The sequence below is a fragment of the Haliaeetus leucocephalus genome, unplaced genomic scaffold (genome assembly GCF_000737465.1).
Source record: "Haliaeetus leucocephalus isolate CR32 unplaced genomic scaffold, Haliaeetus_leucocephalus-4.0 Scaffold473, whole genome shotgun sequence".
In the NCBI taxonomy this organism is placed as follows: Eukaryota; Metazoa; Chordata; class Aves; order Accipitriformes; family Accipitridae; genus Haliaeetus; species Haliaeetus leucocephalus.
This window is the reverse complement of record NW_010972909.1, coordinates 3,830,745-3,974,248: the sequence shown is the minus strand read 5'-3', so window position 1 is coordinate 3,974,248 and position 143,504 is coordinate 3,830,745. Positions and strand designations below refer to the sequence as shown.

The 143,504-nt window shown below is 41.3% G+C and overlaps 1 protein-coding gene across 2 annotated transcripts; it reads right to left on the bottom strand.

The window, feature by feature from the left end:
* Positions 1–39,616: 39,616 nt before the first annotated feature.
* On the bottom strand, positions 39,617–118,384 carry FAR2 (fatty acyl CoA reductase 2). 2 transcript variants are annotated; one of them, XM_010575322.1, is made up of 11 exons: positions 118,196–118,384; positions 73,041–73,216; positions 70,204–70,383; positions 64,237–64,414; positions 62,813–62,857; positions 57,219–57,337; positions 54,365–54,437; positions 48,650–48,816; positions 43,441–43,570; positions 41,470–41,597; positions 39,617–39,885 (listed from the first exon to the last, which is right to left on the bottom strand). In XM_010575322.1, exons 1-11 carry the CDS (start codon positions 118,382–118,384, stop codon positions 39,723–39,725), a joined length of 1,548 nt encoding a protein of 515 aa, XP_010573624.1. In that variant the 3' UTR covers positions 39,617–39,722. The 2 variants fall into 2 exon arrangements, with proteins under 2 accessions (XP_010573624.1, XP_010573623.1); XM_010575321.1 differs by having other exon boundaries at positions 48,650–48,821; positions 54,370–54,437.
* Between the last annotated feature and the right edge of the window lie 25,120 nt (positions 118,385–143,504).

Below are 143,504 nucleotides of genomic sequence, written 5' to 3'. Positions count from 1 at the left end.
TGTGTCTCGAAGGTCGGGAAGGAGCGCCAGGTGTTGAGGGTGAGGGAGGAGCGGGGCCCAGCGCAGCCCTCGGATGGGGCTGCTTGGTGCTGCGAGGGAGGCGAAGGCTAGGTAACACCGGGTTTCATCGCGCTGGTCTCTTGGTTAAGCTCGCAGGTCACCAAACTTCAGCTCCATGCAGCAGACTCATCTCCCCGAGGGTGGTGTTCAACAGCCTGCGTGGGTTTAGCCCCTTTTAGGCAGCCTGTGGGTGCTGCCAAGATGCACCGCACCTGTGTCTGCCTCCTCCTCCCACCTCCCACTCCACCTCTCCTCTCCTTTTCTAGATGGAGCCGGTGATAGAGCCCATATTCTCTCTTCTCCAGGAGCCTAGGAAGAGCGATATTGCAAGCTATACAGGTGAGATGTGAATTCTGCTAGTTAAAACCCAGAGGGAAGCTTGAGGTTCTACCGAGCGGTGTTGGGGATGTTGTGTTCCTTCTTAGCTGGCTGCTCTGGTCTGGGTTGCTGGGATGGTATGGCATGCTAGGCTAGGGCAAGGTGCTCAGCGGTATTTTGTGTTTTTTTCTGCTGTGGGTTTCTAGTAGCTGTTTTAAAATGAGGCAATACAGTTCATTTGGAGTGAAGGAAAGCCAGCACATGTCTCTTTTTCAGGCTTTTTCACGGGTGAGGAAGGTCTGAGGGAGTTGCACAGCTGCATCTGAAATACGTGACTCCCCAGCACTAGTTGTGGATGGGAATGGAGGGTTGTTCGGTTCCCATTTCACCATTAGAGACCTGGGGTCTCTGCATGGGCCTCTGGGAATAATTAGCTGCTTGATTGTAGAGTGAGGGAATGACTGCTCCTGCGAGAGGGAGTCTTTTTTATCCCTCTGGGAGAAAGCTACTTCTCGAGTGTAATTCCTGGATGTAAGAGATGGGCCCCCATTCCTCAGTAAGTGGTGGGTTTTTTTGCTTTATCGCTAGTATTTAATCTTGGCAGTTGTGGCCATGTAAATAGAGAGGGTTTTGTCTCTTCAAGGACATGTTACTGAAGAATTTTATTCCTTGGTGTCATAGAGGTAGGACTGAAATTCCACTGCGGAGTTTTACCTTGAATGTAGAAAGCCTGTTTTTTTGTTAGTGGAGTAAATCAAACTTGTTGTGTTAAATGGAAGTATATGTAGTGTGAGTAACTGAATATTTTAAAGCTAGATCGGAGATGCTAATGGCTAAGTTCTCTATTTGGATTAACAGTAAACATCTTAAGATGTTTGCAAAAATCAAGCTTGGGTAAGTGTGCATCAGATGATACTTATAATTCTATTAATGCTGAACTGATGTAAATATAAAATTTAGTCAGCAGAGTAAGATAACCAAATGATACATACTCATTTGTGAAATACATAGGTTGCATTCTTTAGGAAAGAAAGGGCCATGTTTGAATGTTTCCTGTGAGTTTCCTTGGAATGCAATTTATTTAGCTTGTCACTACAAGAAACGTAGGTGTCATGTTAGATCTAGATATGAAAGAGATAGTTAATTGGCCATTAGTTGTTTTTTTTTATAAATAAGGATTTAACTCTTTGACCTCTGATGCATGAATATACAGTATACCTATAATAATTACAACTGTTCATGTGATCATTAGGGAAAAAACCTGATGTGCCGTCCCGTAAAAGAAGTAATTTAAATTTTTTCAGTAAATATTAACTAACGTAAGTGAGAAAGAACCTAAACACCCCTGTTGATTTTGCCTAAGGAAGCTCAAGGAGACTTTTTTGGTGTTGAAGTATCCCCACCCAAACGCATAGCTTGAAAACAGAGTTTTAATGCTAATTTAGCAGGCTGGAAGGCTTTTGAGCAAAGTTTGCAGGAACAAATAGCTAAAACCAGATATTTGTGACGGGTAGGACGTTTCAGGCTGTTCCTTTTCCTTCCTTCATTTTGACAGCTTTCCTTTACCATTCCCTGAGGGGAGGAAGAACAAGGAAATGGGGAGGGGAAGGAAGAGAAGAGGTAGGTTTCTTACCTCTCTTTTCTTTCCTGTGCCACTTTTTCTTTTCCTTGTCTTCTTGTCTCAGTCTTTATCAATTCCCTTGCCCTTTGGAAAAGGGGAATCTGGTGCAAGTTGATGCTAGGCCTGAGAAATTCAGTTACTTTGCAAGGAGCAGTTTATCTGCCTTGGGGAAGGAGGAGTGTCAGATTGCTCTCTTACTCCACCAGGGAACTGCATTTTGAGTGACAATGAGGAAGGGAGAGGCATCCCTGAAGACATTACACAAGAAGTACTGCCTCAGCTACCTGAAGCCCACAGCCCAGACAGGGGGGCAGCCACTCCGGGAAGGCAGCAGAAGGCCGCCTGTAATAAACCCCCTCGCCACAAAAGAGGTTCCAAGAAACTTGCCCTCATTGCTGATGGCCAGAAACTGCACACAGAAGAGAAACCCTACAAGTGTACAGAATGCGGGAAGGGCTTTAAGGGGTGCTCCAGGCTCCTGAATCACCTGCAAACCCACACAAGAGAAAAAACATTTGAGTGTGTAGAATGTGGGAAGAGCTTTAGCAGGAAGGCCAACCTGGTGGTGCACCAGAGAATCCATACAGGCGAGAGGCCCTACAAGTGCAAGGAATGTGAGAAAACTTTTAGCCGTACCTCAAACCTTATTGCTCACCGCAAAACCCATGTGAAAAAGAAAAACTTTTCCTGTACGATGTGCAGGAAAAGCTTCAGTAGAAGCACAGCTCTCTTACAGCATCAGAGAGTCCACATGGATGGGAAGCCCTATAGGTGTACTGAGTGTGGAAATAGCTTCCATCTGTGCTCAAACTTCGTCAAACATCAACGGATTCATTTGAGAGAGAGACCCAGTGAACACACAGCAGGTAACTGAATTAAAATCTGTTGAGTTTTATTTCAAGCTGTACAGACTCACAGGGAATGCTATATCAGATACTGTGGTCTCCATTTGTTCCTAAACGATTCTTCGTCCTTGCTGTGGATATGAGTGGGGCTTTTTTGTTTGGTTGTTTTTTTCTCTTCCTACATAATATTTTTATCTCTGTCATTTGAAGAAGTGCCTCGAAAATGCCAAAGTTGAAGTTTTGACTTTGCCATTAAGTCTGCCTGGGACCTTAGGCTCTGCAAAGCTCTCAGATCCTGCTAATTCCTGCTTCATAGTGTTGCCTGATGTCTAGCCCTCGATCTTCAGAAGTGCTTAGCCAACAAAATACTAAGCTTAGGGAGACGGAAAGGATTTAGACTGTGAATCAGGGCCTCGGTAATCTCTAGCAGTTAATTTTTGTTATATGTGGATATAAAATGAGCAGCTTTTCGTTGTCTGCACTGGGAGGTCTCTGCTGGCCATCCCTCTGTAGTACTCTTAGCATAGCATAAACTGTCAGGCAAGCTGATTGTTTAAAGTGGGAAGTTTTCTGGATTTGGCAATATTCCATGTTCTTGTAATGACCAGAAACTGTGGGATAAAAGCTGTCACTGTGGGTTTTTTTCTGTTGTACCTTTACATGGGCAGTCCCTTTATACTTCGTCAAAAATGTTTTAATTTTTCATTTTGGGTCTTGCGTAGCCACCCACAGAATTGTTCTGGGTGTTGGGGTCTTGGCCACCAGATCATGTAACAGCAGGGCAATTAGGACATGAGACCACATGAGAAGAAGGTGTTTTGTGGGTGAGGTTTTCCTGGGTTTTTAATTTGTTTTATTTTGTTTTTCCTCCTGAAAAAGATTTCTGAGCAGGAGAGCCTTTCATCTTAACAATGGAAATAATAATGAAGTTATAATGAATAATAATGAAGTTATAATGAAATGGCAAAACTGAGTTCCTAAGGTAGGGTTTGAGACCATTCAACCTGTAGGTGCAGAGAGGTGGCCTAGTAACTCTGCTGATGAGCCCTAAAGGGCTTTTAATAGATTTTGGTAAAAGTTTATAATTCGTAAGAAAACAAAATATAGTCTCATTTTTACCCTGGCAGTTGTCCAATAATTAGCATCAGATCAGCCTTATACTACACGCGCTTCAAAAGAAAGCGTGCAGACTTATTCTGGAGTAACTATAGCTACTGCATCATTGTAATTGAAGCTCCATAATAAAATTGCTTTTATGATCAAACATATGCCACATTGGTATTGCAATGTGTTGATTTCTGTATCTGATGTGATTTCAAAGAAGTTTACATACTTACACCTTAAGTACATTTTTCTAAATCTTAGCTGTCCTATTCCTTAACAGCTCCCTTGCTCCAGCTTTGCTTCCTCCCCAACCTCCCCCCGACCCACTTGCTGAGCCCCCCCCCCCCTCCCCAAAAGGTATGGGGGAAGCAGGAAGAAAGTATCTTGATTGTGATAAAACCCAAGTCTGTAATGTTTCAGGGGGCTATATCTGCCTTGTCTTTGTTCTGGTTTGGCTTAGTTTGGGCCAACATGTGACTTGAATGAAGTTTTAAGTTTAAAATGTGAGAGGAAGGGCTGTTACTGAGCTGCCTTTTCCTCGTGTGAAAGCATATTTAAAATGCTAACCTAGCGATTGGTGATAAAGTGGGCGCTTGACTTGCACTGTCTTCCTTTTAGATGCAAACCATTCTGAATTTCCTTCTTTGCATCATAAAGAAGAGCAAAGGTGTGGTGCAGAGAAACGTGAGACGGATCACTTGAATCTTGTTCTTGAAGAGTGTAAGTATAAAAAGGCTTCTAAATAGCCATGCCAAGTATTTTTACATAGCAAGCATTAACATTCTCTTCTCTTTGTACAGTGAAGAAAATGAGGGAAAATATGGATATGCTGCTTCTGAATCAGCAAAGTCAGCTGCAAGTCCTGCAAGAAATTCAGAAACAACTGAATATACTCCTCCCAGGCAATGATCTCATTAATTCAAACGTCTATAGTTTAGGACTTCTACTAGGACGGCAGGCAGCTGCAGCAGCGTCTCTTTCTTTTCCTCTTCTTAATCCCAGCAGTCTCCTCCCTGAAAATACTAGTCTCTTATCCCGGTCATCTGCTCCTGGAATTCTGCCTACCACTCAGCTCCCAATCCCTCAATATCCTGCAGCTTCTACAACTTGATCAGCTTTGTGCCATGAATGTATCCAACGTAAACAAATGTGACTACTGTTTTCTCACTCAAACCTGTGATCTCTGTGTTGGAATGTTGTAATTGTAGTACCTGTGAAGATGCTGACCATGCACTTGGGCTTGGAAAGATACATGCCTTGGATGCATCAGCAAACAGCAGTTGATCAAATCCACTGCCTGTTCATTTGTTGCAGCATGCAGGTGTTTTGGCCAGTAATGTATTTTCTCAAGGCAGCTCAAGAGATCTTTATCACCGGGGTGCAGTTAAGTGGAACATCCATACATAAGATAATGCATAAAACTTAAGCAGATTTTTCTACCTGATATGTCTTTAACGTGTACTTGGGCAATTGGACCTCTCCTAATGAGCTGAAGCTAATGATAAAATCATCAGAGATGCTTTAAGCAACTCCTATTAAGTCTGATTTATACAGAGGTAAGCAACACGCTAATGCAAAGGTGTTCAATTTAACTGCACCTCTATTCCCAGCATCCATTTGCAAAAGCTTCCTTCACTCAGGAAGGCTTTAAATGACGTGACCTTAGCTGATTCTTAGGCCAGCATTGCTACTAAAACTACAAAAAAATATTTTCTGGGGTTTTTTTTTTGTTTAAAATAAACAAAACCCACCACCCCCGCCCCAAACCCCCAACAAAATACCACCATTCAGGTCTACCTTGCTTACTAAGAGTTTATGAGGAAAAGCCAAACTGGTTTATAGGACACTTGTTCTTTTGTTCAAAGGTGAACCCACTTGAGTCTGGTTTTAGATATTCTGTCATATCCTATTTGGATTATTACATGTTGTTGACTGTTATGTATTAGTTCATTGGGGGTAAGTAATTACCGTTTGGGGAGGAACACTGAGAAGCTCAGGTGTACCATCTTGCGAAGTCTGGGAGGGGGGGAATTATTTTATTTGCACACACACACAGCCCCCCCCAGCCCCGTTCCTGCAGGACTCTGACACAGGGCCTTTTAAGGCTACTAAGTGCAGAGTTTTAGTCCTTTCTACCTCCTTGTTTCTATCAGTGACACAGGCTAGTAGCTGTGTCAGTGCCTTTGAGCTTCAAAAGTGCAAAAAAAGCTAACTGTGATTTACCTCTGAATTGCTTCTGGGATAAAGAAATTTTGGGCCTTGTGCCTATGCCAAACAGTCTTTCTCTTGAACTGACATTGTGTTTGTGGGTTGTTGGTTGGGGGCAGGAGGTGTGTGTGGGGGGTAGGGGTGTGTTATGATGTCTTGTTAAAAGTATGCACTGTTAGTAATTAATAAACTATGATTTAGATTTTAAGAATGGGAAACACTACTTCTCTTAACAAGTTATCTTATTGGTGACAGTGCAATGATGTCAGATTCTGGTCCAAAGATAAAGCTCTGTGGGATCAGGTATGACTGTCTTTGTGTTGACTGAAAAATCACACCCTGGCTCATATGAGGATTTTGTATTGCTTTTAACTTAATAGGATATTAATTTAAGGCAAATTGGGAGGCCTTAAAAGGCATTCCTTTAGTGTGAACTTGTACTGAAATGTTTGGGGTTTGTTTTCCATCAGTTGAGCGTATTGGGGGCATGTGGCTCTAGACTTAAGAGCTCCAGTAAGAGTTGCTAACATTCTAAGGAAATGCTGGGGTACTGTTCATAATGTCTTGGATGTTTAATTTCATTTTGCTTAGAAGCAGAATCCCCTTTTCAAAGCAATGGTTAAAGTTTGTATTTTAGTGGTTTTTTTAAGATGTTCAATATTAAAATGTTGCATTTTTGTTAAAATGAATCTTTGCTGAGCTTCTGTCCTTTGTAAAAGAGCACCAATGCTTAGAGTTTGATACCTGAACTGGAGTTCAGTTACTCTAATGTTTGTGCTTTCCCTCGCTCCTTCTGCTTTTCTCCCTCTATCTTACCTAGATGCAGGGAAAGAGGATCTCCTTAGATTTCTGTCTTTGGAAACTCCTGAAAAAGAAAACATAGCAAAGTCTGCCACTTCTGCAGCTTGCACCAGGTAGGAGGAATCTCTTACATGGGGGCTTAAGTAGGATTTTTGCCTGTTGGGAGGGAGTTTGTATACGATGTTTCTGTTCACAGCTGGCAGACTCAGGAGCACTTTGTAGCAAACCTAAGGTGAGCTGCGTCCTTTTATGTTGGTGTTCTCTAATGTGTTTGTTGGGTCCCATCTGAAGCTGACGATAAAGTGCTGAAATACCTCTGAACTACAGGTGTACTGGGGACCACAGGAAGCGTTGCTGCAGAGGAGCATGAGAAACCATCGTACTTCCAATTTTTGGGTTACATCTCTCTCCTTCTATATAAGTGAGAGTGGAAGTCAGAAGTCTTTCTCCTGCTGTCCTCCTAAGCACTTAAGTGGTTCTGAAAAGCACCTCTGATGCTAAAACTATGCTTATTCCTAGGTGGGCTGGGGCTTGGGGGCTTCTTGCCCATATTGGAAGGTATCCGGAATGCTTCCTGCCTCCTTTTCTTCTTGCAGTGCTCTGGCAATGATGTAAAAGGGTGTGTGGGGCAGTGTCTGATAGCTTGCCAAGGATACTGGAGAGCTTTGCAGTGTTCAGGAATATGTAAGAGGATGCCACAGATGCTCTCCTGGTGAATTTTGAGTCTGTGTCTGTGCAGGTGTATTTGATGTTGGGGACTGGGCAGTGTGTAGACAAGTGAGAGGTAATCTGGAGATGCAAGCTCCTCTGACAGCTGTCAAGTCCTAGGATTGGAGGTTTAGTATCTTAAATCATGTCCATCTGCTTCTCTAAGGCATGTTAAAAAAAAAAGTATCTGTACACAAGGAGAGGTCTAGAATTCATTCTGTGCTCAAAATGTTGGAGTTCTGCAGGCAGGAGAATATAGTCCTTTTTACAGTTTGCTTTCTGAAGGAAAAGTCTGTTAAAACATCCTGGTTTTAGACTCCCGCTTCCTTCACATGGGTAAGATCACTTTTATATTATTTCCATTCCATTTTAAGTTATAGTAGCTGAGGAGCTTGGCACCAGTGAGAAAAGTATTTGTAAATACAAGTGCTCTCGCTGCTTTAGCACTGCTCTTCTGATGAGCTGTAAATAGCTTGCTTCAGGCCTATTAGAGGTGAGGATTTGATATTTTCCTCCACCTCAGTCTTCCGTAATTAACTTGTGTGGCTGTGCCAGTCTTACCGCTCCAGTCCTGCAATGATTTTTTGTTTTGTTTTGTTTTCCCTTAGGCTTTTGGGTTTTTTTGTAAAAAAAAAAAAAAAAAAAAAAAAAAAAAAAAAAAAAAAAATCAGTCAATCAGTCCAAATCAAAATTCAGTGCCTAGAAGGGGACAGCGCTGTTGCCAGTAAAGTATCAGAGCAGAGCTGCCATGTGTGTGAAGTCCTTAGAGAGTCATGGGCCCCCAAGAAGAGAGGTGTTGTGTTGGAATTTAGAGACGCTCTTCTCTTTTGTCCAGAACTCCTCCTTGGTGAAAGCCACTGCTGTATCACCAGTGATGCTAGTACCTGCAAGAAGGAGCACGATCGCCGATCAGGCCTGTGCTGAGTGAGTAATCCTGCTGTTCAGTCACAGTCGGTCTGAATACTGTTGTCGGCGCAGCAGAGAGCAGTACCTAGCTGACCTAAATGTGTCTCTGGCCCTGTTTTGCGCAGGAAGGTATAAAATAGGTAGAGGAGGTGACAAGAAGAATGCGAGACTGTGGGTGGTGGTGTAACAGATGCAGAGAAATAAGGACAACAAAAGTACCACATATTGATACTCTTTTAAAAAAATCCAACTAATCATGGGAAACAATGTCTTTCTATTGTCTGGTCATCTGGCAGCTCCTTCACTGTGGGACAGCTCTAGAACAATCTCTGCTCTCTGATGCTTATCCTGGACTATTTTAGGACTTTTGTTGGCCTTTTCCTTATTAAGTCCCATTTGTAGAGTACCAGTAACATAATTAATCCTTCAATCCCATTATCAGTTTCTCTACCAGCAAGTGGACTTGCCACACCTCCTGCAATCTTGGCTTGTCTTCCTCCAGATATTTGGAAATTGCACTCTCGGGAAAGTAAAGGTGATAGCAAGATCCTCAAATGTGCTGGATTCTCTCTGGGTGCAGAGTTATCTAACAAGGGAAAAAAATAGGTTTAGGCCCAATGATAACAGTTTTCTGTGATAAATTACTAAGAACTTACTCCACAGCTTAACAGCACTCTCACTGATTTCATTCTTATAATCCATTACTAAGATCAGTGGATAACTTTCACCAGCATTACACAATCCCTTGGTGACTTCCCTGGAAATCAGAAATAATACTAAGGCTAACCTCACATCATTGCATGTCTAAATTTCACTTGTATTATTCAGACTGGATATATTTCACTGTACTTGGTATCATGCTCACTAATACTTTTCTGATGATATTTTTGATAGGTGACTTTTAGATTTTTGCATCATCTGAAGAAGTCAGCTTTGTTAATCCATGTGTACTATACTCCAAGAAAGACATGCCAAAGTAGGTACCAGATAATCTTGAGGGCCTTCTTCAATCTTATTTTCTCTAAGATTCTTCAAGAAGTGCAACACCTTTGTCTTCATCAGTGTCTGTCTTTAGGGGTTTTAGAGGAGTTTTGCCTGCTGTCCTTGGGTTTGTTTTTTTTTTTCTTGAGTTACCAGACTTGATATCACCTTTGTGAATGGGATGCAGGGTATGCAGAAAAACTCCACTAAATTTGGCAGAATCTTATCAGCATTAAAGTATTGTAGGAGGAAGGTGGTGCCTGTCTTAGGTTATTATGTAACTTATTATTCTTTATACCTATCCTAGCTAGGTGTTATGGTGCTTTACTGCTGTTCCTACTACAGCAAAACTAGCAACTGGTTTGCCCCCTTTTTCTAAACTCTCCAATTACTTAATAGTAGTTCTTGTTTTGAAGAGAAAGCCGTTCTCTACAGATTTGTAAAAAATCATGACAAATGAAGCAAATCTGGGAAAACATCCATATTCCCTGTGTGCCCAACAAGGCAAAGAAAGGAAGTGAGGGAAGAAATAGGAGAAGGCAGCGCAGGAAGAGCAGCCTCAAGAAGCCTCAGCTGTATTGGCAGAAACAGAAAAGGAGATGCATATTGCATCCAGACAGCTGAAGAAGAAAAGCGTAATGACTATAAAATACTTGCCCACCCAGTAATATATACATTATACTGACAGCTCTGTGTAGGTATCCTCTCTTCTTGATTCCTGCAGGACAGTTCAAGCTATAGCTTGATGTAGCACTGTAAGAAAGCGCCGGTGCTTCCAGCCTACATCCACTTCCCCTATTCCTGGCAGCCCCTTCCCGGTTCCCTTCGCTGAGCAAACAACCTTCGTGCCTTCTCTTGGGGTCCCACCAGTCCTCCCACAGTTCACTTACCCCTCATGTCCTCCCCTCATGGCATCGCAGCCTGGGTTGGGGCTGGCTTGGAAACACACTGCAGTGGGCAAAGCTCTTGATTATCAGAGCAGGAACAGCTGGGAACAGAAATCCTCTGTGTGGGTGCAGAGCTCTGGTTTAACCCTGTCTCAGCCCAGGTATTAAAAAGTATGCAGAAAACACTTCCAGTGGAGGACAAGTAATCACAGTTTTCAGTGTTCTTTGCAACATGAAAATGGCATCCTTTCTTCCTCGGGGCTGTACAGGAAATCCTGAGGATCTAGCTTGTGAGGGCTATAGGCAAGAAACATGCAGAGCCGAGAGTTACTTTAAAAAAAAAATAAAAAAATTAGGTGTTATAGTAGGCTGTTGGCAGGATTTTATGCACTAACTAGTGCTTGGTTGCATCTGTTTTTGTTTTTTCCTGCTGACTTGGTTTCTGTACTTGGAGACTTACTGTTCTCTGAATAGAATTCTCTGGCAGCTGAACAATTATTATTTGTAAATACCAACATAGTGAAGACATCTCTTTTGCCTGCTTTTTTCTTCCAGGTGTGTAGATCTTGTTAAAAATACTCTGTAGCTCCTCTTTCAATAATAAGGCTTAATTGTTATTATTTAAGTGTCTTTGAGTGCAGACTTCAAAAATTCTAATTTCACTGCTCTGATGGCAAATATTGAAGAGCTATTTAAAAGACTTCCAAACAGACATCTTTTTTGTTGTTGTTGTTGAAGTTTACATATTCATAGAAATCAAAACTGTTAGAAACAATTTAATTTAAATGAATTCCTGTGGGAATGCCAAGAGGTTTCAAAATCTGACTGATTTCTTCCAGTGTGTCTCCCTGATCGTTCAGCGATTGTCCTGGGATTTTGAGGCCCTCTAGCTCTGAGATGCCTATTTGGATGTTCTTGTGTCTTATGTTGGCCTCTTCCAGTCTGTCCAAGTTTCTTTTTTAGATCCTCCTTCCCTGGTTATATCATCTTTCTTCCTACATCACTCAGATTCCCTTCTTGGTTCCCCAAGGCACCTTTGGGGTCCTTATCTTCACTTATAAGGTAATAAGGAATTTTAATTCTTATTTACTCCTGAAGCCTATGGTTGCAACAGCTGCAGGGGAGGGAAGGTGAGCGTGTGCTTGGATACAGATAGAAATTTTAGTCTTTGCAATTATCACAGCATAGAGGCAACTGAAATGGGTTAATGCATTGCCCTGTCCCTCTCCTAGGAGGCAATTAGTGCCAAATCCCATTTGGAAGGCACTGAAGGCTATGTACTAGATGTGACATCCCATGGTATGGGATACCCCTTTTTATTTTTACTAAACATACTTTCATTTTTGCTAGTAGCATTCACACGGGATCCCAAATGGTGTAAAATACACTGCATTTTGCCACTTCAGCTGGGTTGCACATGCATAGCTGTGGCACGCTCCCAACAAAGCAGCTTGTGGTGGTCAAGCTCCTGCTCACGGAGTAAGTGGCCAAAGGTTTAGCTTTTGCCCCATTTCTGGAAGCACTTGGTCCCCATATTTGTTCATTAGTCTGGTTTACCATTAGTTTAGCTGATCCCTCTCTTCCGCTTCTCATCAGTTCCAAACCCACCTCCTGTGTCATTTGCTTGTTGCTGTGTTTGCCTTGTAGTATTTGGTCTGTAAGGTTCCCAGAACATGTTTAAACAACAGCTCCAAATAAATAATTGTTGACTGTAATAACATCCTCTGAGGTTTTGGGGGCTGTTTTCTTCATCTTTTGTTCATGTGAAATTACTCCTATTGCTATTTCTCTTTTTTATATACTGTTATGAATCCATGCATGATGAAATCTTTAAGAAGTAGTAAGAACTGCAAGATAAAAATACATTCATTTATGGTAGCCTCTTGGAACCAGGCACAGCTGAAAGAAACAGGAACAAATAAATCAATAATCCAATAGCAAGGATTGTCCCTTGTAGTATCACCCTGAAAGCAAATAGATCTTTTTCCAAAGAGCAATTAATATTTTAGCAACTGAAATTAGCACAGAAGCAGAGCTGAAGGAACTGCAAGCTTCAGTTAGGGAAGTTTGGATAGTCATTGGGAATCTAGAGCCCTAAACAGGCAGAGTAAATAACATCCCCGATAATAATCTTTCATCTGCAACACGGTCCTCTTGCTTGTGCGTGGTGGTGGGTGTTTTGTTGTTTTTGTTTGTTTGTTTTCTTGTTTTTTGGTTTTTCTTAGAAATAGGTGGACCTTGAGAGTTCTTAGTAGGTCAGATGAAAATCTAATTATCTATCACAGTCAGTCAGGCTTCACTTCTTGCACTTTCATCTCTGAAGGCCAGCTGTTTATCAGTATCCATTGACTAAAAAAAAAAAAAAAAAAAAAAAAAAAAGAAAAGAAAAAATCCTTGCTTTCAGGCCTTTTCTAACAATTAAAAAAGCAAAACAGCACACAAATTCTGGTTTTATTCTTTTTCTGCTTATCTTTAAAGATATTTACCATTTCCAGCATGTCACTTCACACAAGTATCATCTTTCAGGAGACTTTGCATTTGTAATTGTGTTTTGTCATCTTCCCTTTCCTGTGCATTAATGTTTCTATTTATCTGATCCCAGTAAGCATTTCATGGTCAGTGGCGTGCCTGAATACTTAGGGCTCAGCTATTTCAAAAAGTGAAGCTGTTTGAAAACCTCATCATTTTGCCTGTATTTTAACTAGGGCAGGGATGTAATAATTCTGGCGCTATTGCTGGGAGTGCTGTGGGCTACAGAAAATTCCTGACCGACCCAGCCACCCCAAGGAGAAGCACGTCCCTTCTCTCTTCTCCTGCGTGAGGGGATAGTGCACTGCTGGCCCTAGAGGCTGAACATATTTAGGGAACATTAAGTGTCTGGGTAGTTCAACAGCACAGATCCTGGGGACACAGCTACTCTTAGAGGTAAGAAACTCCTAAGGTGTTCTGAAACAAAACGTTTTGTCCGACTTCTGGTTTTCAGGGCATTTTCCTTTATTTGTCAGGATTAAGTTTGATTTGTGGAGGATGTGACTCGGTTTATGGCAGTCTTAGGTGCTGCTCATTGTTCCAGCTTTTCTGGGCCCCATTCTGCAGTAGCTAATTCCCTGTGTGCCTTAGAGGATCTAGGTATCCCATTCAGGGTTGCAGATACTACTTTGCAATAAAACTGGATTATTTTCCTAGACTTCATAGTCAGTGATATAGATGTTAATAAGCTTGTTGCATTGGACACTATTGGTTGTGAGTAGACCTTTATGCAACATCCTAATCTAGACTCCTAGAGCAGCTCACATAAATCACATACTAGAAAGGTCTGTTCTTCCTTACAGGGAAAAAGGAAAGCCTGGATTAACTAGCTTCAACATATCTGAAGTTGGTGAAATGATTAATATTCCCAGTATCTAAATTAATCTAGCCTATAGGTATTGCAGTAATGAGTGCCATAGAAAAATGAATAAAAAATTTAATTATTTTGTTGGCTTAGCAGAATTTAAACTGTGTGGCATGATACCTTGTAAGATCACACATAGGTAACAGGGGCGCAAAAAAGATCTTGAAGAGTTTTCTCATTCATCCATCAAGTTCACTGAAGAAACCAGTGAGTGGTTCTTCATGTAAAAATAGTATGCAAATAATTAAAGAGTGTGTCATAATACATCAGTTGGATAGAAGGCTTTGATATGGCATTCTTGAGTTTGGAAAATTAACAACGTTCATTTATATAAAATCCTTTCAAAACTATCTCTGAAATTAGCCCAATAAGCCCATATTAGATATCTGTGCAAGTATTTTTAATGTGAAAGACATAATTTTCACTAAGTAGGAGCCCTGTGTTCCAATTCAACAGGAATATTCTGAATTCCAACTAACCCTGCCCTCAGCAGTGCTTGCAGCCTTCCCGCCTTGTGGTCATCTGCGGTTTTAAAGAACATACTCTGTATCCCATCATTCAAATCATTAACGAATCTGTTGAATCCTTCTGGTCTGGGGTAACGCATAACATAATTTCCCAGGTTAGCATTGAATTGCAAATAAGTATTGTGATTTTTCTGACAGGTTTTGCATTAATTTTATAGTATTCTCGCCTCAGCTAATTTGTGAGAATAATAATGTCAGATAGTACCAAAAACCGTTTAAAGCATAGACTGTATGCCGTCTTCAACTCCTCTGTTTTTAACAATGCCTCTCACTCTATTGTAAGAGAAAAGTTGTTATGACATAATTCAGCTTTGGAAATCTAGACTGTCTATTATTCTTTTCCTTTTTAACTGCTACGTGACCGCTAAGTCTTGTTTCAATATTGTTCTTGTGTTGAGGTCAGGCTCACTAAAAATAGTTCCCGAGGTCTTCCTTTTCCTTTCCTATTTCCTTTGGTCTATCTTTTACAATCTTGCCCATCTTTCCTGAGCTCTCCATGGCATCTACCAGCCTACCGCAGCTTGCTCAAGCCTACAGGTGACATTAAAAAAAAAATTTAACCTAAGTACTCTGCAACCTCTTCTCTATCTGCTTTGAGTCCTTACCCTTTTGTTGCTGATATTGTGTTGATTATGTAATTTCTGCAGTTCTTGCTAGCAAGACACAGATCTTGATTTCTTCTGTTGATGCTTCCCCCATCTCACTGAACAGAGAGTCAGCTCTTCTTATAGTGTTTTTCTCCCAATCAGTAATATTATAGAATACTTTCACACTATTCTACTTTCTAGTTACGTTGCCTTTTGTTGCTTGGCTGCACCTGCAGTTGAGCTTTTTTTTTTTTTTAACATTATCTTATGTATCTGACCTACTTGTCTCCTCCTGTGTGGTTCCTGTTTGTGATTTCAGACCAGCAGGGAAATTTGTGGCTTGTCAGATTTATTCTCTTCACCTTTTGTCCTTCCTCTACTTTGAGAGAGTGCATACCTGTGCACTTAATGCCATTTAAGAAACTGCTAATCTTCCCACTACCTGCTCTCCAAGGATTTGCTTGCCTGGGGGTCTTACTGTCAGTTCTCTGAGACTGCAAATATCTAATTTCTGGAAATACCATGTCCTTACTTTATTGTTCTCCCTCTTTCCATTGGTTCAGGCACATTTCCAAATATTACCCAGAAACTCTATAATGGTTATAGTGTAGGTTTAAGAGGGATGAATACTACAACCTTGTGGCGAGGGAAATGCAACCGATTTCATATGCCTTGGAAAGTGGAAAAAAAAAAAAATCCAGGTAATTTTATGGTGCAGCACTTAAAGACAACATACAACTGTCTGTCTAGCAAATACAGCATCCAGTCCAACTTCCCAGTCTTCACATGAAGATAGAAAATCTTTCCATGCTCTAGCAGTTTAGTAATCATTACAGAAAGATAGAAATGAAATAATGTGCATTGGATTCTTTTCTTTAGATATGTTTCTGTTTTAAATATTTACCTAAAATATTTTCTGTGTTGTTGTTTCACTGTATGGAAATACTTGTGTGTGCTACACCTGCTCTATTTTCCCATATCCTTATTTGTATATTCATTACCATGCAGCCAAGTATTCAAATGACAGCATCTCCAAATATATTCCTCAGGCACTTACGCCATGTTATCATATTTAGAGTCACTCTACAGAGCATTTATAACATGTATAAAATGTTTTCCTTGTATCTGTTTTATAGGGACCTTTTAAAAAATACTACACAATCTTTTCAGTGACAATTTTTTCTTCTCCAGATATCTTTCTCGGTTTGTTTTCTATATGATCTACAAGTACAAATAAAAAGAAAATGTTAGAAAAGAAAGAAGATAGGTGGCAAAATAACTATTTCTACTAAACATACTTAAATTATTTTTCATTTTCCCTTGCATTTTAAAGCCACTGAAGCAAGTCAATGTAATCATCTCTGGTTATTTTTAGTTAAAATAGACTGTTTATATAATAGTCACCAATACTAACATTGCCTGATATGTACCCAGAGGTATACAAAGTCTGTCTTATAAAGGCAAAATGTAGCCAGTCTAGGAAATACGGAACTGATGGACAGAAGGAACACTGACTTGTTAGTAGTTTTGCTGCTTCTGCAGCTGCCAGGCTCTGAGCTGTCAACCCTGGGGTGTTCTCGCCTGCTCTTTGCAAAATATACCTTCCTTTTACCATCCCAAACTGGACAAACTAACTTCTCAGAAGGCTGCTTTCTGTCTAGCTGGTCTTAAATGCTTTCAAAATGCTTTGGAGAAAACCAAAACTACTCCAGCTGCCTTTTGGTAAGGAAAAGCTACAGGAAAACAGCCCATCATGATTAATTTCCTTGCCCTTTTTCTTTTGGCTTTTTTTCAGTGTTCAGATCACTGGCTCCCAAGCATAAACACTGAGATTGGTTTGAATTCCCAAGGTCTCAAATTTTGAATAAGGAAATTCCAAAAAACCTGTAATGTTTCATGCTTTACCTTCCCACCTCACTTCATAGCTTTTTCTATTAAACTCCTTTAAGTCCTTAAAGATGTAAAATGATGTTTCTCATTCTTTAAAAAGTGCAAACTTTTTTTTTTTTACACATAGTGACACAAAGCCTTGTTGCTCATTCCACAAGCCTCTGACCTTTAGAAATAGCAAAACTAATACTTCCATAGCAGAAAAATGTAGTCTTATTTTATTCAAAAAGTAAAGCATTTAAAACTAGGGAGTTCAGTGTGTAATCCCTAGTATACATGGCAGCATTATCTTTAAGTTAGGAATTACATCAAAATCAAACAAAATGTGAAATATTGTCAGTACCTTTCTATAATTCTGCAAGCTAAGCAATACATTAATTTCTCCAGTAATAAATACACATTTCTTTTTTAAAATCAGCTAGGTCTTTTAAATGATGATCATTGACTACTCTGTTGTCATTGTTCATATTTTTGTGACAATGGTGGTTTAGATTTTGTTCACAGAAAACAATTTTGAAAAGGTCCTTCCCACCAGCTATGCACAGCTCTTAAAAAGAAGAGAGAAGGAAAAAAAAAAAGCAGCACAATCACGAAATAAGCCTTGTCATAGACCAAATAAGTCATGCCAAATTTTAAGATTCTGGAAGGCATAAAGGACTGTCACATCAAGGACTTGATTCAGTTCACTCCCTTCTCCTTTGCAGTCAGAGGAGGATGGTGAGAAGCCTTTGCTTTGGTGGATATGCATTTTGTATAGCACAGAAACATAATCCATTTACTGCTGGAGTCAGTGGGAATTCTGCCGTTAAAGTGTAACTGCATTAAGTGTACTTGGGCTTTTGATTGCTTAGCTGCAATCTGGAGAAGAAATAGCTTAAAAAAAAAATCTGACTACCTTTCACTGTTTGTGCTCTTTTAAAGTCCTTTCATTATAAAGTTTGAAAGATCATTTTATATGTTTGCTTTTTACAGTAATCCCCTTTTCTGCTGAGCACAAGAATGTCTCTGAGTATTACTGGGATTAAAAGTGGGCTCTTGATTAACTCATTTCGTAAGAACGATATCCTCTATTCCTTATCCCTCAGTAGTTCTCTGTATCACTAATACTCGATCAATCATCCTCTGTGTCACCTGCTGCCCCTTTTCTACATTATCCCAGGAAAAGACAACATGTTCCCGTTCCATGGCTTTCCTTAGCACCAATTCAGCCACGTTGTCCGTTGCTGTATAGCTGAGAGCTAATGTAGGAAACGAGCGTAACTCAGTGTGAGAATTTATGGAAATGGGAAGGTGTTTTTCTGGTAGGTTTGTTGTTTTAACTTTTTTTAATGGACTCTCTAAGCAATTTGCTTTTACTCATTCACATTAATTCTTGCATGTGTTTAATTCACTCATACTCTCACACAATACCTGTGTGCACGTGTGGCCGGGCCCCAAACGTGTGCGTGCAGCATGGAGGCACAGGGATGGTGGGTACTGAGTTCTCATCACATCTCTTGGGTTCTTCTTCAGCAGAAGTGAGGAACGTACTTTCCACTTGCCTTTTCTGCCCTGTGGCGGTGGATGTTGTCTGGGGTCTTTTCTCTCGTTATTTTGTCTCACTTCTCATAAGGCATAGGCAAAATTCTTGAATGTCGCAGTTCTCCTGTTTCTCTCTGTGGACATCTGATGGATCCAGTCCTGTTCTCCATTTTCTTGCTACCTTTTCTGTAGGTAAATTTGTTCCTTTTTGCTGTCATTTGCATGAAAGCACACAGATGGCACTTGTTATCAAAGCACACCAAATTTAAGAGAGAAGGCGTTTTAAGGACCTAAAATTAAACAAATGCACACAGTTTTAAAAGTAATTTTTTTTTCCAGAAGTGGCATCATGGCTTGTTACCGTGCACATTTCTTTCTTTTCATGAGATGGTCGTAGTATTGGCATGTAGCCTCAGGAGTGATGGAGTGATGTCAGCACAAGAGACTTACATCTTTTACTAAAGGGAATGACGGGTTTTGATGTAGTGACGAGATGTGCACGCTGTTATCTGTTTATCCACATCATGTTGGTCTTCTCTGTGAACCTGCCTGGTTCCAACAAGTTCTTGCAGCTGCTTTGTGGACAATACGATATGATGGTGACTAGACAAAAATATCATCATGTCAAAGCAGGTGGATTTCTTTCTCAATACCATGAAATGGCTGGGTGCTGGAGGCAGGAGAATTGGGGTGAGTCCTAAGACATGTGGGACTCCTCCTTAAGGCATATGATCTGTTAAAATCTTACAGGTGATGGACAAGATAAACATCTACTGTTCTCATTTCTCTGGTAACCAAGAAGCTGAGAATAGCCGTGATGTCCTGGCATGTAGGAAGAGTCTTCTTAGTGAGGGACTTCTTAGATTAATGATCATAATATTCAAATTGGTTTTCTGGACAGTTAAACTGTGCAGTCTAGGTTCAGCATCCTGAACTGTGGCCTTCTCGGTCAACTTTGGCACTTCGGGGCCATGCTCACAGTCTGGTCTATTTTTCTTGCAAGGCTTTTCCCTGCCCTGAAGTGTTTGCCAGTTATAAACTAGACCGACCCCTTTCTGCTTCCGTGGTCAAGTTGGGTGTCATTTGGATAACTGGAACAGAGTAGAGTGTGGAAGTGTTCCCGCTCCTCTCCGTCACCTCCCATTCATCATGATAAGTGTTTCTGGAGGAGGAGAAGATGATGCAGGTGTCTTTTTTTCTGCTACGCAGCAATGGTGCAAGCCCAGCTGGGGAAAGCAGCTGCTTATTCATGACAGCTATCTAAGAGACTTGGGCTGACTAGCATTTACTGTCTGGTGGAGGAAGCCAGTTACCAAGATCATCTTCAAGACAAAACCTGCTGAGAACCCCACACAGAAAACCTAGACCCTTTACTGAACCACTGGCAGCAGAAAACGACAGCAGTAGCCACAGTGTCACGTACATCAGGACAGCCAGAAGAGATTGATTTGGAGGGTTTACCCTCTACACAAGTTGCTGTGGTCACAAATGGGGGTGAAGGAGGCTCTGTGGCATAGATGCTTGAAGAGGAGACCTGGAAATTCATGCATTGCCATTCCTCTGCCTCCATTCAAGTCTGATGTCTTGGCAGGTCACTATAGGGCTTGAAGTGGGTGATGTGTAGACGTGCTGGAATTTGGACACGCAACTGCCAATCTGACATCCCTGCTCAGCAAATGCCTCATCTGGAAAATGCCTAAACTCTGTAGGAAACCCATTAAGCAGTTACTGAAGAGAGTGAATAAGTCGTAGCAGGGTCTCCTCACTCTGAGATACCTGAAGCACTGAACCACCGTGTTTTGAACAATACCTCCGTTCTTCCTAAATTCCTTCCTTGCTTCTCCTGTGAATCCCTGCTGGTGGCATGGTGACACAGCCTTTCTTTAGGGGTGAAATCCCATCCCATCCCTCACCGAGATCAGTTGACAGGAGGCTGTGTAAAGTGAGTTCATTCTTGATATGTCATTACAGTGGCTTTCTTTGGGATTAATTCAGTCTTTAAAATAAATAATGACATCGCGTGGTCCTCAGCATTGCTGAACTCCGTCAGTTGCTTCAAATGTGCTCTATCAGTCCAGGAGGCGTGGAGAAGAAGCAGAAGAGCAAGAGCTGACAGCATGTTCTAAGAACAATTAAAAGACTGCAAATTTTCTGCCTGGGGGGAGGGTGATAAATTATGTACATCCACTTACCATATTTGCCATAATTCAATTCATAATAATTCAGCTTTTAATAGTGATTAGAGAATAAGAGATGGGCTTTGCCCTGGAGCGGTGTTCTTCTGGCAGTGAACTCGTGTTCTTACTGAGGTTTCCACCTGCAGGTAACAAAAGACTGTTTTCCTTGCACCTTCACTTCGCTGATATATGGGCAAGATTTAATCCCAGCTGGCTGGCCACCCACTGCTCTGCATTACCATCTTAAAAGAATTTCTATGTTCAAACTGATTTTTCTTTTTCCCCTGGTTTCTTTATAACATTAATCTATTTTTTTCATGCAATATTTTTCTTACATTATTTTGACTTTTCTACTCAATAATTAATATTTCTAAGTAATATTGTTTAAAATATAGTTCTTTAGAATACTTCTGTGGTTTTTGGTTGTTTTTTTTTTTTCCCCTAGAACTTTTCCCTCAAACACTTATAGTTCTGACTTTGTGTCAGTGAGTAAGTAGAATTAGTCCCCAGGTAAGGAACATTTGCTTCCAGCTTTGCTAGGGCCAGGGCTTTAACGATTGTTCTTTCTTGTTTAGGTGAATGAGAAATTGTGGACTTCATGGATAAATCATTTAACTGATTCTCTTTGCCAGGAGGAACAGGTAAATATTCTTCATGTTGTAACAAAATGAATTTTTGTTCTCTGTGAGGGAAATGATTCTTCTATATTTGAGATGGATTAAATGTAATTTTTACAGTACTAGGCACATTAATTAAATTAATGAAAAAACAATAGTGCAACTGTGTATACATGGATACTTAAGGCAGGAAAAAAGGGGAATGTAAGGGTCTTATATAGAAAATTCTGTGTGTAAAAAAAGGATTCAAGGCATATGACTTTGATGATATTTTTATAGTGGTGACTGAACTAAGAGTAGTCTTACAGTTTCCATAACTTTTACAAGAGAAATGTGGGGTTAGAAAGGGTAATTTCTGCCAGGGAAATTTGATTTTTTTGGGGGGGGGAATGCTGCAGGCTAAATAGTATTATAGCAAGTAATTAACGTACAAAGATCTTGCAGTTGTGCCATATAAAAAAACCAGAAGACGTTTAGGTTGCCAAAATCGGTGTGCTGAAGTGAACTACACTGTTATCCAGGGATAAATCTGTAATTACTTGTTTCATTTTATAATGACGCATACGCAGACATTTATGAAAATATATGACTTAATTGCACTGTTGAAAGGTGCGATTCTGACAGTGACAAAATGCCGGTACAACATGAGATTTAACGCCTGGTTCCCCAGAGTTGTGCTATTCAGCCAGGGCACTTTTGATGCCCGTAGTCAGGGCTAGCCTGGCAGGAAAGTCAGCATTTGGTTGTAGCATCCTCCGTCAGCACTGAGCGTGCGGTTCCGTGCTGTCTCGGGTTTGGAGATTGTCCCAGCCATATTAGCTTGTAAGTCGCGCTACTTTGGAAATTCCGTCTCATAAGAATGATACTTAAATATGCGCTCCTGATGTGCTGAAAAAAAGTATTGTTCAGTCATTTTCTGCTAATGACAGAGACGACTGGATCTTGCAGTATTTGTATGTCTTGGAGCCTGGTTAGGAAGATCTGATCCATCTTCCTATGAGAAGACTATTTCTGTCTCCCTCTGAATTTACCATGAGATCTAAAACTTTGCTCCGATTAATTTAACTGTAACTGGTGTAAAAAGGTGTGGGTAGTGAGTATCTTAACCTCTAGCTTATGTTCCTGAATGTTTGGGTTTTTTAACAATTTTGGTTCTTTACTTGATCATGGAAGACTGCCAATGTGCACAGAGTCAGAGGGTTCATGACCATTTTTGTTGCTGAGAAGTAAGTAAAAATGATGTATGTGTCTAGTTTAGTAAAACTTTTCAACGCTTCAGTTCCATATTTATCATAGAACATAGCACTTCCAAATAAAATGCCAATTGCTATAATAAAACAAATCTTGATAAACAACTTATCAGCAGAGAATTCTTGCTTTACATACCAAAACATATGTGCTATTTTGTATTGCTCATTGGCTGATTTTATACTGCTTTCTAAGGCTAAAGAATACCCTGATTGGAAGAAATCCTAACAGAAGCTAGTTTTAATTTAATGCATATTAGATCTAGTTAATTCTTTTGCTTTCTTTCATGTTCTTTATTTTGAGTCGGTAATCATGTAAATGAAGTCTTGGAAAAATATTTTAAAAAAATCTATTTCTAGAAATATTAGACTCGCCTTAGTGCCAAAGATTCATAAATAAGTGACAATAATGTAGCTATTGCTTTTGTTATATGGTAGTGTTAGTTTGTGCGTGGACCACCACTGGGACCGTCTTTCTATAAAACATCTAAGCTCACATTCTCTCTCCCAGCTTTCTCCTTCCTTTTGCTGTTCCTCAATTCATTACAGCTTTTCAGAATCTTGCCGGATTCTGAAGGGGTTGCTTGGTCATGAGTCAGGAGAATCCCATCACTTTCTTAGTTTCATTTTTTTATTTCTCACTTTCACTTTTTTCTAAATAAATCTTAACTTATAGAACTTTAAGAATTCCTTTTCTTATGGTTTGATTTTTAAACATCAGCTCCTTCCATCCTAATCTTCAGCATCTTTCCATCCTCTTTTGCCCACTGATGTACAGACCACCTCATCACTTTTAGACATTACAAGGTATATTTTGGACTGGTACCACTGACCCTCAGAAGTAATGTTCTTAACTGACACCTCGTAATGGAATATACTGTAGTAACAACAAAAAATAAGTAGGATTTTGCTGCTGCTGCAGATCTGGTTGGAATAAATTAAAACAAAACAATAATAAGCTGGACTAAGTTTGGACAAAGCAACTGGTGTGATTTCTGATAAAATGCTGTGTTTTGCCTAATGGTATTGTACTTGTTAATTGTTTGGCTGATAATTCCACAGGTCTTTTCATTTATCTGGTGGACCTGAACTTTCACTAGTACTTTTAGAATGGCTATTGTTTCATATTTATTGTAGCATTATGCTACCAACCTAGAACTAAGCTTGTTGTTGTTTGGCTGTACTTGTTTTGTTTTATTTTATATTATTTTATTTTGTTAATTTGTTTGTTTGCGTCCTTCTTGCCCCAGCGGTAAGCCAAAACCTATGTGAATCGACTTAGATCAAATAGATTTAAGTAAAATCCAGACTGGCAATTCACTGCCTTATCGATAAGTATTCACCCAGAGCCTTTAGACTTTGATAGTTTTGATCATAGGCTAGATCGAGGTTCTGTTTTACTTTGTCCATCTCTGCAGACAGTATTTTGGAGCAGGTAAGACTGCAGCCAGTGTAACAGAGAAGTTCTCAGCACCTCTCATGAGCAGGCTCCATCCACTAAGGAATTAAGCACAGTATGATATATTGATTTTCAGGCTGTCTGACAAGAAAGTGTTTTGATCCCTTGAACGTTGTATGACATATTACTTTATATCAATAATTATGCGGTAAGGGAGGTAATGGATCACAAAAAGAAGGGTAATCGTATAGAATAAGGTGATAGGAGGACTATGTCTAAAATGTTTTTCTCTCTTTTATTTGCCAAAATAATATAAACAGGACCAAAAATGCTTACAATATAAATGTAAGTGTTTGGAAATGCAGTATTTTGATTTGAGGGGCAGGGTTAGTTATCCCCTGGTTATGCATTATGAGCATATTTTAGAAAATGGGAAGCTTGTATTAAAATCTGAAGGATGGAAATAATTTTTGATAAAAGAATTTTTCCTGCTAAAACTTGAAGTTAAAACCTTCCGAAAGAGACATTGTGTCAATTACTGAAAAAAAAATAATCCTCTAATGTTTCAGTTTCTGTTCTACAATATCTTGTAGGAGTTCCTTAACTCAAATTCACATACATTTCAGCAAAGTAAAGGGAAAAAAAAAATTGAGTACATTTTACAAGTGATTCAAAACACAGACTTGGGAAAGATTTTAAACTTATTTCCGATGCCTGTTAGGCACACGTTCCAACTCTTACCTCCCACGGACATGGAGCAACCTGGGTCTTTTTCTTGGGACGGCTCTGAGAGCGCTGCGCTCCCTGTGATGTCCGTGGAGGAGATGTGCCGCACGGCTGCTGAGCGGATCCGCCGGGCTGGGGGGCACCGGGGGAGTCCCAAGCTGGAGCAAGGCGAGCAGAGCAGAGGTCTGAGCAGACCCGACCTGGCACGGGTGGGGGAGAAGCCCTTTTGTGTTTTTTTGGGACCATTCCTGGGGTCAGGTCCTTTTATGTTGGGAGAAATCCTCAGCGGTTGTGTAGCTGTTGGTTGTGCAGCATGGGAGCGAGCTTCATTTTCTCTGCTTTTCTGTTTCTCCTCTCTGCTGGCTTCTCCCTCGAGTGCCCTGGCTCATCCAGCCTGCCAAACCGTTTCCTTGCTTTCTGGTTGAACTGATCGCAGGGAGATTCTTTCGCTTGCACGGCTTTGCCGTGTTCACCTGTGGTCAGGGGGCTCAGCATCTTGGGCTGAGCCCATCCTCCCTTGTTGCAAAGGATGTTTAATTGACCTGAACCGGGCAGTCAGCATGTGTCTGTCTGTACATCTCTGTGTTTCTGGTTTGAGACAGGACTGGTGAGGCTTCCTCAACCCGCTCCTTCCCCCAAGAGAAAAAAGTTGCCCCATCTCCTCAGGTGCTCCCCACAATGCCCACTCCCACTACTGCTGCTGCTCCTCTCCATCCCCACCAGCAGCTGGATCATAGTCTCGGACAACCCCACAGCGGAGGGGCCAAAGCTGAATGTTACATCTCCTGGTTTCAGCGTGATCCCCATCTCGTGGCCGTGACTTTTACCACCCTCCCAGTTCTCTGCTGCATCCCACTTTATTTCCGCAGAAGGAAACCTAACCTCCCTGACTGCTGCTTTGCTCCCACGCTTTGTCCCCCTCTCCTTCCCCCTTGTTTAGTTAAAAATTAGGAAGGCTTCCCTGCCTTTTCTATTTGTTATTTATTTTTGAAGTAGTAGCCATATTCCAACCCTGCTTTCTCTCCCCTATTTTTGACAGGCAAATACCACCCGTCTGGCTGCCATTTGGGAGACTCTCATCTCGTGGGAAAAGGCAGCGGCTCAGAGGTTCACCAGAAGTTCACGAAGCAGCGTCGAGCCACACGAGGGGACCTTCTTTAAGCTAAACCTGCCCGAGGCCCCGGCCGATGAGCGCAGGCAGTGTTATTTCGGGAAGAGGCTCGACCCCCGCCGCGAGCGGTGGCAGGAGGGCCGAGGAAGAAGGCAAGGTGGGATGGTGGGGCTGTGGCTGTGCTGGCTGGGGAGGGAGGCATCCGCGGCGGTGTGGGGGGAGACACTTGCACCCACGAGCGGTTTTGCAGGACGCCGGCATCTCCTATGGAAGAGAGCAAGGGTTTGGGCTTGGCCCGTAGCGTTGGCTGTCAGCAGGAGGTGAGCACAAGCTTCCCCGTGAAGGACGTGAGGGTAGAAGGGGGAGGATAAGGGAGAAAAGGAGCGGCGTGGGGAATAAGGGGGTTTGGCACTGCCTAGGAGTTTAATTTACGATCTCAATGTTGGAGTACAGTGTGTGCTTTTCAACCTTGTAGCTGACATCAGGCTGGCAGTGAGAGCCGAAGCGTCAGAGGATATGATTAGAATTTGAAATGACCTTCATGAATTGGGAAGAATGCCCTGAAGACCTTGGAGATAATTCAATACAGAGATGCTCAGGCTCGGTGCTGAGGTGGAAATAATGAGCTGTACAGCTCCAGGAGGGGAGCCGAGGTAAGGAGGCCTTGCAGTGGCTCATGGGGGAGAAAGAGTATGTGGCAAAGGTGGAAAGCGAGTGGTGGAAGGCGAGAAAGGTGATTACGGTGTTTGGTGACTCACGGTAACCTGAACTGAAATGAAGCTAGCCGCTGTGCTTAGCTTTCATCTCATTTTCAACATGTTGTGACCCCACGAGCTTTATTATGAAGATAAGTGGGGTGGTAGATAAACTGAACATAAACCAAATCCTTTTGCAGGCGGTGTTGCCCCATGGATCAGGCTGTATCACTGAACTCAGTTTCACCAAGGTTTGTTAATTCTCACCATATAAAAACCTGACTAGATTTACAAAACACAAACAAATTTTTCCCTTGCAGCAAAGGAGAAACTTTAAGCCTCTGATGTTTTTTTTACATGGTAATGTAATTAAAAATATGAATCAAAAACTCAACAAATACAAAAACAATGCAAGATTACAACGTATTTTTCAAGACGGCATGTTGGGAATGTGGCTCAGACTGCCCAGAAGCAGCTATTTGACTGACTCGTCAGACTAGATACAAATAGATGTAATTTTCTTTAAAACTGCTGCCTAGCTAGTTACTTATGCATGTAATGTCTGCTAGGTCCCAAAATTGGCTTGTGAGGTTTGTCTAAGGAGCTCCCGATCAGAGGATGCAGCCATATCTATGGAAAGTCACTCTTGCAATGTGGTGAGTAACTTTGAGTGCTTTTGTACTGGGGGACTGTAGTATTTGGGAAATGCAACCCTGGCTACTTCCCAGACTACGGTTTGGTGACGTGGAGTAGTGTCACGAATAAACTCTCCAGAGGTTCCTCGGTTCAGCTGCTGAGGTGGCAGGCAGCTGGGTTTCGAAGACCCTAAGAAGTCAAAGAGGGTAAGGACAGGCTCCAGGAGTAGAGCAAGGGCTTTGGAGGATGTCTCTTCTTGTCCCTTTCTGTGGCACTGCAGGATATAAAGGTATCTGGGCCCAAAGGAGAAACATGTCTCTTCTAGCTCCCTCCCTTCACTCGGTCAGCTTGGGTGGAGGAACGCCTCCAAGTTCCCCAGTAGCTCTGGGAGGAGTTGTTCAGATGTGTTTGGGACATAATGGTACACAAAAATACAAATTGTCCTGCCTTCTGACTTGCTTATAAATGAGTTGGCTTTCATCAGAGAGCACTATACTTGGGTTAGCGCTTTGCCAAGCCAAGGCTAGGGTTTACTGCCGATGGGGCTGAGGGCTCTGTTAACACTGGGTGGTACAGCCAGAATCCCAGAGCGGGGTGGCCCTCTGCTTCCTTCATTACCCCGTGTGCTCATGTGAAGCAACAGCAGAGTGACTATGGGGCAGATAAACTGTCTGTATGGAGGTGCGCTATGGGTGGCTTCCCAGATTAGTCATTACTTATCATTACTAAAGCCAGAACTTGAACGGTTTTGTTTATGACACCTTGCTCCCAAGTGTCACAGCTAATAAAAGGTCTGTTGTCCATCTGGGGTTATAAACTGGCATGTGAAGTCAACCTGCATTACTTGAGTTTAATTATAAATGGAACTCTTAAGTCATAAGTAATATGGTTGTGTATATCCACTTTCTTTCAGTAGAGCAAGGTGAAAAATGTGTTTGTTCCTCTCTTTTACTTTCTAACGTATCGTATTTGGCCCTGCTTTAATGTAATTGTTCTCCTGACGTGCAGAGTGTCAAATCCCTGACTTCAGCCTCACTTGCCTTTTCAAGCTAGTTTACCTTATTAGTCTGTTTTCTGCTGCATCTGCCCTTGCTGACTTAATCTTTCTCAGGATTTTTCTTGATGTATCCTACCTGGCAGCCCTTTATTTATCAAGGAAGTTTCCCCGGAAGTGTTAAGTGGTAGCAAACTTTCCAGAGAGCTCCATAGGCAACTGACATTTTTCTTTTTTCCCAGACCAATTGTCACATCAGCCTCTGCTGGAATGGGAGCAACAAAATGTTCTAAAACAATCGATAATCATGGCTTGTGAAGACAGGAGTAACTCAAGGAAAAATTTCCCCTTAAACTCAGTGTTGCATAAACATAGTCATTGTTGAATAACTTACTGCTATTCACGCTTCCAAGTAGCCAATACTCTACAATTACAAACTCTAGTTTTTACTATCTAGAGTTGTAAATCATTCTTTAGTTCCTTGAGTTCCAAATTGTCTTCATTTTTGAAGGCCTGAGGCAGTGAGAAAGAATAAAATACGTATAAACCCACCTTCCATTCTCTGCAAGATTGTGCTATACTATAGCTTTTTATTACTTTCTTGTCAAGATGTAACCGGCAGAGCATCGTGGTTTAACCCCAGCCAGCAACTGAGCACCACACAGCCGTTCAGTCACTGCCCCCCCACCCGGTGGGATGGGGGAGAGAATAGGGGAAAAAAGAAGTTGAACTTTTGGGTTGAGATAGGAGCGGTTTAATAGAACAGAAAGGAAGAAATTAGGAATGATGGTAATAACAATAATAAAATGACAAGATTAATAAAAGGATTGGAATATACAAGTGATGTACAGTGCAATTGCTCACTACTCGCTGACTGATGCCTGGTTAGCTCCTGAGCAACGATCTGCGCCTCAGGCCAACTCCCCCCAGTTTAAATACTGGGCATGACCTCACATGGTGTGGAATATCCCTTTGGCCAGTTTGGGTCAGCTGCCCTGGCTGTGCCCCCTCCCAACTTCTTGTGCCCCTCCAGCCTTCTTGCTGGCTGGGCATGAGAAGCTGAAAAGTCCTTGACTTAAACAGTACTCAGCAACAACTGAAAACATCAGTGTGTTATCAACATTCTTCTCATCCTAAATCCACAACATAACACTATACCAGCTACTAGAAAGAAAACTAACTCTATCCCAGCTGAAATCAAGACACAGTCACTGGGGTGCTCGCCCATTCTTTTGGGCGCTTTTCAGTATCTTGCCCAGCAAATACTGTCAGAAAGAGTCACAAATGACAGTGGCAAAGGACCAACATTATAACTAGCAAAACATTTGCCTTGCTTGCCTCAAATCTTGCCTGTTCTCTGTTTACATTTACTGACCTAAATACAGGCACAACCTCTTCCTACAAACTTTTTTGCTATTTTTCTGGCATTTTCACCAGCCCTGATTTCTCTGACCAGTTTATATACATTTAGTCCAATTAATTATGTTGCACTTTGGCAGCAGCTTTCCCCAAGTGATTCTCAAGGGGTTGTGCTCTTTGGGAGAGGTTATGAGCCCAAACAGCTCAACTGGAGAGGAGAAGCTTACAGTGAGAAGTGAATCAGAAATACAGAAGTTGGGTCACCAGCTGAGGTGGGAATTTCTGTTGAAAGCCCTCGGCAAAGCTCTCTGCATACCCCATTCAGGGAAAATTGGGGAAGGGTGAATTTTGTTGAGCAGTGGTTTTAAAAGTCACTTTCTTCCCTGGCCCTGAGTCGAGTTATGTGCAGACCGATCTCTGTGCAGGTAGACTGTCACTTGTGTCCATGTGCCTGCAATCCCCGCCAGCAGACCTTCATCTAGAATGTTCTTTTTCCATTCCCTCCTCTTCCTCAGAGGTACCTGAACACATATCGGGACATAGACAAGGCCAGCGGATAGGGATGCAGAATAATGGTGTTCAGGTGATTTGGTGTGTTTGTCCCTGTTGCATTTTGTTTTGGCAGCCTACGGAAACCACTATTAGGTTTTCAAAGGCAGCTTCAGAGCTATTGCCTTGATGCTGTCTTACCTAATCTTCATTCTGGGTCATTTTTATAGAAGATGCATTTCTTTGATGTGTACTTTTGATGTGGCTTTTTACATCTGGGTCTGGGTGAAGCTCACGTGATGAGCAGCGTAGCGTGTGCTGCTTCCCTGGAAGGAGCAAGTCACCTCTGAGATTGCAGTGCAGGGGGTTATGAGAATTTGTATTATCGGGTCATTTCTGGCAAGAGGATTAGATGAGTGTGCACCCCTCTCATGGCTCTGAATGGGATACAGGTTAATTCAACTGACCTGCAGGCAGCCGTTACTTCCTTTGCTTTGGCATCCCATTCAATAGGTAGGGCACCAAAGTCCAGAAATCTACTTTATTGTTGTGCCACAGCACTTAGAGTCAAATAATCCTGATTCAGGCAGTTATAAAGTGGGACCTGTGGGTCTATTCTTAACAAACAACAGTAACTTCTGGTTGTCTTTAATTGAGGGAGATGGGGACAATTGGCTGAGATCCCTTCCCTTGAGACCTGGTGCTTATTCTGTCATCTAAGCTATGGTGTATAGGCTAAGGACTGGTTGTTGTGCATGACATCATTTTCCTCCTCCCTGTTTTGCTTCTCTTAGAAAATGAATAGTAATACAATTTCCCTAGCTTATTTAATTGATTATTTGGCTTGATAATACTATGTCATCAGAATGTCAGAAGAAAAGCTTTAAATATTGAAGTCTGCAGGTTGACCTTTAAGTCTTTGTTCTTTGGAATGAATTTGAAATTTCTTGCTGATGGCTTTAATTCATTGATGCATCTTAATGGAAAATTGATTTTTTTTTTTTCTCCCTAAAGATCACATTTACATAAAAAAAAAAAGGAAAATGGTATTTTAAGAAAAGATTTGCTAACAAAATGAAAATGATGTCTTTGACGTATGCCCTGGGTTTCAGGATTTGAAATAATGTTCATTAAGGAAAGGCTCATGATAATGCTGTGACTTTTTCTTTCCTTAAACTCTGCTATATTGCAAGGAAGTGAGAGATGATTACTAGACATTATCTGTTCTTGCTTTACAGAAGACCAACATCATGAGGTGCGGTCTCTGTCCTTAATTTTCAAAATTAGTAGGGTCGAAAGGCATATCCTCTGTTTGTTCTCTAAAACCAAACAAACCCCAGAAACCGACAAACAAAAAGCCCTCAACATCCTTCTCTTTTCTTATTGGACTAGGACATGTAGTATAAATCTTACAAAGCCTAGAGGGAGACTGGCAAAATGCAGTTCTGATGAAAGAGCATCATTATAAAGTCAATACCAAATGCCACTAAGAGTGCCATTAACTTGAAAAGAAGAATGAAAAAATATTTCTGTTTCATCTGAATAGCATGGGTCAGATTTCGTTTTTCATGCTAAGTTTTGTTAGGTAAGACTGGAATAAGATTGTGGTGGCCGTAGCAGTAGCAGGGCGCTTATGCAAAGGTTGAGACAAAGCCGCTCCTTTAATCTGGAGTCCTTCAGTGCAAACTGGGGCAGCTCCCCTCTTCTTTCTCTCCTTACCCCTACTTTTGCTGTAGCCTACATCAAACAGCTGTGGACCATCAAGTGGACGTTCTGGGGACTGAGAAATGTTAAGCTCAGCCCTCTTTCTTCTCCTCTCACAGTGAAGCTGTGACGAGCCAGTTTCCTTCTAATCTTGGCCCACAGACACCCCAGGGCCTCTCTGGACCCTCCTCTCTTTCTTTCTCATCTCTGATACAGAACATGCTCTTGCTATAAAGGAATGATAATCAAAACATTTCGAGAGAGGTCTGTGGGGTGGGGAAAGAGAACGGATTGTGAGGAGAGAGGAAAGCTGGGAGCTGTGTGACTCCCAGAAGAATGTGAGAAATGTGAAGTTGGGGTAGCAGAAGTATTGTTGGGGTTGGGGACAACAGAATGAGAGACAAACTGGCTGGCCTACAGCAGTGGATTAGACCTGCAGAATAGATATATATATATTTATATAGAATATATACACACATATATGCACGTACCCACACATGTGTATGTGTGCGTGTGTATATATATCTACACATACATACACACACAGACACAAGTGTTTTTATGTCTGTTTAGCCTGTGTCGTTGAAAAGAGGTCGCTCTCTGTATTTATACCAGCATTCTACATGCTGTACGATCCACGAGACCACTTCTACCGCAGTGTTTAGGAGAAATCAGCCAACTGGTGATGAGTAACAGGCTGCATGCATGGTTGTTTACATGGCAGGAAGAAAGACTTCTCATCCAGAATTAGTCATATGTGCTAAATACCGCCTCAATCTTCATGCCTTTTTTTCAGAGATGGTCTGGTTGTTTCTTGTTTTGCTTTTATCAAGGTATTCTTATTTTTTTCAAATTAAAAAAAAAAAAAAAAAGCACCTTTGGAGAAATTTAAAGGAAAATATATTTGTGATTTGGTGAAATGAGTCCAAGAGGACAAACTTTCTACAACAAATATAATTTTTGGAAAGGAGTTAGTAGAATGATTTCTGACTCTTGACAAAACCATTTTTATCAGTAATACATGGTGAAAATATTTCCTAATGTGCTTTTTGGCAAACAATTCTTTTGAAAACTAACAAATTTTTACGGTTTTCTTTTAATTTTATGATAAGGAAATGCTTTTTTCTTGGATAGTGTTGGACAGAAACTGAAAAATACTAGTCCATCCACATCTACCACCTCCACGTCTTGGTCCCCCATAGGCCCCTTGGAATTTAACAACTTGACGTTTTTGAAGGGCATTTTAACTTCTAGAGTTCAAAATAATGTCTGGGGAAAAAAAAGCTAAATTTTTGGTCACTGAGAATGTGTGATTTTAAAAATTAGGTAAGACATGCGATACCTTTGTACTGAAATGAAGGCAGGTCTAGCTATGTTTTCTGTTAAATTAGTTTCCTGTTACCTTCATTGACAGTGCATAGCATACTGCTCTTTACAGCATGCTTGTGCCTTGCTACCCTCCTGTTACACTTAATTGTAATGGCAATCAATATTAAAACTCCATTCCTTTCCCTTTCCAGAAACCCAGCTGTATGCGGATTTGACCCTACTCAGATTAGATCTGCCCTCTTTCCCTGCCTTCAAATTTTTGTGTTTGTCTATGTGCACTCCTGTGTTCATCCATAGATATATAAATGCCAGATATTTTGACCAGGCCTGTCTTGAGACATATGTATAACATATGTGTTATTTTACACATATGAATCTATGAATATATACCTGTATATAAGATTAAAAGTTTCTGAAAATGAGATTATTGCAAAGCATTGCAGTCACTAGAATTAAAATGGAAGTATTGAAACACAGAGAACAATTACAGTTTGTGCTCAGCGCTCAGGGTGTCTGATGCCACTGTGTTCCTGCTGAGCTCTGGAAGAAGCTCAGATAATCTACCTATCGTGAATCTTCGTGAAGTGTTGGGGAATAAGCCAATATCCAGCAGGCCAGCTAGAGGAGATGTGAGTGGACTGGTGGTGGGCTGTGCTGCGCATATGCATTTGAAAACAGAATTGCTGCAGCAGCCAAGGGAATGGAGGTGTTTTGATTTCGGGCTCTTCCAATGCAGATAGCTGGAAACATTTACTAGACTAAAGCTTTATTGTTAAAATATACACTTTTTTTTCCCCCCCCCGAAGATTTGATAGCAGAGACCTCTGATGGATGTGACATTCTCTTTGTCTACAAATACACTGACGGAGTGCCTGGACTCAGACCTTGAGACGGTGTCTTTGCTTTGGGCAGTTGGAGGTTGTTGACTATTGATGTTCCCAGCTGTAAAGATTTTATTTCAGCAAGAAAGATAATTTTTTTTTTTTTTATCAGAACTGGAAAAGGTAAGAACTGTTCTACTTGTAAAACACCCAACCAACTTTCTAGTTAGTCCTGCTATTTGTCAATACGATTTCATTATCTCACTGTGCCACTGCTTCCCAATGGCCTTGGAGACATCATGCGAAGTACAGTGAAGTGTTTGTCAGAGTCAGAATGTTCTTGGCAATCCTGAGAATTGCTAGATTAAGAACTTACCCAACAGCCTGAAATATTATTGTGTACACTTCTTGGAAACACATGTAAACCACAATTATTTCCAACCCCCACGTATGCCTATGCAGTAACATCCTTAACTTTTCTCGCTGTATGGTAGGGTCTTGAAAATAAAAGCATACCGTATTTCTGTGGACTTTAAAAGCTCTCTATGCCAGAAGAGCATTATAGTGTTAACGCCAAGTGTAAATTAAAGTCCTTACCTTGTAAAACTAAGAATTTGGGGTAATATTCTTGGGTGCAAATGGTACGTTGCTCAGGAAGTTGGTCGGGTTATTCCCAAGTTGCCCTTGCTTAAGACCTGTCCCCATCACTTTCTGGAGGACACTTACCAGAGATGGACCCTTCCAGGTTGTATGTATCCGGGTTAAAGTCTCACAGTCATTACTTTTATTAAAATTTGGGACTTCCCCCTCTTTGTTTTCCCTTTCCTTGTGCTGGCAGCTGCCTGCAGGTGGGGCTGCCGTTCCACGCAGGCAGGGACACAGGCAGCTGTGCTACAGATGTGGTGCAGATGCAGCCTGTTCTGAACTGCCATGGCCAGCAAGTAACCACCTCCTTTAGCAACTTGAGCGATGCAAAGTAACCATAGTTTTAAAATATTTTGTTTTATTAAATGTTTAAAATAACATAAACATCATATTAACAATTTTATGGCTGAGGTTCTCATAATTTGTGACTTTACCATTTTATCTGATTTGAGAGCTCAAAAGATTACACCTTAACATTAGAAACTTTGTAATTAAGATTTATAACAGTAAGTTGTCTCATAGCTAACAAGAGAATAGAAATAGCAGATAGAACCATATAAACTTTGGACAGTGGGAGAGTACATATTTTACTATAAACTGGGGTCTGCCAAGATTATTTAAGAACAAGAAACCTTTTGCAAGCAGTTTCGTGTTAATCTGAACAAACCAACTCAATTCATAGTTGACTTTTAAGCAATAGAGAAAAGTGGGATAGTACATCTTTAATTATTCCCCAAATACGCATTTTTTTTTTTTTTTTTTAAATACTCTTGAGTAAGTCTGTACCACCTTCATACCTATATTTAGCACCATGTAATGGGGTATTCACCATTTAGCTTCTGGGGAATGTACAGTATGTTATTTACTCTGCACTAGAATAAAGGGTCCAATTGTAATAAAAGTTCATTCTTGCTTTCTGCGGTAGAACGTCAACGCTGGAAGAGCAACAGCATGCTTTTGACCATGAAGCTGTAGCTTATTTACAAACAAAAGAATGCCCCCCTCCCTCTTTTCCCAGTTGCTTATTCATGATGATGATTTGATTAATAGTACTACAGGTTCGGTTTCCTTTACGCTGGAAACTGGGGTAGGTTTTAATCGCTTTGTCTTAAACTGAATTGGAACAGTGCATACCAAACAAGCACAGCCTGGCATTTCGATATGAGCTCTGCTACTTTTACCATCTCTGTATATTGTGTGAGAAGACTGGTGCTGAAAGATGTAACTACACACACGCGCATATATATAACCATGTTTTCTTAGAAAATGTAAAATAACAAATTTCTTGAGGAGGTGGATAATGGGCCAACAGCCTGTAATATACCAGTATGTCTGTTACCACCCCCCTCTACCAAGAAAGAATTGTATTTTCTTAACAAGGTGAGAAATTTTTTTTTTTTTTTGGTAACAGACATGCTGGAGCTAAACAGCTTTGGTTGTCAGTCAAAAGGCAGTTTAAACTTGGATTAGTTTTAGGGATTTGGTTTTTTTTGTTATCGCAATTCAATTAAAAAAAAAAAAGATACTTCTTAACTGCAAGCTTATGCCCATTGCTCTTTGACAGTGAAATGATATTCAGTATTTCATTGCTTTTGCAACAGCAGTTCATAGCTATAGCCTACAGACTAGTGTATGTGCACAGTATTAACAAAAACAGTACGTTGGGTTCAGCAGTGGTCCGTCTTATTTCTGTAGCAGCACTGCAGGCTTCTGACACCGTGAGGGGGTAGATACACTGCAAGTTCATAGGGTGCAAACAAATAATCCCATTATACCGTCTCGTGGCAGATAGATAGATACTTTCTTTTGTGGCTGTGCAGACTGGCTGCCAATGTTGTTCTCTATGCTTCTGCTGTCTGTGAGCAGAGGCTGCAGGAATGCTCTTCCTACTCTTCTCGCCTCCCCATAGCACTGCCCATGCTACCTCTGTAGGAGAAAAAAAAACACCCCAAAAGCTTGAGTCCTGCTTCAGCCTTACAGGTATTAAAAGCTCTAGCCTTCAGCCATGAGTAATATCTACTCCTGAGGTGTTCGTGTTAATTTGTGCACAGTCACCACAGGACCTCCAATTTAACTTAGTAACAACTGTATTTGGCTTTTCTTTTGTCAAAAGTTTGTAAGTATACGTGAAAGAGCAAGAGAGAGAATGGGGAAGAAAAGAAATGGCTGTCTCTCAGAGTTTTCTTTTAGATATTTTCCCCAAGGCTTGGGTTTCTTCAGAGCACATACAAATACACTGAGGAGCACACAGTAAAACCTCAAAGATAAGTCACTGCCTGAGGTGAGAACAAGTTCTTATGCCAGGTCCAGCTCTCCACGCTGACAGTCATGATTGGCACCCAAAGGCCATTGCCACGTGTCAGTCTCCGCATTGAGGTTTTTTTGACATATTTCTGCGGTTCAGACGATCACCTGAAAACATCTCGAGCCACAAGACAAGGGATTAAAGATTCAAGTTTCACTGCATGTTATGTCTGCGTTAAGAAAAGTTAACAGCTTGATCCCCACCCCAGGCAAGGCCATCGGCTGCCGGCGATGCTGTGTGGGCTACGAAAGGTCTCCAGAAGAGCACACACCATCTGCAACAGCTGTGTTTCTGCAACATCCCAAGCAGCTCCTGCTGTTTTCTCAGGGCTGAGTAGTAGCTTTGCTGTGGCTGTTACCTTCAGCAAAATGCTGAAGAGCTTTAGAACATGGTACCACCATTGGTCTGAGTGATACCTGAAGCATCTTTTTGCATGTGCAGAACACAGGTCTGGAGATGCTCAGGTGAGCAAAGATACATCTTGGGCTTGGTGGGACAATACAGCCTGGGCAAATAACTCTGAACGCCTGCAGGCATACGTGAGGAATGCGTGGCATGATGAGCATTGGGGAAGGGAAGGCAGGACACTTTACTCATAGTAGAGCTGACTGATGTAGACCAGACATTGTAGGTGTAGCAGGTCTGCAGTATTTGACTTTTCTGTGAGACTCAAGTTTTTGTCTGTCATGTGCACAGCGTAAGACTTATGATCCCCTTAGCTGTTGCTTCTCTTTGTACATAAGGCAGGCACTTAAAAAGACTTTCAGGATATGAGCTAAAATTCTTTCCTACTTTTTTAATGGAAGTTTGTTTCAAAATAATCTGCAGTTTTGTTTTGGTTTGCTTTTTAGCCTTTCATATGAGAAGACTGGAAGCTGGCTGATGACCTGATTATGTACTTGAGGGAATGCAGACTTTCTAGAGGAATCCCTACAGCAACCTGCCTCGCACTGCCAAGGTAGCCACAGTCTCCGCATAGCCAAGTAAGTTAGCAAAGGATAATGCAGCTAAGCTTCACCATATACACTGCTACGGAAGCACTGTACATGAAATTTCTGGTCCCCAGCGCCTGAACCCATAGCTCCTAGTTTCCAAGGCATGACACCTCGCTAATGTGCAATGCACAGCCCGCACTGCCAGCTTTCTGAACTTGGAAAACACATAGCTAACAACCAGCATGGGTTCATTTCGAAAGTATGTTGAAGGCAAGAGCTTAAAAAAATTTCCATCTTTGTAAACTGGGTGCTTGACCTAATTAAGCACAGATCAGAAGTAATGCGTGACAAACATTGCTAGGGAGTGCCAGAGCCCTGCCATTCTGGCCACTGTGTTTCTGGTCAGGTTCTGCTGCAGGTATCCTTTGGCAATCGCTTCAAACCAGACCTCTGGGGCATACAGGGGAAGATTAATTCCTTGCACCTTTAGAAAGACTTTTGAACTAGCTTGGAGGCCTAAGATATAAATATACTGTCATCATAACCTGCTCTTGCCTTCACTGCCAAAAACAAGTATAACTTTTGAAGAATGCCAGCTTTGTAAATACTTTGCTATTCTCAGCTCTCAAAAGAGCAACTGTGTCATTTTTTCTGTGATGTAGCATTACTTTTTCAGACAGCTAGCATGACACAAGACTAAAGAAATTGGATGCTGCATTGTTTCAAAAACTAGCTGCTTTGAAGTCTGATAATCTTAAAGTGCTTATTCAGTGTTATCTGAATAAAAAATATTCCAGTACTAGATTTAACTTTAAAAATCTGATAGCATGATGAATTTGTTGCTGTTGCACTAAGGCTGTTGTTGCACCAGCTACTTTGAAGAAGGCGCTCTCCTTCTCTCTCTCCCCCCCACCCCGGAATTCATGCTTCACTAGGTGAAACAAGTATCTCCAATAGCCATGAGCGTTAGGAAGATCCTTGGGTTCCTTTCTAAACTGCAAGGTAGGACAAAATGCATTACCTTCACTGTGCATGACTTTTTTTACGCAGAAGTCAATGAAGCCTTTCCTATTCTCAATGAAAACAAGTTTCAGACTTTTTAATTCCTACTGCCAGGAGTGGCAGCAGAACTGGCCTGATGGGATTTCCTCCATACATGTCTTTACACTTTCATTGCTAGTGGAGTTGATCAACTGCAAAGTGATTTAGCTGTAATGAAAGCATGAAGGACAGCATCAGGCCTTTTTTGAGCTATAGGGAGAGAGGTTTCCTGCAGACAAACCCAAGGGAGAAAAAAAAGCTATTTCTCAAAAATAATAAAGAGCTTCTGAATTCTTCTTCAATCTTTTAAGAAGTTTTTTCTTCATTCTCAGAGTAAATACAGCATTTTTCAAGCCAAAAAAAATGTTCCAGGCAAATGTGATAAATGCAAGAACAGGGCTTTTTAATAGAGTGCAACCTTAACCACACAGAGAAAAAATACCTCTCCATAAGAAAGCAGCTTCTGAGTGAGTAGAGTTAACACAGGTACATGAATTCTATGCGTGTCTTCAGTTATGGCTTGAAAGTGTCAGTCCTCAATATAAGACAAGATCTGAAAACTGTTCAGTGTGTTCACTGGCCTAGCGTAACTGATCTTTTTTCCCCCTCTAAGTTTTGAAAAACTGAAAATGTGACATCATGTTTTTCAGTAAGGTACCATTTCACTGAATGAGAATGAAGGAATAGCCTCTTTAGGAAGACCTCTTACAGGTTAATTTCCTTGGCTGGGTCTCCTCTGATGGCATCCTTTTCTTCCAAGGTTGTATGCTTTAAATTTGCCTCTTTTGAGGAAGAAGGTGGGATTAAGATAGCCTAGGTAGTACACGGGAAGACAATGACTTTGGTTAATTCTTACTCTTGCACATCAGACTCTAGATGAACGGTTCCAGCTTGACCTGTTCCTAAAGCTTCAGGTATGGCTTTAAAAATTGGCCTGGTCCTACAGATGAAAGACCACCATGTATTAAAGCATTAGTTAAAATTAAAAAGGTGAACATGTAACAGTGCACAATAAATGCAGGCTGCTGTTGGAGGGAGTGGATTTTTCTGCTACTTTCAGACCCCGATGCCCATAGTTGCTGATTAGAGGAGATGGAGGTCCTTCTGGAAGAGGCTGGTTGCTGATGGACAGCTTCAGTGCCTAAGGGTGCTGGATGCCCTGAAGTAGGAAAGGAACTTGTAGCAGAGGCTCACCACAAAGTACCAGATGTTTCGAGCCATCTGTGACCTTGCAATGAAAATGCGCCAGATGATCACTAGGAGGGTGGTGTTGAATGCATATCGGATGTTCCTCAGCCTGAGAAAGAGAAAGAGGCATCTTATAGAGGAAAACAAAAACAACAAAAAAGCTTACCAGCTTGCTGCATTTGCTGCAGGTAAGTTCGTAAGAAATCCTGTTTACAAGTGGCCCTTGGGCTTTTTGCCATTCCTGTTTTAGTGAAAACACTGTGCCCAAGATGTCCCTACCATCTTGCCAAGGACTGTGCTGAAGTGAGGATATAGTGAATAGCTAGTGGGATAGGTGGAACAACTGTATTGCAAGTCTCTCTTGTTCTGTGTGCTCTTATTTCAAACCGCAACAGAAGTCATACTGAGAGTTTTTTCTTTATGATAGTTCAGGTCCAATACTTTCTGCTTTGATTTGGTATATTGGCTTTTTTTTTACTTTGCAGGATTGGTGGCAGGCTAGAAGACCTACATTTGCATGAGCTGATGAATAAAGTTCTCCTGTTTGCGTGAAACCCTGCCTTTAATGTTAGGAAATTACTCAATAATCATAAATGGCCTTTACTTTGGCAGTACTGCAGCACTGGAATTTTTTTGGGGGGGTAGTTTATACCATATATTTAAATGGCATTATTGAGTCTTTAGAGATGCTAATCATCTTGTCCTCTTTCTATCAAGCAAAAGTTTCTGCAGTTCTCTAATTCTTACTTTCCCAGTGTCTGACCAAGGGAAGAAAGCTTCTTACCTAATGTCCCCAAGACTGGTTTAATTTTTGTAAGAGTCCTTTTTTTTTTGTTTTGTTTTGTTTTGTTAACTTTATCACTGCATTATACCACACTGCCTGTTTGGACTATGAGGCAGTTACTGGCCTGTTACAGAGGTTCTTATAAATCCTTTAAAAATGACCTGTGAATGAAGAACTAGTTTAGGATTCCTTGCTATGGCAACAAGCTGTTTTATGCTTCTAGCATTTACAGTGCACTATAATGGTTTTCTTAAAGGAAAAAAACAGGCTTTTACTCCAAGAGAGCTGCTCCTTCTCCTTTTGCCTGCACTTCTTGGTAAAAGGGCTGGAGAAGACAGGAAGAGCACAATCCTTAACTGAATAGAAGGACAATCTCAAATTGCTCATTCGGCTTCTTTTAAACTGTCATCAGGGATTGAATGCATAAACTCTCCACTGATTTTGGAGAATTTTTGCCCATTCCCTCAAAGGAATTAGAAACTTCAACTTTAAAATCAAATTTAAAATCATACAAATGCTTGAAGTTTTTAGGCAGTGTCTTCGAATAGCTAAAAACTTCTAGGAGCTTCACAAAGTCTAAATCTGACCCCTATTTTTCTATTGTAATTCTGAATGACCAAGATCTTCTGCATTCATGTATTTCTCTTATGCATCGTAACTTCATTACTTGGTCATCTGCTGGGAAGGCACAATATCTAGCCCCTGATCATTAGCGTTGTCAAAGGTCCTCTTTTTCTTACAGGTTGGAAAAATGAAATACTGACAACTCTCTGCCTTAAGAAATAAGCTATGCTATGTTTATCTCCATATTATTCAACAATTATTACTGCAATGTAACTAGAATAATTTTCCTCAAAAGCCATCCGAGGTAGCCAGGAGCTCTTGTCCTTGTCACTGGGTATGACTTACTTTCGTAAGTGCTGCTTTGCTGCTGGAATGCCAGCCATGTCCTCATTTAGCAAGTACTTCTTAGCACCTAGGCAGTAGCTTTCAATGTATTCTGACCAGTGCAGCTGACGAACATCAAAGTTGTATAACTGGGATTTAAAGACAAAGAGGAGAAGTTAAACGCCAGAGTTCAAAACAAGTTCACTTTAAGCATCAATTCTTCATTGACCTCCATTCCTGACAAGGCCCTCTGTCTGAAGTTCTTAAAGCCACCAAGTTTCCAAGAAGACATGGGCACTAACAGACTGTATTTCACAGCTGTCAATTAACATCTTACCCAGCTGGGAATCTGGGCAAAGCAAGCAGAAATTTAGTGCTAGCTGGCAGAAAAGAAAGATAAGTTTGTCTTTCAGGTGGCAATTTTTGCATAAATACATGTATTTGTACACACTTGTACATGCAAACACACAATCGTGGAAGAAAAATGGCATTCCACTCAGGTAAATGGATTCATATGAAAACCTCCATGAAGTTTTTAATGTGTCACTAGAATTATGTGTAAATAAATGAATTGGACATTGAGTCAACAGGTGCCTCTGCATCAGTATTACTTGCTGTTGTGCTGTATTCTCTCTCTCAGCAGCCAGATTGACAGAAGTCCAAGAAATAGGTTACTCCGGTGTTTGGCATCAAAAAGTCTCATTGTAGAGGTAATTACCCCAGTTAATTTCAAATGCTTATATTGGAAAAATTGTTAGCAAGCTCTCAGGGGTCGTCTGCCTATTAGAGCAAAGAAAGCATTTTTTTCTAAACGAATGACTGAAGTGAATGGTATTTCTTATTTACAGGGTCTTAAAAGCGAACATACTCAGAAAAATATTTTCCTTTCACCCCCATGCCAATCTAGGCCATTTGCTTTGGTGCAAGGGCCTTGGTATCACACCAGCAATAACTCGAGCAGAGAGGGGTTGGCTAACTCTGTCCAATACAGGGGGTTAGCTACTGTGCAGATCCTGGTGTGTCTGTCAGATACATATAGAGCTGTGTGCAGCCCATAAACTATCTAGCCTGAATACTGTTCACAATGCAGCAGTGGCAACATTGGATGAGGTGCATCTCACAAAGTTCTCATAAGCAGCTTGGTAAGCCTGAAACTCTGTCTAGCTTGCAGGACTTAGTGTCCTTGATGTTGTAATTTTTTGTTTATCTGCCTAAGAACTAGCTCCTATCATAGCATTTAGGTTCCCTCTACATCTGCTGTGGTCACAGCAGTGCCACTGCCCTTAGAAGTTAGAATTTGCTGCACGCAACCCGTCTGCAGACTAGGGAAGAAGACTCTTGATTCTACTACTGGGAGTCTGTGCAAGAACTTCATGATGCGAGTAAGACCAGTTTGATGTGAATGCCTAAGTATCTCTTTGCAAGGAGATACTGACCAAAGGTGCATTCAAGCTTATCACAGATCTACTCTTTGTATCCTTCAGTCTTTCAGTTACAATCCCATTCTTAAGGGGTAGTATTTCAAACCTATAAAGACTACAACAGAGCTAGACATCCTGAAAATTAATTGCTCTTTGGGGACTTGAATAAAACAGGAACTTTTTACATATTGTTCAGGGTCAGACACTATGTGTTACCTAAATTTCCCTGTGCAGTGCCCATTAAAACCAAAGGGGATGAAAATGTCAAAATCTTTCAAGTAATTTCCATCTAGATCATCCACCACAATTGCAATGTTAACTGGAAAGCCTTCAGTGATTGACCTGCCTCAGAAGAAAGAGCAACACACCTCAGGAGAAAACATTCCCCTGTCATAAATGGAAGGTTCCTGATAAGTTATTTAATAAAACAAGGAGGAAATAAATTATTTCGGGTTAAAGTCAATTCCAGTCATATGGATGTCATTCGATAGCTCAACAATACACCAAAAATAATTGCTGCAGATGAACAGAATTGCAGATGACTAGCAATCCATATTCAGGATATACTTACCTTTTTGTCCTCTGTGTTAAGGTGACTCATTAACATATTCATATTATCTGAAGACCAATCCCAGGACTGGGTGGAGAAATACTGCAGGAGCATCATAGACTTGTGCAGTCGATTGATAATCTTCATCATTCTGAAACAGAGGAGGAATGTCAGAGGTGGACAGGAAGTTTGATCGTATGTAAAGGCTGTCAGTTTGCTCTGTAGGCTTTTTCATCAATCCAGATGAATAGGCATTGCAACTCCTGATGAGCACTGCACTGCTGCTCACCAGGCCGAGAACTTGCTCAGCAAGTCTAACTGCTCCAGCTCAGGTCTTGAGCCTACAGCTACCCAGCTTTTATTGTTGGCTTGAACATGGGTGCAAACAGGCATTTCTCAGGGCAGGACTGATGCTTCACTTACCAGCCTGAACTAAACAAGGGTTGGAGGCCGTATCTACATCACGTACCACGTGTGAGGTAAAGAGCCCATCTGAACTAGTATGAAGTCTGCACAGCAGATTGCAAAATCACAAAGGTATATTGCTTGCCTCCCGAGGTGGATACTTGTCTTTCTACCACACAAATTCTCTTCTGTTCTCAAGCCTGACTGGGCTCCTGAAGCAAAGCACTGGTTTTTGGAGTTAGCTCCAGTACAGAGGTGACTACATCTGCAGCATAGACAAGCTCTGAAGTCAATTGCTCAACTTCAGTTTTCAGATAGAATCATAGGATCACAGAGTGGGTTGGAAGGGACCTTAAAGATCATCCAGTTCCAACCCCCCTGCCATGGGCAGGGACACCTTCCACTAGACCAGGTTGCTCAAAGCCCCATCCAACCTGGCCTTGAACACTTCCAGGGATGGGGCAGCCACAGCTTCTCTGGACAACCTGTTCCAGTGCCTCACCACCCTCACAATGAAGAATTTCCTCCTAATGTCTAAATCTACCTTCTTTCAGTTTAAAATCATTACCCCTCATTTTATTACTACACTCCCTGATAAAGAGGAGTGCCTCCCCATCTTTCCTGTAGGCCCCCTTTTAGTACTAGAAGGCTGCTATAAGGTCTCCCTGGAGCCTTCTCCAGGCTGAGCAACCCCAAATCTCTCAGCCTGTCCTCATAGGAGAGGTGCTCCAGCCCCTGATCATCTTCATGGCCCTCCTCTGGACCCGCTTGCGCAGGTCCATGTCTGTTTTACGTTGGGGGTCCCAAAACTGAACACAGTCCTCCAGGTGGGGGTCTCACCAGAGCAGAGTAGAGAGGCAGAATCCCCTCCCTTTACCTGCTGGCCACGTTTCTTTTGATGCAGTCCAAGATACAGTTGGCTTTCTGGGCTGGAAGCACATATTGCTGGCTCGTATCCAGTTTTTCAGCCACTAATACCCCCAAGTCCTTCTCCTCAGGGCTGCTTTCAATCCACTCATCGCCCAGCCTGTATCCATGTTTGGAATTGCCCTGACCCATGTGCAGGACCTTACGCTTGGCCTTGTGGAACCTCATGAGGTTCCCGTTGGCCCACCTTTCTAGCCTGTCAAGGTCCCTCCCTCTGGACAGCATCCCTTCCCTCTAGAGTATCAACCACACCACTCAGCTTGGTGGCATGCTTTTCATGTCTTTGGGCTTCTTAGATCTCTCTCTCTCAAAACCATTTGTTCTTCTTAAAGGCCATTCCTCTCCCTGTATAATATAGTGGCAGTGTGGAGTGTTTTTTGTGTCCTTCCTTATACAGGAAGGGGCTGATAGTATGCACTCCTGGTGGATGACCTTGAAAATAACCTGAGTCCATAGGCTTTTTTTTTTGGGGGACGGGGGGACAGGACTGTTTGAACACCTTCCTGGAGCGTGAGTGCCCTGGTAAAGATGAAAGCTCCTTCAGGGGCACAGCTGCTTAACAGGGACTTTGGAAACGTAGGTTCGGGTCTCTTATGTGTCTTGGCCCTTTTTTGTTATTAATTTTTTATATAAAAGGGGATGACAATAATGCTGTCCTACCTTGCAGGGTTATTTTTCAGTTGTCCCAATGGTCATGAGTACAAAAGGCCTCTGGTTGTTTAAAGTGTGATGTACAGAGCTTGGTCAATTTTGAGAGAACGCCACGTTCTCTCAGACTGGATAAAGGCAAGAGAAAGCATTAAAAGGCTGATTTCTGTGGAAAACAGAGCTGTTTTCATGAGAAATTTTGAGCTGCCCGGAGGGTAGCACAGTCGCCGTGACAAATAAAAGGCGGCAGTCTGGGGAAGAATGGTGCCAGGCTGGCCTCTCCCCGTGCAGATGTGACTGCCCTGATGATAAGCATTAACTACAGCAGAAAAAGACACAATGAGTACAGCAATTCAGAGGAGGACTGTGCAGCTTACCCAAAGCAAATTGAAAGAGCACCAAAACCTCACATAGGCACTCCTACTCAGAATTAAAGTGGCTTTCATTTTAGGACAGCACATCATCACATTAAGGGAATCTTCATTCTGAATTATTATGTGCGCATTGATTGAATGCAGGTTATCTAAACTACTTTAAAATTACTTCAGATTAACCTTCCCAATTGTGCCTGTGTAGGCAACTACTATGGGGCAAAGCTTTGTGGATATTTTAATACCTTGTAAGAACTTGGGAAACAAAGTCTATGGCTAGATTGCAAAGATCTGAAGTTGCCCCTCACACTGGCTCCCCAAAAGCCATCAGTATCTTTAAAGTGTTTAGGGCTAATGGAATCTGTCAGAAAAAAAAAAAAAAAGAAAAAAAAAAAAGAGAATCAACTGTGTGTCCCTACTTATGTTTTGAAAATAGGCTATCCACGTGGCCTCCTGTCAATGTGGGCAGAATAAGCTCTGACTGTAGATCTACCCAAAGCAACATATCTGAGTGGCTGAAAGTAAGGGTCAAAAAGAGAAATGAAGCATCTGAAGAGGTACGTATGAAAACTGCGTTTCGTGTTAACTGACTGAGCTCAAATGTTGTGACCACATTCAAAATATTGACTAAATTTGGATGAAGGAATGGTCTACTGAAAAACATCAACTGAGTGGAAACATGCTTTTCTGCAGCCTCTGAGAAGCTATGGCAAAGATTTCTTACAGAAAATCTCATTCTCCACTGTGGAGGAACTGAGAGGAATAAAGCAAGTAGTAGCTGTCACTGATAGCCTTATTAGTTACACTTCAGAAATGCATCTTGTCTTCTAGAAAACTGTTTACAGCAATGATTTCTTTATTTGCTCTCGTACTAAGCCTTGCACGAGCAGATTCTCAGGTGTGACAGATTGCCTCAGGAGACTACTAATGATATAAAACACATTAGTTTCTAAGTCATGGATGGATGTGCAGCAATAACAGTAAGCCATTTAGGGCAGTTTTGCTAGACATCAAGCAATTTATGTGAAATGAGCTAACAGTTAAAGTAAGTTTCTCAGGAGAGGCAACATATAAAAGTCTAAAGCTGAAGGAGGTGACTCTTGTACCCACCCTTTGGTAGATGGGGTACTGCATGTGATAACTACAGGAGGAACTACAACTGAGTTCCTCCGAACTACCCTGCAGTTCAAATTAGGAAAGGTCATAGGCTGGTCCTGAATAAACAGGAGACTTGCAAAACCGTAACCAGCTCCCAGATAACCTACTCCATGTGATAACCCATCACCTTATGATGAGTTGAGTATGGATACAGTAGAGAACTGAAGCCTGAGTCTTGGTCCTGGCAAAGAACTTTCTCCTTTCTGCTTGCAAATCTGGCATAGGGTCATGGAAAGAATTCAAGAAACTGCCAGGAAGATGGCTTGTACTTCAATAGATGGGAATGTCAAGTGGGAAGAAAGTTAAGCCTAGGTGCTCTGTTTGAAGCAGAGGGAAAAATTAAAGGGAAACATTAAAGCAGGTTTAGTGACACATTCAACTTTTTTTTTATTTGATGTGGTTTACTGCCCTTAGACCATAAAGGTCTGGTATTTAGGTAGCTGTGAAAAAAAGAAAGAATGAGCTGCTGCTATGCTTTCTACCACATTGCAGTAATGCCTGGATGAGCTTAAGTAGTGTGTAAAAAGAAAAGGGGAATTAGATTAAAAAAAACCCCAAAAACCAAACCCAAACCCAACTTGGTGAACTGACAGGTTCGTTGCTGAGCCTGTGTTTGCTCAGGTCACAAATCTCAAAATTCAGAAGGTGGTATCTTTTTCAGCATGAGTGCATGCTGAGGTCTATTTGAAATTTAAGTACAGTATTACAGCCAATGTCCATTGGCTACTTATGCCAATCAACATTACGAAAAGAAATGTCAATTGTAATGGCAATGCCAAGATCTTACTGCTGCCTGTTTCAACAGAGTTTGGAGATTCCAGCCTATTCTTGCTCATAGTTTACCTCTATTTCTAGGGTAATTCTTGCCTCCTGGGTAACTGAAAGTCTTTTTATGGACCAATTTTCCTCTGTAGCAGAATGTCAGAGAGAAATTAGAGCAATACATCAGCCAGGGATTTCCCTGCAAACAGCCGAAGCCAGCTTTCTAACTAGCAGAGGAGCACAGAGCAGCTGACATCAACACAGTGCTGGCATACCGTTCTGGTGTTGCACAATAAATTCTCCTCTGTGGTGGCAGGGAGTAAAGGAGGACGTTGGCTGAGTTATGTTACACCAGGATTGCTTCCACACAGGACATGCATGTCGTGTATTCCTCCTAGCCATGACACTGCCAAGGCTCAAATACCAATTGTAATGGTAAACCGTTCTCGTAAATACAATTCAGAATTTATTCATACTCAGAAACAACTGCTTCCTAGATAGCAGGGTGCTGGGCCAGTGCTGGCAACTGCTAATTATGCATCTGATTTATGGGAAAAAAATATTAGCTGGAATGTTCTAAACCTTGCCAGTCTCAAGTCCTTATGCAAGCTACTGACACATAGAGGCCATCACGTCAGAGAGTTGCAATGGTAGAAATCTTGCTATACAGACGACAGTTTAACTACTGGTCCTCTTCTGTCTTGGGAACCCCTGAAGTGAACAAAGCTGTGTTTAAAGGATGTGCTGTCCCCCAGGTACTGGAAAGGGTGGGAACCCTAGGCTACACTTAGCTATGGCCATGCGATTCCTCTTCTTTTTGAGTAATCTCCTCAAGACAAGGAGATGGGAAGAAGACCAGGGACTTGAGCCTGAGGCAGCCAGTTCTCAGAACTTGTTAGAGATCTGCTCTCCGTAACAGTGGCAGGCATGCAGGAGGCTGAAGGTGTGTGGTTTCTTACCTGGGCTTTCTCCCCGTGAGCCTCATGTACAGGTCGTAGAGTATGGCCGGTGCCTTGTGACTGACAGTTATCCAGTACTGGTTTATCAAGTAGTTGGATGTCAAGTGAGCGTTGGGTGTTCGGAAGGCCTGCTCCAGGGGGTTCCTTTTGAACGTGGATATAACATACTGCTCTGTAAAGGAAGAGGCATTTAACTTAAAATCAGGCACTTAATTTCAGTTGAGTTGGGCACAACCACACCAACATGCTGCAGTAAAGCCCAAGTTACAGTGCTTGACGTGTTTAACCTACAGTTCTGTGAACTATGTAACCACTGGTTGGATGACATCACCTCGGGGTCCCTTCTGGCATGAAAATTGATGACTCCATCTATTGCCTATTTGAAACACAATCTGACTTCAGACTTAATAGCAGCGGACAAAAATTTCCTTATCAAAACACCAAAACAGAATGGAGGAAAAGCAGGCAGTTGTATCCCGAAACACTTCAGACCAAGGAACTGCAGTTCTGCTTTCACCTGCAGTAGATGTAAAAGAAATTGGTAAGTGTTAACATATCTTCAGATCACTGAAAGCTAACTTTGATCTGCTAGCATAAGATAAAAATGACATTTCCAATTTCTAGTCAAATTTTCAAAAGGGCTGATGTCAATATTAGTCTGAGTCAGGGACAGGTTGCTTACACATATATGGTGCTGCTTCTAGAAAGACTTCATTATATCCTTTCAAACCACATCTGACCCACAACACCAAATACCTCAGTCTGTTTTCAGAGGAGCTCTGGATGCACTAAAGCAGCAAATTGTCTTGCATTCTTAACTTCAAAACTAATGATAGGGTGGTAATCTTTCATCCCCTTTGTACGTTAAGGCACAAAATATGTTGGGTCTGATTCTGAGCTCTTGCAATGGCACAGTGCCATGGAAGTGGCATCTAGATGTGCATATCTGGGGCATTTGCATATTGCAGAGGCTTAATAGAACTGCAGTAGTTGAATATAAGACTATCATCCTAGGGACTGATAAACAGATGGTGCTCCTATTCCTGAGCACCAGCGAGCTCAACGAAGAAGAATATGTGGGCTTTTTTTACTTTTTTAAAAATGAATTTTGAGAGTTATGACATCAATCTGTGCTCATATTATAGTCTACTCTCTAAGCTTATGTTACAAATAGAAAATCAGATGAGAATTTGCAAGTCACAAGAAACATCCAGATCATCCTCAGATAAGCAGATTCTAATCATAATGTTCAGACAGTATTCTCATGTATCTGTGGTCGGCTCATTACTGCACTTCAAGTAGTGACTTTTGCTGTACTCGTTCTAACAGCAACTAGAGGAGACTTGTTAGCCACTTAGCTGCTAAGTTTAGACCACAAAGACTTTTAAAATAATACAATTTAGTTTTAGGGCAAGTTTATTGTTAATTTTTCTGTCCCGTAGGCTGCAAGTTTAATGGCTGAAGACCAGTTCTCCTGAAACTCCTCTTGCATCTGAATAGCTAGAACTGACTGCCATCCTTTCTGTTTCACTTAGCCACATTGCAATGATGTGGTTATCTTGTGGTCACTATGCGGGCTGCGGTACAGAAATCTTATCCTTTGCAGCACGTTCTCTCCAAATGGCAAGGATTAGCAAAAAACTCCTATTTAAACTTCCCCATGTAGTTGTGCCTGTGGTTTTACTGGAGATTTCCAAAGGTGTTTACCCCTGGCAGGGAAGTGACAATAAGCAGTTTGGGATGGGCTACTGGGAAGGAAGCCGCTGTCCTGGCCCAGCTCTTGGCAGAGTTTGTGTCTGTCCAAGCAGCGTGTGAGGAGTTTCTTTCCTCTGTGTTAGCAGCACGGCCATTTACTACAATTATACTTCGACAAAGTCATAGCTGGCTTAAACGTAAAGAGATCTGCTCCCAGTTTGGAGAGGGCTGTATACCTGTGCCCATTCAAGCAGCTCATGGATCAGGAGAGCAATCCCATGAACTCTGCTGCTTCTCCCCTTAAGGAAGTTTCTCCAACAGGCACTTTAAATCCCAGTTTATTTACAAACTCTCATCTGCTTATCAATATTTAAGTTCATTTAGTTACATTTGGTCACTTCATTTCCTAATGGAAACCTATCAGTTTAACTGGGACCCACTGATATTTTGGAATTGTGATAGTTTTGATACTGTCTGCAGCATATATTTATAGCTCTCTCTATTCAAATCCTGATGTTAATATATTGCAGATCTAGTTTTCAACTTTAAACTGGGTGAGGTGGTTTCCCTTTGGAAAAGTGCACATAAGTCAAGAGCAGTTGAGATACCTGCTGAAAACTCAAAAATTCTGAAAGTCAGGAACGAAAGTGGTTTTGTTCTAAAATGCACATAAGGAGGCAGCGAGACCAACTTGAAAGACTTACTGGAAGGAACTCGGGAAAAGACCAGCATTGCATAACTTGGAACAGTTAATGCTATGTGCATTTCCCTTACCCTGCCTTGCACTGACTCAGCACAATTGCTCTGTCTCCTAATTTCTGGAAAGTGTTCAACTTCGCAAGTGTAGCAAGTCTTTTATGCTCCACCAGTTTGTTTTGGAGAGAGAGAGAAAGAATCAGACAGACAGGTCAGGCAGGCAGAAAACCCGAACCAGAAGCGTATCACCTTTAGGAGCTACTGAAACGGCTTAGCGGGTGGGTGGTCTTTCCCCTCCGACCACAGCACAAAAATGCAGAAGCAAATTCTACAATTCAAAGGCAGATTTAGCAGGGGGAGAATCAGACACCAGTCTCGTCTGGGTAGACTGTCAAGGATAAATTGAAATTAAGTTTTCCCATGCTGAACACCATTTTAAAACCTACTTTAGGGTTTAGTTTTGAGAAGAAATTGCAAAACGTAGGTTGCAAAATCCGACTAGCAAGATTTAGATTGCAGCAAAGCAGAATACGCTTCTTCAGATTAATACTCAGTTGTCTGACCACATTATTATAATAGCGGGAAAAATAACAGCAGTAATGGAATGAAGTAAGAAAAAAATCCCAAGGCACAGCCTTATTTGGAAAAGAAATAAATCAGTTAAAGTTCCTTTTAACACTAGAGGTTTGTCTGTATCTGGAAATCTGTGGAATAAAGTGGTTTGTAATGGATGTTTAAGCATTAAGCTCTTAAGTAGACATATATTTTTCAAATAATTCTCTTCTAGATCTCCTTCTCCCTCCCTCCAAGCTCATCACCTTTGTAGTCAGTATGTCCCCACCTCAGTCACTTCTGTTCCCTACCCAGGGCATCCTCAGCCCACTCCAGACTCAATTTCTCTATTTGATCTTTCTCTCCTTTATTCCTCTCCCACCATAAAGTCCCTACACTGTTGTGTTCACCTCTCATTCCTACAGCTGGTCCCGGTGTAAGTCTCCCCAGCCAGGTAGTCCAGGTCCTCCCCTCTGCAAACCCTGTGTTTGATTTGCACTAAACCACTCGGTCCCACACCAGATGACTCGCATTCCCCACCCTGGTCTCTCAGCAGCTTCCAGTCTCGTTCTCACAACCCTCCACCTCAATGACCAGTTACAGACCCTGTGTGAGTCCAGTCTCCCCAGACTCCTTGAACAGACTCTCTTTCCCTCTGCTGATTCCGTGTCTCCTGCATGTTTGCATCAAACAGCTTCTTTCATGCTGGGGAAAAAGAAAAATTCTGAAAAAGGTGAAAAACCACTAGAGGTAGAGACCTGGCCTCCACAGTTTCAACCTGAAAGGTTAGCAGAGCCAAACACAGTTGGAAACAGGCTTTCAGAAAGAGAGGGTGACAACTCGAGTAACGGATGCTGCCCCATGTGTGAGGGAGGGAACTGGTGGATGAAGTTCAGTCCTTCTCTGCAGGGGCTGGACTACTCAGCGGTAGCTCTTATTTCAGAGAGATCATGGCTCAGAAAGGCCTGTTGAAAGTTCATGCGAAGAGACTGGCTGCCTAGAAGCCAAATAATAGTGAGTAGACAGAGAAAGTAATGTGAGTGGGCTGAGGAAGTCTGTCATCTATATAAAGAAGATTTTAGAATTGTGTGTATTGACCAAAAAGAAATTGGTACGAGACTGAATTGAGACTTCAAACTGGATGGTCACAGTCATAACATCCTAATACAATAAACCTTTCCCAAACTAATTTCTTAAACCATGCAACATCTTTACAGGCAAAATTTTGCTCTTCGATACTCCAGCCTAATTGCTGTTCATGAATTTATACCTAATACCCCCCTGCAGCCTGCTGATCTCTGGAAAACTGTGGATACAACATGCAGTAGAAAGAGCTCCACAGTGTCACCCAAGGAGAAAAATCTTGCCTTCAGTCCCATCACACAGCTGAACTGCTTATGCAAGCTTCTGCTGCACTCGGGTGATTTCATTGCTAAATCCACAGTTAAGCGCAAAGTAACAGAGCAAGATCAGTTACAATGCATTAATACATTGCTGTTTTCATCAGTAAAATTACACTGAAAATGGGTTAAGAAAGGCAAACCTCAGGTAGTAGTGCTACGGTGGCTGTTGCCTGAAGCAGCAGCCTGTGAAGAGCTTTGCATTTACTCCTGTGAAAAGCCACAGAAGATCTGACTTTACACGTTATAAAGACTGGCTATGTTTTCCAACAGTCACCTACGAAGCCTCACCTCTTCTCACGACTGTGGCAAACCACAATGTTAGATCTCTCATTAAAAAGGAATAGAAGAAAAATCAGGAACTTGGTGTGATTTTCTCACTGCTCAGCCAATTGCTGAAACCTCTTCCCTGCTAGATCACTTGATCAAATCTCATGGTAGGACATTAGTAGGATTTTCAGACAAGCCATGCTCTGAAAATGCAATTACAGTCTGATTCTCTGCCGACTTACAGTTTGCCAATTAAATAATGCAAAGACAAATGCAAAGCAAGGGCTGAGAGGTGAAACACCACAGTAGTTATTTGCCAGCATCCTGTATTTAAAGCACAAAGATATGAATTATTGTAGAACAGAAAGTGAATCAGGCCCTGTACATCTGCCCATGAACGTACTGACTGTACGTAGTGTTTCTGCTGCTTGGCTTCAGTGTGAATTTTCCACTGTAAGGGTGTCAGGATTTGTCTCCCTTTCTTTCACCACTGCCTCAGAAGCACATCCACTTGAAGAAAAGTAAGCCATGAAAATAGTTTTAGTTCTTCCACTGACAAAATTCATAACCAAAAGGCAAATTGTTCTTGAAGGACACCTGTCATTTCAAGATTTGCCTTCTCAGGTCTACACCAATTATTTCTGTTTAGAATTTTCTTCACAGAAAGAGAAAGAAAGGCAATTCTACTTCCTTAATATACTAGTGTTCATTCACTATCAAGGTTCCTCAAGTGATTTCAAAGCACAACCCCCCCCCCCCCCCCAACCCCAGAAAAGGTTCTCAATCAGAAAAGGAAAAGAAATAAGGGGCTGGTTGTCTATTCCTTTTTCCACCTCTTTCCACCTCAGTGCAGCAAAGCACGTACTCTGCTGGGTTGTTCCGTGATTACGCCCACAATGAAAACGGAATAGATGCCTTCCTGGGCTGAATGCCCAGCACCAGGAGCTTTTGCTCACAGGACCCTCACCGACTGCAATTGGCCCTCCCACACGCAGTTTGAATGGCAGATGCTGAATGCCACCCAAATATAGGAAAACACCTTTTTCAAAGCCTGGCCGAGGAATGCTATTGAGGTTTGACACGTTCTAGGTTTAAACTAGACCTTACCCATTTCTCCCCAGAAGAAAGGGTTGATTCCACCTGTTGTGCAGTTGTACACCAACATGTTTTTTGGTCTGGAAAAGAGAAAGAAGTATTATTTTAAGGTGTGAAGAAAAGCACCCAAAGCTTTATTAGTGGAGCATGAAAGCTAACAGCCCAAGACACAATATCAGCTCACAAAAAAATGCAGAAGAGGTAATTTTTCACAAATATGAAAATACAGTATAAAACATGAAATTTTAATACTATTCAGTCAGATTCTGGAGAGCATATGAAGTTAATGGGGTTTAAGAAAAACCATCCATAAGTGACTTATCAAAAATTATAAAAACAATAAGGAAAACATGCATACTGACAAGTTTCTGACTTTTTTTTTTAATAGTTTCTCTTGCTGTACTGTAAATATTTGGCCCAAACCAACCTCAGGGACACACTGTGTATTTTACAATCATTTACTTAATGGATATGATTTGTCCTACTTTTAAACTCCATTTTTTTAGGGTGGTGATTACAAATCAATGCATTTCGACAAAATTCTAATATCAAAATGTTTGGTTGTTATTTGGGCGTGACACTAAACATACATCATACCGATTTTACTTCTTCCTTTGATACAAAGCAAGAGTTAGTCAAAGAGCTTTTTTGATCTCAGCCTGCCTTGCCAAGGGTGCAAGCAATGCCATCGATACAGCATTCTTCTTACTCTGCATTAGCAGCTGGAGCCATCTGGCAAAACGCAAAAAGAGGTGAGATCTGGCCTTGAACAGGGGATGGGAGCTTGGCTGGAAGATACAACACCTCCGTGCTCGTGGGGTGCCGGTGGTGCTCAGAGCCTTTCTCCATGGGAGGAGGCTGCCTATGAGGAACCTTTCTTTTTCAAAACTCCTGTGACCAAAGATACCAGGAGATAGAACCCCATAACCTGGGATAGGAAATCTTGCACAGTAATACTTGAAAACTGCCGTTGGATAATGCACAGTTTTAATGGTGTTTTTTTCAATAATGCTTTTAAGTTATGCCATTTTGACTGTCTATTACCATTATTATTAAACCCTAGTAGACTTCTAGGAATGGTTAGGACTAAAAGACACGCGTCAAACTCTGAATCCATGATCTCCTGTAATTTGAGTTACTGAGCTGAAGTCTGATAGAGCGTTAAACATAAAAATGCACAATAGTGCTTAGTGTGGGAAACTCTGCATTATGGAAATCAATATGGCAACTCACTAAGGACTAGATCCGTAATATGTGCCCATATAGAAAACTCACCTAGTACTGAGTCACACACACATAGCCTGACGGAAAGTACACTGAAGTGAAAGCACAGACTTCCACTTACTCCAGTGGGTCAGGCCCGTTAAACACCAAGGAAGAGGATTTCTCCATTTTCCCAGCTTCCAATGAAGAGCCTCTCCCTGTTGATTTTTTTTTTCCATTCTCCACCCTCCAGCTAAGGCGATGACCTTGGTAGAGTGTAGAGCTTCTACACTATGTAGTGAAGACTGCAATTCTCTTCTAAGTTTTAGAATTTAACTTCCCTCAGTAATATCACCTTCCCTGAAGGATGCTGACCTTCTAATTAGATGATTTGAAAAAAAAAAAAAAAAATTAAACCACACATGCTAATCTTCAAGACAGCACCTAAACCTGAAACTCTCTCAGAGAAATTAAATTTACAGAAGGCTCAGGCTCTTGATTTTTGTATACAGATTGCTAACCTTGGAGTTCTGCCCAGCTAGACAAAGCTTTAAATCAAGTTCTGCAATTGCTCCTTTAGCCTAATAATTACTTGTGTAGGAACCAGATTAAAACCATGTATCTTTTGCCAATGAAAAGTTAAAAAAATGGCATGTCTCCTACCATGGCCAGAGCCAGGAAGTCTACCTGTGTGCTGACATACTGCTCATCAGCACGTGTTTGTCTCCTTTTCCAGCTTTATGGACAGGCTGTAGCTCTCTTCATCTGGACTCTCTCGGGAGTGGGGGTGTGTGTAAAGGGAAGATGTATTTTTTTTTCCCTAGACCATGCTGCTTTGCCTGTTGCTGATGGAGAGGGATGAAACTATGAGAAAAAATAAATCTGAAAAGCTGGTGAGCTGCCTTTTATGATCCTTTTAGGATCCCTGTATTTAGGTTACTGTATGCAGCTCTTCTCCACCCTCAGTTCAGAGGGCTCACTGTCTTTCAAAGTGAAATATTTCTGCCTTTTATTTGCCTGGTATTGATTTCTCAAGAGTTGCATAAACCTCCAGAATAATCCACGTGGTTTACCCTGTAGCACTTCCTACCTAATGATTAAAGGTCAGAGCCAGAGGTTCACAGGAAAAGATCTAAAATCCTTTATGTCACTTATACATACCCTTCTTAACAATGCAAAGAATGGGGTTTTTTTTTAGATCATCTCCCCTATCATATAAGCCCATAATATATTTATATTGTGCAGTGTTTTCCAAGGAAAACACGCAGACCATTTTCACCAAGAAAACTCTAGAAGCCGCTTGAAAAGCAACTCAGTGTAGCTGCCTGAGAAAGGACACCCAGAAACGGCTGCCAAGAAGCTACAGTAAAGCTCTTGGCCTTCAGAAAAGTGACTTCTGAGAGAGAGAGTTGTCAGCTGAGCTTACGTTGTACTGAGAACAGGTCTCACCTGTAGCTTTAGAGATTTCCTAACTCTAAAGCCTGCCTTTATTGCTTCTGCTACACTCTTAGTCCTTGCCAACCTGGGGAAGAAAACATGGACCAGAAAATGAATCGACAAGGCTCTTGCACAGGTTTTCAATTAGCTTTTGGTTCCCTTTAAAGTCCTGGTGCAGGCAGTAAATGCCCGAGTCTGGCAGAGTCAGAAGTCCTTCCCACCTGTGCACAGCAGTGTACCACCCGGCTGCAAGGGTCAGGTTGATGGCAACGTCTACTGGAATCATGTCTGCCACCGCTTCGTTATTGGCAATGACGGTCCGCAGAATCCCTTTGCCCGCCTGTGGGACAAAGGAAAACAGTCACTGACATAACGCCATGGGAAGATTTCATCGACTTGGATTGAGGACAGACTGTCATGTTAGCACTTGTCAAGCCTGGCACCTGCTGCAGAAGATGGTTTGGTTTCTGTGAAAACAAAGATGGAACTCGCGTGGATCCCACTGTTCTGCGTTTTCAGAGGAAGTCTAAAACATGGTGATGTCTGTGCTGTATAGAAGAAAAGCTGTGACTCTTAGTTAACTCAATATGAAAGAAATAAATTTGAATTTACTGAAGTAAAATTCCCAGTGATACCTGAAGTTACATTTTCTTAACTCACACAGGCAGAGGTCTGAGCGTCCCTCAAAGACGGTAGTCACTTTGGAAATGACACAAATAGGCTTTTTGAAAAGTTTACTCCCTTTCCTTTGGATGTATTCACACCCTCCTCTTTTCCAAAGCTGTGTCTGCTAAGCATAAAGATACAGTTGAGACATGGCCCTTACCTTGAAGAGCTCACCACCCAACAAAACTCAGGAAATGAATGAGTGAAAATACAAAGTACTGACAACCAAAGAGAAGAGGTACGCAAGAACAGAAGATTTTCATTTTGCTTTCATTGGAAGTGCATTTGTCAGGGGATCAGGCTCCCCAGAATATATATATTTAATCTGAATGCTTATCAAGGTGTTTCCTGATGACCAATTAGTCTTTGGAGGTTCCACAGGAGAGACATGGCAACAGATGGCAACAAGCCAGACTGAATTGGAGAGGACAATTCAGTGATATAGAAACGTGGAGGTGAAATGGGGTGAGTGTGTCAGGTATAAGGGCTGAACAGAGCAAATAAAAAAAAAGAAACCCCCAATGGCAGAGTCAAGGTTGCAAACAAATTCTCTAGCATATGGGAAATAAAATGCTATGAATTTGAGTTTGATGTAGAAGCTGAGGACCCAGCAAAAAAGCTGGGAGGACAAAAGCACTAGTGAAGCAAGGAAGGAAAAAAGCTCTTATGATTTAGAGCCATGCAAAACCAGAGGGAAGGACTGAGTGAAGGGGCAGAGGAATATGCTCTACAGATCCATGAATATTTAAAACTTAGGGCAAAGGAAATGTTATAGCAATTTTTTTTTCTTTTCTTCCAACCTGTGACTCCCATTTCATGATGAACTAGCTCTCCAGCTGTGAAAGATGAAGTTTTACTACAGCAGCCAGACAGGAAGTGCCTAGTTGTGCAAAAACCCTTGCCTGAAGTCTGGGGAGAAAAAAGATGTGATTAAAAAAAAGCATTTAAGACTTGACATTAACTTGTATAGCACGTGCCATTGTCTACTGGTCATTGGTGGATTTTAAAGGGACACTGCATCCCCTGTTTGGGAGGTATCTGGGTTTTTTTCTGTTCTGTCTCTCTCCCCCTCTTTTCCCCTTCTATAATCAGATGGTTTTGTTACATTTCACAGTTGCAAGTAAGGGAATACCACTTATGACTGATTTAATTTTCATGAGCTCAGACTCCTGAGCAGTCTCATCTCATCCCTGGTGCAGCTGGCAGAGGGATCATAGACAGTCTCAGACGCAGGCGACCGTGTAAGCTTCCCCACATGCTTCCATCCTCCCCAAACCCATGGCATGCAGTTAACTTCTGCTGCCCTAAGCTGAACCACCGTTGCGCTTAAGACCTTAGAACCTTAACTTGCAACATCGCTATGATGGTTTTCTTTTGGTTCTTACTACTGTTTTTTTCAAGGGGAAAAAAAGCAAAAAGAACCAAAGGACGCAATCAAGCTCAGCTATGAATTTTCCACTGCTGCGAACACATGCCCACTAGAGACCACTGTGTGACCAACTATCACGTTTTCACAGGTACATTAAAGACCTTTCTGAGGTCTTCAAAACTAGGAAGTTTGATGGATGTGCTGTAAACATGGCTGTGTTCAGAGCAGCATGTGATGGTCATATACACATGGATGAATTAGACATTTCATGCATTGTATATTTAGTAAAGACTTCAGGTTTAAGTGTTTTAAGTTACTTTTTACATTGGAAATGGTTCAGTACTTCTTTACCAGGTATGGCTTGATTTCTATTTAGAGTTGCTGACTTTTTTCTCTTTAGTGAAATAGAAGCTACTGCAGCTTGAAGCCTCCGAAATCATTTCCCGGTCTGAGTCTGATGTTTCTGGACAGCCTCCCACCTGATGCGCTTTGGGACTAGTCACTGTCCAGAACATGAATTAAACCACAGTTCTGCCTTACAGCTTCACTGCCTTGCAGGGAAGAAGGTCTTTACATGTAATATGGAACAGCAAGACAAAATGCTTCAATTATGGTCCAGCGGAAATGTAATTAATTTCGTTTTGTTTTTCAATCAACAAAGCTTCTCCCCACAGCAGCTGTAACAACTGTAGGCAAAAGAAACAGACTATCAAGAATAACTTGTACTCCCATATTTCATGAATATTTAAAAGAGATATATCTATTTGTGGAATGAAATTATCAGACTCAAATATTGCAGCAGTGACCGAGGAAAAAAAAAACAACAAAACAACTTCGCAAGGTTTGGAGTTCAGATTCCGCCCAGATGATCCCAAAGATCATCTGAACCAAATCTGAATCTGGGGGTTGTTCTCCATATAGGATGAGCTTGGGTTAGAAGTGGTATACGAATATTTTAGTATGTGGGGGGACTTAAAAAAAAAAATACACAAACACCAAAACACTTCCTTTTTGCTTTTCCCATCCTTAATTAAGGCTAATAAAGCTACTTGACTAATAAATACACTTTGAAATACAGTTGGCCGAGACAGCTGGTTGTAATCACGCAACTTCCAGGTAATCAAACTAACCTGTAACCCACGTGCTCAAGGGCTAATTTTCAAACTACCAAACAGGATTTACCAATGCACCATATCCAAGCACATTAATTCAAAACACGTATTTATTTCCCCTCCATCACCTCAGAAGACCAAAAGTCTCTTGGGCTCCCCAATAATAAATACCTTTCACTTCCAGAAAACTAGTACCGGTCCAACTAAGTTCAGTAGCAACCGGAGACGGTACAAGACAAATGCTGTCTGTCAGCGCTTGGCGATCACCCCTCGCTTCTCCACATCGCAGTCTCTGCTCCTGACCGCTGCCAGCCAACGCCGCTGCCCCTGGGGCCAAAGAGCCGTTGGACACGGACAACGGCCCAGCCTCTACGCCCTGGACCGATTGTCACTGCTTTTTGTCTTTTTCTTGGTTAAGTCTCGGTGCAGTTATATATCAAATCATCATATTTCATCACTGAAGAGCTCGGTGCAGGTGACACGAATTTCTGTGTCTCTTTATTTCCTGTATTGAAGAACCTCAGAGCTTCAATCCTGAACCAAAAAATACCATCTCTATTTCAAAACTCTTTCAGTACAGGTCAAAGCTTTTATATAAAAGGGAAGTTATTTACTACAGTGACCCTAGAACCTCAAAATCTTTAGTTTCCGTAGAGTTTATTTGGAGATAAAGATACAGGTTGGCATCTGTGTGTGAAACCTGGCCCGAGCGAAACCACCATTAGGTTTGTTGTTGCATTCAGTAAGGCTAGAAATTTTTTGCTTTGAAAAATAGAAAATATTAGTTACTGGTATGAGTGGCAAAGGATAAGCCTATAAAATATATGCAAGCTCTAGCATTAAGTTCCTAAAGCGGACACTATTAAAAAAAGACTGATATATGGGCAAAATTTCCAAATACTTAACCAGTAGGTGTTTTTTTACTTGTTGGCAGATTAAAAGAAAAGAAAAAAAGGAGGGGAAAAATGGTTTTTAAATGGCAAAAGATTTGATTGGCATGTTTTTATATGGCTGAAAGCATATGAATTTGGCCTGTGTTTCATAACCTATTGGCACATGATACACATATGACAGCTAGCTGCTGTAATTTGTTACTTAGGTAATTCACTTGTGAGGAATAAAGAGCAATGAAATGGAACTTTTTTTGTGTATTATCTTTCTTGCAAACTAATTCTGGACAAGTTTTTGTGACAGACATCTTTAATGCTCGAAAGTAATCATAAAAAAAATCAAAACTCACAGATATTACAAAAGTTAGAACCTGTCACATGAAAACGTAAGGAGTGGATCTGCAAAATTAAGGAACTGCAAAACCTTTCTTTATCGTGATGATGACAAGACATCGTGAAAGAACACAGGAAACAGCACAAGGTGCTGGAAGTAGAGCAGAGAGGCAGCACAAGCTTTATGAGCAGTCAGCAAGAAGTAAAAGGCTGATAGGTAATTATTTTAAAGAAACTGTGGTATGAATAGGAGCTAATTACGCTTTGTGAACACAAATGATGCATTTGGGGGCTTTTGAAGGCCTCTGAAATGTGTAACTGGGGTTTCAGATAAAAGCATTAGCTGGGATATACCCACTAATTTCACTAGTCCTGTGGATTCCAGAAGTAACTGTAACAGTTTCTATTTATGCTCTACTTCAGGTATAAATGAGCTTTTTAACAAGATTATATTTGGATTTTATTCTGCTCTCCTAAGACTGTAGACAACTAATCCTTTTATACACTGCATTAGGCTGATTACAATATAGTTTTTACAAAGTAATCAAGTTGGAGAAATCGTACATGAACAAAAATATCTGCCCGTAGCTATACAGCATTATGCAGTGACAAATACACCTAAGGCAGCGACTTTAGTTCAGAAAAAAAAAAAAGCCAGGAGAAACGGTATGCAACTTTAGTGTTTTCATATGTTAAATTGTAATGATTATTTTCATATTACATGGAATATTTTATCAAGTTATTCATTATCTTATGGGTTTGTTCCTCGCCATTTTGCACAGTAGTTGTTTATACGAGTATTAAGCAAGAATATAGTGAATTATCCACGTGACTGGTAGACTCTGAATTGATAGTTGCACACATCATTTAGGTGTACTCCGCACATGGAGAAATCCTGTATAAAGCAATGGCAAGAGAGACCCAGAATCTTTGTTATTGTGAAGTGGTCACAAACTATAGCAGTGGACTTAGCAACAAAACATATAAAGATAAATGAAAGGACAAATAATGCTGCCTTGTATTGATAGTATGGTAATCTGGCCTGGAAAATTAAGTTCGGTTGTAAGAGTCAAGCTTTGACATCCGTGAATTACCCTAGTTTCAAGGATGCATCTTTTGCCCCTTCTTTGAAAATCTGGCCTAATTTGTCCAAAACTTTAGGTTTTTTAGAGTTTTTAGAACCTACAATTCACATTTAGTAAACCAGCAACATGAATACTCTTTCAATGTCCTTTTTTGAACACAGCATAAACAGACAGTCTTCTGGGTCCTACAGGCATCTAGATGTATAGTGAGTGTGTGACATCATTCTACCAGATTCAGAAAAGTGCTGTGATCCTTTTTTGTACACAATTTCTAAGTGGGGCCGTAGAGGAACTTTAGAGTTGCTATCTTAGTAACTCATACTCTACTTTAAGGGGAGCTTAAATAGTAACTAGACATACCGCAACAAATATTCCACTTGTCCCGTTGAAGCTGTCAATCCAACCCTGCAAAAAAGAAGAATGATTAGTATTTCTTTCAATGACATGTTGCTTACACAGGCTTCAAAATGGTGAAAGGGCTATAATGCTGTGGTATAGACAAAGAAGCAACAAGACACCAGTTAAGACAGATGCCAGCCCATCTGGGACAGCTGCCAGGAAGCTAACCAGTAGGAAATACCTAATTGATTTTAAATAGGGGATGCATTGTATGGTACCTTGTTCTGTCTGCAATTTACCCATCAACAACAGAATCTAATTTTGTTTTTAGAAACCACTGCTTTCCTATAATAACTTGGCTACAGGAGTAGACTCTGGCTTTAAACACTACAGGGTCTTGGTGCTGTCACATTTGCTGAAAACAGCCAGCATGTTATATATATACCCTCCAACATACAACATGCAGATGTCACTGAGACCGATTTGATTACTCCAGCTAATTTCTAAGGCAAGGAAGTAAAAAAAATAAAAGCCACTCCACTTTTGAATCCCATCCTACTTCAGGTCAGGGAAACTGCCACTTATGGGAGCTGGAGCTAAGAGCAGTGATGAGCTGTTTGACCCAAACCAGGTTATGACACCTAACAGGGTTTGCTCTGTCCTTCCAAGATGGGGAGCTTGGCCCAGAGCCTCGCTGTATCTCAGACATCTTTGGCATGCTTTGAGCTGCATGAAAGCCAAAGGTGACTTTAGGTTGTCTTTCCAATTTGGCTGCAAAGTTAGGGCACATTATTCCTACCAGTATATTTAGCTTAGTGAATTATTTCAGACCGAAAGTACAGTTGCATTTAATTACTCTGTGGCTGACATTTGTATCTGCAACAGGCCCATACAAGTGTGAATCCAGTGAATTCAACAACTATCAACATAAGAGAGATACTAGGTAACTGCATATGACATTATCAAATGCTTTCAAGGACCATGGCAGGTCTAGGGTGCTCATCAGGACTTCATTAAAATAGGCTGACTAGACCATGGAAAGACTCAAACCAGAATGCATCAGGACTACGACTGACCCTCACATCTCACGTTTCCCCAGCTAGTACAGAAACTCCCCTGTGTGTCTGTCCAGGCACAATCCTCTGCAAGTAAGACCATCAGTTGCAAGTCCAGCATTTTGCACCATTATTATCCCAGCTCTTGTTATTATTGCTTAAATGTGTTCTTTTCACTTGGAGACAAGAGTCTTTACTAAAAATGCTGAAGAAGGCTTGCTGTTCTACTCCAGCACAGGTCCTCCATCTCTTCCACACACTTTCCTATCAACTGGAGTACCTGTTTCTCAAGCGGACACTACTACAAGTAGGGAGAGATTCCTGACAGAACTGCAGTTACAGCTGTATCAAAGGGCTCCCAGTAGGGAATTGCTATGTATTCATGCTTACTGGGAAAGGCTCATGCCAGCTAGCTCCCACGATGGATGGCCTGATGATAGCAATGTTCAAGTTTCCTTTCTCTTGCTGAATCAGGTATTCTGACAAGGCTTTGGTGTAGGTGTAAGTGTTGGGCCAGTCCCCAAGCAGCTTGGGTGTGATGTCTTGAATGATAGATTCATCCAACCACCTACAGGAAACAAGGAGAACGTCATTATCCACCATAGAGAGAGAAAAGACTGAGGCAAAAGAGACCAGTGAGACAGGAATCCTCACCTGAAACAAAGGGTAAGCAAGCCAAAGCCATTTAAGACAAAGCCAGGAGCAACTAGTTTGGATTTATAACAACTCTGCAGGAGAAAGGTTACTTTTGTCTTCAAAGTGTAAAATAACCCTGGTAAGCTTCACACTACCAAGTCCAGCTCAACTTCAGGTATCTATACAATCTCATTGTAAAGCAATCTCTTATGTACCTCATGCTTCACTGCAATCCGTAACGTAAATATAGCCATGGTCTACAGATTGATGGAGCTTTCCAACCTAGCACTCTCACTAGGCAGCACTTATCCTTAGCCAAAACAGTCCCTATATACTCCCAAGTACACTTCAGGAGATTCCTGGTAACCTTGAGTTACTGAGTTGAGTAGCATTACGAAGGTCTCAAAAGCTAGAGCAACATACTACAGGGATATTATTCCAGTAGTACTATTTACAGTGTTAGGTGTTCTTTCCTGCAGGTTTTCCATAGGCTTGTCCACAAAGGAAATTAGGAAACTGTCAGTGCTAGCTGCTTAAAAAAAAAACCCAAACCCACAAACAAACAAACAAAACCCCACTGAGGTTTTTTTGATTTTTTTTTTTTAAGGTATTCAGGTATCTAATCCATCAGAAGTAGTTATGCATATACCTTTAAAAAAGTGGCCCTTACCACCGTGGTGCTGCAGCGAGGGCCTAAGGCTCAAAGGCTCTTCCCTGGCACCCCATCAAGACTTTACTGGTCCTGCCAGCGTTTGGGTCTAAAGGACAGGAACTGGCTGTACTTCCAGAGCCCTTGCACACCACTGCCAATCCCCAACAGGCTTTCAGCAGTCTGCTCTTACACCACAGAGCCAAAGATTAACTCCTATAATCCAATTTGTAATTAAGTCAATGGACTTACAGTTCAGACTGAATGGGTGCACTTTTCCCAGGGGCACTGCAAGGACACCGTTTCCTGCAGATCCTCACTTCACCCCTCCTTATCTTGAATTTCAGAAACAGGTGCAGGTCAAGGGGAGAGGAATAAGGCAGAAACGGTCACACCTAGAGAATTACTTGATCACATCAACTTAAATGTGCAAACACCTGATGGCTCAGGTGGCACACTTCTTTTCAGATGGCTCTCATTAGATGCAGGTGGAAATATTACAGGAAAACTGTTGTATGAGAAAACACTGATTCACTGAAACTGCAAAACAGTTTGCAGGGGAGGGCTGAATTCAGTGAATTTCAGTTTTGGAATGAGTTAAAAAGAATCTGACAGTAAAAAGTATATAGAAATTATTTTTTTTTAAATAAAAAAAGCCTTAAAGAGGCACAAATACTTTCCTTTGCAACTCTGGTCCCATGCTTTAGAAACAAGGCAGAAAAATTGTTTAAGCATAAAATACGAAGCTGAACCATGCAGAGGCTATAAGCAGCACACAATATTGACTTAATTTACAAAGCCTGTTTAGGCAGTCATTGAACCCAGCCTCCTCAGGGTCTCAGCTAAATTGCCTTTGTTTGAATCTGTTGAGTAATTAATTACCAGCCTACCAAAAGGAGATGTCTATTTCTGCAGAGCCTGGAGGAAGACTAGGTTCATTTGGGAACTCAGATTAAGCTGCATGCAAGTCTTTTTCCCCTTCTCTCTCTTTTTTTGCTTTTATTTAAATAACAGGGGCTTACAGGTTAGCAGTCTCACAAAGCAAAGACAGGTGTGGAAGTACAAGGAGAAGCAATTTCCCCTTGCCCTCATCCTTCCAAACAGGCCTCTGCCTTACTTTAAGTGGTCATCAAGGGGACCACGCTCCTGCCTGTCTCAAGGGGACCGTCCTACCAGGTGATTTGATCTACCAGCATTACCATCACGGGAGCGCTGAGCTGACAGTTCAGTGAGGCGAACCGTTCCTACTCCTCTGTGACCTACTTTGAAGATTTTGAAATGCTAAATCACAAAGCTATTGCTTTTGCTCACTGCTGCAAGTGCCCCGTAGCAACAAGAGGTGCAAATTAAACAATTAGTATCCTCTTCTTTCACCACGTATATGCACCAAATTACTCTGCCATAGGAAAACATAACTTTCTGTGTTAATCACCTTGCATTAATAAGACACTCTCTTTCTTGTAAGTGATGACGGATCTACATTTTCTGCAATAATGAAAACAGTTCTGCTTCAGCCCACACTTCACTGTGCACTGTGTTCCTTACCTCAGCATACCCTTCAAAGCTGATTTCCCTCAGCTTTAGATTAAGGCAAACCTTGCATGATGTGGCAGATTATATGTTTCCTCTAGTGGCCTGGCAGCACTTAGAAGTGTGACTTTTGGTTTACACAGATTAAGCCTAAGGCTTTACTTGCAGTTTAAATATCAAAATACGGGAAAGCAGGGATATAATAGGAGGATAAGAACAGAAAAAGAAACAGCTGGGAGTCCTACTTGGGATTTCAGCTGAATAAAGAATCATAAGCATATATCAAGTGCATGGCCACAAGCATCATTAAATGGATCTGTTACTGCATCCAGTTGTGTGATCACGCCTCTTAATGCACTTGCAGAAGAGCACTTTAAGACAAGGGTTGTTTGTGAAGGGAAGCTTTTGCAGCTGGGTGATGCAAAACACGACCTCTATTTCTTCCCCCTTTTTGAAGGGAGTTTGTATTTCCTTGTCTGCTTTTTTTCCTCCCCTGCTTTTTGAAGGTAACATTCTGATATCTGTTAACCTCCTTTCTCTGAAACCTTCTGTACCCAGATACCCACGTATTATTTCCTCCACGGTGAATAATAAAAGAGGCATCTCTCCCATTTCCCTCCAACCCTGCTTTGTCTTCTCTCTCTCCCTCCCTCCCTCCAAGTAATCCCCTGCCCTTCACAGTCTCTCAGAGTTTTCTCTATCCCATTCTGCCTATGTCACATCGTTCCAACATCCCAGGGACTTTCCCATCCTGCTCCTTCATACACACTACAACCTCTTGCATCTCTTTCATATATTGCCTTTGATTTGCAGAACACCTTCCAAACCAATTACCCTGGAGCCCGTGATTTTCAACAACGCCACCTGATTTCAATGCCTTTGAAAGCAGTGGTTGTCTTTGCTGTGAGCAATTATAATGCTACCTGCAAACACTGTAGAGAAATAGATGCCGTCCTAGTTGAGGGCACACTGTCATTTCTGTCTCACTAAAAGTACTGGAAGGTGGTGAACTTCTGGAGTATAGTAAAACAAATTGAAAAATCTAGTAAAAAACCAAGAAAACCCATCTCTAATTATGTGGCTAAGAAAAAACCAACCAAACATACTACCAAGATAAACACATGAAAGAACACATCTGAAAGCCAATCCTTTGTCACTCAACCATTCTTTCAAACATCATCCTCTCTGCTGCACATGCAAACTATGATAAATGAATTCTTAGGGTCTTACATGGAGCAGCTGAAGTAGCAACCTCTGGGGCAGCCAGGCACTTCTGTGTGTTTCCGATTAGCATTTAGTCCTTTGCTGGAATCTTTTTTATCTGGGCCGTCAACACTAATTGTTTCCAAAGTTGCAAGTGATGGTAAGCTTTTTGGGGCAGTGAAATGTAATATTGATAGCGATGAACACCAAAGGACATTGTAAAACTGAGTCAGTGGGCAAAAAGGTGGCAGATTAGCTTCACTGTAAGTAAAAGTAAGGTAATGCATTCAGGGAAAAGCAGTCTAAACTGGTCTTAGAGGTTGCTGAACCCAGAACTGGCAGCCGCAGCGCAGCAAGAGCTCTTGGAAGCACAGCTGACAGCTCTGTGAAATCTCCAGGTCATTGAGTAGCAGCAGACAAAAAAGTCAAGGAAATGTTGGACATCATCACGTACTGAGAACAAGACCAATGGTGTCGTTCTGAAGCTATTTCAATAAGACTTTAGCGCGACCACACCTTGAGTGCTGCATGCAGTTCTGTTTGGCCCCTGCACCTCAAGGAGGAAGTGGAGTTAAAAAAAGGCAGAGAGGAAGGGCAACTAAAACCATCATGGAGACAGATCGGTTGGCATATGAGGAGCCAGGAAAAATGCTGGGACTCTTCAGGCTGCAGAAGAGAAGGTCCAGGGTGAATGCAAGACAGATTTGCAGAGGTAGTGAATAGGGCAAATCCTGCAGATACTGCAATGCTGCAATGATGGGACATGCAATGGAACTCTTAGTATGACAGCTTGAAACAGCTCATCTTTATGCAGCAGTTAGTAAATGTCTAGAACTTGCTGCCACAGGGGGTTTGCAGAAGCAGAGTTCCAGAAAGTTCAAAAAGGGATTAAACAAATAAATGGATTAAAATAATGGGACAAAAAATAATAGGATGTAACACCCCTCATACTACAGTTATGGATTCTGGGAGGCTACAAGGGGAACAGGTTGCAAAAAGTATTCAGGCCTGTGTAGTTACCCTAAACAGCATCTGCCAGTGCCACTGTGGAGGGCAAGATATTGGGCCAGGCAGCCCATTGCTCTGATGCACTAGGGCATTTCTTAGGTTTTTATCATGCTCCACTTGCTGAATAAACAGTAAATGATAGATGACTACTTGCTGGAAGTAAACATATCCAAGAATATGGGCTATTGGAAAAATTAAAAAAAGAAAACACTGATTTGTGCTAAATTTTCTGGAGTAGTTCTTAGTTGAATTATTTTTTTTGGCAAACAATTTTTTTTATATAGAACCTCAGTGGTTCTCCTGCTGGACAATAATTAATCTCATCTCCTATTAAACTAAATCAAGGAGAAAAAAGACTTTATACCAGCTCTTTGGGTTACTAGTTCACAGGTCAGTTTCTTATATCACACAAATGGAATACCACTAGTAAATAAGTGAAAACAAAGTTACAGCTGTGGTAAAATTCTTCTAAGGGGAAGGTGTCCTGGGGCCTTTATCAGCAGCTTTTGTTATTCTTTCTAATTATTCTTCATTTTGGTAAATTCAGTTAAACAAGCCTTTTTGTTGTTCCCTCACAGTCCTGGAGTCTCACACTGAACTCTTTCTAAAACAGCCTGTTTCTGAATCATCCCCGTATAACTCTGGTTTAATACCACAGGGTTGTTGAAATAAGTGGAAACAACACTGGGAAGCTCAAGAGATAAAGAAATGAATATGAGGTATATGAAAAATTTCAGCTCTTACTAAGGTAGCGACAGAGCTAAATCTTACAGAAAGAAGCATCACAACTCCATTCCTGATAGCAAACGCACTCGTGCATAACTTCTTCAATGCTGGACTCTCATGAAATCACAGTCTTTTTTAAAATGGTGCGTGGAAAAATTTAGAGGTAGCTGAAATGACAGGGTTATTAGGTGTGTTTTATGCTATTTTCTAATACTGTTGTATTTGGAAAAGTATTGTTAAGCTCATCCAACTGTTTACAAAGCATGACTTCAGCAGATAAAAAGGCTCCAAAACAGATTATTTCTTCCATTTTCAAAAAACCTCAGTAAAGCTACTTTCAAAAGAAAATCTAGAAAGGACAGACTTACTGAATGGCATTCTGTGGAAAGTACCCCTCAAAACCACCTAAAACGAGAGCTCTCTCTCCCCTTGGTCTCACTGTTATTATGGCCAGCATTTCTTGCTGGCACGGTGCCTACAGACGAGCCCATACGGCGGCAACAGCGACGACGAACAGAAATCCCACAGCAAAGGTTATACGAACGGGTCTTCAGCGGAATGAAGGAAAAACCAACGTCAGAAGAGGCGATGCAGTTCCTACTTACTCTACTAAATCAAAGAGCTTCTTGGGTTCAGCTGGGGGTGGGTAGATGACCTCGTCTATGCATTTTCGGACACAGTTTGCATAGGCGGTGGAGATGTGGATGAAGGCCTCGAGGTTCTGCATCTGCCGGGCCAGCTCTAGGAGCCGCTGTGTGCCCATTGCGTTCAGTTGCAGGGCATGTCTAAAGAGGGCAGGGGAAAGAAACAAAATGCATTTCACTGGAAAGAATATATCAAAGCTGAGCATTATCCAAACCCCAAATAATGAAAAAGCGAGGAAGGGAAGGGAAGGGGTCGCAGCAAGCTTCAATGAAATGCAAGGGCTATACTAGCTTTCACAGCAATGCTGTTGGATTTGCTGTTCTGGCCACAGAATGTCTCTCAAATATTTTCACTCAGTTCAAAGGATCAGAGGTAACAGTTCACTAACAGCTCTACATCTGACATATTTGCCACCCCGTCCTGGAACAAATATTTCCAACGCACACGACCATTGAGCCATTATGGTTCCCGTGGTACCCGTTCAACTTTCTCCTTAAGGTGCCACTGCTGAACCAGACAAAGTTGTGGTGTCACTAAGCAGCAGAGGGTCCTTGGGCCCCAGAAAAACAGATTCATACTGAAAGAAGACACAACTAGATGTAACAGCTTAAATTCTCAAGGAGTGGAGAACTGATAGGCATAAGAGGAGAAGAGTCCTGGTTAGCAAGGCTGATCTTGAAGCACCCAGCATAGCTAGAAGTTGTCCTAGAGACTATCTGCAATGGATCTCAGTGAACAGCTGTTCAACTTTGTTGCACGCTTTGTACTGGAAGAAAGACACTTTCCTGCACAAAACGGAGAAGGCTAAGGAATACGCAATCTGTTCAGCCCAGGAGCAGGAGCTTTCAACAACACATACAAGATTATGAATAATGCTATCAAGTACAGTGTATACTGAAGAAATTAATTACACTAACATTGAAGAGAAATTGTAAATAGTCCAGATGAATGAAAACAGAAGCTGAGAGTTAACGTTTGGGTCACAATATCTAAAGCCAGAGATACTTTTATTTTTTAGCATGCTGCTATTGAAGAACAGCATTTTCCATAGGTTTCTATTTCCTCCTGCCCTTCTAGCAGGATGAATACTTCTACTTTAGCTACCCTTCACATGAAAATTACTTTTCCGTGTACATTTCTATTCAGTTATATCCTTCCTGAGAGGGGGTGAACAGAATTGTGCTCAGAATATGGGCCCAGCATGGATTTCTGCTGAGACGTTCAGAGTTCCTTTAGTCTTCTAGGGGAATATCATCTAACACTGGTGATTTGTTACTCTTTATTTTTTCTATTTATATTAAAACTGCATCTACTAATGTTTCAATATAACACAGTTTCTCAGATTTCTGCCCTCAAGAGTTCCATCTGGAGAATTCCCTAAATGTACTGCATGTTGATGCAATAATTCATTTAGCTTCTCTGTTGCTGCTTTTCTAGTATCTCAATAGCACTCCTTTTGCACCTCCCTTATCTATCTGTTCTAGGTATTCTGTGGTAGGCTTTGGACTTCTGCTGTATTTAAAAATATTTTTGTGTGTGTGTGTCATTAGCAATTGAGCAGCAATATTGTGCTTTCACATTTAACTTGCTAGAACTTTTACCCATATGATGTATTTTATTATTCCAACAGGAATAATTTGATTTTAACAACTTCTCGTATTTTGCCGTTTAATCATACTGGATTTTCCTTGTTCTGTTAGAGAGATTTTGACAGATCACATGCAATCAACCTTTAAATAGTTTCTACACTGCCTGCAAGCAGATGACCATTTTAACTTTTTCTTTTAACTTCTTTCCAGCTATTAAAAACAGAGTTGCCCTTTGATGTTACACGCCACTGCTACCTATTTTTATTGCATGTTCATTCATGTATTGATTTAAGAACATTTATGGCTATTAATGCAGTGCGGTGCTTTGCTACTTGTATCTTGAGCCAGGTTCTACACATGGCTCAAGATTAAATCAAGAGCTGCTTCCTTTCTGGTGGGTTCTCTAATTAGTTGTTGCAAAAAGCAATTATTTATGGTGGACACAGTGGATATGTATTTAGCCTATGTATGAACAAATGAAGACTGATATTAATAATTGTGTTTTCTACTCTCACAGCTTTAGTGTTTTTCAAAAAACTGTGAAGATCCAGATCATCCACCTCGGTTTGTTGACCTTTATGATTCTCATAGAAGCACTTACACATCTCATCTTGGTTTAGTGGCTTTTTTCTGCTGTTCTTTCTTAATGGAAAGCCTGCCTGGACAGGCACTCCCAAGGGAGCTCCTTCAGAAACCGAGCATTTATTGTAAACAGTTAATTACAGCGAGTGTAGGGTATTTTAAAGCTTGTGATAGGCTATTTTCTTAAACAACATCTCATTTCCCTCTTCAGTTACTTGGTGACAAAGAAAGGCCATTAACACTAGCTTTAGAGACAGACACAACATAGTTTCACTTCAAGCTGTCCCCAGCTAGTTCTGCCAAAACATCTCCCTCTTGACCTAAAACGCACTTTTCCCTATCCCAGTTTTAGGTCATACTTAACTCCCTTGCTATATTACAACCCAAGCTTGCAGTACTTCCTTCTGTTCCCATGGAAATCTGCCAAGATACCTCACTCTTGACGTGCATATGCACATGACATTTTCAGAGCATTTACACCGCACGTTCAGCGCAGAACCACATGTAGCATGAAAACATAAGTGGAGAATTAGTACTGCAGCTCTACGAGAGATGCGCTGAATGGTGTGTTAGGGGTTATCGTGCATTCTGAATCATGCTTAGCAAATAGAGAAAGCAGGACATACTTCAGGGGTTCATCAAAGCGAACTGTTGCTGCACAGTGGAAGACAATATTGACCCGGGTCAGAAGCTCCTCCTCGTCTTCAGCACTGATGGCCAGCTTGGGCTGAGTGAGTTCAGCATTAATAGGCTTAATCTTCTCGTGGAAATTAGGGCAATCTTCTCGGACCCTGTCAAAGACCTTGAAGCACAAACAGAGAGAGATCAGGTACAGAATTAGGCTCCTGAGATCACTTCGATTAGTAGCCAGTCTGATTACATCAATCAATGAAATTGGCACAAAAGAGAATTCCTGGTTCTTTCAGAGGGAGGACACAGGTGAGATGATAAAATAATTAATTCACTTGTTCCCTCCCATGGGAAAACCTCACAGGGGAAACAGAACAAAATATCGGAGGTAATGCATTGCCCCGAAGAGATGCATGAATCTTCTCCACACCACTCATTTCCTAGGACGGCCACCGAAATTCCTGTATCTCCATATCTCCTGCAACCACTCTCTAGGGCATAACGGGAGCTAAAGAGGCGGGCAGAGCATGGAGTGGGAAAGCCTGTGAAGCCTTGGGACTCAACCAATTTTCTTGATGGTTCTACAAAGGACTTGAGGAGAGGAGGGGAGCAGGGCACGTTCTGGCTCCTCCTCTTCCTTATGCTGCTCCTTGCCTACCGTCACTCTTCGTTCATGTCAGATGAGTCCTCTGGGGAGCTGCCTTTGGGATGGAAATACAGGGAACCTCAATAACCCATACTGCTAAAGCTGCTGACTGCCACCAGCAATTTTGCATGACTGGACAAGTGTGCAGCTAGCTGGCCTGTCAAGCTGTCTTTCAGCCCTTTTTTGCTATGAGTACAATCCATAGCTCTTTCCAGTACAGGTTGTCTGCCCAGCCTTCTGCAGAATGGCAAGTCTGTGCATCTGTCCACTAAAAAGATTCCTACATTTCCATATACTGTTCTATCTGATGACTTATCCAAAACTAGCATTTGGCAACCTGCTTTGCCTAGGATCTGAGATAGCGGGTACCCTGAACGGCAAGACAGCTGTGCACAAACCTTCTGAAAGGAAAAGGAAATCAACAGTGTCATCACCTGAAGGGTGCCTATGTGAAAACAGCAGTTTCCCATTTTTACTCTGAGTAGCTCATAGTCACTGATAACAGTACAGCAGGTCTGGGTGCAGTTCTGCTTGTGCCATGAAAGCAGACGGCTGCTCCAGGTTCCACCCGGAAAGCTTTGATTTGGTAAATCTCACAGGCAAAGAAGATGAAGCCTGAATTTCAAAACACTATGTGAGTTTGCTGGAGTAGGATTTGAAAAAATCATCTTAAGTATTAGTGGCATCTGTTCTAAGGGGTTTGTATTGCTGGCCAGCATTATTGTATTTGAGTAACTTCAACTGAAATAATAGTAACAGTTAAGTCCAAAAAGCTCCTCCCTTTTGGGGGCAGAGTGACAACAAGAAGGGTAGAAAGAATAAATAGAATAGAGAGGCTGTGGGTATAATCCACATTTCAAAGGATAACCACACTTCAAAGGTAACTAGCCTACTGACAGGAATGACTAAGTGCTGAGACAAATTGCTGGTGGATGCTGTGGGCCACTGCCTTTGGATGCATTTAAGAACTGTCCAGGAAAGGCAGGGAATAGTGGAACTACCTTGGGGCAGGAGGAAGGGCCAGCTGGCTTCCCAGTAGCTCTGTGGTGTTTGCGTGTTTCCTCTACTCTGTAGCTTACTCACCGGTAACACCGAGTTTGTAAATCTGGTTACTATCATGGCCTCCTGTTTTCCTAGAGATTGTTCTGTCATTGATTTGCCCAGTGCTTATGTAAGAGCAGAAATGGTTTGACATAAACATACTAAAGGAAAAGACATATGAAAGATGAAATTGATACTAATAGGAATATTTTCTTGTTTGACAGGGATTTACCATCTTTCTGCTTATTTGACTACCCAATCTAGATAAACCCTGATGTTCTTAGGGATAAAGAAGTGATAAGGAAATCATCAGCCCTCCCCACAATGCAGCACACTCTGTGCTTGACTTCATGTATTTTTCTTTAACATACAGCTGCGCACCCTTTATAAACCCAGAACTTGAGCAAGTTAACAGAAGTTAGGACATGATAATGTCATTTGATTTCTCTCAGTTGCACCCAACTACATGCATATTTCAGTCTAGGCCAGAGAACAGATTTCTAGACAGAGAAAGCTAATCTTGGACAAAGATGTTGGTGAGAGCCAGCTGAACTATAGGAACTCAATTCCCAATGACTTATGTTCAGAACCAGGTACTAGCAGCATTAATGTCTGTAAAAAACTTGTCTTCTAACAAAAGGATGCTAGATTGGCTGTCCAAATATGCGTCATCTCAAGAGAGATTGCACATGAGCAAACCCTGATGAGACACAAAATGGAAAGGTTTCTCAGAGAACCCATGTAAGACCAAAGCTATCCTCTAAGAGTTTTAGGAACAATTCTGCATTTGTCTGTTGTATTGCAAAGACAGTGTAAAACTCCACCCAGTGACAGTTCTTTTATACTTGTTTTACCTTGGCATAAATAATGCAAAGGCAGAGAAAGAATGAATCAGCCCTTTCTCCATTTCAGTCATGGCATATAAAAAGAAGAGCAGTATTTCTGGAATTTGGACAGTTATCTGTCTACATGCCATCTCTTCCTGACGTTCCCACTGCAGGTATCCCCTTCAGTTTCTGTGCCTACTGCTAGGTATTGCCTACTACCACATGCCACTCAACAGCTGTAGTTTTTCACCCCCTCCAATGATTCACTGCATTTCTCTAAAGGATGAAGGCAATTTCTAAATGCAAGCTCACGAATCAGCATACTGCTTTGGAAACCTTCTGGATCACAAGAACATTGAGTTCATTGTCACCAGTAAATCAGATAACAGGAGCAGCTGTTTAATCAAAGTCTGTTGCCTCCTTTATGGAATCTGAAGATTTCAGGCTTGCCGGTGCTTTACAAGTAAGTGCAAGAAGATTGAAAGACAAAACAAATGCATCTTATTCTATACTGTTTCCTATAGATCAAGGAGTGCTTAACATAAAGACGATGCTTAGTCTGCAGGTAAAGAGTAATTGCATCTCTAAATTCTGATTAACTCACCCAGAGCACATATAATAAACCCCCAATAACTGCATGAGGCCTAAGGATTGTTCTGCCTTTTCTTTTTAGAAGCCGTCTGCCAATACAAAATATATTCAATGGACAGAAGTGGCCTGGTGTGCTGTACTGTTATAACCGCATGAAAACACTGGCCAAGTCAGCAATACTCCAGAAGCGATACATGAATTGCCACAGAATTGTAGTGAAGAGAAAGGAAAGATGTTTGATTTCAAGTTGTCCGATATTAATTAAACTGAGGGAAATCAGTAATAATGTATCCTGATTTCAGTGTCTTTTTGAGCATCCTAATGCATTCCAGGAGCAACACTGCTGCCTTGACGAAAACAGAATAAATGAACCTAGTAGCTGCTATTCTCATTTTAAATCTCAAAATCGGATGCAAGCTTTGCATAGGCTGTGCTGCCCCTCCACAGAGGTGAGAATGTCACTCTGAAATTTGCTGGATTTTTCTTATTTTATAATCAGGCAATTCCCATTTATAGTAATAATCTAATCTCTGTGTTTTCAATTTACATTGTCAAGCACTTATTCTGAAAACAGGACAACTAGAATTTCTCCCAACATTATATTTGAGTGTGTTTGATGGGCATCTCTTTTCCTATTCCTGCCCACTTAAGCTTTGACCTCCCTTCTCAAAGGACATCTGTAACTCTCTCTGTTCTCTGTTCTTGCCTTAAAGCATGTAATAGTTCAGAGAGATTTCTGCCCGTCAATCTTTCAATCAGAATTTTTTCCATACCACAAAGATACGAAAACCTCAAAGAAAGGGCAAATTGCACATCTATGGAACAGCGCAGCTGAAAAATAAAGGAACCACTGAACAATGTAAAATGCCAAAGGCTTCGCGTCTTCCTCAGGAGACACTTTCAGTGAAGCAAATACAAAATAATGAAAAGTAGAGTGCCTAAGCCATGGTCTACTTTAAAAAGGAACTTGCATGAGTTTGGTCTTAAAACTGCCTTTCAAAGAAGCCTGGATAGTCCTTCCTTTTTTGGACCTATCAGTCCTCACCCCTAAAAAAACAGCTTACTGTAACAGGCACCACGCGGGCTGGCACTTCATTGAGAAACACAAGTAGGAGAGAAAGCAGTTCTCCCGTTTGCTCGGTAATGTTCTCTAACACTATTTCTTGTGCTCTCCCCTGATGTGAAGGATTCATCTTCCAAAGTGCTGAATAAACACGTCCCAGCAATGCAAGCCGTGACGAAGGTGGGCTGCTGCTCTTCATCACGTTATCAGCAGAGTCCGTAACTTGCGGTAGGAGTCTGTGGCTCCTTTTTGCACCAAACTGCCTCTTCAGCGACAGCACTCGCGGCTCTCCCTCTGCCACATCAGGGCCAAACACTTTGGCATCAAGCATCAAGTTTTTAAGTGTGGCCTAGAAAGGTAAGCCTTTTTTCCTTCTGTGGTACAAACCCAACGATCTATCGAGGCATCCAAAATACACTATTTTAAGCAGATGTTGCCAGCTTTTTTTTTTTTTTTTTGTGGTAGGACCAATAAAAAATGGTCTTCTCTGGTGCACAGTGGGGCCAGGTGTGTTTAATAGGCACTGGGATATTAGGCTGCTCTAGGAGGATTAGGAAAAGATGGTAACTTACATTATAGTATGCACATTTCAAGGCATTACTGTATAAGAACATTTCAAATGGAGAAAAATCAGAGAATTCAACCCAAATGAATCTCATGTATGAGGAACTAGTGAGAAGATAAAAGTTGAGCGAGTTCAACAAAAAAAAAACGCAAAAAGCAAAAAGCTTCTGTCCTTTCAGATAAAGAAATGGGAGGGATTGCTTAGCGTAATTCAGGAGAATATAAGCATGAATTGCTTCTGTAACAGAAATATAATTTATTCTAAGCAAGACATAGGCCAAGGGTTAAAACATCATGGCAACAATTCCTTTAAAGATCAAGGGGTTCATTCGGTGTGTAGAATAATTTTAAAAACAAGGTGTTTGAAATCCCTCTTCTGAACAATGCATTGGTGTATAAATGCTAGAGAACAGCCTATATACAGATACACAGAGTAACACCGTGGCGCATATATCCATCCCTCTGTGATGGCAGTCTCATAAATGGATATGAGTGACCACCACAATTCTAAACTACTGAAAGTACCAAAGTAATGAAAATAGCTCTTTAAAAAACACCTGATCTCTGCAGTTTTATTCTGATGAAAGGGCTTATCCCAGTTGTGTTTGCCACTGATAAAATCCTCCAATACAGTTTTGAAGGAAGGAAGGTACATAGCTACTTTTAGAATTGCCATTGTAGCAAATTTGAAAAATAACTGGGCAGCTTCTTGACATAAAGTAATTAGCCTGCAATTAATTTTTAGCCTGGTACATTTCCAGCAATAAACATCAGGATTGCTCAGTCAAGAAATGTGTGAAAATGCAGCTCAGGAAGCTTTAATCGGGATAGAGCCTTTTTTTTCCCCTTGCGCGCTCTCTGCCTCATTTCCTCTTCAGAAAGTTGCTTTTAAGTATGGTTCTTCTCAAGGCAAATAAAGCATAATTCATCTAATCAGTCAGAAAGCATGCAGCAGAGTTGTTCCTCATTATAGGAAAACAAATGACTTATGCTTCAATCTACAGCTATTACTTTCCCCTGAGTAGAGCTAATGTAGTGGAAATACAGTACCCGTGACCAACATCTAGTAAACAAAACGGCTGATTCTTTAAAGATAAAGACTACTGAAACAAAGAGATGACAGACAGTAAATTTCAATATAGGTCAGCTAAGGCTAATATGTATAGCCAGCTACTTAGGATGTGGTTTTAAATGGCCATTTTCCTTGAAAATTGGCTGCTGACACAGCCTGCTGTTTTCTAGCAAGAATGAATGCTCAGGTTATGTGTCAGTTAATCTGGAACAGTAAAAGGAGCTTTTTCAGAGAGAGGCATTGTAGACAGGAGCATTAGGGACTTGACAGACATGGAAAAGCTTTCTGTGGTCTCTAGTACCATCATATAGGTGGGTGGACAAGTCACAGACAGAACATAGAGCTTTTTTACATTCATCACAGACGTTTCTTGTGCCCCTCTGTAGTACTTAGATATCGCTATCAGCATTTGATGGTATGCTTGACATTTAAAACAGGGGAAGAATTTAAGTGCAGGGAAGGAGGATGGCAACACTTGGAGCTTTTCTTACAGGAATCATTTAACATGTTTCTTCCCACGCATTTTCCAGAACTGTTTTCTTTCTCATCCCTCCTCCCTAGCGATGCCCCAACATGGGCATAGTTGCAAGGGGAAGTCAGCTGCCAAAGGATGGCAGGAGCACTTGGTTAAGACCAGTGTCCCGTCTCAATTCTGCCATGCAGAACTCACTACTGATTACTTACAGAATCACTGTATATACTTGGAAATATTAATAAGTACAGAGCTTCCAGACATAGGATCTGAATCTGCTTTTCCATACTCATTGCCTTAATTACACATCTTTGAAGTTTCTCTGCCATACTTGCTTGGGTACCAGGGAACTTCAGGAGCGTTTGCTGAGTTCCCAAGGCTAACCAGCCAGGAGTAAAGGCTGTGCCAAACACAGATGCCTGCTTCTTGGAGACATTTAAAGAAATGACCAAAAACTACCTTCCTATTTGAAAGTGCCTAATAAAAATCAGGTTGATTTTTAGGAGCTTATGGAGATTGGCACAGCAGCTAGACAGTGTAATCTCTAATGCACTCTCATGTACAATTACATTAAAATGTGTTATATATCACAGGTGCAGAGCTCTGAGGTTCCCCCCTTCTGAAAACATAAGTTTCATGTGTATGTGTCTGCCTGGCAGTGTCTCTATATGTTAGACCACACAGTAACTCACAATGTCACTTTTTAGTGAAAAAAGTGCTCTGCCGAAAAGTCACAGAGGGATCCCCACAATTTGAGACATTCAGGCAACCTTATCTTAGCCAGACCCTGAGAGTACTTCTCCTTCTGCTACAATGCTGTTTCCAAAGAGGATAACCAGGCGCGTTGGCTTTCACACAGATACAGCTGAGGCAGGTGGCACACAACCTATATAATACACAGTGCTGGTACACAATTCAAAATTTTGTTTCAAGGACAACTCTGTTGACGCATCTGGGCCCTACAACTCCTGCAAGGACATCTGGAAAGGTCTTGAGATACTCCACTCTGACCTTGTGCCCCTCCAAATTGCTCTTCCAAAGGAACGACTGCAGCAGCTGTGGCAACCTAGGGTGGATGTCCTGCACTTCCACACTCACTTTTTTGAGATCCCTGACCTTTTGCTAAGGCATAAAGGAGAGAATGCCATCATGAAGAGGATCATAGGTAATGCAGGCACCAAAGTTCACCTTGGTTAAAAGTGGAAGGGAGGAAAAAATGCTTTGATGTCACACACAGTACCAGCTGAACAAATCAAGACAAATGCATCAAATATTTAAAGCTACTCAAATAAAAAAAAGATTTTTAAACACTGTAGTGAGTTGGCACTCAAGCATAGTGAGCTGAGCATCTGGGAAATGAGTACAGTAGAAGAGTAAGTCACTCTTCTAGCATGAACCATGCTAGAAGATTCTGGGACGTGAGGAGCGGGCAGTCAGCAACCAGTAAGAACCTTGTGCTGAACCTCCACCAACCAAGAGAGCAAATGAATTCTGTGGAAATATCTATACTTGTAAATTAAACTCTGCCAGGTTATGCTCTGGGCACTGGAACTCAATCATTTGTATTGGTCCACTGTTAGAAGGGTCTTAGCACAATTTTGGCCTGAATGAACCACCAGAAAGATGAACAAGTCCCTGGTCACAAGTGAGGAGTTAGCCTGGGACAGGGGCTTTTCCCAACAAACATCCCACATGTGGCCGTGATGTTCTGGAAGGTAAGAAAGTTTAATGGCATGAGTGCAAGCCATTTCATGCCAGCTGGTCTTGGTGCCTGAAATTCATCCCAAGAACTTGCAATTTATGGACCTTGTCAAACAGTACAATCGTTTAAGCATGGAAGTTCTGCATTTACCTAGGACAATTTCTCATTTCATCATTTTTCTTGTGTCCATTTTGTGCTGGTATCTACTCCCGCCAGCTAAAACATAATAGAAGTAGCACTTCTGTCTGCAAATGCTCCATGGGGCCACCAGCTATTTGAGCAAGCTGATCCAAAGAGCTCAAGCTGCATGGCCTTCAAGTTGCTGTCTGCAGAGCTACTTCCCACAATCCTAAACCTCAAGGGATTGTTACCCTGAACATCTATATAACACAGATCGTGGAATCTCAGTTGTTTCTTCTGTAATTAAGTCCGATACAAAAACTTCGGCCTTCTTATGCTATTCCACATACATTTTTGTTATGTTCATCATGACAATGTAATTTTTTGATTGGTGCTTAAAAGAAAAGCACTAAGCCCAGGTACCTCAGCCTGTCAAATATCTGCTTCCTTTCCTTGCTGTCACTTAACTATCATCATATTCTCAGAGTAAGGCTACATTCAGCACACACAGTAAGTAAATAAAACTGGAGAATTACTAGGAGAAGATCAGAAGGTAATGCAATTTATGAGACTAATAGGAAGAGCAGGAACACTACAAGAATTGAAGGCACTTGTGAAAAACAGACTGAGTCCAGTGAAGAAGAAAACAGTTGATATTCTAAGAAAACATTTAAGAAAGGATGACTTAACCATTATAAACCGATTTTCTGTAGTGTCACTATTCCAAGCAAGCAAGGAAGTATAGAGTTACAAGTAATCCTTGATTTCCATCCAAGGAGCCTTCAGCTTAGTGAATTTAAAACTTCTTTAAGAAGATCGAACCATCTGTCCAAATAGTGTCCAGCTACTTACAAAGCAGTGTGGCTCTGCAAGGACTGCTCTTACCGGAGACCAGCTGTAATTAATGCCTCTGATTATGGTCAGTTCTCAGAAGAATCCATGGAAACCCTTCAGAAATCATTGCAGAAGCCCACATGCAAGCCTGACAGCTGGATTCACAGCTCAGATCTTCTCTCTGAATCTAACCTCTTTGCATGTTATACAAAATATGGGCCACTTTCTGTATTTGAGACCTCTTTTAACAGTGCTTGCATCAATTGGTTCTGCCCACAATAAACATTCTTAAAATTCACCTCTTGTGGCATGGGTATAAAAAAAAAAATAAGCAGTCCCACTGAACTGTGTCAAATTATCCTGATGTAAGGGAAAGGCAAATTTGGCCCATGAAGTCCTTGGCATGTGTACTTCCTTTTCCACTAGCTTGGGTCTCATCAAGCAGGAGGCGTAGTCTTGTTTCAGAATAAAGATACCTATTGTTGAGAGGGCCATTTAACGTCAGCTTGTGATAGTAACACTTCTGCCAGGAGCAGATGTCGCTCACTTCCCGGTACAAAGATCAGAGCATTGCCACAGATGGCTCAGTTACACCATGTGAAAATTTTCTCCCTTCCCTGCCGTTGCAGTTGTACCTGACTAGAATGCTCTGACAGGGCTGATGGTAAGAGACAAGCCAGATGATGTTTCACGCACCCTGCAAGACTTTTCCTTTTTAAGGCACTAAAGGATAAGAATGAGTTTTGTCTGCAGTCAGGTAGGAGTTTCTCTTTCTTTTTTTTTTTTTTCTTTTTTCTTTTTTTTTTAATGGTAGAGAAATCCAGATATTGTAGTATGGAAGGAAACACACACGCATTTTAAAGAGGATCAGGAAGCCGTATCAAGTGTCCTTAAGCTAGGCTCAGGTTTTAGCTCGCTCTGGCACCTCTCAGAGTCTGTTGAAGGGTAATCAACCATTACAAGCCTGACCTACCGTCTCTGACACTCCTATTAATTGTTCTGGCTAAAGCCATATTGTTAAAAGTTTCTGATCAGAGGATCTGTGACTCAAGACATCTTTCACACTGACAGGCAGTCTTCATGTCACTTGCAAAACACCCCAAATACTGTACATCTATTAATAGAAAAGTTACTTTTCTCTGCAAGTATATTTTCAGCTTGTACTTCTTCCAAGGGAGATCAAAGAGGAGACTTCATGTAAGCTGGAACGGCATTCATGTTTCCTGCATGCCCTGCCCTTGGCTTCTAGATCTAAATTTCACCGATTAATTTTATGCTGCCCAGTTCATACAAGGCAGAAAAGTGAGCACTTGGGTTAATTATGCTTCAGATGTAACAAATCCCTTGCCTGTGTGTCACCAGAAGGAGCAATGTTTTCAGCTAGGTTGAACATCAAAAAGTTGTTTGTACACAAAAGTCTCCCCATCTGTCTGAGTAGAGATTACCGTTAATGAGCCTGTGTCCTTGGCCCTAGTCCTACGAGGTTATAAATTACTTTAATGCTTTAATCTACTGGTGAAAAACCCTGGCTGAAGGAGTGGAGAAGAAACAAGCAAAACAGAACACCACCAACTACCTGTACTAAAATACACCTCTCATCCCACACAGTGGTTTCACAGATAAGAAGTACACAATGTTCTGCAAATACTACTGGCATGAGGCTATACATCCTAACTATATATTTAACTGAGGGAAGTACAACTCGTCCCTACATTAAATCTCCACCTGTTCTGCCATATTCGGTAGAGGCAGCCCATCAATTTCCCAGATTCCCCAGGGGAAAAAAAAACCCCAATACTTGAAGATCCGCCCCAAACTACATGGCCGGAAAAGTTCATGTCTTTAGAGCGTACAGCTTTCTCTAGACACCACTACAGAGTGATAAGGTGTAAGCAGGAGGTCCTGATGGAGCACCAAGCCTCATAACTAGATAAGGCCTTTACTGGGAATGAGGAAAGTGATTAAAACAGTTCAAGGACAACAAGGTTGCATAAGCACAAAACCAGAATGTGAAAAATGTGTTACTCTGGTGCTGTGATATGCAGACAGCGCACAAGATAAGAAACTGCTTGTGCTTAACTGGAACTAGGTAGCAGAGTCAAGGCTAAAATAAAATGATTTGTCTTAGTGAGTGTATATGGTAAAAAATATGATGCCAGTATGAACTGGATACTGGTAGGGGAGTTTTGAGGTGCAAAGTCTTCCTAAGTCACCTGTACCCAGGCAGCCATATAAGTAATACCATACAAAGTCAAGATCACCTAAGTAACAGCACTGAAAAAACCCACCAAACTTGGGTATGGATGCAGCAGAAATGGGACCAGTAGGAAAAAAGTAACTGGGGACAGACTGTTTATTTGAGAGGAGTTTGGATAGAGAAAAAGAGGTGCAAGGGTGGTGAAAAGATGCATCCAGAAATAGAAAACTGAGAGATAAGATAAAAGATCAGGTACAGAATAAAGGAGGACAGGATTTTTTGTCAGTAGGAGTGTGGACACGTAGAGATGGTGATGAAGCTGACCTTTGAATCCAAGCCCACAGTGATGCGGGAGGGAGCCCTACTGGAGAACCCGTGGGAGCCTCCATCACGTCTTTGCCTGAAAGATCTGGTGTGCGAGACTGGAAAAAGGAGGGATAGACTTACAGTGGGAAGGGAAGGGAGACAGAATTGTAATTCAATAGTAGTTGGGTGTGATTCATAAGACTTCAGAATGATAATTAGTAGCTTTATAGTTGTGTGTGCTTTTAGATTAATTATCATTTAATTGCTTTATTAATCTCTTAGTAGTGTATTGCTTAACTTAAAAACATCATAGTCTCTTAATTCACTTATCCCTCAAGCCTGCAACCTGTAGGGGAGAGTCAGACTCGTAAAGCAACATATGGCTACCACCTTCGGCTCACCAGCCTGAAAGACCAGCTCTGCCCATTCATCAACAGGGGCAGCCTTCACCCCACCTCCAGATGGATGCTCAGACTCCCACACAACCAGTCTCTGTCCCCACCCTCCCACCAAATGACACCCGTAATTCACAGCCTCCAAAGCACTCACAACAGAATGGCAAAACATTGATCTTTGTGTTCTCCAGTTTTCTGCGCTCAGCTCATGACACTTCTGTTTCTCACATTTGTACAGGAAAACGGTAAGCCCACTGGTATATTATGATCTTACAGAGTTTCTGGAATTGCTTCACGGTGTCATCCCTGTCAACCTAAGGGAACCATGACAGCATGAACAGATCTTCCCCACTGAACTCCCAGCTGTGATGGAGGGACTCTCATACTCTCTCGGTCCCCTGCCTTCCCCCGTGCTTTCCTTTTGCAGTACCTTTTTCTGGCACTGCGCTATCACTTATTTTCCACCTCTTTGGGACCCCAAGTACCACATGCAATTTGTGAACCCCTGAGCAGCTACATGGGGTGCCCAAGCAGGAAAGTGGAAATACTGCTGTGCTATAGCTGCGGAAAATGATCTCTGAGGTGGCACAGGCCCTAATGGTGAACTTGTGTCTTGAATTCTCCAGCAGTATGAGGGCTAATGGCCAAGCATCTCATGTACGGATTCCTCGAACTTCAGAGGTCTGCTTGTTTTCAGACTCATTTTTGCAGCAAAAGTGCTTTTAACTCACCAGGTTAGTGGGGCTCTGAGGAAAGAATGAGGAAAATACTAGTCCATGCAACTTTCCTCACAACGAACATTTTATGGCAGCTCATGCCTTTCAAATGAAAAGCATTCAGTTTTTGGCATCTTCTCTCCAGGGATAATAGTGCAGCTATTATCTCCCCGTCATTTACTCAATTCATCACTCAGAGCATTGCAATTTTATCTAATTCAGAGAGAGTAAAAATGTATTAAACCAAGAATATCTTCTTCCCTTTTACACTGGAAGAGATGACTCTCTAAAACACTGTGTTTCCTTCCCTCCCACATGCCTAAAAGCATCTCCTGAAGAGGCTCAAATTATATAATAAGATCTGATCATCACTCTCTGAGCCAAGAGAAATAACAACTAATGAACAATGACACTGACAATGCTGGAGCCATCTACGTCCTATGAGATATGGAGATCAGTGATGTGCCATTATAGAAAAAGAAGCTCAGGAGATCATCTCCAAGATAAAAGCCCACTTCCAAAGGGATGCTAATCTACATTTGGGGTTGCAGCCATGGAGATATGCATTTCCTTGCATGTTGCTCAAAAGACCTTGCCAGTTTAAATATGATTTTACAAGGCCAGATGCCAATTCTGAAACATTACTGCAGGATGTTTTGTATGGGTAGCCTTTAGCTCTGCAGTTAAATATCAGTTATTGTAGCTAAGAATGGTTCAGAGCACATTTAGTCATTTATTTAAAAAATGGACATTTTTACTGTAATGCCAAAGGGAAGCAGAATTAAGTCTCAGACTGATTAGTACTGCTTCTATTAAACCCAAGTGAAACTCTGCCTTGTCTGCTTCATATTTAGTAGCAGCAGCAGGGTACCTGGGACAACTAGCTTATACGTCTGGTTGAGAATTTCCCATTACACTGCGGCCAGCTCTAAATTAAAAAGTTTGCTGTAGATATGGACTTTAAAATAATCTCTCCTGAGCTGTGCTGGGTCTGCAGGCCTAACAGACGTAAAATTGCATTTCAGTCAATATAGCAATCAAATGAGTCCTGAAAAAATACTGCCAAGTAAGAAGGGGCCACTTATTTAACCGCTTTCAGTTCTTGCACTGATAAAATTGAGATGCTGTTTATCTAAGTCCCAGCTGGTGGGATGGTTAAACACCCTGAAAATGAAACACCAACGTATCAAATGGCTGGCAAGGAGCTCTTAAGAGATTACTCATGACTGAGCAAATGGCCCACAGTACTGAGTACTTCTTTTATAGGGGAAAATCTCTTTCATGGGGAGAGATTTTAATCCACCCACTCAGCAACCTGATGTCAGAAATCGTTCTGTATTGGTCATGAAAGTCATTATCAGCGCCGATAATTAAACCATGACCTTTAAGGAATAAGTACGTTTTTATCAATACTAGTGGACCGAAACGAGCTTAACTGAAGAGTTTGTCCATTTGAACTGTACATATTGGTGGTCCTACAGGATGATGTTTTCTGAAATCTTTCTGCAAACTACCACCTCCCCGGGGAGCTGCAGAGAGGGGCACCTCTAGCCTCACAGGCAGGCAATTACTATCGCACCTTTGCAGTTCCCACCGCTCTGCAGCAGGACACATCTGGGACAGACACGCAGCAGAGTCTCCTGCTGCTTCAATTCCCCCCACGTTTGAGGATCCACATAACAGGGCAGTTGCCTAGTGAATAGACCTGTGCTGCTGATAGAAGGCAGCCCAGGCAAGGCAACCATGTCTGAATTGCTACCAATGGCTCAAAGGTACCTACTGTTCCTCCCAGGTATGGTTCATCACTGTTTTTTCTCAAGACCTTTGGAAATACCATGTTAAAACTAGACCTCCATCAGAAATTCTCAATGGTTTCCTACACCACCTTCAAGTCGACAGACACGAATCTGTAGAGGCAAAATTTCTGCTAGCGCAGAATTCTTTATTTTCGTTCTGAGTTTCAAGTGCCTGGTTTTCTGCCCTCCTGTGCTCAATAATAAATACATCAGCATTTTAAAGAGAAACAGCTCAGAGAGTCCTTTCCATAGGAGAGCTATTAAAAAGCAATTTCTTTACCAGGGAGAAATACCATTGTCAAGTATACAACAGGCAGCCTTGCTTCATAGTTCATTTTTGTGTTTATATTATGGTTATCTTTCATATTTCTATTCTTCAGCAAATCAGCTTGATAGATTCATTCTTTTTTGAGAGCTGGTCTTAGTCACTAGAGTCTGTTCACCAAGAACCATCTGTTGCCCAAGATTTCCCTCCCACACACCATGGCAGAATTACGCCTACAACGAGTTTCTTCTATTAGGAAAGAAACGACTATAACAAGCTAGGTGACATGAGTCCCTAGGGAGACAACACAAGTACTCATGTCTTTGTTCGTAATTATTATAAAGCGTTTACGTGCAATGGCCATTACTCATGGACTGACTCTGGAGGGTAAATGAACCTGTCTACCCTTCCCTCCCAGAGTCAGAATTTAATCCTAGAAATGATGTTCTAAGCCATGGTGGTAACATCACAAGCAACTAATGAGGAAGTCTGTCTAACTTCTGTTTGTCAGTCACCTGAGAAACATTTAGGAGAGGAAACGCTGTGTTTTGATTGTCCTCCCCTTCATGCATAATAGAGACAGTCTGATCACACAGCCTGTGTCAGTGTTTGGTCACTGCAAATAAGAATACCTAAACTGACACCAGGTACTTCAGTTGAAGACATAGCTCTCATTTTTTTAATGTGAAAGTTCATACTGAAGGTTTCCCTGTAGTAAAATACCCACACTTCAGTCAGGCAGGGTAGCTGGCCCAGAGGTTAACACACTGACCTGGGATTTAGATATGGATTTACCAGCTTCAGCATCCCGCTCCATACTGATTGCTGATTCCCACTCTCTTGCTACAGTACCAAAAGCTCAAGATCTGTGCTAGAAGCGAGGATGAGGAGTGAGTGAATGATGTGCCAGTTCTCCTTCCCCTTCCACAGCCCGGGCCCTGATTTCACCGAGTGCACTTATGTGCAAGTTAGGGGTGATGCCCCTCCAATTCCTTCCTCTGCCTCTGACCTTTTCGTGATCACGCAAGAGCCACCTAATCTTTCTGACTCAGACTCGTCCCATCTACCTTACCTAAGTAAGTGTCTGGGAGAGTTTAATCAGCTTAAACTGAAAGAGCTAGTAGATCTATTATGAAGATATCATCTCGCATCAAATCCATTACATCTGCCAAATAATAAAAATAAAGTGTGGGCCTTATCTTGGGGGCCTCATCCAAAGCGCAGGATACAGATGGCAGACAAGAAGCTACACTGCAGCCTGCGCTATGCGTTCGTGCTTCACCAAGTACCAGGATCAAGTGCACCCTGGGTAGCTGTTAACTTAACTTATGTCACTCAAGCAAGAAGACAAATCGCAGAGGAGAAGTGAGTGCGTAACTACATGCCATGCCTTCAACAGAAAACAAACTGGGAAGGGGTGAGAAAACCAATTGCTCTTTTCAGATTAAAGGGGATACTATGGAAGAACAGCAGTTCTCTTCTGCTTTACCGATACGGTATTTTCACTCAGTACCTAAAGTGACCTGCTGAACCAATCCCGTGGAAGTGTGCTGCTGGCCTTAGAAAAAATCTAATCTCTTTTAACAAAATGTTAAAGTTTTCAGAATAGAAACGGCATTTCTTGGCACTTCCTCTTGCCGGTGTTGCAGCTCAGGAGCCCTGGCATCTTACAAGTGCACGGGCTCGGCTATGCCTTTGGAGCCAAAATCCATCGAGCCTTGCTGTTAGATAGAAAACTAATGAAAAGAAGGGAAAAGGAGCACTGAGTAAATTAAATGCAGGGCCTGCCAGAGGACGGGAGCACAAAACAAGGTGTAGGCAGAGAAATTATTCAGGAGCACAAGAACTACTGTGCAGGAGCAGACCTACCGTGTATTTGTTCTTAGTCCCCGTCTGACAACAGCTACAAGTGATGTTTCAAAGCAAGATGTAGGTAGTCTGCATCAGGCAGCTGGGAAATCACATCCTCCCAGTTAGGTCTCATTGTGGTTTATAGGAGGGAGTGATTGGTTTGAGTGTTTAAGTTACAGCGTTATCTTTCTATATATATTTTACTTGTAGTATATTTTTTATCCATAAAAATGTTTAGTACAGCTTGAAGCCTCATTTCATTGCCTCAATAACAACATACACAATTAATTTCAAAATCTAGTTACTCTTTAGTAACATAGCCTCCCCTTCTTCAGCATTGAACTTGCTTTTACTTTCACTGAATGTCCGCTTTTCTGGGCACTGAGTTTATCTTATTTTGTTTTTATTTATTTATAGATGTCTTTGGCCACTCTGGTTTCATGTTCTGCTGATTCTCCTGATGCCAGGGATTTGAACATCTATTAGCACATGAGCGATCCGTAGCCAAGCATACAAAGCTGATTGCTTTCCTAGAGAGCATCTGCATTCCAAGGAACTCACTGTTTCCATAGGCACATGGCCCATGGAAAGCAAATTTGAAGAGGATGGTCTCAAAGTTATATAAGTAGCCAGGGACTGACACTGATTAAACGTCCCTGAACCTTCCACATCAGATTTGAGGCAGGAGGGACAGAAGGATAACTAAAGGTCTCCAGACCTTTTGGATTGCAAGTAGGTTTTTTTGATTAAATATTCCATTAATACCTAACTATTAAGTAGCCTTTTTCTTCAGTAAGTTCTTTATAAGGAAGAGCCATATAATTTTTCAGGGGAGGAAACAGACACATAGATTTGAAGTGACTTACCCAAGGTCACATAACTAAGCAGCGGAAGAACCGGGAGGAGAACCTAGCTATTTTAAAGCCCTTTAAGAGGCAATACTCCTTCCTTAACTAAGTGCTTCTTTCCCAAGAGCTGCGATTCGAGTGTCAAATTAACATTAAAATTATGGCACTGACTCAAAGTCAAACTTATGTTTAAAAAAAAAAAAATACAGCGCACACATTTTAGGATTAGGAATATTATCTCTTTGTAACTGGAGCATAAGAAATTGTGTTTAATAAAGGCAGGATACATCGGGGTGAATAGTAACACACTTGGGTGACAGGCCTGTGAAAGAATCTATTCTTTTTGTAGGTACCATGTGCTCTCCTGTCACTGTTCATTGCTTTTCTGTCTGACTGCGGGAGAGCACAGGGCCCCGGGGAGAAGGAAGGGGGAAGCAGATGGGTGAGGCAGAGTAATGCCACCCCCAGAGCGTACCAGCCCTTGGGGAAACCGTTAAAGGTGGTGTTAACTGGAGGGTGCCTCTGCTTGCCTCCAAGGAGGCTGGGAAGATCACTCTTTCCAGCTCCAAGCTTACCAAGAATGAGGGTACAAATAACTGCTTTGCTCTTCATGCCTTTCTTCCCTCCCCATAAACTGGTTTTGACCCGTTCTAATCAGGAGCTAACATTTATCTGGAGGAAAACGGCCTCGAGGTAGCAATCCTAATGTGTCCTTCAGAGTTAACATAGGAAACGTTGAAATTGCCACTTGGCAATCCAGGGGTTTCACCTAAACAAAAGGAAAGCAGTGAAACCTGTCCTCAGAGGACACATCTGAGAGCGACCGAGGAGCGACTGATGTGCGACCAAGGCAGACATTGGCAAATGAAATAAATATATGCATAGCAACTAAGGTAGCAAATCAAAAGAATCTTCTCTGCAATTCGCAGATCGACACAGAGGCAGCTGTGTCAACTCTCGTTTGATACAGTACAGATCCCAAATAAGCGCTGAAGTAGGAGTGTAGTGGTACACGAAAAACATTTACAGAAACAATCTCAGATCTCAAAAGCACCTCTTGCAAGAGCTTTTCATATTGCCCATTTTGTGTAAATGGATGGATAACATTCAGTTGGATTAGGCTAAGTGTATGTCACTGCTATAAACAGCAGCAGGGAGCCGATGCCTTAGGATTCCTAGAGCTTGTTTTTTCATGTCCCTTTCAGCAGGAGGTTAATCTTTGCACTTCATTACAGACATAAGCAAGGCTTCAGTTTAGCAACACCTTTGGGCCTCTAGCATCAAAAATGTTTGCTCGCTCTTGCAGTAGTTGCTCAGCTCCCCTGCTCTTATGCTAAATAATGAATCAAGCACATTCTCCAAAATCTCTTTTTGGAACCTCCCAAGGAAAGTAACCATACATTTTATTTTGACAAATTACATACGAATGCCTTTCTTCTGCAACTGTTTCAGTCCAGAACAAAGGGTGATTTAACAGCATGTATTTCTGTGTAAAAGTTGTGACTTCTACGTAAATTATTTGCTTTCTCCTACTGTCACTGGGGAAATGTTCACCTTTGAATCAAAGGCAATGTACAGATTTACAGAAACACAGAAACACGCTCCCATCTATGTGCACCTACTTCAGGTTATTCACTGCTATTTAAAATACACAATGGCACACGTGGAGAGTTAATATCACGTACAATTGGCTTCTCAGTTAAATTGAAAATTAGGTATGAGAGAATCTGTTTTTCAGCCTGGTTTCCAAGGAAACTTTTCCAGCTACTATTGGTGGAGGTTACAGGTTGACTGTCAAGCCCACGATTTCCTTTGTTCCTGGTCCATCAGTTTGATTTCCTTTATCATCTGGTCTTCCCTACTGAAATACATGCTAATATAGGGGGAAGGATTTCTTAATACATGCAAAATAATCACTATTGCCCAAACAGCCCCCTCAAAAGAGAGACACTCAAAAAGCAGTAACAGTGATTAAAGGAGAATAAATTAAATGAACGTATTTGAATTAATTTCAAACGTGATATCCAGATTTGTATATATACAAGTCTGCAGAATGTTGATAAATATCTACTGGAGATAATCTACAATTTTACTATTTATCCCTAACAAGCAGATGGGCTCCCACATTGCCATTTTCTGGAGTACAAACACATTCCGAAAACAAAAACGAAACAAGGAAGAGTTTAAGAATACATGTGCAGGTTTTTAACCAAATGTGCCATTACTAAGGTGAGATTTTATAACTCTTTAGGATACCCCCATTTTCTACAATTACAGCATTAGGAGATGATGAGGACTGCAGAAAATCATATACCAATGTCATCGCTTTTGAAGACAAAGGGCAATACACATTGGAGTGCATATATAGGACAGAAACCAGGTCCCAGCCCCACAGGCAGGCACTGTCCGAGGCTGGAGGCACGCTGCCTTGGTCTGGTCCCTTCCTGGCTTTGTTTCTTACCAAAAAAGCGGTTGGTACAGAGGAAGAGAGGGCAGCTGGATATTTTCATGCAAGCAGAAATGAAGCCTTGCTTGTAATGCTTAATGAAATTATGCAGACTCAAAGATGTATCACTGCTGCTGTTTCTACTTTTGTCCTCACTCGTGTTTCTGCTTGCTCTTACTTTATGCCTTGGCAAGGAAATATATGGGGAATTCTGGTGGTTCTCGTCTTCCTCCCAGGTGGAAGGGGGTTGACCCCCTCTCTTCTTCCCAGGACATTCACATACGCCCAAACTGCAGGTTGTTTTTTTTTTTTTGCTCCTCTTTTACCTTTTCCAAAAGCTCTGTAGTGGCAGAAAGCTAGTATGGCTCTTTTTAAGGACACTATTAATAATATCCTTCAAGACGCTAAAGAAGATTTCTAGGAGCTATTCCCTCTCTGCCCAAGTAACACCCAGCCTCCCTCCTAAGCCATGTCAGTCATAAAATATGGACATACAGGAGGGTGCTGGATTTTTTTTTTTAAACAGCTATAGTTCATCTTTCCCTGGACTGCAATAAGCTCTTCTCCATAAGCGCCTTGCACTGCAATTGCCCCAGCTCATGCTTTCTCTACTCCTCTCCTCCCATCTAAACCGCATACTACTCAACACCTTCCTCTGCTTTGTATAGTACACTTCTGCCTACATTTGATTAAAAAGATCAAACTTTCTCTTCTTGGCCATGCACAAGGTCTCCAGTGTTCTTCCATCCTACTTTCCAGGATAACTTAGCTCACACACCCTGTAATGATCATGGCAACCAGAAGCAGAGATGAAGGACTATGCTTTATGTTAATAATTGGGTGATGAACCAGGACTAATAGCTTCAAAATTGGAGCGAGACATGTCCTGCTTGTGTAAAAGCACAAACACAGACACTGCTGTGAGCTGAACCTTGTGAAATGCCCACCTTGATTCCTACAGAGCAACATGTACGCTGTGAATTTTCCCTTTAGATGTTCATATTTAAAAAAAAAGGCTGCTATAACAACTTCCCTCAAACTTTTGATCTCATTTTCCATCCCTTCCCTCCTATTATGTATAAATAGATTTAATTCCTTTCTCTGAGGTCTACACTGAAATTACGAAAAGAATGGAAGGGGAGAAAGGATAGTATTTATTTAATTTCTGAAAAAGACGATAAAGAAGTCTTCCTCTGAAGATGTGGTGCTAGACATCGAAGGAAATGCAAACAGAAATGACGGATACTCTCAGGAGGATGGCTGGACGTGCCAAGGGGGTACCTGATGTCGGCACTTTGTTTCATGGGATGCTGACAGAATTAGCACATCACTGTAACTTTGACAGCAGAAAGCCCGCATCCGGAGGGAGCGCTGGAGGAAGGCTGCTTGTGACCTGGATGGGGACCAATTTATGGCACCGCTGTTCCCACCTCTTACCCTCTGGACCTTGCATGGGCCCAGGAGACTGGGAGGTGACCAGTCCCACCCCTGGCACTTCCCCAGTGCCACCCAGCCAGGTCCCTGCCAGCAGCAGCTCCTGCAACACAGCGTGCTGAGGCTCCCAGCACCCTCGCTTGCGGGTGGTTATTGCTTTGTTGTTGTTCCAGGATACTCCTCCCTTACTGTACTTGTTTCTGCTTTGTTTCGGTGGTAATAACCACTATTTTATCACCCATTTCCTTTGCAGCAGGTGCGTGTTGGTGCTGGGAAGGCACAAGGGACACAGATGCAGGAGGACACAGGAGGGCTGGACCACAGCGATGATGTGGGTTTGACATTGTTCCCAGGACTTTAAGGCACATGGTCTTGAGGGAGACAAAAGCAAGGGAAAATGTCCGATGGACAGGCTGGTCGGTGGTTCGCCGAGATGTTGCTCAGAAACCTTTTCTCTTTTAGCTGGTGTCCTAATGTTATCACTGGCAGTGATTAAAGCTTGACTACCACTGTTCACACAAGGAGTTTTAAGTAATCTATGTGGGTCCGGGGGCTACCTATCAAATTTTGACACAACATCATGGCAGCGTAATCAAAAATGGAGGTTCTGATAAATTCTAACATTGCTCTAATTTTATTCTAGTGTGAATCCACTTAGATTGATGCCATTCAGATCACCTGGGATAAAGGTGAAACTTTCCAATCATGTCATCCAAACAGGAATGTCGGAACATCATAAGGGTTCACTTTCCTCTCCTGAACTAAACTAGGTGGAGATATTACAATATCATGAAAATATTGTGGATAGGATAAGAGCAGTGTAATCATTTGATACTAATCAACACCAAAATTGCTAGAAAAAGAAGCTGTCATTTTGCTCAAAACCTGCAGCAAAATTTGCTAGGTTGATAGCAAAGTGAGTATTACACGGGTTCATTTATTTTATGCATTTCAGTTCTCAGTGTGACATGCTTTCTATCCAGAGATGTGAGTGTATTTGCGGTGTACCTCAGGAGATGGGAACATGTCCATCAACAAATTCCACTGTGGTTTATTTATGGTTAATATTTTACAACAAATTAACATTAAATACACTTCTCTCTGATAAGATAACAATCTGAGGGCAACACCTTCTCTTTCAAGGCTCCCAATAAAATGATAACCTTTGAAACATGTCAGCTGCCTGACTGAGAACTGAGAACTGTCTCCATCAGACAATTTAAAAACTGATCTGTATCTTCATGACTACACCTTCTCGTTATAGAGATATGTATCACCTAAACCACTTCCAGAAAGACAGAAGCAAAAGTGAAAAAGTTTTTCTAGGCCTCCAAGTGGGGTTAGCTCAGTATATCAAGATACAGATGTAGTTCTGCTGGGAAGACTTCCCGACCGGACAAAACCTGAAACACAGCATTACTTTGGTTAGTATCCATGGGCTGCGTGGCTACTATGCCTGCAGCGCACTTCAGCTGTTTATCTGACTTGCTGTTTTGTTGCTTTCCTTTCTATGGGGCAGTAAATTCTACAAGTTCTAGTTCACTTTTTTTACCCCAGAACTGCTAAGGACTCTCAGACTAATATTATGGCATTCAGGTAAGTGACACAGCATCTTGCATGGGTAGACTGCAGCCTCAGTGTGCATGTGTCTTTTTTTAAAAAAAATAGCATTTTTTATCATTCACAGGTACAAATGAAGAAAAAGAGGGTTGGAAGGGACCTCATAAGATCATCCTCTGTCCCAGTGAGATACCAGACGCTGACGCTGTTGAATATGGGGTTCATGTTGCAGCTGCAGTTGGAAAATACAAATGTACTTAAGCTGGTTGATTTGTTGAGATTGCAATGCTAGTTGAAATCTTACTCTACTCTGGAACACCAATTTGGGTGTTTGTGCTCTGTAGTGAAATACATAAACACAGGAGATAACTAGTTCATACAGGTTAGGCAGACCCAAACCACAGCAGTTAAAATATGAACTAAAAGAGAAGGATGAAAAGGAAGGCAAGAAATAAGTTTCTAGCATGGTTGCCCAGGTACCAGGAAGAGAAGCACACAGAAGACTCTTTACCTGAGGGAGGGAGAAAAGGAGAGCAAATAGCTAATTGCCACTTGGAAAAAGGGCAGGCATTCAGGAGTAAGGGATGTGTATTATGCTGAGAGGGAGAAAGACATACAAAGGGGTATGGAATAAAGGACTTTACTTCCTAAAGGGAGGTGGCCTTTAAGGTCAGCTGGCCAGGTCCTCCTGGACATGCTCTTATCGGGCACATATTTGATCAGTATCCATGAGAGTAAGCATGAGATGAGTTATCACTGTCTTATAGAACTTTTACAGCTGTAAAAACACTATTTTAAGACTTTGTTTCTAACAAGGGACTGCTGTTGAGCAATTGAGGTAATTGTCCCCCTCTACTAAATGTACTGCTTTACTTAAACCTCAGAAGACATCAATGAAGATAATGGCTGCCTCTTGCTTTGCAAACTAGGCTATTAAAAACATTATTGAACACTCGACAGGGCATGGGCACCTAGCCAAAGAAAACAGCGGAGCAGCCTCTCAGCAAGGTGGCTGGTGTAACACGTATGGACCAGGGGACAGCACACTGCCTGGCAGCACGGTCAGTGCCATTGCTCAGTCACCTCACTTCAAGCGTGACAAATGTCCGGCCATACGTGCAGAATGCACCAGTTGAGACAACCGCCAAGTTAAGATATAACCAAACATTCTCCTTCCAACCATCCTCAGCCAGCAGCCGTCCCAGCGTATCAAAGAGTCAGGAAAGCTTTGGGGAACCCTCTGGGGAGGCACACTCGGACCGGCTAGCCCTAAGCTGATCAGCCGTGTCCATCAAAGCTGCCTAGCCGTAAGTGCTTCAGGCAAGCTGCTTTATTTCAGTTCTCCAGACTCTGCACGTGAGTGAACGAGCAGGTAGATGCAAACTATCAGCTGTGTATGATGAACAACAGCACTCTCCAGCCCAAATCCAAGATGTACACTCATTTCTTCCAACTTTCACAAAGACTGCACTTAAAACTCCAGGTTGCTGACAGAAAGGAGTGCAGCTCTACCACCCTGTTTGAAGGGCGACCTCTAAAAGTAGGAAAAGTGAGCTGTGGAAGTGTAGGTTGGTGAGGAAAGGGCATCGGGAAGCATTGTTGGCCATCACCCCAATGTGGTGACGGCTCACCCTCAACAGGAACACACAGTTGGCAGGCCCCGAATCTCAGCAAACTCACCTCTAATTTTTCCCCTTTCTGCATCTGCAATGACGTGCTAAAACAGCAAAGATTTTACTTACTGTTGACTATAGTTGCTGAGGTATACGGGAGGGACAGGTGACCTGACAAGGCTGGGAGCCGAAGGGGATATGTGAAGAAGGAACTGAGCAGATGATGGCCTTAATGCTGTATGGATCTTTAAACAGAAGATAGAAGTAGAGCTGGACGCACAAGATTTGGGTCCGTGTTGACTTGGAAATGTAATGGTGCAGCTAGAATTGCTGATGTTAGAAGGATGTTGTGATCAAAACCTTCCCTGGAGATTTCTGGGGCTAGTGGAAAGTGGGGAAATGGACTGCTAGGCCCTGAAGCAGCAAACCCTGCCTGTCAGAAAGAAATGGAAGTAATGGGGGAAGGGTGGAAAGAATGATAATCTTCCAAGCTTCAAAAGGAAGGGCTGAAAGGAAGAATTTTGGAAGGATGACAAAATGATTTACTGCTTCCATGCCCTATTGAAGCTCAAGGTCTCTGTGCTGCTAAGAATGGTTACTGTCCTCTCACTCAATGTACTGTGCACATGCAAAAATTTGACAGAGAAGAATCTAATTACCGTTCCCTAAAGGCTCAGAGACTCTCCATTGATAAAACTCCGTCAAAATCATACAGGCACTATATTAACAATTCTGAATTGCAGTAAACTTGATTTATTCTTTACTTCTTTGGTATTCAGGCTACAGCATACAGAGTCCTGATGCCCTTTGGACGTCACTACCAAAACCAGTACATTGACTTTAATCACAGTTTGTATTTCTGTTCATGCTGGAACAGAGACAAGCAAAATCAGCACTCAGGATTTGTGGCAGACATCAAGCTTTTAAAGGATCAGATATACTGGGTTAAAAATACTAGAATGAGAGTAATATCTACAGACAACATGCCACAATGTATTTTTAGCACATATAGGTCTTCACGTACATGAACTTTTCCCCCCTCTAAACTTCCATGCCTTGATCTTTTGTGCATCCTTTCTTAGTGTAAATCCTTCAAATGGATTATATTTAAAGAACTACTTATTTGATGCTTGGAAGAGATGCTAAAGCAGTATTTTGGCATGTATTTATAAAGTGATCAAAATCTTCTATTTATTCCACACAGATTAAAAAAAAGATGGTCATGTATTTTGATAATTGATATGAAATGGTAAGGACTACTAGTACTTTAAATCAGTGGAAAGATAGGAATCAAAACCTGACTGTCCTTTCTTTAATGAACATAACATGAACCCTGTGCAGAGAAAATCCTTTCCTTGAAGAACTTGTATGACGACAAAATGCAGCAGATCGATGAAACAAAAAGGATGGAGATGGAGAATCTTGTCTCTCAATCCTTTGAGCAAGTCTGTATTTTCTCTTCTTATCTTTCTGGATATGCCTAGTCAAGTTACACACCCCTCTCAAAATTCTTATCTACAATACAGATTATCTCCACAGGCTATTTCTATATTTCCCCACACTCTTTATGACAGGGAATATTAAGAGTTACATGTACATGTAGTTACAGTTCTCTGCCCTTTTTGCCAAAAAGAAAAACCTCTAACACCTCAGCTTTTCTACTATCTCAAAAATAATAAAATAGCAAGCCCTATTTTCACAGAGGAATCCTTGGGTATCTCAGAGAAGGCACGTTGTGGGTTTAGGACTCAGCTCTCAAAAAGATGCACCATTCTCCTAGTATCATGTATGTGGACAGTGTGTGACATGGTATGTAATCAAGTGATAATGATGGTAATATTTTACAAGAAGAAGTTACTAGCTCCACCTCCATGTTCTTAGAAACCTGGGTAACTTGAATAGTGTACCTAGAAAGCTGAGCTGCATCTTGGGCATGAAGTTTGATAGGCAAACCAGCTGGAAAGAGCATATTTGAATAAGCAGCCACATGGCTGAGCTCTAAAACACATTCTGGTTATCTTTGACTGTGCAACATGGAATTCTGTAGCTGGGTAAGAGCTTCGACGTACAGCACAGGAAAAGATGTTATGGCTTAGTATTCTTTCATTGGCATATTCTTCTCCATGTCTCACGCACTTGTAACACCTTTTCTAGCTTCAGGCATCCAAAAGCTAAGGCATTCAGTCCAAAATTCTGGCCAGATCAGGCTAAAGACTTAAGAGTAAATGCATGTGTACTTAAGCTACCCTCATTCCTTACGAGAGCCTAAGTCCAACTCCACGTTGCCACTGAGAGTCCAAGCTCCTGCCCTGCCCTCCTGTCGCCTGCTACCAGTCTTTGATGGCCACACCAGTTGACCTGGTACAGGCAGGAGTTAGTTACATTTTCAGCCAGAGGGTGGGTTTTTTTGGTTACTGCTGCCAGGTTTGGGGGCTGGTTTTTGTGCGGGGGATGGAGAGGGTTGCCTGTGGGTTTTCGGTCAGACCAATTGCCTACCTCATTTGTTATAGCTGTGTATAGGGGCTAACAGCAGCATATGGGAAGTAGCTACGTCATGCGGCACGTGGTGAAACCATCCTTTTTGGTGGAGTCAGCAGGGACTTGGATTGGCTCAGGTCAACCATGAAACTGCACCCTTTAAGTAAATGCCTCTTTTAGAAGCTAAAGCTCGGGAAGATTAACCCTGCTCTTTAAAGGTCTTTGGGTTAAAGCCACAAATCAGAACTCAAGAGACAGAAGCTCCCTTGCTTGCTTTCTGCTGACAGGCTGTGCAGCTTGACACAGGTCAATTAAATCTTGCTTCAGGAAAATGCCCAAGCAGGTATTTTATTTAAAGCACGCTCGTTGTAATGGGAACTCACTGCAAGTTTCATATTAGGAAGACTTTTGCCACACTGGGTCTGGAAGCTGTACATCTGTTTTGTCCCTCATTAAACCAGGGAAAATAATATTAATTTATCTGACAGAGGGGATAGACTGAAATTATGATTCATCTAGATTTTTAAGTAGTTGTCCTGAAGGAAGAATATGAAGTTCTGATATGTATCTTTCACATTTCTAAATTAAAGCAGGTGCATACCCCCTACACTGCATCAAAGCTTTAATTATACCAGACCATTAATCACGCCAGGCCTCCAGTATGCCACTGACACCTTTGGTTGGAAGCTACATACTAGTGTTGTTACTGGCACTGCATCTATTTTAATCCCTTTGCTCCCAGCCTCTCACTTGCTTCACTATCAGCAATTGCAGTAATTCCTATGACTTAAAACACCCTGCCAGGATGTGCCTGACGCACTTGGAAGCGCTTATCTGACCAAGGTTTGTTTAGTGAGTGACCTCTCGTACAAAGAAACTTCCTTGTACTGAACACTGCACATCAGTGGCAAGAGAGTAAAAGCCAAGAATTGTGTAAACAGACCAGGGAAAGCTACCAGCCCTCAGGAGCACAGAGATGCAGAATAGGGTTACTCTTCTGTTACCCCTCTCCAGCTTCCTAAAACAGGTATTACTTATAAAAGCACAGCCAGCTATAAGTAGCCTACCATAAAGAATCCAGTATAGCCTGGAGATATATTTTTTTAAAGGTATTAAACAGGGCAGGTCCCCAGATAAACCCCTAAGAAATTCTACTTATAACTGGCCTCCAGGCAGAGCATGACCGATTAAACCCTTGCGGTCTGACTGTCCAGCCAGGTTTCTTTTCCCCATCTTGACTGTAACATCCTAGTCTGGATGTTGGCATGCTGTTGGAGACTATACTGAAAGCTTTGCTAATGTCAAGGTAAATGATAGCCGTGGCTTTCCCGTCATCCACAGATTGAGCCATTTTATCACAGAAGATGATCAGCTTGGTCAAGGCAAGGATACCAAGGGTAAATCTGTGCTGTCTATTCTCAGTCACCTTCTTCTCATTCATGTACCCAGAAATGTGCCCCAAGAAAACTCACTCCATGATTTTTCCAGGGACCGAAGCGAAAGTGCCTGGTCTACAGCTGCCTGAATTGTCCCTCTTGATCTTCCTGACGATGGGTGCAACATTTGCCTTTGTTCAGCTGTAAGTGTCCTCTAGAATCTAGAAAGCCTGGAGGCTTCTCCAATAAATGAAATACATAGTTTTTCATACTCTCTTTGCCCTTGTGGCAAAGAAATTTGCTGCAAAACATATATATATATATATACACATTTTTAATGAAGTCAACTTCTTGGAGATCATAGCAAGGACAGTAGCTTGGGAATTGCCCACATACAATGGGGAGTCAAATATCAGGGAGACAGTGTGCCTTCAAGCATGGATACAACACACTAGGTAACAGAGCAGATTTTTTAAAAGGTTATTTCCTTTAAGCAAGCAACCTCCCCAAACAGAAATCTACACATAAAAATGTTTTTCCTGCTCAAATTATTCAGGTGGTTAATTCCTTGGGCGTGGGTACACATGCAATACCAGAAGCAGTGCAGTTGTATTCACCTGGTCTTGTGAAACATGACTTTATCGCTTCGTTCAGGGGTAGTCACATAGAAAGCAGTACAATAAAACCTTCTGTTACCCTACCGCACGTTCTTAAAGCCTAGTTTACACTTGAATACCTTGAATAGTAAGTGAAGTACTTTTAAAAAGGTTTAGAGGTCAGACTGAGAGGGTTTACAGACAGAATCATGAAGCTTTTGAGTGAGGAGTCTAACTACATGCTTGCTGTGTGTGTTACACACCTTTCATAAACAAAATGTTATAAACTTGAGACTACTACAGAGCCCTCTGGACACCTAATTTTTCAAGATGCTTTCACTATCAAAGAGAGACCCTACAGAATTTAATTCTTGCTTGAACCAAAGGGCAAATTTTCAATGAAATGAAAAAAATTTGCACCAACTAGGAATTTTTGCTGCAATTTTGAGCTCTAGTTCCAAATTTTAAAAATAAAAATCTGAAATAATTTTCAAAATCAAAAAAAACCTTCTGAAAAAAAAAAAAGTCAACTGTTATTTTAGAAGAGGTCACCCCAAAATACTTTTGGCTTTGTTGGTTTTTTATTTTTCTTCTTTTTTCTAGGGCCCTGGTGATGGAGCTCCACCAGAGCAATCCACGTAATTCAATACAAGAGCGCAGTTTGCTTGTCCTTATCCATGTGTTATTTGCCAAAAACCATTTGGGGGGGATTTTTTTTTCCTTCCCTACTAGGAAGATACTGACTGTTCACCACAAACATTTGCTTATATTCATGCAATACTTGCAGTATTACACAACTCTAATGCCTAGCAATGCCCAGCTTGGAGCCAGATTCAGGTTCCTGTTTTGCTGAGCCTGGCAGTAGTATGAAGGCTTGAAAACAGGGTTTAGTGTTTTGCAGATACAAAATCAGAGACCTTGCCCCTGAACTAAACTCTGAAACCCCACTTTTATGGTAAGATGGCAACAAAAGGAGACAATTAGCAGAGAGGCAAGGCAGATGAGAAGAAAACACATGATAATGCAGATCAAATGTACACACACAGTCAGCCAGTATCAAAGGTTACTTTGGTTTTTAAACAAGCAACATGCCATCACTTGTTTTTGTTATTATTACTTGCTATTTATATTGCAGCAGTGCCCAGAAGTCTCATCCAGAAAAAAGCACATCAAGCTCAGTCTCTTCCTTTAAATCTTGGTGCAATCAGACACAGACAACTGCAAGTTACTAGAATCAGTAATTTTTCCTCCAAAATGCAGGCCTCCAGCAGACTGGGAGAAAAATGATGACCATGGAGTTTTGGTAAATTCTGCCATTGTAGTGACCAACCTTGTTTCTTGTTATCACAGGTACAACGTGCTGCGCATTGTGGCATACACCCGCCTTGGTGTCAGTCTATTGCCTTTGTCCTTTGTTAATTGCCCTTAGTGCATCCTCTGTTCCTCTGCTATTCTCCAGTTCTGTGTTTTTATAATCCTGTGCTCTTTTAAGCATTTCAATGTGCTGCCACTGTGGGAGCAGATTAGCACTGGCATCAGCTGGTTTCCCAGCTCTGATTTTTCGTTACTGTACCTAACACTAAACAAGCTACTAATTCTCCAAGCTCAAGCTTTTGACCCTAGCTATTTATTTTTTGGCACATCTGAACTCTTCCAACTCTTCCAACACCACTGCCCATCACATGCCTACTGGGATATTTTAGGAACTGACAAGCAAACTAGTTACTTAATCCAGCGATTATCTTGAAGCTTAATGTATGAGAAGGAGATCATTCTAAATTTTCTCTCTCGTCTAAATCACACCCTAAGTAATGAGCCATATACTTGGCAAAACTCACCCAATCCAGTCTGTATCAACGCGAGGCAAGATTCTGTTAACTCTTCAGTGGCACCTGCTTCAACGCACCTCCTTGAGTTTAGGATAAAACAGACCCAAACTACAGCAGAAGACTGAGGCACGAGTGAAAGACATACCAACTTTCTTCAAAGAAAATGAATACTGCAAGGCTCATAAAATATTTGTCATCGCAATACCCAGACTCTTCTTCAGGTACCTCAGCATCACAGCCTCCACCAGCACAATCCATGTCAGTAACCACAGCAGCTGTAGATCATATTAGACTTGCTTAGAAGCCAGTGTCACTTTGCTTGCTGCAGGTTCCCAGCAGATTTGCAGGCATTGTAACTTTCTGTGGTAAGGTGACATAAACACGCAGGACAATAAAACCATGGGAAATCATGTAATTCTATCTTGGGAGAAGTACAGGCACAAGCTGTGACAGTCAGGCAGGAACAGAGATGCACAAAACCCCATCAAACTCACACGAAGTGCCACCTGGCACGGCGTGGTGCTAGGGGCTACGATGTAGGAAAACATTTAATCCCAGAAGTACACCTTGGAAGCAGTCATCTTACAGTTAGGATTTTTAAAGTGGAAGCTTACAGTAACTAAACAAATATAGGATCAAAAATCAGTCTAATGATAATTTTTGACAGAGTGCGTAAGGCATGCCTTGATCTTAAAAATATTTAGCTAGACCAGTAATCCTTTCCCTATGCCAACTCCAGATCAAACACAAGTCTGGTCACAAACAACAGGTTCTGGACTGCCACCTCCACAGTCCAGAGTGTGGCAGCGAATCACCCCTGTTCACAGAATTAGCATGGTTCCCCTCTGCAAAATCAGACCAGCTCACGCTGAATGTTTGGCTGCAGTCAGTCAGTTGCTGCTCACAATCACACCATCATTCACATTTAACTATGAATGGAAGAGCTGCTTCGCCACAGCAGTTTTTTCTTTCAAGAAGCAAAATTCATTTACAACGGGCTAACACTAATAATAGTCCCACCCCCAGCTCCCTTAAAAGAAAACAAAAGGCCTAATACAAGCCCCCAGAAAATTACCAACACCCAATTTTCACACTTGGGTTCCTTGGCACAAGTCAGACATTTTTATTTGTGTATGCAATGATGCGATTTGGAACATCACAATTTTTTTAAAGCTTTCTACCTAATATACTTGGCAGTCCTAATGAGTCTGGTGAATGAAATAAAAACAGCAGGCTGGATTTGCTAGGGTAAACTGCAGTTGAAGGTGACCTTCAGCAAACTTTTAAACTATATGATCTTCTGGAGGATCAATTTTAAGGTCAATTGTTTGGAACATAATGCAGCAGTCAGTACCGGTATGAAAAGCCTTATGAGCGCCTTCTGGCAATCATGGCATTCTGGGATACAAGGATACCTTGAATTTGTTTTCACTTTTCCAGTCGCAGCTCAAAGACAGGGACTGGGAGGAGGATGATGCATGAGCCAGCGACTCTTCTTTGCAGGCAGGACACCTAGCAGATCAAATGCTCCAGACTGTGCGCATCAAGACGTACCACTGTGTCACAAGTGGAAGCTCTGTCTTAGAGGTCCTAAGGCTCAGAGCATTCCCCCCATCTCCCCAGTATTTTAACAACTTTCTTTGTAGAAGGTATTATCCAGTGATCAGGTCTGAGGGTTTTAACTGGGAAGTCAAAACAGAAGATTAAAGACTCTGCCCCACTTAAGATTTCTTCTTAAACGGCAATGTTTTTTTCACAACAAACTTTATTTCTTTGCAAGGTCTTCTGACATAAAATTGGTTTTAGCATCCATCACTCAGTCATAGCCAGCTGCTAGATAAGAAAAACTACAGGTAAGGACAGCTGGAGTTAAATTTAGGAAAAGAGAAAAGCTTTAAGAAGCAGCTGGGGATAGAATGTAATAAAATCAGACATGAAGGATGAAACATGAGTTAACCTTATATTTTGTTGAATGACCAAATAGCAAATTCTGCTCTTTGGGTGCTGACTGATAGCTCCATTACCTACCCGCTTAACAAAACGATAAGCCTCCATTCTTAACTATGATTTGCAGGCCAAGATGTTCCCAAGAGAGGTTGCCTGAGGTTAGGTGTCCTTATTCAGCCCCAATTCAAAGCAAAGAACCCAAGCCCGCGTATGAGCTTTGGCACATGAGCAGCTCCGTCGGCGTCCAGAGTGGTTCTGAAGTGCAACAGCCCAAAAAGGAATCATGCCAACTCGCACACGTCAAGAGCCAAGTCACGGGCTCCAGCAAAACGACAAACATTGTTTAAAAACATGTTTGCTGAAGGCCTTGTTGGTGAACGGGTCACTTGGCAAAATCATGAACACAAAGCATGCTGTGCAGCTGCCTAAAAGCTCAGCTCTCCTATGTGCCTGAACAAAACCAGGATACAGGAGAAATCGGAGGGTTACAAAGGATGCCCAACAGGACTTCTCTAATGATGTCGCTCCATCTTTCTTGATGCCAGCAAAAGCTGCTGGGAAACAGCTCTGATTTCTGTTACTGATGTAAACTCTCAAGCCTGTGGAGTGGAGCTTTTCTTTTCAATGCTCTTTGTACTTTTCCTGTCCTCTTTGAAAATGCCATGCTGAACTCTTTACAATCACCCTCCCCTGCACCACGTTTCTTCCATACCTCTAATGCACACACTCTCGCTTCCTTGACTTACCACTTAGCATATGCAGACAGCAGTGGTGGTGATGCTGAAAGCTTTCTGCTGGCAAGAAAACCAACATCCAAAAAGGGACAATTTTCTGGATGGAGAGATCTCTGACTAGCATAAAAGTGAATTTTGTGGATTAGAGAATCTAAATCTTACCTTTACTCACTTGCAAAAATCTAATATTAGGATACTGTTTCCATTTCCAACTTGACACACGAGGCCAAGTTCAGATGCAATCACATGGGCAAAAGAAGTGTATGAGAGTCAGCAGTACCAATAAAACCATTGCTTCCTGGTTTTGGCAGCTTCCAAACCCAGAAACTGTCTAGCTTGCCTATCCTCGAAGGCTTTTAGGCTGGAGTCAGGCAGGAATGGTCTCCCAGATACAGAAGAGTGAATAACTGCATTTACATTCCTGTATCAAGCACTTCTTACTATGTTTAAGTCACCATCATCTGAAGTTGAAATATTGGCAGTGAAATCAAACTCATACACGCATTTTTTCTGTAAGAAACAAAATTATCCAGAACAAAAAGAAAAACCAACACAATGACATAGAACTGAAAGGACAACTGTAAATTACTTATTTGGGCCCATCACCTCTTTGAAATCCACCCTTCATGAGATACTCAACCAAAGCTAAACGAAGATACCAAGAGAAATTCTACTGATTTCAGGAACTGGGCCTTGGCTGCAAACCAGAAAGCACACAGGCATAAATGCAAATTCAAGCAATGTTATGAAGATCCTTTAAAGTTGTGACTCAACTGCAATCTTAGTTTGCTAACTCCCTGATGAGGTTCCCTCCTTCTTCTGTAAGACACCCTTGCACATCAAAGAAAAAATATTGTGAAGTAGATACAGGCTACAAGTGTCCAAAATATCACTGCTTATGGAGAACTAAAACCACATTTCATTTTACGTATGGTAGCAAATGCAGCCTGACTGTAACCTCTAGGCTGTTACTGACAAGAGAAAATCTTACCTTTGAGGGTTTTTAAAATTGCATCATTCTAAACGCACTGCTCATTTGCTTCAAGGGCTGAACCTTTCTTTATTTTGTTATTTATCAGCTGGCAGAATTCTTCACTGCAGACGTCATCACTAACACATGAATCCCTTGGCATATCCACCATTAAATAAAACAAAAACTGCTAGCTTGAAAGAGAGGACCTTTATGCATATGTATGCATTTGTGTGTATACAAATGGTATCTATTAATTGGACTGCAGAGCACAGTTTTGTGTTTACTGCATAAGAAGCTCATCCATAATTTTCCTTGGCTAAAATGAGGTCCCTGACCATCAGAGTTCTCAAAGAGCTGCATAAAATTAGCCACGATGTCTTTACAAATTTAGCAGAGTACTTGAATATTTATATTGAAACTTGTGCATAGTCTCTTGTTAGATATCTAATATGAAACTGAGATTTCTCCTTTCTTTTTTTTTACTTTATTGCACTAGCAACACATGCATTAGCTAGAGGGATTTTTCTGGAACGTTTATATTTGAGGCTCTGTATTCTCCCCTGGAAGTGTTGCTGTTTAGATCATGATCTACTTAACATCATGAAGTGATCTAAAATAAAAAACCAACCAACCAAAAACCCCTTTTGAAATCTGATGATTTATTGTGATTCCAGTCCAAGCCAAGGAAAAGTTGCATGAAACCAAGAAGTAAAGAGAAAAATGAAGGCCAGCTTTTACATATCATTCTGTAGGTCGTGAGTGTTTGTGTAGAATGACATGAAAGACAGAAACCATTAACCTCCTTGCTGTTGCAGCCAAGCAAGTAGGCGCATAGAATGCTGAGCTCCAGAAAGAGATCTTGCTAGACCCTTTGCACGAGACGTATTTTCTGTGCATACACCTAGCAAAGGTCACACGCACCTCGTGATAAGAGGCTGGTACAAGAGATGGAGTTTCTGCACAGCAAGGGCTGCAAGGCAGGTGGCCTCTGGTCAGACAGTGATGGTGGCCACCATACTTCACGCTGGGTTTGTCTTGCAAGTGCCTGAGCACCTGGACAAGTATCGGTGTTAGCGTCACTCTGCCAGTCGCGGTGGATGTGCCACATCAACGCTTCTAACAGCTGTTTTGAGTGAAAGGTGAGGAAACGGATGTGGCAGGTTTGGACACCAAAACGTTTTAATTCACAAAATGAAAGACAAACGCTCTTGAAATGAACTGTGAAGCATTTTGCTTTCAAGAAATTACTCATTCGAGAATAATTCACCTTGCTTCCACAGTTTCATTTAGCACTGTATCCTTGTTTTTCATTTAGTATTTTATGTCAATTAAACAATCTTAATTTCATTCTGATTTATTGTGCACCTGTTGCAAGTAATGTATAACTGGAGTAAATTGAAAATTGCAGTCTATTTTAAGAAAAGAAACACAAGTTGACTTTACTACTGCAAATACCCCCAGGAGCTGAATTACTGAAGACAGTTTGCAAAGCTGGAGCATTAAGCTGTGAACTCTCCTTGGTGGTGACAAAACTGAGGTTTGTATTCTGTACCACCCAGCAGAGCTTGTGACTAGCAGACAACCAGCAGACCCCATGGCTCGTCTGTATTTCAGCAGTATCACTTGTAATAAAAGACAATGCATCACACAATTAGGTCATAATCCTTCCTAGAGCTTCCAGGTACTATGAGTTCTGCTTTTAAGGGACAACATCAGCAGGAATCATTTTGATAACACTGGAGAACTGCATCTGTAAGTGACCAGAGCCTCATGTTTCAGGGAGAGATTCAAGCAGAAGTACAAGGAGAAGCCACGTAATAAGGGACCCAGCTTCTCGCAGTGGGAAATGCCTTTGTGAAGGGTCCAGAGCACAAGTCTTATGAGGAGCGGCTGAGGGAACTGGGGTTGTTTAGTCTGGAGAAGAGGAGACTGAGGGGAGACCTTATCGCTCTCTACAACTACCTGAAAGGAGGTTGTAGTGAGGTGGGGGTCGGTCTCTTCTCCCAGGCAACAAGCAATGGGACTAGAGGAAATGACCTCAAGTTGCACCAGGGGAGGTTTAGATTGGATATTAGGAAAAATTTCTTCACCGAAAGGGTTGTCAAGCACTGGAACAGGCTGCCCAGGGAAATAGTTGAGTCACCATCCCTGGAGGTATTTAAAAGATGTGTGGATGTGGTGCTTAGGGACATGGTTTAGTGGTGGACTTGGCAGTGTTAGGTTAGCGGTTGGACTCGATGATCTTAAGGGTCTTTTCCAACCTAAAAGATTCTATGATTCTATAACTTATTTGTGCTTCAAACACATATAGATAGAAAAAATAGTATTTCAGTCTTGGCCTATGGCCTACAGAATACTCTGAAACTCCTGGTGACAGTCTCTTCTGCCTCTGTTGCTACTGTTAAGAGAATCTATCTATGCTCTGGAAGTCAGATTTCATGGATGGAGTTTTCCTCCTCCGAAGGAGGCACTTCAGAACTGATTAGCCCAACACTTGACTGCCAGCAGCAACGACCAAATGATTAACCTTCCCTGTTATTTAGCACTGGTGAGGCCGCATCTGGAGAGCAGTGTCCAGTTGTGGAATGCACAGCACAAGAGAGAGATGGACATACTGGTGCAAGTCCAGTAAGGGGCCACGAAGATGATGAAGTGACTGGAGCAGCTCTCCTATGAGGAAAGGCTGAGAGAGCTGGGACTGTTCAGCCTTCAGAAGAAAAAGCTTAGGGGTATCTCACCAATGTTTATAAATACCTGATAGCAGGGAGTAAAGAAGAAGGTGGAGCCAGGCTCTTCTCAGGGGTATCCAGTGACAGGACAAGAGACAATGGGCGAAAGATGAAACCACATGAAATTCTGCCTGAATAGAAGAAAACACTTTTTTACTGTGAGAGCGATGGAGCACTGGCACAGGTGCCCGGATAGGTTGTGTAGTCTCCCTCCTTGGGCATTCAACACCCAGCTGGACGTGGTCCTGGGCAACCAGCTCTATCTGACCTGCTCTGAGCAGGAGGCTCGACTGGACAATCTCCAGAGGTCCCTGTCAACCTCGGCAATTCTGTGATCCTGTGAAAAGGTTCCGAGAGAGGAGTGTGAAAACAAGTTAGAAACAAAAGCGATTTGCATTTTCAAGCGTATAAAAAACTAGCTGAAACTGCAGAGAATGGAATTATTATTTTTTATATAATAAAGGACGCTACAGAGGTTTTATCATATCCCCTACTGATTAAAATAGGAGATGAAATTTCCTGGGAATAGCTACTGTACTGTGACAGTATCAAAGACTGATCTTAATTAGAAGACAAGAAGGAGACTTTATTTTCCCCTGAAACTGGAGAAGAGTACCTCTTTCAGACTCTTGATGTCAGTGGCTGGGAGGAACACAGAATTACCCAGGCCACAGGGATGTCTACATGATGTCATGACACAGGCAGAGAGCAAAAGAGAAACTGGACAACTTAACAAGACAAAGGAAGCAGAGTTTAGAGCTTGTTCTGCAAAATAAAATATTAGTTCTGCATAACTTTCAGGAACTGCACAGAAGAGAGAACAGGATGGGCGGCTCTCATACTTAACTTCTTCTGTTCTGCAATGCAATTAAGACTGAGGGGTAGAGAAGAACTTCTGTGTTGTTCAACAGATACTCGTCAAAAATTACTTCGCTGTTTAAATAACCGATCACAAAAAAAAATAAAAGTAACATCTAACTGAAAGATGAAAGACTTCTTTTACAGACTGTTTTAAATAAGGCCTAGAAACTCCTCTCCCATGCTCCTAAAAGCTCAATGAAGATTAACATATTTAGCAAAATTTGGGATAAGCAGGAAAACATTGACTGATCACATTGATATAGGAGAAATGATTAATTCAACAGGGCTATATGACAGGTACAAGGGTTTTGGCTTTAAATCAGGCACAATCCTTCTTATAATTCAAAAGTCATGGTGTTGATTCACTCCCATGGGCTCTCTGATCACCCTAAACTACTTCTCTCCTTTCTGCTCATGACCTTACCAGGCTTTTCATTCAGACTGAAAGACTTTTTGGACAAAGACTTGTGCTTGCATAACTATGGCTCCTGAACGCCAACATAAGGCAAATAAGATTTATCATATATCAATATGAGAAAAGAAGGTTTCCTCTTCTCCCTCATCCCCACCAACATCCTCTTGTAGTCCTCCATTACTTTCTTCCTCCACCTAGCTCCGCAACCCCATTCTCTTCCAGTTCCTTGCCCTGACTTTCACCAATGATAATGGCCTACTCTTCACACTTTTCCTTCTGATGCTTTTTACAAACTCTTTTTTTCTGAATGTTATCTCTGATAGCCTCTGCAGACCTGCTGTCTTCTCTTTTTTCCTCTAATTGTTTCTTTGGGATTTCTTCAGAAGTTTTCATATTACTGCAGCCTTTTATTTGTTCTTGTATCTTCTGCGTCTGTACTGTTTTTCCTCCATTACTAAGATTTCCACTGGTGTCACCATTATGTCATAAATTTATCCCCTTACTCAGCTGTTCCTGACCCACTTCTGTCTCTCTCTGCCATCTTTGAACTTAGCTGACGTCCCTCCTTTTGGATGACTTGATGTTCATTGTAACTTCTCATAACTAAAACATAAGTCCTTTCTTAGCAATATCACCAACTCATTATTTAACTGCTTCCTCTCTCTGTCCCTGGATGTCTAATTTGCATCACAATCCTGTCACCCACATTTTCTCTCCAGCTTCATTAAAAAAATGAGGGCTCATCTTTTGAGAATGGTGTATAGATGCCTCTCCACATTTTTTTCATGCCTGCTTTTGTATGTACATAGAACCTTACAGAACAAGTTTGCGGCCCTAAGAAAAGGAGTATGGACACAGCAACACGTTTTCAAATATGTAAGCATTTTCAAACTGACTATTGATCTGGGGTGCTCCATTTCTAACATTTCTAAATTAAAGTATCCCGAAGGGAATCAGTCTGCAAAATGCCAATGAGATGAATCAGACTCACCAGACACATTGAAAACTTTTAGCAAAGAAATACATTATATACTGAAAAGTATAGTTATTGTTATTTCTAATACTGTCATTAGTCACGTTTAAGTGTAACGAAAGACACACAGCAAAGAAGATTTAGGGCTGTTATAAATCCATAACTCTGAATGCATCCCTGATCAACTTACATAGTGTGTGGAGAAATTTTAAATTACTGTGCAGCATCCATGTATACTAAGTAGTGATGGAAACTGCATTATGACTACGAAACTGTGCAATGAGCCTATTTTCTCTGGGAATTGTCTCAGTCACACAAAGACATTCTTTCTTCCTCAGCAGATTGCAGCCTGAATTTATCTGACTGATGGAACGGAGGACACAACTGCAACCACCACCTTTCTTTCCCTCTTCCTCTTATCATGGTTTCTCCTCTGACATCTGAGTATGCATTAAAAAAACCCAACTTTAACCCCCTCGCCATTTCCAGCTAGCTGCACTTCCAGAGAAAGGAGCTGTAGGAAACCAAGTTCTACTGATGCTAATTGATAATAAGGTGGGCCTTTGTGCTTCTCAGCTTCTCCATTAGGCCCCTGGTAGGCATGGCTTTGCATGTGGAACAGATGAAAGAGTAGGTAGGCCTGCCAGATCTTCCAACTTAGCTGAAAGCTGATGGGTGAGATTCTACACCCTGAGTCATGACACGGGTTGGATGTCCATCAAATGAGGAGGAGCTGTCACCATACAAGGCTGCAGCTTTGGCGCAGCACCCAGAAAAGACTGTATCATTGCACTTTGCTTGTTCCAGATGCCCATATTCCAGCTGAGCCTAGAGCCAAGGAGCAGCAGCAGCAGCACGGCTGCAAACATCCAACAGCAGAAAGTGACACCAGGGGTATGTGAGTGCGTCTTGGGCTCAGGACTAATGGTGGCTTCTTTTTTGTCCACTGTGAAAGGTTATCTTGCTGGAAGCACCAGCTGTCTTGTCAGCCCTTCCTTGTGCTGTAGGAAGCAGGCTATTAGCCGCTAACATATAAAGCAAAACCTTACCAGCCTTCTTCAAACAGAAACACAAGTTGTAGAAGAAAAAGAAATGAAATGGAACAAGGCAACAGATGGTGTTAGCTTAGGAAAGAGGAACAGAATGGTTCAAGACCCTTGCCTGCATTTATGTCAGCTATGTTACTGCCCTTAAGATTTAGCTCCTCTCTACCACATGGTTTACAAATCATGGGGTCAAGTAAGAAATAAATGTTTGCTAAAATGACAGATTTGTTCCTTTGGTACACAAATACCAGAGTTATTTCTGATAATCTACTGACAAAAGTGAGGCAAATCTACGTAAATACTAAACTAGAAAACATCTTCAGTTCTGTTCCACTCCAATTAGCAGTTTCCAGACCTCTTACTGAGCAAGTGGGATCCCGTTCCATCAACCAAAAAACCTCATTACTCTGATCCAGGTACTGATCCAGGCACCACTGTAGTGGTCGCAGCAGATTTAGGGGCTGCTGTTCCAGAGGGAGTGACACTGCACTGATTTGGCGTGGAGAACTTTTACTGCTTATGGTGATGAGCAAGGCACATGAGCAAGGGAGTGGAGAAAGGGATAGTCAACGGAGGTGGAAAAAGAGAATTCTGGCATGATTTGGTGAAATTTATAGGGTTACAGGAGGGTCTTGCTGTATATTTGCTGATAAGCGTAGCATACTTGACAAGGAAATACTGAAGAGGCAAAGGTGTCTCATAACACTGGACTGCTGCTGTTTTCAGTGGTCAGTCCCATCATAATGTGTAGTTCCAGACAAAGCTTTGCAGGGAAGAGAAGGTCTATCTGTACCATCCACCGTAACTATAAGGGTTAAGCATAAGGGTTAACTGTGGTTGGACATCATGAAAAAAGCAGTAGCATTTTACAGGATTTCTGGTCAGACCCAGCAATATTTGCTCCCCATTTTCAGCAGCCTCACAGCCTCCCCATTTTCTCTCTGAATTATCAGAGACATTAACAAGAGTCTTTTCCACTCCCCACTTTAACTGATCTTTCTAATTAGGAGCACTGAACAAATAGATCTGAGAAACAGCCTGGCAGCAGCAAGCAGCCTTGGTTCACTGCATGCAGAGCATGGAAAAAGCTCTGCTCTCCCAGGGACAACGTGAAAGCTACAACCAGTGACTCAGCGTTAGCCCAGTAACAGCTCTCCAGGGAATCTGAGACAACCCCTCCAAGCATTCCTGCCTATTTTTGCGCACGGAGGGATCAGACAACAAACAATACTCCTTGAAACAATTCCCTACTTCTGATAAATATACACCTCCCATCAACTAATGAGTAAACAGCACTGTCAAGCTTTGCCTTGTGATCCACATCGATGGACACATCTGGGGTGAAGCCAATACTGAAATCTAGGGTTTTGTATAACAGCTGCGCTCTGTGCCATGCAGACATGGCATTTCATTAAGCACAGGGTAATAGCTTGATTCCCTTAGGGACTCACTGCTGGAAAATAGAACATCTCCTTTCATAAATAGGCAAGGTCACCAAGCACCGCACATTCCTCAATGCACATGCTCATTTTGGAGTTGATGCTGAGATAATTGAGTATCTGTTCATTATACATTTCATATTAATGCAATAATGCATCTTCATGTAAAACTAATTTTACAAGATCTGAGGAAAACCAGCATTATATCACATTTCAATGCCATGTGTTCAGCTACTCCAGAATACAGTGGAAAAATTCTGATTTCTGCCCAAATTATTTTTTATAATTACTCTTCATGTTGCGTTGAGTTTGAAAAATTGCATGTAATAAACATCGAAAAGCACAAACCAAGGTATTTTGCCCCTTCACACCTCAGCACCTTTTTGTAACTTACAGATGCTTTTTTATGGATGCTTTTTTATGGAGTCATCTTTCAGCATATTCACATGTACACACTGTGAACAAGACAGTTCACAAATGTGACACCTCAAAGTTTAAGCCCCTGTACATACAATGATAGAAACCACAAAAAACTTCATAGAGATATATGAAGAGAGATGAAAAAATTACAGGCAATTTCTTTTCTAATATTGTTAAGTACTATCAAAAAATCAGGAGTCCCCAGAGGACCTTACCTGAAGGACCTAAGCATTATGCAGTGCAACTAATTCCTGCCAATCTACTTCTCTGCTTTCATCTTATTTCATCCCAAATACTACCTTTATCTGTTTGTTTAGAATATTTAGAAGCTGGCAACCTGTTTTTCTCTATCCCTCTGTTTCCTGGGATACTTCTCTTCTGGATGTGAAAATGAGAAACTCCAGAGGATAATACTGGTCAAAACATAATGTAAAAGAAGAAAGAGCTACTTGCAAAGTGAATGTATGATCGGTCAGTAGAGAAGATTACATAGGGTAGAATACAAAACTAGAAATATTTTCACCTAAAACCAGATAGCAATACTGTATTGCATTAAATCCAACAGTTTGTGGGGGAAAAGAATAATTATGCAGTAGAGATTAGAATATATACATACATGTAAGGAAGAGAAAGGATTTTATTCTGAATTTTCCTGTGCTTACTCAAATAGATGCAATCTTCATCAGTGATTATGATCAGGAGTGTCAAATGCAAATGTTGCCTTAAGACTTGGAGTAAGCTTTTGCTGCATTTTTATTTGTTATATAGCTCAGGGGTTTCCCAAACTGAAGAATGCAAACCACAACTGTAAATGAAAGTGTAGTCTCTAGATTGTGAATAACTGATTATGTGGCTTAAAGGCATACAGCAAATGTAACTGGAAACAATCTGCAAAAATGTTAACAATACTGTTTCTTGCCCTCTTCGTCTGCCATGAAATTACCAGTTGCTGGAATTAACAGTTTCACATCTAGAAAAAAACAAAGGTTGTCAATGTTTTCACATGGAAATAACCTTTGAACAGTCGGGTTTCTGCCTTAGGGAAGTATTTTTGGTTTATTTTAAAAAGATCAGCATCAAAAAAGTCACCTTCTTCCTTGAGGGGACCTGAATGAGTTGTGAGCATACTCCTAGAGTTTTTATTTCAAGGCTGCAGCAGCCTACCTTAGAGACTCGCCTCCTTCTTTTGTTCATTGAAACACATTGAAGCAGGCTGTCAAAGGTTCAAGGAGAGGTTATCAAGTCCTATTTGCTGTTAGCATGTCTAAAACTGCTGACACATGCTAGGAGAAAAAAGGGTACATCTAGCACAGCTGCAACAATAAAACACCTACTGGGGAACCTCACCTAGAGCTAACAACACTAAGCAGTGTTGGCCAACAGAAGAGATAAGCCAGTAATATTTATACATAAAATGCAAATAAAGCCTATAGAGGTCCTGAAAAATAGCTAGGTTTGTCATTTTCTTAGTGGTTTAAAAAAAAAAGGGGGGGGGGGGGCAAAAAACTATGCAAACACACCGCATATGGGATTTTGTTTTTGATGATGAAAACCATTACCCACAGCCTTCAGTGATGAAAGCTGTAGAAACAGCTGAAAAGTGTTCATTAAAAGGAAAAGTAATGAAAAATTCTGCACTTGACAGACTTGCAAAAAGCAACCAATGCAATATTTTCCTCTTATATCACTCACAAATTTTCCTGAATTTGAAAATAACCTACCCTCTGTTGAAAACACACCAAAAAAAAAAAAAAAATCAAACTCTGTTGTTGGACATACTTAAGACTTTTCTAGTTTGATGCCTCAAAATGTTAGGAGGAAAAATGCATGCCTTCTCCAAGACTTACTTATTGCTAAGTTATCTATAGACCTATTTTACCTCTAACTCCAGTAGGAGGGGGAGGAGTACTTTTCCAGTCAAGTCTTGTTCAAAGCTTTAGACCAATACTCTAAAGATATGTTGACACTTCTCAGATTAATTCCAAGTAATTCCTTGCGTACTAGGGCCAGATCTGTCCCTTCCCCTCATTTCACATCAGCTATGTACAAATTCACACCAGCAGTTAGCGTTGGCTTGAACTCTGGCACTTACCATAGCTAGAGGAGTCTGAGCAAGTTCATGACCTCACCACTGGCCTAAGCTCCTGAAGACCTTGAGGTCCTCAGGCCAAGTCCACTCTAGATAACTGGTCTAGCAGTTTCTACTTACAAATCTTTACATTAAATGCAGCAAAGGGCTTTGACATCCTTCTTGACACTAGAGAACTGGATTTCCTCACCGGGGTGGCAAGCTAAAAGTTCAACAGAAACAAGCCACATGGGTGGAGCTCACACAGGTTTGGTCTTCAACTGAGGTTTCTCTTAGCCTTCCTGTTCTGCTGCAGGCAACTTTGGAAAACACCCTTTACAAATGCAGCAGCATTTTAACACTTCATAAATAAGGTTAAACTGGAGCTGACATCAGAATACGGCAGATGCCCTAGTGTACTGCAGCAATGCACTGCCCACTATACATTGCCACTAGGCTTAGTCTTATGAAATGAATTTAATGCCCCAGTAAGGGCAAGGAGTAGGGTGTGATGAGCTCACACTCAGCTTTATTTTTGAATGCTAATGTTCGAATATTAAGTTTTGAAAGTGGTGGAAGGAAAAGTTTACGAAAGCAAAGTGCTGCTCTTCTTGTAAAAAGGAAATTTCCTAAGTTAACATGCTTTTGAAAAAATTAATTCACAACAAACAGCAATGCAAAAAGGAAGAAAAACAATTACATCACTACAGTGTAAAATGCTGCATCACCTATCAAAATCAGACAGATCCAGGTTCATTCATGTACAATTTGTTTGTTTGTTTTAGACACAACGAAAATATACAATGGTTACAGCAGAAGATGGTATTTTGTTCTTTAACAGAAGTCCTTTGCTTCACCCAGCTAAATGGATTTCAGATTAGACTCTAGAATAAAATATAGAAACTTACCTTGCATTTCAACATGTTGGCCACTCTCTCTTGCATTGATTGTCCAGCCTTTGGCCTGACAAGTATATAAACTGCTTTCACTTCAGGGCTGGAGCGCAGAAGCTTTTCCACCAGTACTTTGCCCATGAAACCTGTAGCTCCTGTGATAAGTACGGTCTTTCCATTGTAATAAGCTGAGACTGAAGACATGGTGCTTTCTTGTTCTGTCCTTCCTTTAACTTCCTGCAGGAGGTACCTGAGAAGATGCAGAAATAAAGCTTTAAGGGCTTTTGAGTCAAGACATAGATCAGTTATTTGGGAGCTACAGTCTGAGATAACTTTTCCTAGTCAGCTATAGCAGCTCACATTAGTTCAGTCAATGGCAATTTAGAAGATGTTTTTTTAAACAGCCTTTATTATGAAAATAAACCACAAAAATTAAAAAGGTTAATCTGAGAAGCTTAAAAAATCAAGCTCAGCCTTATTCTCCATATTATACCATAGCTGCACCCAGCAGTCACCATTTAGAACATAACTTGTGCTGTCTGAGACTCCTAGCAGTAGATGCTCACTGCAGTGTTGAATAGCATTTATCTCCTACACTGTGAAGTGGCAGCCATGAAGATATGCAGTTATCCCTACAAGACAAAGTAGAAACAGATCTCCTCACAAACACTGCAGGTACAAATGCTGTGTTTTCCACTTTAATTCCACTGTGCCAGGCTGTTGCATTTCTTGTCAGCTATCACACAGCAACATGCTCAGTCTTTTCCTGTTCTCTTGACTTGGAATAAAACCATGAAGAAAGCTCTTCTTCACGGAAGATATAGTGCAATGACATTGCTCTGCAACACCACGCTCCTGTGTGTAGGTCATCACCCACTATTGGCTGTTAAAGCCAAAATTCATCCCGTTTGACTCTAAGGAACATAGATGTCATATGCTTGCCCTGGAGAGTTTAGCTTGTTCGAACTGCCCTTTGGAGATCCACTGACTATATAAGGGAGCTGACATGACTAGGCTCCCACATGAAGTGTCCCAGTTAAGTATTTTAATTAGATACAATGGTTTCAGGCCTACATGTCCCCAGCCATCCCGATTCAAACTTTAAGTTGATTAAATGACAAACAAGGATGGACTGAATCCTCTTAATATAGCCCCTCTCTCTGTTAGACTAACGGAAGGAAAGAAAACCCTCCTATCTTTGAAGTGCTGCAGATCACAGCATGCACAAACCATTTACATGGCAAGGGAAAGGCTCATGAAAAATACAAATCGATGTTTTGAAAAAAGCTTACTAACTTTGAAAGAAAAAGAAACAAGAACAGTAGAACACTGTCGATCAAGTATTCAAGAACCAGGACAATGATCTTCAAGTACCCCCAAAAAAACTTCTTCCTCCTGCAGAAGCTTCAGAAACACTGTTGGCCATTTCAAGTTTCTCACATGATGAGTCAACTGCATGTTAATAAAATGCAAACACATCAAAACAGAAATACAGCATTTGCTGCATTTTTGCAGTCTTCCAAGATTCCCTGCTCTCACCAACCCTTTTGCATTTCTGAAACCTAGTAAACCATTCAGGGACAGTGAAGTAGCCTAACTTAGAGCAAAAACCACAAGCCTTCATACAGAAACATCTTATATAATGAGTCCTTGGCTTGGACCAACACAAATGAACAACACCAAAGAGTTTAAAGTATTGTAAGAACCTTGGCTACATGTGATGATAGGTTAAATTCCCTTCACCTCATGGGAACATGAGAGAAATATAGCTTGTCCTACAGCGCATTCCTTCCTCAGGATGGAGTGAGGTATCTTACCCCAGAAAACTGACCGCCAGCTATGTGAATCAAGAGAAGCACCACGGATCAACCCTTACAAGGTGTACTGTGTTCATGGCAACACTCAGGAACGTGCTTGGCTGGACTGCGATCCCCAAGGCGTTACCACTCACAACAGTGAAAAGTGATCCATGGTCTGTGTCAGTCTGCGGTCATTATCCGGGTCTACAGCTGATCCATCTACCCAGACCTGACTTTGCATTCCTACCAATCTACAGTGTTTTCACAATCACTGTACTGCTACGTGGAAATGTTGAATGTATATTTCTAATGGACACAGACACATAAAGTAGGGACTCAAGTCCAACAAAATACTGCTCTTCTTTCCCAGTGCTGCCTGGGACTGCAGCCCATAGCATCAAACAAATGAAAATCCCCAAATTTCTTTATCCATAACAAATCATCAGGTGTGCCATCCAATTTAGAAACTGGGTCAAGCAGAATAACTTCTGAGGGACACTATTTTACAAATTAATAGCTGTGGGTATTCTGGCTCAGTGAATTCGGGTATTAGCCTACTTTCAGATATGGCCTAGATTACAATTTAAATGAATGTAGCAGGCTCGGCTAGGCCTATTAAAACCTGTTCTTATTAAAGAGCTGGCCATTTGGGAAGTTAAACAAACAGGTTAAACTATTAATCCTATTTATAACAAAATGTCACATCTCATTCAGGTTCAGAAAAACTGAGTGATATTGGAAGACAGGAACTTGCAGAACCTGGAAGTGTGTGAAATGGTGTGTGAGTCCAAAAGTAGATATTAGTTTAGCCAGATGAAGATGGAGGTGACAAAAGAGTTAGAGAATTTGGTCCGACACATGCCCTGCAAAGCAGAAGAATTAATGAAAGAAGTCCTTAGTCACTAGAGGCCATACAAATCATACTGAACATAAGGAAACAAAAAGGTGAAATGGAAGACCACTTCCAGTCACTGGATACTTGCTTTGAACTCATATTCTGAAGATCATATCTACCTAACCTCACCTAATATTCTGCTAGAAAAATGGTACATTTATAAAGTACTTTGCACCACAAACTTGGAGATTGCCACAGTGTTTAACAGGAATTAACTCTCTTCCCATGCTTCAGTTGTAGAGAACATTTCCAACCTGCATCACTAAACATTAGTGCTTTGCATTATAGTTGTAGACTCCTGCAAAAATAACTGTTAATATTTCCAAATGTGGACATAAATTTATTATGTTGTTTCATGTGGGTTCTCTGTTTGAGTTACCCAAATGGGGCTTCATTTGTTTTGGTCAGACATTCAATGCCTGCTAGAATAGTAAAAAAAAATAAAAATAAAAAAAAAATAGCACAGTACTTGAAAGCATCCCTAAAATTGGCTGTGCAGCCACATTTCATTAAGTATTTCTGGCAAGGACTACATACACAATTGACAGTTTTTCCCCATGTAGTCTGAGACCATTTTGAACATTTGACTCCAAAAAGTCAGGAAAACAATTGCATCTCCCAAACCATTCTGGTATGATGAAAATGGAAGCATCAAACACAGCCACGAAAAACTGAACTTCTAAGGCAATCTGCTGTTCCTCTTGATCATTGGCTTAACCCTATAGGGTTAAAAGAAAAGGTAATAAAAATCACATCCTTTCTATTTTCTGTAATAAAGCAGTCCAAGTCAGGCAGCAGATAGATCGCAGGGCCAGTTTCAGAGTTGGATCCAGTTGCTAAGGGCCTCATCTACGATAAAAAGCCATGAGGAATGAGATGGTGTTTGCTTATTGCAGGATCGGATTTGTGTCCGCTTGCAGTACTTTTTTTCCCTTTCCTGGGTTAGTTTTAGAAGAAAATACAATAATCTTGTACCCACCTGATGTCATGCTAATTACCAGCAAAGAAAATCTGTGTATTTGTTTAATGTGTACAAACGAACTGATATTTTGAAATCATGACACAAAAGCCACAATGCTCCAATCTTCTATGTTCAGACAGATCCCTGAATCTCCACTATCCAAGCAAATTTAAAGAGGCTTTTACTAGGTTCCAAATTCAAAAGCAGATTCTAGTTTATTCAGGATTGCTAAGGGATTTTCCTTTCAACTTAGTCTTGACTTGACTTTTTTATTTTTCAGAACTATCTTTGGGTTTTTTATATTTTTAAGAGTATGATTTTATAACAAACTTGATTCTTGTCTGTTTTAATTGATTTTGCTTGGCCTTTGTAAAGGAAGTACTAAAGAAGGTATGGAGATTTTAAGGAACCAGAGGATTTCTAAGGTCAAAGGGCATGATCCAAGTAATGCCTACTGACCTGACCCTTTGGATGTCTACTTCAAAATAGAGAGAACTATATGCATGCTTTTTGACTTTTTACACTCAGTCAAATGAAGAAAAAATGTTTCCTGCAGAAGCTTAAACTTTGTTTTTGATTTTAAGGAATAAACAGTCAATACTGGGCATTAACTATTTCCCAGTCAATTAAGCTGCAAGGGATTAAGCGTCTGGTAAGACAAAACTATTCAAAGTCTGAACCATGGTCAGCAGTTGCAGTGAGTTGACCCTTATTGAGGTGAAGAAAGATAAAGGCTATTTCAGAGCCTAAGGGTCCTGTCTCTTCCAAAACTGAGTGGAGGAGAGAAAGCCACTGAATTGTGCAGAAAAGCCCACACAAGGGCTTCCTGAAGCCCAATTCAAGTGAGTAATTACAGGCAACTCTGAGCGTTTAGGCACTAATCAGAGCAGGAAAGTAATCACTGATGCCATCTGAATTACTGAATGCAGCATCTTTGCAGCAGTACACATCTCACTGATGCTGACTCATCTCTGACTGTAGTGTGAAAAAACCACCTTTTGGACAGCCAGCCAGGAATCACACTGAGCATCTGCAGACATAAGTACACAAGCTGCTTTAAGGGTAAAGCTCTGTTACTGATGCCTGTAACAGCCACCTCTGGATCAGACATAAAGGATGATCTACAGCGCTGCACTGCAAAGAAAGCCATGATCTTGTGCCAGGGGCATATGCCAAAGGAGAAGCAAAGGGAAAGGTGGGAATCCTACCAACCTGATACTTTCCTCCTGCAAAAGAAAACCCTCATATCCTCAACTGAAGAGTAAAGGAGAACTTTCCCCCACCAAGAGCAGATACAATTGAGCTGATACTTAACAAAACAACTAATACACTGTCCTCATCTTCCACATACTTCAATGATGCCAAATCTGCATTCAGATTACAATGGTGTAATGCCAAGAGTTAGACTGCTATCAAAGCCATAGCCATGGGAAGGGAAATGAATATCTGAACTTCATTGACTGCTGCTCCTGCCGCTGCCCGGGGCAGGTCCATGGCTGCAGAGCGTTAACGAGAGATGGCAAAATGGAGCACAAGCAATGAAGGATGGATAGACTGGAGCAGGTTAATATTTCACTAGGGTCTGGACCCCTACTAAGATTTCCATGCCCTACTCAACTAGGACAGCGGCCATTTCAGAAGCTCATCTGTTGAGATATTTGCCTTTTCAACTCAACAGAATAGAATGAAAAAAAAAAAAAATTAGTTTTGTGCAAGAGCAAAGGACTGTATGCCTGTAAATATACATCTAGATTCACAACCGGCCTCTCTGTCATCTCTTTCTACTTAGTCTGGTTTTGATAGGTTTTCTCATGTCTGGTGCATTTTCACAACTTTATGCAGGAACGTAATTTCTGTAAACAAGAGGGTCAGACTGTTCAGATGAGTCATTCAGACATCGTATTAAATGTAATGAACCAGCTTCAACTAAAATTACAATTAATGACAACATTTTTTGAAAAAAAGTTACAGACACCAAGAGTCCTTTAAGATAAAATAATTTTTGGCCACTTTCTGAATATAAATTTTTAATCCTGGGTACAAATATACAATCATACATAAGACAGTCTAATCAGGATTCTGGAGGAGTCATAATTAACCTGGGACATGCAGAGAAAGAAAAATTCCTCTGTCGCTTCAGAGTACTTGTACAGCTGAGGTCAGACGAAGCAATATAAAGTGGTCACAGACTATTTCAATCTCATCAATTTGCTTCCTCAGTCTATTAATTATTTTATGAGTTTAAAATGGACTGAACACTGGGGATGCCTCAACAATGTATCTTCATATAATTATTTTCTTTTTTATTTTTTTGCCTCAGGATGTGTGACAGAGACTCCACAAACTACGCATGTAATTACAATACATAAAGGCAATTCTTTCTAATATGTTTTCTTTGCCTGAAAGCATCTGTGTATAATTTCTTGTTAGTTAATCATCTGCAAGTAAATAATCCCGTGACTATGACTGCAGCAGTAACCACCCGATCTCTTCACTTTGGTGGCCAGTAGAGGTGGATACTTGAAGAAGGAGCAGTTTTCCTCCAACGCTAACATATATACAATTGTATGGTTTGAAGCAAATCAGTATAATCCGAGGAGAGCGTGTACATGGATGAAGAGGTAAGAATAGTGTTACAAATTCAACCTACACACCACCTCCTATAGAGCGAAGTCCAGTCTGAAACAAAGCAACTTTCCAACCTTCTGATTCCTGAAGTAGCAGAATGCTCCATTCCATGCTTAAAGAATAAAAATTAAAGAGACAAAGGAAAATGCAATATGCATGTACATGTTTCATTTATGTGCTGGCACTAGAAACATGGGATATAACAGTGTCTGTCAATTCGCGGTGAAATCTCAGGTGCATGCAGGTGCATTAGTTGTGTATGCTCTGTCATTTAAGATACTTTATGTGGATATCAAGGTTTTGTTGAGCACCAGGCTTTGCTTCAGAGATTTCACAGATTATTTTTAGCCCCAGGACATCTGGAAATAATAAAGCGTGCTGTGGCCTTACGAGTCACAGAGCAGAGTCCCACACCATGCACGCTAGCAATAGCTGAAGAAGTGACCTGCTTTTCATCATAGTGACTTAACTCCTGGCTTCTCAGTAACACTGGGAGGAAGTTTATGTCACTCGGCTCCATTGATTTGATTTACTGGGCCAAACTCACAATCAGGGTAGTTCCACTGCAATGACCAACGTTTCAGCTGGGATTAACATGAATTAGCTTAGATTTGAGCCTTTACATTTAAAAGATTTTCTGCGTTTTCAGTGATAAATAACAGTGACTCAGAACAGAAAAAGGCTGTAAGTTCAACACTGTACAACATTTTTGACAGCAGTGCTGCTAACGCAAACCAGCAGATAATACCAGCAATGATGCACTGAAGTTATATAATATATTTTCAGAGGTCTTTAGGCACAAAGATTTGTGCAGTACATGATGTTTGGAAAGAGATAGGGGAGATTTCACTGACGGCAGAAAATGAAGCAAAGAGGATGTTAAAATGGCTGATCCAGAGACAAAGTAAAAGATCCTCATGGTTTGATAACTTCCATAGTTATTTAATAGCACTAACAATAACAAACTGGCAAAAATGAACCTTCTCTCACTTAGCTACAGAATTAAAAGGAAGGCCATAATCCATCCTTTGTACAGGCACTATAGATGCTAATAGAGTGCAAAGAAATAAAATCCTGTGATTCAAAGATGGGCACATTCACAGCCAGACTGAACTCCTGATGATAATCCTCTTTACAAAAGAGATTTTGCTCCAAGCAATTTACACCAAATATAAATGTTGTTGCTAGCAGCCTGAAGGTTAAATCACTTTTCTCAAGCTAATATATTTCAAGTCATTTTTTGTTTGCCAACATTACCAACTCAATTCCATAACAGCATACCCAAGTAGCAACAAGCAAGGAGAAACTCTCATTGCTCCCGGAAACCCTTCATGACTTGAAAAATGACACCAGTTTTGCAATCCATTTCAATTTATAACAGTTAAATCTAAAGAGACAGTGCAGTGTGACAGCATAATTAAGAGCTAGAGACAACCAGCAGCGTGCACAGCCAGATCCTGCGAACTGCTGAATGTTACATTACATGGAGATAGGAACTCTTGATCCTTTGGAAAGCACTGGGAGTTGTGGCTCCTGGGCTAGAGATCTGCCTGCAGATCAAGACCCAGATGTAGGGCAAAAAACTTGAATTTCAAGATTTGATCGTTGCTTAAGCATTACTTGTACAGCTTCACAGATCAGCTGACTCTCTTAAGTAGTCCAAACTGTTTGACCACCGTTAAGAATTAGAGGAGAATGAATGAAGCAGAAGGGCCACCGATATAATGACATCCAGGAGCAGCCTCTTGATTTTTCAGTGAAACCTCTTAGTCTCAGTCTCACTATGCTCTTTCTGAAACTGAAGAAAACAAGCCTGTAAGTGTTTTATTGCTAAGACGGGGCAGTTGTGCTAAGGACATACCTACATATGTGATATGGGATTTTAAAGAACAAATATTTCTCAGGAGTTCAAAAATGGATGTATTCTGCCTTACTCCTGTTTAGGTAGCTTACTGGTAAGAACAGCAGCTCCCAAAGACATCAAAGGAATGGCTTCTGCAGGCTTTCTGTGTTATGCAGGGCAGTGACTGTGCCACTGTCCCTTTTTTTAGCTTAGAGCTAGTTCTTGTAAGGCCATTGAGCAGGTTGCAAGATCAAAGCTTAGGTGCTGTGCATAGATGAGGACTAGAAGAGAGTTTTTGCTCTGCCTTAGAATAATTATATGCAGACATCCTACATCAGAGCATTTCTGCAGGCGATCCTTCCCCTTCTCTTTCCACTAACTCACTCTTCACAGCCATTATCACCTTGCTCTTTCTCCTTTAGCTGTGATTGGGATTTCTACAACCAGCAGTCCTTTCCCAAACCCCTAAATCAAAACCCTTGCCATACCCATTGCACACTGATCACACTGCAACTCAGCATTGTGAAAGGGAGGTTCTCTCAGTGATTAAGTCGAAAGTCTACAAATCTCTCTGTGGTATCAGGGTGGTCTGGCACCTTTATTTTCTTTTAGATATCTCAGTTGATAACTTTGTATTAGCATCCGCCATCTCTTAGCACAGTATTTGAAGATTTTCTGTCCTTTTCCACCACTTGTTCTTGCCCCTCATCAAAAACAGTGGCACTATAATTTACGGTATTTGTGGGAAGAGTTGGATTTGGAGGCACCAAGCTGGGCAGGAGTGTTGATCTGCTTGAGGGTAGGAAGGCTCTACAGAGGGATCTGGACAGGCTGGATCGATGGGCCAAGGCCAAGTGTATGAGGTTCAACAAGGCCAAGTGCCGGGTCCTGCGCTTGGGTCACAACAAGCCTATAGCATTGCTTGGGCCTGGGGAAGAGTGGCTGGAAAACGGCCTGGTGGAAAAGGACCTGGGGGTGTTGATCGACAGTCGGCTGAATGTGAGCCGGCAGTGTGCCCAGGTGGCCAAGGCCAACGGCATCCTGGCCTCTATCAGAAATAGTGTGGCCAGCAGGAGCAGGGAGGTGGTTGTTCCCCTGTACTGGGCACTGATGAGGCCGCACCTCGAGTACTGGGTTCAGTTTTGGGCCCCTCACTACAAGAAAGACACTGAGGTGCTGGAGTGTGTCCAGAGAAGAGCAACGAAGTTGGTGAAGGGTCTAGAGCACAAGTCTTATGAGAAGCAGCTGCGGGAACTGGAGTGGTTTAGCCTGGAGAAAAGGAGGCTGAGGGGAGACCTTATCGCTCTCTACAACTGCCTGAAAGGAGGTGGGAGTTGGTCTCATCTATCCACTAACTAGTGATAGGATGAGAGGAACTGGCCTCCAGCTAAGCCAGGGGAGGTTTAGATTGGGTATCAGGAAAAATTTCTTCACTCCAAGGGTTATGAAGCATTGGAACAGGCTGCTCCAGGAAGTGGTTGAGTCACCATCCCTGCAGGTATTTACAAGATGTGTACATGTGGTGCTTAGTGACATGGTTTAGTGGTGGACTTGGCAGTGCTACGTTATCGGTTGGACTCGATGATCTGAAAGGTCTTTTCCAACCTAAATGATTCTATGATTGATCCAGTTTAAGAATACCTGTATACAATTTGAGGGTAGCAGGAGACTGAAGTGTTTTGGTGTTTTTTTCAAGCCCCACTTTTGGAACAGTTGAGCTAGCTCAGCTGCTGTGAAACACAGCAGCAGCAGGACTGCTACCTCCCCCCGATTTCCACATTCCAACACTCACAGAAAACCATCCCTTAGTGACCCCAAAATAGACTGGGTAACTAAAACTGAAAGTATCTAAAATCTGACTGCATTTCTGTAACAAATGAAAAAAACAGTAGTGATTGATAGTAGAAATGCAAATATTCATGTGATTGCAGCAAACGTGTTCTGCACAAAGGCACTGTCGCTATATAAAGAATGGTCTTCACTCAAGATTTTGAGTCAGCAGTAATATTGATCCAAGTAGAGCATTATCTGGTAAGTAAATCTATGTCATGTAATGATGGAGAGACTACCTTCCTGAGGGATTCCTCCTTTACCTGTAATTCTTCCTCCTCTACTGTCAGAGTAGTTTCCATCCAGCTCTCTTACCAGGTAAATACATAACCACAACGCTTAAAAGTCTTAATGAAATCAAATGGAACTGCATGTATATGTTTTCATAACAAAACCTAAAAAATACAGAAAACAGCAAAAGAACAAACCGAGTACAACATACCAGGAACGTGTTAATGGTCATTAACGACTGCTTCTCCAAGCCATGCTACCTTCCTATTGTTACAACTTTTTTTTTTACAGCTGTCTGGTAGAAGCTGTATATAGAAAAGATGAGTAGCTTTGTAGTCCTGTGCTGATTTATCAGAATACATACATATTTTTGTTCAAAACAAATGCAAAGTATTTAATAAATGACTGAAGGATACAAGCTGCATTAAAAAAAAAAGCCGTAGGGATTAAAATGTATACGACATTCACTCTCTCCAGTTTCTGATGACCCGAGTCCCCCATGCAATTTGTCTGGATTTTCCAAAGTGTATAGGCTTCTATTGAAGAAGACTTTTATTTAGTAATGTGTATACACATACTTGTGTTTGTACATGCACAGAAAACCATTTTTCGGTTGTAGGTGCAACAATCTGCTAACTGTGTTTTCCTTGAGCCACAACCATTTTGGGGTCAAGACCATGACTATCCTTTACAGGCTAGTGGCTATAGAATACCTCTTGTAAACTTTTACAGGCTGTAACAGAACAAAAATTCCTTTTCCTCCATCCCTCCATAATGTCCAAATTTGCTAATACCTCCCCTAAAAGGCAGAGGAAACTACTTATCAGCTGCGAAGCTCTTGTCACGTTGTCAGTGAAACCTCTTGATGAGCTCAGATATTATAGTAGCATTGTGTATGGTGCTTAACAGAAGAATGTGGTGACTATACTAAGAAGTCTAGCAGTCCTGTGACAGCAAGCTAAAATGAAATTTCACACTTTTGATCTCAGATCTAACAGAGTGGAAAAAATTACCTGCTGTGTTCAGACTCAGATTTAAGGTTAATTAAATAACGGTAATTATTTTTTCTTTCCAATAGAAAGCTAAGCTCAGCAGTCTGAGCATTATTATACTCAGGTTTTATTAAGAAGCGCAGTCTAGAACCCTACTCTTGCCTTGGTTGGGGATGAAAGACAAAAATGCTTGGAATATTTCCCACCAAGAGAAGTTGTCTTAAAAGGATGACCAGATGGATGTGAGAGTCCATACTATCAATTTCACAGGAAAGCATTTATAAATACAGAAATATGTTTTCAAAACCAAAGATTTAAGACACCATCAAGTCTTCTTTTTATATTGAAACCTAAAAGAGAGCATAGTGGATGGAAATACCACAGTTTTGCCTTTTATGTCATCATTGCGTCAAAACTCAGATAGGCTAAGTACAAACAAAAAGAACTTCTTTTTTTCATTTCTCCCACATTGCTCTATTGTTCACGCTTAGAGCATTTGATGGCACCTGGCAATCCATCAGACAACAGCAGCAGTCTTATATGTTCTGTCCAGCTACTGAAATAGGACAGAAGCTATCCAGGCTTCTGCTACACAAAAATTCTCCTGTCAAGTAAAGTTCTCAGCAGACAGAGCAGGATCAAGCCCTTTAGGAAAGGGAAGAAACGCAGCCAAAGCATATTTTGTTCCAGGAAGTCCACAGGGAATTTTACACTGCTTAGCGCATGCTGCTAGCTGGCTTATTCTGCACCAAGCCAGAAAATCCGCATCAGTGACCAGCTCTCCAATAATTCCCTGTTTTGTTGAAGACAATTCTGGCACTACCTGATTCAGAACCGTGACACACTGCCATATTTACTGCCAGAGTCCTTGGCACCAAAATAACAACCTCGCACTGGCAGCCTAAGGGCATACACACCAAGGCAGCGACAGAGCAGAGCTCCAGCTGTTCCAGTTTGGCAGGTTGCTGCCATGTCGTGACTCTCGCTGCGCAAATGTGATCGACTGACAAACATCGCATTCTCCCTTTGAAAACGCACAGAAATGACTGCGAGGAGAATCTAGAAGGCCACTTCATCCTATGAGGACCCATGCGTGGAGCGTTGGGAGGGGGCAATGGAGACACCGGTATGGGGCTTGCCTGCTTCTGAAGAGAGGGTGAGGAAACGCAACAGCAAAAAGAATTTAGACTTTATATATAATGCAGAAAAAATATAAAGCATACTAATTCTTAAGACAGAAGTCAATATGACAGAAGGTGCTTCAGAGAGATTGAGCGGTATTTCTGCCTGCCATTACACCTCACTGTTCCAAGTAGACTTTCCCCCTGCTTTGTCCGACCGTCCCTGCGGGGATGCACTCCCAACCTCTTTAATCCTTGATCTATTGCTTCTAGCAAGACAAGAGAAGCATGGGGTTACAACACACAGCTGAGTCCTGCTGCTCCTCCCAAGGCTGTAGGATAGCTTGGGGCCAGGGGATGAAGAGCTTCAGAGGCTACATGTGCACAGCGGGACTACTAGTTTTGCCTCTGCCCCTTCTGACAGCAAGTGCCATCCTAAGAGTTGGGAAGTTTTTTTCCTTGGGATCAACAAACACAGCACGTGGAGAAAGCCTCCTTCCCTGGAAACTTGAACAGCTAATACAGAAGAAGCCCAGCTAAGCCAGAAGCTTCACCAGCCATATGAAAACAAGTGGTGTGTGTTGATAGGTAGCTCCAAGGTAGCTGCTAGGATTTTCGACAGAGTAAACCAGTGTTTGATCAAAGTGGAAAAATGAAGGAAATCATCTCAACATGGGTAGGCTGAGGGTGAACATATCTTGGATGCTAACTGCTACCAACAGAAAGAGAAAGATGAGACTGCAAAACGTAGCTTCTTTTTAAAAAAAACCAAAAAAACAAAAAACCAAAAAAAACCCCAAGAGAGGAGTTTGTAGGACTCTCTGTGATTAGTATCTGAGTCAGTCTGTTTATGGAGGAATTCCCATTCAGCTTCTACCAGTAGGCCTACAACTCACAATGAACTAAGTGTGCAAATCCAAGAGACCTCCTCACCGTGCTATGCCCAGAATTACTCACAGCAGCTTATAACTTACAGTAGTTCTGTGATCTCTGAACACACTGAGCCAAATTACTCCTGGGTAATAGCCTAGCAATCTTCAACACTGATGATGTGGAAACTGAACTCTTCCAAAAAATAGTTTCCTTAAGACTGAGACCTATAGCTGAAAGAAATGAAAAACAACTTACAAGGGTCTCCTCATGTGCCTTGTAAAATTTCTCGTAGAATTTGCCAACTGGCATGCTGTGGCTATGCGGCAATGGAGTCTGCTAACACAGGTGCCGATCGAAGCTTGCAGAGAAGATAGGCTTTTGTCAAGCAGGAGCTAGTTCAGTAGTAAATGGACTGAGAGCCTCTCATTTCTTGATACCTGACAGCCATAATATTTTGAGATATAGTTTAAAGGTGCAGTTCATAAGAAGGTATGAACAAAACACAGAAATCACAGTCTTATTTGCTCTTCTAAATATACTAAACCTTCTTTTTCTAACCCCCATCAGCTCTTCCCTTACCTGAAACCCAGCTATGAGCAAGCAGATCTCACTCTACTAACAGTGAGAACATTTTCACAAAATATTTCATAATTCAACTGACTGCACTCTTGACACTAAATATTATCTTTACTTAATTTCTGAGATTTTAGTTACTCTCAGGAGGTAGTTTTGCTATCTCCTGATCCTCATCAGATGGTTTTAAGGATTTCCGACTCTTCTAATTAGTACATCTCTCCCTGTTCTACCAGGATAAACAGACTGAGAAAACAAATAAAACCAAAAAGCAAATGTTAAGCAGGCCTGAGTGTGCTGTTTTAAAATACAGGGATAGATGCAATATTCTGAAACATGTATGCCTCCAGCAGAGACTACAGATTTGCTGCATCCCAAGCTCTTTGGGATGGGAACTATGCAAGTGCAATAGTACCAGTCAGAATACGTCTCTGATCACAGCTGAAGTTATCAGAGTAGAAATATTTTTTCTGGATTTGTATATATATAAATCAGTAATATAGCAAACACAGTCACAGCACACACAACATAGCAATGTTTATCCCTCCCTTTTGCTGTTAAAAATTCTCTTTTATTGAATTAGTGTATTCGCTCATACCCTGTTTTATACACATTAACTAATGATCTCTGAAATACCCCAGAGAAACAAAGTAGGTGTGTATTTTATTATTCCCATTACTAGAAGCAAGGCAATTCACAGGGGCTGTTAATGAATTAGAGTTAATGATACAGTGACAAGCAGCCACTTTTTTGCTCTTTTTATGAGTTGTGTTCAGTTCTTTTAAATTGTTTAGGTCATATTAGAACAGGGATCAGAAGTAACATCCATTTCACAAGCCAAAGACCACAACAGCAAAAAGGACCATAAATGCTGTAAAATACAATAACTTGATCAAAATAGTTGTCGCAGTACTGCAATTTCATTAGTATCATGTGCATATGTAAATAAAAAAAGTCTTTAAAAATTTTTGTTGGGTCTTTTTTTTTGGTTTTTGGTGGGTTTGGTTTGTTGTTTGGGTTGGGTTTTTTGTCATACAGTTATTCCTCTCACTCAAGAGCACACAGACTAAACTGTGGATTCAGGGGGGAAATAATGATTACATGTGGAAGAAGCCAACCTAGAAGATCAAAATAATACCCTTGCAAATTATATTTTCTCACAAACTGTAAGGAAAATATACTCCTTAAATCTCCTCACTCAGTCTCTGTGAAAGGTAGGTAGCACAGCACAGTCTGCAGATTTCTCTCCCCAAAGTTCTCCAAGAAACACAAACATTTACTCTTCAGATAAAGAGAAAAGAGCAGGAAGAGGAAACTAAAGAGAATTCTCTAGAGTTACCCAAAGCTGCATTAAGGAACTTTGCTCAGCACATCAGCGGCTCTGAATAATGAGGCAGCAGAGAGCTTTGCAGCACTGGGAGCCTTTGAAACACACTTCTCCAGAAAGAAGTGACAATAAAATGTAAATAGAAAATGCCTCTTGGCTGGCACAGAGAAAATTTTTCCTCCTTTTCCACGTACAGGGACCTTTTTTTTTCTTCCCCCCCCTTCTCCAGTATTTAGAAGACAAGCTGATTAAAGATGACAAGGCACATTTATAGAAGTTCAAAAAAATCCAGCATTGAATAAAACCTAAGTGCAGCATCAGAAAAGGATGGTCAGGCTGTACTAATGTCATCTAATACATCCTCTGTGCACTGAAACACAAGGAGGGAATGGAAAGAAGTAATGCAATGATGATTTGGTTCTAAACATTCAAGAAAAGTTTGAGTTAAGTTTAAAGCACTTGAATAATCCTGTTGTAATCATTGCCAGGTTCAAATTAGCACACGTGTTTTCTTGAATCACAAATTACCTTCTTGTCCTTAAGAAGCTCTGCATTCAAAATTTACATGCTCCCATATTGAATAGTTTTTTCATTACTTTTTTTCTTTTTTCTTTTTTTTTTTTTCTCTCCAGTGACTAGCAGTTAAAACCTTAATTATCTGGTAAAGAAAAACATCCACAAGTTTTGCAACACTGGCTTCCCTCACCCTACCATGATCTATAAAATAAAGAAATTCTTCCTATTTCCAGAGAATCCCACACAGTCCTCTTAAAGCCAACTCACAGTTTAAATTTTGGAATAATTTTAAATTAGTTTAGTTACAGACCCAGGACTACATCCTGAAAGCAAGATACGTGTGCTGACTTCACACGGCTCATGTAATACAACCCTGTGGACCAGCACCCAGCCATCCTCCTGCCACTACCATGATCTTTGCCTTTCAGGCAGGAAGATGTCAAGCTGTACAGCCTACCTAGTGGTACTGCCTCTGGATTGATTAACGTGTACCTGTCCTCAAAATGCATGAGACCACACAAACCTGGTATATTAGCATAGCTTCACATAGCACAGAGAAGTACAGAAATAAATATGCAAAGGCATATGACATGTTTCAGGTGAAGTCAGGTGTGCTCCTAGATTTTTCCATGCAGCATCCAATCTATGGATGTGCTAAGCCCTACAGCTAGCTGTCCATCGAAATGTGACAGTTTTCTTTCTGATAGCAGTCTTCTCTTAACATCAATGTGGCTACTGATGTTTCAGAAAGTTAGTAAGAAAATATACATGAGATGCAGCATCTCAAAATAGATGCAAGTCAATTAATTACATTATGCTTGTATAAAACACTGCAGCAAATGCTGTACTATTGTGCGCCAGTGATTTCAAGCTCAGGTACAGGTACAGAGTGTTGCTGACTCCCGACTGGGTTTGGTTTGGGGTTTTTTTTGGGGGGTGGAGGGGTGTTTGAGGTTTTTTTAAGCCTTTTCCTCTCTTGTAGAGACAGGAAATTGTTATGTTCCAAGGTAAAGTTATTTAGCGGTGTTGTGACTACATAAACATTAATGTGTGATCAAACATAACAATAGAAATAAAGGGCCACTGAGGACCTTTCTAAAAGGAAGGATTTATCCATATCATTTAAGAAAAAATAACTTTTGACTCAATTCCTGTTTATAATTTTTAAATTATATTTTCCAAGAAATGATGCTTTTTTTGACTTTTGCATGACCTCATGATCTTGGAGAGAAACCTCACAGTCTGAAGTTATAAATATCAAGCAAATGTTACTAGTTCTGAAACTGAAACGCTACCAAGGTGCTTTGGTGCTTTTAGGTCCATTGCACTAAGACACCCAAAGTAGACTCACTCTATCTTACATCTCTCTATTTGGTGTACTTAAAATTTTGCTATTCGGAAGAAGCTGAACCACCCCCTCTTAATTAATATGTGCCGAGCAGAACACAAAAGATTTGCATCTTAAGTCAGGTCTCTCCGGTCCTGGATATTCGCAATGCTTTGAAAGTCCCACACAGGTCCAGAGTCTGTCCTCAGCCCAAACCCCAGAGATGCTGTGAAAATAAACATCAAGTGACTTAGTGTAACAACAACATATGTGCATAGCAGGCTACCTCTCAATAAATAAACTGTTATCAGTCCCTGCGTCTCTAAACTGTAGCCAAAAGGTGCAACATTCTCTTGAAGGTATCTCCAATTGCATTGTCCTGATTCTTCAGACACAAATAATTCACCTCCAAGCCTTGCAACGTTTGTTAGATCTGCCCCATCTTGCATTCTTTTACCGCTAATCTTTGGTCCAGATAACAGTCCTATTAAGAAGGGTTGAAGTGAGGTACATGCAGATTGCCAGGCTGGAAATTCTTTGCCAAAATACACAGCTTAATTGGGCGGCGACATAATAAGTAGCATGTATCCGCACTAGGCTTGCCACAAGAAAGAAAAATCTTGTGTTATTAACAGCCAAAATACACACTGACCTTGCCAAAAACCAGTCTTTGAGGCAGGACGCTTCCTGCAATACAGAGATACCTACTAAAATGAGCACACAAAGTAAAGCTCCCGCTCAATTACACCTCTTTGGGAAAAGAGCAGTAGAGAACAAACATACATGTCTACAGGTAGTAGCAACCATTTTTTCTCTCCAGTTTAACAGTGTAAAAGTGGTACCACTCTGTTACTTGTGAAAGCAAAGCAAAACAGGAGAGGTGTTTCACTCTGCTCAAAATTTTATTTCTTGAAATCTCTGTAGTATAAAATCCTATTTTAGGAGAAGCTTTTTTTCCCCTTGGCACTGCAAAACAGCCCCAAACTCAGCATATTTGGCTTCCTGATAATTTTTCCTGGCTGAGTACTCACAGCCTACAGAGGCTCTCTGTTACAATTTTTGCCAATTCCCTTGCTTGACCCGTTTCCAATAGGATGACCAGAGAAAAAAGGTGGCAGTCAGAGAAATGGTATGACCTCATGTTATCAGAAGGGTGTTTGAAGCCACAGAAAACACTGCACTGAGGCAGCGTCATTCTGCACTGGAAGCCAATGTAGGCTTGGGGAGATTTAATGGTTTTGCCACCACATCCATACTCTTTGATCTTACACCAAGAAATCTGGATCTTAACAACCAAATGGCAGAGATGTCCTGCAAGAGATACAATCCTAAATAACCAGAGGGGAAAGAAATCATGCCTGTGAATGTAGTATGTGTCTTTTGACACAAGGAAGCTTAACCATAGATAGAGCAGGCACACAGTAGGTGATCTGTGCTTGGAGAAAAACATTTAATTTAGATGATACTTACTTGCAAATTATTTGATCTAGTTGAAATCTTCTAATAACACAGAGGATAAAGAGGTTGCTGTCAAGACATACAAGTTGAGGGGCTGAAGAATAAATGCAACATAGTGATCCTATGTACCCAAAACTCAAACAGCATAAAGAGACTGCTTCTAAAGAGACTGGACTTTCTTACGAATAAGTCAGGTGGTTTTTTTTAGATTTTCAAGCACTTCAGAAAACTTCAGCATTCAAATTCAGGTTAAAAAGTCATAGTGTTTAGCAGGAGAGAGAGAACTTAAACTGAGTATTTCATAGAAGTAGATCATCCTTAGAAACAGTGACAGAAAATTAAAACTACTATCTATGATCTAAGAGACAAATGATGAACTGCAAGGGGAAGCAGAAGAAAGGCACCTTTGCACTGCCAGGCTTTCCAGCTGGCTGTGAGATGTCAGGTTTGCCAGGTGCCAAATTGCTCCATAGAATCTATTAGTGCCACTAATCACTATATAGCACAGATGCCCACAGGTGATACCGAAGCTCTTAGATCATATTTACACTACAGGAACAATTTTTTTATATTAGGCTGGTCCTTCCAAATTTACAATACCTGAAGTTTAACTCCGAGGCTGAGCCTGGGCCAATTTATTTGCCTAATGTGTACAATCATAAGCCTTAATTGCAACATTCTTCAGTTCTGACAGTAAGACTGAGACAATCGAGGCAGTGCATTTCACAAGGGAAAACCATCGCTGATCCTCAGTTGCTTTCTTTCATGAATCTCTGGAGTTGCACTGTGGCTAAACGCAGAGGTTTCGGCAGCAGCTTTCCTTTTTTTTTTTAGAAATACCTTTAGCAGCTCAGGCCATATTTTTCTTGCCCCTTCACTTGTACAGGAAGAATTCCTGCAGGATCAAGTTGTGAATTAAACAAATTCACTGGACTAGTTTACAATGTGGCTTGAGAAAGAGTTGTGTCAGCACCACTGAGGGCGTTGTGAGACAGTGGTGGGATGAGAGGCAGGGGCAGGAATAAGCAAGAATTCGTTTGTCTGTATCATTGCCAAGGCCTTCACACTGTGAAACTCTGGCCTCTTGGCAGGAACATTTAATCTACCTTTTTTAGGAAGTACTCCAATTTTAAAATTTAACAATTATTACAGTTACAAGCAACTTTCCCCAGGATTTGCATGAAGTCTCACCTGAATAATCTCAGGCCATCACTCCAACTCCTCGTGGGTGTCTTGCCAATACTTTGCTATTCCCCTTCAAAACCCTTGTTTTCTTTCCCCTTACTTATGCTTCAGCCCAACCTGCAGTGTTGTCTTCTGAACCGGGAAGCTTATAATAGGAACAGATCCTCCATGGCCACCAGGCAAGGAGAAGTAAAACAGAGCCCCGGTAACCACCATCAGCCTTAATCCACTGCTTCTGTGAGAGAGTCCCAGCTCAGGAGATGGAAATGGAGAATTGAGAACTAGGGGGATCACTTAAAAGGGAGAATCCAGCCCAGCATGGAAGAGAAGGTCTAGCATCACTTACAGAGCAAGGATTTAGGAACAGGGCTTACCTGAAAAAAATCAGCTCTTGCAGAAGTTTATCTGCATGCAGTTAGTTTACTCAGGAAAGTCAGCCAAACTCCAGCAACATGGGAAACTTTATAGCATTGGATGGGGACCAGCTAGTCCCTCCTGTTTGCTCTAAGGGAGGTACTATAAGGTTTGCAGGAAGTAGAGAAGCCATTAGTTATTAGGAAATAAAACGGCTCTAAGATACATTGGACACACAATCACAGCATGCTATAAAACACAGGAGAAGAATTGCAACAGCTACAGGCAAGTTGACACAATAGCTAAGATGAGGCAACATGACCAGCTTTTTATTTGACAGCTATTTCTAGAAGATATAGCCTGTTCTTTGCGCAATGGGTTTAGCATTTTTGTTAATTTGCAGCTGAATGGAAAGATGAGTCACTTTATCACAAAACAACTTCATCAACTCAGGTTTCAGCCTGTGAGAGCAGAACTACTATGCATACAATACAATCTATTAAGACAATTTAGCACTCCCTTCCTAATGCCTGGGAAAAAGAGCCCCTTTATTCCAGAGTTTATTGTATCTTCATTTTCACTGAAATAGCCTAATATGATGCTTTGATGTTCTCCACATATCAGAGCAAGCAGATTTCAGGCTGTAGTTCTTCCTCATGCCCTATCCTAGAGCAAAACCAGTCAGTCCAGCAAAAAAGCAGAAGAAACTCAGGATAAAAATAAAAATTACTTTCTCTCCCCACAGAGGATACACTTATCTCAGCTGTATCCAACATATTTTCTTGAAAAGCTTAGTAAACTACAAGTGAAAATACGTATGTTTTGCTCATGTAACGTGTCCTCCCGCTTACAAAGGATAATACTGACACAGTCAAGACCCAGTAAAAGCGACAAGCTCTTTTTATGTAAGGACCTTAACCCACAGTCCCAAGAAAACAGACTAAGTAGCTACTAATCTCCTACTGAAACAAGCCTCCCTTGACTCTCAGGGGATTGTAGGGAAGAAGATGGGAGAAGGGCATGAACCACCTCAAAAAGAAAGGAGCTCAGTGATCTCCAACCTGGGTCTCCTCTTTGTGCCACCCATCGGCGTGGGGAACCTCCCCACTCAAGAGACCCTGGAAGGGCCCTTGCTTCCTATGGGGCTCCCAGCAGCTGGTTGAATGCTGGTCCGCTTGGGGAAAGCTGTGTATTGAGGAACCAGCTCTGACCTGTCTGCACTTCTGTATTCCCTATCCACCATAACTTCCATTTCTTGTGCAGGAGTCACTTTAGCCCACAGGCTGAACAAAAAATAATCAAATATCAGTTTGGTATCTTTGCAGCATGACACCTGAAAGGAGCGAATTGTTTTCTTTCCTGTTATTGTGACTCCTAGAGCAGGTGGTTTATAGACTGCCAAGGAAGAGAGAAATTTCTGTATGCTACTGTGGAGGCCTTTTCTCCCTCAAAATTACATAAAGACGATCCTGATTAAATACTATCCCACATGAATAAATATCCCTTTCACAGAAGTATTCATTGCAGAGTAACAACTGATGGCTGTGTGCAGACAATGGATGAAGTACACTTGCTGCTCTGGAGATCTTCATGACATAGCCGAATTAAACCTGAACTCTATAGAGTGTTGCATAATGTCATAGAACAGAATCACAGAATGGTTTGGGTCAGAAGGGACATTCAAAGATCACCTAGTTCCAACCCCCCTGCCATGGGCAGGGACACCTTCCACTAGACCAGGTTGCTCAAAGCCCCATCCAACCTGGCCGGAACACTTCCAGGGATGGGGCATCCACAACCTCTCTGGGCAGCTTATTCCAGGGCCTCACTGCCCTCACAGTGAAGAACTTCTTCCTTACATCTAACCTAAATCTACCTTCTTTCAGTTTAAAGCCTTATGCCTTGTCCTACTGCTACAAGCCCTTGTAAAAAGCATGTCCTGCTGCTCCCTCTATAAAACCTACTTTTTGCCTCAATAAGCTTCGATAAACTATTTTACTTTCCTTTTTCTACCTAGAACACCACATGTGCCATGGTTTTCCTTTGAGAGCATACACAGCCTCCTGAACTTGTTACACACAACATGAAAATATTCCACCATGTCACAACATACAACAACTTTGCTGATGCTAGCCTTACATGGGAAGCCAGTTTAGGAATTGATGGGTAATTTTTGCTCTCTTTTTTTTTCTTTTCTCTCTTTAGTTTCAGACATATCTTCAATAATTTTACTGAAATATTTAGATTTCTTTCCATCAAAAATCCTAAAGCAAAATGTTTTTTTCTAGAGCCAAGGTCACTCAGAATCAACTGGGATCTGTCGCTTTGTTCAATCTTGTCTCATTTTGACATTGATCTGCATCCACCTGTATTGCCACTACGCCAAATGACTGTTCTAGCTTACGTAGGTCTTGCTCTCATTACCACTATCAGTTAGGCCTCTTGATGGACTGTATCTCCCAAGAGACACACACGCATGCAAATCCTGGTGTATGCTGTGACCTCCGCTCTGCCAGAGCTCTTTGGACGCAGAGGAGGCGGCACATAAATGTGATTCACCAGGACAAAAGTGCTTGGCCAGTGATCCCAGCTCATAGCGATCAACGAAGACATCTCTGAATTGCCATTCCAAGGACTCATCAAAAGCAATGCAGGAAGATGTAATGTCAAATTGGTCTTTTAACACCCCCCCTCCCTCATCCTTTTGAAAACCAAAATTTTTCATAACCCTCCATTCTAGCACAAAAATGAGATTTTTTTTTTATTTCTATCCAGCATAAAGATAAATGCTGAAGTTAGCAGATTCCCTGAGGAAAGGAAATACTGAGTTTTAAATCAGCTCTTGTTACTCCTCCTCCTCATTGCATCTCAATCAGTGCTTGCTACGTGTTCCAATATTAAATTTTTCCTCATATATCTTTCCCAGACAAATCTTTTACTTAAGCTGTTCTTTAAAACCTCTCTGGTTTGCTGACTGTTATCAGAGATAGATGAGACAGAGCATCATGGCTCTCCCTCATGGGAAAGCATCATAACATCACAATGCCTTCGCCTAAACAAATGAAACTACATTGGGTTCCATCTCCATTTCACATTTTACTCTCAGTAGCCTGAGCACTTCTGCCCAGTTATCACCAAGCAGCATCTGTCTTTTTCTCATCCCTCCTCCTTCTCTCTCACCACCATGCCACAAGGCCAAACTTCATTTTATTACCCACTGTCAACCCTTTACTTCTTTGGAGTGCCTGCGTAGGAAGTAAAATTGGTTTAGGTTGCTCATAAAATCCACTGCTTATTCTCTCAGAGCAGTGTCTCCTCTCTCATGGCAGATAATATACAAGTCACAGAGACTGGAGAATCCTAGAGCAGGAGATGCTCTGAGCACTGAACTCTTCTGGCATAGCACAATCTCAGAAGTAAAATTAGCCAGAACTGCATGCAAAGGGAGATTAAGCTAAAAGTCTTCACCTTGGAAGAAAAAAAAAAAAAAAAAAAAAAAAAAAAAAAAATCACAATCCTTTTAAAACCAATTCCAGTTTCCTGCAACTTAAAGGTCAAATAAAATTCTCCATTTTGCAAGCTTCTTTAGAGCAACTTCACAATATTTTAAATTGCTTATTTTTATACAATATGTGAAAGCACACTTAACATAAGAGGTGTTCTTTTTCTAATTACCTTTTGATTTTTGTTTCCCCATTTCCCCTTCTACCTTCTCCTTTCCTTTTTTTTATGCACTGTGGCAACTCACACATTACATTCCAGTATAATGGCAACCTTGCAAAAAAATCTGATGAATTAATAGCCAGTCTTGTCCAGTTTGAGGAGAATAACTTGGGTTATTTGCAAAAAATGCCATGGGATCTGAGAAACTGGGGTTCCATCACTTTATTCTTTTGTTTCTTGCTTAATTACTGAAGTCCTGATGACCATACACAGATACTTGGATAGCAAACCATAACTTCAGTAGAGGAAATATTCTAAATTTCTGCTAAGTCTGTGTAGAAAAATATAAATTTACAGTCTTCGCTTGCACGTTCTGCCCTCAGACCTCCCAGGTGCCTGTGTCTCACAGCAGAGTCTGGGGGAGCGAAGTATGACCCCTGCTAGAGAAAGATGGAGTGAGGGACACAGGCACAGAAAATCTACACAGCTCCGTGGGACTGGATGGGAGGCATCCAAGGGGGCTAAATGAACTTGCCGATGTCATCAGGAGAAAACAGTCTAGTATTTTGGGAAGGTAATGGAGACTGAGGACAGACCCATAGACAGTAAAAGGCAAATATCGAGACTGTCTTCGGGATGGGCAAGAAGAAAGAAACTTCCAGAAGTGGAAGAAAAACCATTCTATGTTTCTATAATCATTGATTACTATGATTATAACCACACTTCCTATCATTTTTCCTTCAAAAAAGACAAGGAAGAAGAAAACAAACACGTAAAAGGGGGAAAGGGAGCTGAACATTAGTTTCTTTGCAGTGCTAGCATTCAGTTTGCTGTAAATGGTATGCTGACCACTGGTAAATATCCCTCAGTGCAGGCCTTAGAAACCATCTTCATTAACACTTGTGAAGATGATGGGAAAAAAAAAATAAATCAAAACTCAATACAAATTATTCTGTATTTAAGGCAAAAACAACTTAGACATTATAGATGGACATAAATGCAGCAAATTTTTCCAAGCTACATAAAGAACTCCTTCCAGAAAGAAATAAAAATACCTTCAAAACCACTGAGTTTCATGGAGTTACGCAACTTTTCTGTAAATTTTTTCTTAGCTCACTAATCAAACACCTAGCTTCTTAGTACAACAAATCCTGGTTTTGGACAATAGATTACCATGGAGCCTAATAATTATTTTGGCCAGAGAGGCTTTCCTGAGATGTCTCAGCCTCCTGCCTCAACCTGCTCCCCAGAAAACAATTCCTTCTTGTCAAGGGAGCACTGCCTGCTTAATGACAGGCTTATGAAAACCCAAATGAAATATTTTTATCTTTCCACCATCAGAAAAGCCTCCAAATAGCTACTGAATGACTAAAATCAGGGAGTGTCCGAGCAGGGAGATTGATAAAGAAAGAAAAAGGCTTTGCCTTCACTCTCTGAGAGCCACGGCCTGTGAGCTGGCATGTTCTATTCTTTTTGTGCTGGGAGCAGATTTTTCCGTCTTTCTAAAGTGCTGTTTTATCAGAATGATAACCTGAAATTTACTCTTACTACTCCAGTTGTATTTCCATGCAGGTTTCTGTGGGAAGCTGTGATGAGCGGTGGCTCCTCTGCACACACAGCCAGTGCTCCTCCTTCTCCCGGCTGCCTGGCAAGCTCTGCTTTGCTCCCTCAAGATCAGTAATGGCGACAGCCCCCAAAATAAAATAACAAAAAAAAAAAAAAAAAAAAAAAAAAAAAGAAAGAAAAAA

What these genes read in the sequence shown, in the direction of transcription:
- FAR2 (XM_010575322.1), bottom strand. Translation starts at nt 118,384, where the DNA reads ATGTCTTCAGTCTCAGCTTATTACAATGGAAAGACCGTACTTATCACA. An exon ending in CCAACATGTTGAAATGCAAG is followed by an intron (nt 73,217 to 118,195) that starts GTAAGTTTCTAT and finishes TTGTGCTTCAAG; the next exon opens with GTCTTTGACAGGGTCCGAGA. An exon ending in GCAAAGCAGCACTTACGAAA is followed by an intron (nt 39,886 to 41,469) that starts GTAAGTCATACC and finishes TCTCTTTCTCAG; the next exon opens with GCTGAGGAACATCCGATATG.